General features: G+C 43.0%; 3 protein-coding genes across 8 annotated transcripts in view; 2 read left to right on the top strand and 1 right to left on the bottom strand.

Annotated features, from left to right (window-relative positions):
- Nucleotides 1-13,425: 13,425 nt before the first annotated feature.
- Nucleotides 13,426-13,593, bottom strand: CTXND2 (cortexin domain containing 2). The gene has a single exon (XM_036494723.2). The coding sequence runs from the start codon at nt 13,591-13,593 to the stop codon at nt 13,426-13,428; it is 168 nt and encodes a 55-aa protein (XP_036350616.1).
- A 21,705-nt stretch (nt 13,594-35,298) lies between these two features.
- ARNT (aryl hydrocarbon receptor nuclear translocator) lies at nt 35,299-97,863 on the top strand. 4 transcript variants are annotated; one of them, XM_058660204.1, is made up of 22 exons: nt 35,299-35,480; nt 51,800-51,911; nt 61,906-61,950; nt 64,618-64,662; nt 67,938-67,982; nt 70,752-70,965; nt 73,173-73,386; nt 74,791-74,893; nt 77,687-77,752; nt 78,127-78,212; nt 79,833-79,909; nt 82,083-82,217; nt 84,826-84,900; nt 86,035-86,186; nt 87,877-87,987; nt 88,123-88,195; nt 88,348-88,471; nt 88,644-88,746; nt 89,092-89,239; nt 94,525-94,684; nt 95,749-95,915; nt 97,270-97,863. In XM_058660204.1, the coding sequence occupies exons 1-22, from the start codon at nt 35,456-35,458 to the stop codon at nt 97,357-97,359; spliced, it is 2,370 nt and encodes a 789-aa protein (XP_058516187.1). In that variant the 5' UTR covers nt 35,299-35,455; the 3' UTR covers nt 97,360-97,863. The 4 variants fall into 4 exon arrangements, with proteins under 4 accessions (XP_058516187.1, XP_058516189.1, XP_058516188.1 ...); XM_058660203.1 differs by having other exon boundaries at nt 35,300-35,480; nt 94,522-94,684; XM_058660206.1 differs by lacking the exon at nt 67,938-67,982.
- Nucleotides 97,864-99,359: 1,496 nt separating this feature from the next.
- CTSK (cathepsin K) overlaps nt 99,360-105,182 on the top strand; it is a 10,934-nt gene continuing 5,111 nt past the window's right edge. The window contains exons 1-5 of one of the 3 annotated variants that reach the window (XM_058660211.1): nt 99,360-100,402; nt 102,670-102,790; nt 103,249-103,371; nt 103,453-103,608; nt 104,537-104,755. In XM_058660211.1, coding sequence (XP_058516194.1) covers nt 102,671-102,790; nt 103,249-103,371; nt 103,453-103,608; nt 104,537-104,755 — 618 coding nt within the window. In that variant the 5' untranslated portion in view covers nt 99,360-100,402; nt 102,670. Of the gene's footprint in view, nt 100,717-102,480; nt 102,791-103,248; nt 103,372-103,452; nt 103,609-104,536; nt 104,756-105,182 lie in introns of those variants that run through there. The other 2 variants (XM_058660210.1, XM_004588864.3) reach the window with 2 other exon arrangements.

The raw sequence follows: 105,182 nt of genomic DNA, 5'->3' as shown, positions 1-105,182 counted from the left end.
GGCCGTCCTTGACTGCTTTCCCAGGCCACAAACAGGGAGCCTGATGGGAAGCAGGGGCGCCGGGATTAAAACCGGCACCCATATGGGAACCTGGCACGTGCAAGACAAGGACTTTAGCCTCTATGCTACTACACAGGGCCCCAAAATAAATATATCTTTAAAAAATAATAACATGGGCCCGGCGGCGTGGCCTAGCGGCTAAAGTCCTCGCCTTGAAAGCCCCGGGATCCCATATGGGCGCCCGGTTCTAATCCCCGAGGCTCTACTTCCCATCCAGCTCCCTGTTTGTGGCCTGGGAAAGCAGACAAGGACGGCCCAAGGTTTTGCGACTCTTCATCCGTGTGGGAGACCTGGAAGAAGTTCCTGGTTCTGTTAGAGTCCGGGCCAAAGCCCCCGGACGTCAGGGTGTGAGCTAGTCAATCCCCAGAGAAAGACAAAGAGTCTCACTGGTAATGCAAACAGCAAACAGTTTATTGTGCCTGCATGCTGGGGTCAGACCGCACTTGGGGCACGCAGGCCAGCCAAGCGGGACGATCGGACCCCGATCAAGCCCAAGACAGAAGCTTATACAGGCCCTTTTGGGCTGGGAAATACATCAAAACTAACAACCTTAGCCAAAAGGTCTTCAGGCACAGGGAGCCTGTTCCGTTCCCATGCCCACTATCTTTATGGCTCATCCCATTCTCACACCCTAATCTTCCTCCTGGTTCCTGGGACCGGAGAAGAATTGCGCCCTTGCCTTCACAAAGTTGCAAGGCAGCAAAGAACAGATTTATTACTAAAGTGGAATCCTCCCAAAGTCCGGGGGCCTCCTGGCCTAGCAAAGTAGCAGTTTTTCAGTACAAAGGAATCTCACACTGCCCAACAATAACATTTTACCCACACTCTAACATTTCCCACTTCAGATCAGCGCAGCACTGGCCGTTGTGCTCACTTGGGGAGTGAATCATCTGACAGAAGATCTTCCTCTCTGTATATCTGACTTTGTAGTAAAATAAACCTGTAGGGCCTGGCGGCATAGTCTAGCGGCTAAAGTCCTTGCCTTCAACGCGCCAGGATCCCATATGGGTGCCGTTTCTAATCCCAGCGGCCTCACTTCCCATCAGGCTCCCTGCTTGTGGCCTGGGAAAGCAGACGAGGACGGCCCAATGCGTGGGACCCTGCACCCGCACGGGAGACCTGGAAGAGGTTCCTGGTTCCCGGCTTCGGATCGGCGCACATCAGCCCGTTGCGGCTCACTTGGGGAGTGAATCATCGGACGGAAGATCTTCCTCTCTGTCTCTCCTCCTCTCTGTATATCTGACTTTGTAATAAAATAAATAAATCTTTAAAAAAAATAATAACAAACAAACTCCCAAAGTGACCACAACGTCCAGAGCTGAGCCAGTCTGAAGCCAGGAGCTCTTCCGGATCTCCCATGAATGTGCAGGATCCCAAGGCTTTGGGCCGTCCTCTACTGCTTTCCCAGGCCACAAGCAGGGAGCTGGATGGGAAGTGGAGCTGCCGGGATTAGAACCGGCGCCCATATGGGATCCCGGGGCGTTCAAGGCGAGGACTTTAGCCGCTAGGTCATGCCGCTGGGCCCTGTTATTATTTTTTACAGATTTTTAAAAAAAGATTTATTCATTTTTATTATAATCCTCAAGGATAAGGTATTGTGGAATATGCCAACTGTACTATTAAGGATTACCTCATTAAAACAAAAAAGGGGAGTGTAGCACTCCCCCGACATCATTTGAACCTATATTATTTATCTTAAATTTTCTAACATTGGATGCTGAAGGATGGTCTGCTGCAGATCGTCATTGGAATCCATCTCAGAAACAGAAGGGTTACATGATGTGGAAGGATGCCTTGACTGGTTGGTGGCAAGGCCCAGATTCCGCCCACATATGGGGGTAAGGATCGGTTTGTGTTTTCCCAGAAAATGAAAATGGCCCACGGTGGATTCCTGAGAGGCTTGTCTGGCAAGTTCCTGCTGCTGAGTGTTGTGAAAGCTTGAGTACTGGCCATGGTGATGGCATTTGAGTCGGAAGATCAATGGGACAAAAAACGTCTCAGAAGTGAATTGCACTGAGGTCAGCTGCACCCTAACAGCATGTTGGAATGGCAGTGGTGATACTACTCTTGTCATGTGGCTGCCTGGAATCCTGCCTGTGCCTGTTGGGACTGACGGAGAGGCCTCTGTTGGCCTGACAAGGTGTAAAAGAGACTTTGGCATAACATCGACCATCGTAGCCAGCATTGCCCTGACGTTGGCAGCCACCACCACAGCAGCGGTGACCCTAGGACACCCTACAGCTACCGCTGAGACCATGAACAAGCTTGTGGAACTGACTGCCTGAGCTATGGAACAACAGAACTTTATTGATGAACATGTGCAGGTGGGCATGTTTACATTGTAAGAGCACGTTGATTTGTTGGCAGAGAAGTGGCACATGCTGTGGGATATGGTCAGGGCGTCTTGTTCCCTATCATTATGTCTTTATGTATGTAACACCTGTGCAAGTGCAAAATGTCTCCCAAGCCCAGGAACTGATGTCTGCTCATTGCTACTGAGCTAAAGATACTCCTAGCCATGGAACAGGGTTACTAGCCTCCCCAAGTACGGTTTGTGCAACTGCAGCAGGCAACACGTTAAATGGCAGCCAGTAGCGAGTAAGATGGACCGGGCACTGACCAACCTAAGACAGGGACTCCATCATGCTACGGAGATTCCCAACGACAGGTAAGGCTGATAACCTGAGAGTCCACAACCTAAGACAGGTGCATTCAAGTCTGCTTTAAAACAAAAACAGAGGGACCTGTTGTGGGCTAAGGAGTTGATTAGTGCTCGTTAGGCTGAGCAGGAACAGGAACTGGTCAGGAACAGGAACTGGGCAGGAATAGGAAATGGGCTTGTGGCTAAAAACACCTAGACTAATTGGACTTATCTGTATCCAATATCCTGGCAATTGAGGATGTGGGAGGAAGAGTATATAAGGACAGGTGAAGGCGTAATAAAGTGAGACTTTGCAGAGACTTCAACCATCACTGGTGTCCTCTCAGTGCTTCATCCCCAGACCCTCTCCATGTCCACGTTACTGGCTCTGCTGGCAGGAGCACAGTTATTCACTGCAAACACTTGGCTGGGGTAGTTGATCGATTTGTTCTTACCTTTGTCCTCTGTAGTGGTACCAGGTGTCCTCTGCAGACTCCCATATGCTGCCATATCCTCCATGTGCACCTGATATGCTGTCCACTGCTCCGTATAAGGAACTGAGGAGGATCAGCTCTGTCACATGCATTCCACTTTCAGACCATGGAACCTACAGTTCTCTCCATGGTTGGGGTTCTCAGTCCAGCAGTTCAGTTGGGGGTCTCCCCATAGAATCTTCATTTGAGGTGATCCCAGACCTGATTCTTGTATGTGCTTGCCAATATAGGATCTGGCACAGTCTGTCACCTCAGTTAGCTTATACACATGCTGGTGATTGCAATTGCTGGGTCAGTTCTGTCTCTAGCCTGTTTACACAAATCAATGGGTGTTGGAGCCTGGCCCGGTCTTGCCCACCACACACTCGGGCCTCACGCAATATGCAGTCTGAGCTGCAACCTAGTCAGAGTTATCTGCAATAACCCCCACCAGGCCTGCCCCCGGCCCTGGTTCCTGTGCTTGCCAGTGTGTACAGCAGACTGGTTTAGTCTGTCCTACTTCCCATTCAGCTCTCATACATGTCAGTGGGCATTGAAGCCTAGTTCAGTCCAACCAGCCTCACTATCCAGTGCACACACGTGATGGTGTGCCGTCTCTGGTGCCACTCTATCTAGCCATGCCTGTCCCAGTCCTGGTTCTCATGCTCACCAGTTGGAATCTGGCCCCCATGCCAGCATTTGTCAGCTGATGCTGAGGCAAAACCCAACCAACCCACGCTCACTCTGACTTGTGCATGCACCAGTAGGAACAATCAGCACTCGACACACTCGACCCACTCTCAGACTCAGATTTCATGCATGCCAATTGGTGCTAGTCCCTTGCCTGTCATAGCTTGCTCCCCCATCTTGGCCTTGTATGAGCTTGTGAATGTTGCTGCCCGGCCTGCCCCACACCCTGTTTTAGGATGCACATATGGGTGCTGCAACCTGGACCTGCCCAGACTATTCTCAATCCCTATACCCATGAGTGTTGGCTGGTTCTGTGATCACACCCACCTCAGCTCATCACTATCCCAACTCTTGAGCTAGCCAGCGGGACTTGCATTTCCACAGGGTTGGGCCACATATCCCCCACCGAATCTACCCCCCCAAGACCTGGTTAGTGTCTGACTCTGCCTAATATGACCTGTCCCCTATTCCGACATTCAATCAAGTACTGGGATCTAGCCCTGATACACAGGCCCCCAGCCCTAGCTTTTGTGTGGGATGGCGTGTGGTGGTCAGCAATGTTCCATGCTAACAAGCGTAACTCCGGATTCCCGTGTGGGCTGGTGCATGAGTCTCACCAATACAGATTTTCCAGTCTCTCCCCTCCAAACCACTAGGTCTCAGTCCCCTCACTTACCTGTAAGTGTAGTGGCCCTGTTGTTGAGTGTCCCTCGTGATTCATACATATATTGTGGCCTTATCCATGGATGTCCTTAGGCAGTAATTCCACATCCCTAAAATCCCAGAGCTCTCTGCCAGGTGGCCAGTAGGCAAAGCCTGGCTCCATTGTTGCTCTGGCTACCTACAAGCCCAGGATTTGCCCGCTGTCTGGCAGTGGTGGATAGGGAGCTAGGATCCCCAGCAGGAAGCCTGGCTTTGCATGTGGCTGCCAACTTCAGACACCTGCACCTCTGAGCAGACTTACTTGGACTCTGCCCGAACTAAATCAGCAGTTCAGCTTCAAGGAATTAAACTGTATATCTTTGACCTTGTCTACATTTGAAATAGTATAAATACTAAATTATCTTTTGCAATATTATCTGAAATAGCCACAGATTTGAAAACAATGCAAATTTTTATGGATAGGGTTGATAAAAGTCAAGTACTACCAAATAAAGAAATATTCCATTTATATTGTGAAAAGTCATGGATTATTGATATTAATATGAAAAGATTGTCAAAGACTGCAATATTAAATGAGGAAAGCAGGTCCAGAGTGTAATAGATGGCATGCTATTATTACATAAATGCTGGAGAAAATATCCTTTGATTGCAAGACATCACTGGGAAGACACAAGGGTAATTATTAGCACTGGATGTCTCTGAGGTGGGAGGGTGGAACACTGAGAGTGAGGAGAAAACTATCACTGTGTACCATTTATATCTTTTATAATTTGAAACAGGAGAATGGATAGCCTGCTTAACAATGTTGCATTAAAAAGAAAAGGAAGCCATTTGGGAAGATAAGAGTACAAACAATGAAAAAATGAGTGAACTGAACTTACCTCTGGGAAGCAGGAATGAAAAACAGGACAGTGTTGCAGGTTTTTTTTTTAAGATTTATTTATTTATTTATTTTATTGGAAAGGCAGATGTACAGAGAGGAGAGACAGAGAGAAAGATCTTCGTCCGATGATTCATTCCCCAAATGGCTGCAACTGCCAGTGCTGCGCCGATTAGAAGCCAGGAGCCAAGGACTTCTTTCTGGGTCTCCCACATGGGTGCAGGGTTTCACAGCCTTGGGTCATCCTTGACTGCTTTCCCAGGCCACAAGCAGGGAGCTGGATGGGAAGTGGAGCTGCTGAGATTAGAACCGGTGACCATATGGAATCCCGGGGCGTGTTCAAGGCGAGGACCTTAACCACTATGCTATCGTGCCAGGCCCCCAGTTTTTTTGTTTTGTTTTGTTTGTGTGTTTGTTTTTTTTGGAATTTATTTACTTTTATTGGAAAGGCAGATGTACAGAGAGGAGGAGAGACAGAGAGGAAAATCTTCCATCTGATGTTTCTCTACCCAAGCAGCCACAACAACTGGAGCTGAGCCAATCTGAAGCCAGGAGCCAGGAGCCAGGAACTTTTGGGTCTCCCATGCAGGTGCAAAGTCCCAAAGCTTTGGGCCATCCTCGACTGCTTTCCCAGGCCACAGGCATGGAGCTGGATGGGAAGCATGGCTGCAAGGATTAGAGCCGGTGCCCATAGGGGATCCCAGCACATTCAAGGCGAGGACTTTAGCCATTAGGCCATTGCTCTGGGCCCAATGTTCCAGTTTTGTACTTTTATCCTCAGATAATGTTTGGAAAGAGTTTTTTTTTTTCCATGTACACATATATTGCTTTTATGGTAATGATAATGAAAGGTTGATTCAACAGACCCACATACACTTTGTAAATTAACTTAACACTGGAAGAGTTCCAGCCAATGAAAAGTCCTCTGCAGCCAGACTGGGCCTCTAAGCTGGGGGAAAAGGAATGTTCAAGGACTTTAGATTAACCACAGTAATGTGAGCTGCAAAGGAAGACAAGGCTCAGGGCTTTGGGTCATATCTCTGAGTCTCTGCCCTAGGGCCCCCCGGCCCTGGCTCTGGAGATACTCTGCTGTCTGGTTGCCCTTTGTGCTGGACACCGTTCATAGCCCATATTCACTCTGAGTGGGTTTCCTTTAGGCTGCTCTGCTTTATGCATTTTTTAAGGGTTCCTGGAGAAAGTCATTTAATGATTAAGTCTGTGCTTCTCTAGGGAGTACACATTGATGTTGTCATTGATCTCATTATTTGTCTTGCAGCCCATTTTAAGAAATGGACAAAAGTAAATTTCTGAGTTCCTGGAAAGAATTCCTAGCAGTCCTGAAGTACTGACAGCAGTTATAATCTGCTTCCATTTGACCTCTACTTTTCCTTGTATTTCTTTACATGAAATCAAGATGGAGGGGCTGGTGATGGATGATGCCGCTCCTTGAAATGCCTTCATGTGTGTGGGAGGGCAGTATCAGCAGGCCTAAGCGCTTGGGCCTCTGTGTCCAAGTGTGAAGCTCCTGGCTCCCGGCTTCCATCTGTGATCATCACCCAGAATGCAAGGGATTGCCGTAACAAACGACACATTGGGAAGCCTGAGAGCACAGACATTTATTTCTGTCATGCTTCAGCATGTCAGAGGTCCAAACTCAAGGTGCCTGCCATGCTGTCACCAAAGGCACTAGGTCTGCCTCTTTAGTGTCTCTGATGGTTCCAGGCACAGGGCCTGTGCCGATCAGTCAGTACTTTCGTCTCGACATGGCCTTTTCTATGTCTTCTGTGTCTTCTTTTTTATACTTTTTAAAAGATTTCTTGGGCCCAGCAGCGTAATCTAGTGGCTGAAGTCCTCACCTTGAACATGCCCTGGGATCCCATATGGGCACCGGTTCTAATCCCGGCAGCTCCACTTCCCATCCAGCTCCCTGCTTGTGGCCTGGGAGGGCATCAAGGACGGCCCAGAGATTTGGGACCCTGTGCCTGCGTGGGAGACCTGGAAGAGGTTCCTGGTTCCCTGCTTCGGATCAGCACAGCACCGGCCCGTTGCAGCCACTTGGGGAGTGAATTGTCAGACGGAAGATCTTTCTCTCTATCTCTCCTCCTCTCTGTATATCTGACTTTGTAATAAAAAATAAAATAAATCTTAAAAAAAAGATTTCTTTTCATTTACTTGATACGTTTCTAATTATTTGACAAAGGCATTGAGATAAACTTTCCTCTTACCACTGCCTTGATTGTGTCCCATAAGTTTTGATATGTTATATTGATGCCTTCATTTGTTTCAAGCATTTTTTAAATTTCCCCTTTGATTTCCTATCTAACCCATTGCTCATCTAGTAGCATATTATTTAGTCTCCATGTATTTGCATGCCTTCCTGGGTGTTTTGATTAATTGGTCTCTAATTTCACTACATGATGGTCTGAGAAGATGTATGGCATAATTTTGATTTTTAAAAGAATTTGCTGAGGCTTCAGCCTGGAGCGATAGCGTAGCAGTTAAAGTCCTTACCTTGAATACTCTGGGATCTCATATGGGTGCCGGTTCTAATTCTGGCAGCCCTGCTTCCCATCCAGTTCCATGCTTGTGGCCTGGGAAAGCAGTCGAGGGCAGTCCAAAGCCTTGGGACCCTGCATCCGCGTGGAAAACCTGGAGAAAGCTCCTAGCTCCAGGCTTCGGTTTGGCTCAGTTCCGGCCATTAAACCAACTGGAGAGTGAATGATCGGACGGAAGATCTTGCTCTGTTTCTCCCCCTCTCTGTACATCTAACTTTCCAATAAAAGCAAATAAATCTATTTTTTTTTCCTGAGGCTTGTGTTGTGGCTTATAACATGGTCAATCCTAGAGAAAGTTCCATGTACTGATGAAAAAAGCAAAATATTCTTGTTCTGTAAGATGAAAGAGACATATGAAAAGATGCTCAGGCTTCCTAGCCATTAGGGAGATACAAATGCAAAGCACATGGGGATTCCACCTAACAACAGTGAGTTTGACCAACATCCAGAAAGCTGCTAACAACGCTCACTGGCATGGGTGTGGGGAGAAATGTACCCTCCTTCACTGCTGGTAGGAGTGTAGGCTATTACAACCACTAGGTAAGTCAGAATGGGGAGTGCTTAGAGAATTGCAAATAAACCTGCCATATGACCCAGTTACCTCACCGTTAGGAATATATCCAAAGGAAATGAAATCTGCATATGAGAAAAGGATCTGTAATCCTATATTTACAACAGCACAATCTACAATAACAAAGACATGGAAACAACCCAGATGTCCGTCTAAAGAAGAGTGGATAAAAAAACTGGTACATCTACTCAATGGAATACTACTCAGCCATGAAAAAGAGTGAAATTTTACCGCTCACAACCAAATGGTCCCAACGAGAGACCATTATGCTCAGTGAATTAAGTCAATCCCAAAAAGACAAATATTGTAGTGCTCTTTGACATAAGGCAACCTTCAGGCAAAATAGGAGATCAATACCCATTTCAGTACTATTTTTGCTGCATCTCAGGGTTTTGATAATTTTGGTTTTTAAAAATTTATACAAGAGGGCCCGGCGGCGTGGCCTAGCGGCTAAAGTCCTCGCCTTGAAAGCCCCGGGATCCCATATGGGCACCGGTTCTAATCCCGGCAGCTCCACTTCCCATCCAGCTCCCTGCTTGTGGCCTGGGAAAGCAGTTGAGGACGGCCCAATGCGTGGGACACTGCACCCGCGTGGGAGACCTGGAAGAGGTTCCAGGTTCCCGGCTTCGGATCGGCGCGCATCAGCCCGTTGCGGCTCACTTGGGGAGTGAATCATCGGACGGAAGATCTTCCTCTCTGTCTCTCCTCCTCTGTGTATATCTGGCTGTAATAAAAATGAATAAATCTTTAAAAAAAAATTTATACAAGAAAAATTCTGTTTTTCTTATTAATTTCCTCCTTGACTCCTAGGTCATACATAGCATTGTTTGCCTCAGGATGGTCTTTTTTTTTTTTTTTTTTTCATTTCTTCAGCTGCATATTAGTTATTCAGTAGCATGTTATTTAACTCCATTGTGTTGTAAATTTTTAAAACTTCATTCCTGTTGTTGATTTTATTTTATGGCTTTTTATTTAAGGGAATTTGTAATAACTGAGTAATAGAGGCTATCATATCCAGATGTGAAGATACAATGCATTATGCATCTCTATTTCCAAATCAAAGATGGTCTCCCAATGAAACTAGTGGATATATCTTTTTTTTAAAAGAGATTTATTTATTTTTATTGGAATGTCAGACATACATAGAAGAGGAGAAACAGAGAGGAATGTCTTCCATCCAATGATTCACTCCCCAAGCAGCCACAACAGCCAGAGCTGAGCTGATTCAAAGCAAGGAGCCAGGAGCCTCTTCCAGGTCTCCTACGCAGGTGCAGGGTCCCAAGACTTTGTGTTGTCTTTGACTGCTTTCCCAGACCACAAGCAGGAAGCTGGATGGGAAGTGGGGCTGCCGGGATTAGAACTGGTGCCCATATGGGATCCCAGGGCATGTTAGCTGTCCAGCAGCGATTGCTTGGTGCATGGAGCCGATGATAACACGTGTGGACTCTGACTTATGGCCAATAGCCGAAGTTTATCAGTGGCATCAGACTTTTATAGATCGAGGGTCACATAGGATAAGGGAGGAGGTATTGAGTTTATCTACGGAACCCATGAATTGTTTCTGTACCCTCATTTGGAACTCTTGTATATGCTACCAAGTGTTCTCACTCACATGCTGTCCACTCAGTTGTTCTCATACAAATATTATTCTGTCAATTGTAACCCTTGCTTACTGACCTCCTAAAGTCACAATGTTCTTCAATGATGCATGCAAGATGAGGACTTTAGCTGCTAGGCTACTGCATCGGGCCCTATTAGATATATCTTAACAATAAGATGCTGGGGGCCCAGCGTGATGGCGTAGTGGTGAAGGTCCTCGCCTTGCATGAGCCAGAATCCCATATGGTTGCCGGTTCTAATCCCGGTAGCTCCACTTCCCATCCAGCTCCCTACCTGTGGCCTGGGAAAGCAGTCGAGGACGGCCCAAAGCCTTGGGACCCTGCACCCATGTGGGAGACTCGGAAGAGGCTCCTGGCTTCGAATTGGCTCAGCTTCATCTGTTGCGCTCATTTGGGGAGTGAATCATTGGATGGAAGATCTTCCTCTCTGTCTCTCCTCTCTGTATATCCGCCTTTCCAATAAAAATAAATAAATCTTTATTAAAAAAAAACCAGTAAGATGCTGGAATGTTTGCCATTGTCTGTACCTGCAATGTCAGGATACGCTTAAACAGCCGAACAATGGACTTATGATGGCTTATGCAGGACTGCACTATTGCAATAATATGGGGGAAATCAGTTGGGGGAAGGAATTTGGGGAGGGCGTAGGGGAAATCCCAGAGCCTATGGAACTGTATCATACAATTAAAAATAAAATAAATGAAAAATGAATTACCCCAACTTGGGAAAAAAAGTTTTCTTCATTGGGGTCAGTGCTCTGACTCAAAGGACTGATGATACCCTGTGGCAGCTGCATCACATATGGATGCCACTTTGTGCCTCAGAAGCTCCGCCTCTGATCCAGCTCTCTGCTAATGGCATGCTAAAGCATTAGAGGGTCCAAGTCCTTGGGACCCAGCAACTACATGGGAGACCCAGAAGAGACTCCTGGCTCCTAGCTTCAGATCATCTTGGCTCTGACTGTTGCACTCATTTGGGGCATGAACCAGTAGATGAAAGCCTTCTCTCTGTATTTAACCTTCTCTATGTAAATTTTCCTCTGAAATATAAGTGTATATATATATATTTTTTAAAGATTTATTCATTTTGTTACAGCCAGATATACAGAGAGGAGGAGAGACAGAGAGGAAGATCTTCCATCCGATGATTCACTCCCCAAGTGAGCCACAACGGGCTGGTACGCGCCGATCCGATACCGGGAACCTGGAACCTCTTCCGGGTCTCCCAATGCATTGGGCCGTCCTCAACTGCTTTCCCAGGCCACAGGCAGGGAGCTGGATGGGCAGTGGAGCTGCCGGGATTAGAACCGGTGACCATATGGGATCCCGGGGCTTTCAAGGCGAGGACCTTAGCCGCTAGGCCACGCCACCGGGCCACTACATATATATTTTTAAAAGATTTCTTCATTTATTTATTTGAAGAGAAGAGAAGAGAAGAGAAGAGAAGAGAAGAGAAGAGAAGAGAAGAGAGACACCCAAGCAACCGTACAGCTGGAAGAGGGTGAGGCTAAAGCAAGCGCAGTACTCCATCCTGGTCTTGTATGTGAGTGACAGGGGTCCAAGCATTTGTGCCATCATCCACTGCCTTCTCAGGCACACTGGCAGGAACGCTGGGTGTGAAGTGGAGCATCCAGGCCTTGAACTAGCACTCTGATATGGGATCATAAGTGGCAGTTTAATCCATGAGCCACAACAGCCCCTCTTCTCTTCATTTTCAGTTTCTGCATCTAGATTTAGAGCTCACAGAAAAAACCTAGGGTAACTTCGTGTTTTTTTTTTTTTAAAGATTTGTTTATTTTTAGTGGAAAGGCAGATATACAGAGAGGAGGAGAGACAGAGAGGAAGATCTTCCATTCGATGGTTCACTCCTCAAGCGACTGCAATGGCCAAAGATGAGCCAATTCGAAGCCAGGAGCCAGGAGCTCTTCCGGGTCTCCCACGCGGGTGAAGGTCCCAAGGCTTTGGGCCATCGTTTACTGCTTTCCCAGGCCACAATCAGGGAGCTGGATGGGAAGTGGAGCTGCTGGGACACGACCCAGTGCCCGTATGGGATCCTGGGCATGGAAGGCGTGAACTTCAGCCACTAGGCTACCCAGGCCCAATACACGTTTTTATTTTATTTTGTTTTATTTTATTTTATTTCATTTTATTTATTTTTACATGTTGTTTTGTAGAGAATAAAATTTGCATGGAGAGTGGTTATGAGATTTATCCAGGACTAATTTAATTCTCTAATGCTACAGAGCCATGTCCATCTGAGAACGCTAGAATTTGCATAATTTCATACACTGAAAAGGTTTTAGTAGACCCTTATCATAGGACAATTTTATTCTTGTATCACTAAAAGAGCTGTCCAAATCTTAGCTATATGTAAGCTTCTGGTTTAACCAGGCGTTAGCAGTGATTATCAGGGCAGATGGAAACTATAATTTGAACCATAGCAGCCAGTGGATTCTGGAGAGATCTCATCGGGATTGGAGTGGCAGTGTCGACAACAGTTCAGGACTGTTGAACTGTTAAAACCTCTTGAGAACTTCATGGCATTGTAAATTTCTATTTTTCTTCCTGTTGTTGATTTTATATTGTGGCTTTTCATTTAAGGGGAGGTATGGTAACTGTGTAATGGTGACTATCATATCCAGATGTGAGGATACAATACAGAATGCATTTCTACTAAAGATGGACTAAAGATGGACTCTCAATGAAACTGTTAACTATATCCATAGGATGCTGGAGTCTCTGAAATTGTCCATGCACTCAATGATGGATATAGGACTGTTTATGAAGAACTATACTATACTAATGATATAGGGAGACTCAGTTGAGGGAGAGGGTACTTTGGAAGGGGATAAGAAAAAACCCAGGGCCTTGGAAATGTATCATAAACTGATAATAATAGTAAAAGTTTAAAAAATAACCCTCACTAAACATTGTGTTACATTATGTTACATCATAAAAGTATACCCACTGTCCCATTTTAAGGATTTTATATGCCAGAGAATTGAAAGCCACGGCCTTATTCTAGCCAATAAATTCAACCTGCCTTTGACCGCTTTTGTACAATCATTTCCCTGAAGAAGAACAAAGCAAACTGGTTTGTGTTTCATTTCCTTTTATTCTTCTCAACTCACCCGTCCTGTGCCCATTGTGAAATGCAACCTTGAGAAGGCTGGGAAATGGGAAGAGGGGTGTGAAGTAACAGAGTTTGGGTTATGAAAGTTTGTATAAAAGCTCTCCAGTCTTTTGTGAGGCGGAGTGGACAGGGTGTGCTCCTTCAGCTCAGAGACGGTTCTGCGATTGTGGAGCTGGGCTCATAGGGATTCTTCACCAACTTGGCGCACCGAAAAATCATCACTATTAGGAATACAAACAGAAGGACCACAAAGGCAATGGCAAAACCTTTGTCCACGTCGACACTGCTGGACGGGCTGGAGTCCTCCATGGGGCTGTGAGCCTCGGTACTGTCATCCAGAAGCAGCTACCTCCTCCGACTGGTCATATCGCTGGATAAAAGATAACAAAGCAAGTTTATTAGCTTTTATGTATTTCATTACTAATTCTAATAACCAAAAGGGACCAAGGGTGGAGAAAAAAATCACCCAGATTTATTATTTTTAAAAGTCCTTGTGAGGTGTTGAGGACTTGCAGTGTTTGTTTTAGTTCATTCGAACGCATGTCCCTGCTTCAAGTGACAAGGCCACGCCTTACTCAGAACAGGTATAACTCACATTTTAAAAAATAACTTATTTTACTTTTATTTATTTATTAAAGATTTATTTTTAGTGGAAAGGCAGATATACAGAGAGGAGGAGACAGAGAGGAAGATCTTCCGTTCGATGGTTCACTCCCCAAGTGGCTGCAATGGCTGGAGCTGAGCCAATTCGAAGTAAGGAGCCAGGAGCTCTTCCACGTCTCCCACGAGGGTACAGGGTCCCAAGTCTTTGGGCCGTCCTCAACTGCTTTCCCAGGCCACAAGCAGGGAGCTGGATGGGAAGCGGGGCTGCCGGGATTAGAACCGGTGCCCATATGGGATCCCGGCACGTGCAAGGCGAGGACTTTAACCACTATGCTATCTCGCTGGGCCCTATATATTTATTTTTAAAGGTTAGTTTGTTGAAAGGTTTAGGAAGAGAGATACATACACAGTGTTCTTCAGTCTGCTCATTCACTCTCCTAAAATGGCTGCAATGGCCAGGGATGGGCCAAGTTGACGCCAGAATGCAGGAGTTTCATCTGGGTATCCCATATGAGTGGCAGGAACCCAAGTATTTGACCTATCCTCTGCTGTTTTCCCTAAGCCATTAGCAGGGAACTGGTTTGGAAGTGGAGCAGCTAGCACATGAAACAGTGTCCATAGGGAATACTGGTGTCACAGGTGGCGGCCTTACTCTCTACACCATAATGCTGACCCCAGAAAAGATTTATCTGCAAGAATAATGGTGGTTACTCCCCAAATGGCTACAATGGTTGGACCAGGTCAAAAGCCAGAAGTGAGGAGCTTCCTCCAAAATTTCCACATGGGCAGAAGGTGCCAAAGTAATTGGGCCATCTTCTACTGTTTTCTCAAAAACATTAGCAGGGAGCTGAATCAGAAATGGGAGTAGCCAGGACTTGAACCAGCACCCTTTGGGATGTTGGTGTCACATGCATTAGCTTATAATCTGTTATACCACAATGCCTGCCACATATTTTACAATCTTAAAAAAATTATTGGGGCCCAGTGGTGCAATGCAGTGGGTTAAACTGCTGCTTGTCACACTAGCATCCAATCTGGGTGCTGGTTCAAGTTCTGGCTGCTCCACTTTCAATTTAATGAACTTGAGAAACAGCGAAAGATGGCCCAAGTCCTTGAGCGCTTGTACCCGGGCTAGAGTCTCGAAGATCCAAGCTCCTGGCTTTGGCCTGGCCCTGCCTTGGCTGATTGGCCATTTAGGGAGTGAACCAGCAGATGTCTCTCCCTCTCGCTCTCTTAGTGAATCTTTCAAATCAATACATTGAATGTTTCAAAAAATTTGAGAGTCGAAAAGAGAACAAGATAGATAAATGAAGCAGCTGGGGAATCCCATGCACTGGTTCACTCCCCAAATGCCCCAATGAAGGTAACAGTTGAGAACTCAATCCGGCTCTCCCACATGAGTAGCCTATCACTGCGTATAATGGCAGAAACTGGAATTAGAAGTGAAACCAAGACTGATACCCATAGATTTGATAAAGGATGCTGGCATCCTAACTGGCATCTTAAGCTCTACCAAAGCCAAAACCTTCTAATTCTTACAGTCAGTTCAGAGTTGCATAGCTCTTCTTCCTCTCCTGCCACAGCTTCTCCAGTGCGCAGGAAGCAATGGACTCAGTTGTGGTTGACTGCGAGAAAGTAGCCTGAGTTAGAGGTGTAAGTATATTTTATTCAGCACTGTTTATCTTTTTTAATATATAATTTTTTTTAAGATTTATTTTATTTTTATTACAAAGTCAGATATACTGAGAGGAGGAGAGATAGAGAGGAAGTGGAGCTGCCGGGATTAGAACCAGCAGCCATATGGGATCCCGGCACATTCAAGGCGAGGACCTTAGCCACTAGGCCACGCCGCCAGCCCTTTAATATATAATTTTTAAAAAAGATTTATTTATTTTTATTCTCTCCTTCTTTTTGTAGATCTGCCTTTCCAATAAAAATAAATAAATCTCTCTAAAAAAAAACCCCAGAATTTCTTACTCCTATTGAATATAACATATACCCATTAGTTGACTGTTTCCATCAGTACCTCCCCATGTCTTTCTTATAGCCACCCTGATTCGATCATTAGGAATCCCCCAAACACACACCTAAAGCAATATAATCATGTTCTTTAGGCCCCACATCTAAACACCATGATTGGGTTAGGTTTCCACCCTCCTAATGCCATTAGCTTATAACTTCGGAGTTTAAGGTTCCGTGAAAATCAAATTGCATTCAAACTACAGCACAGCTGAGTCCTTCAACTGAAGTTGCTGGGCTGGGCTGACTCAGGGGAAATGGCTACATATATTGTTTAGACATAATTCAGCAAGTAATCTACAAATCCTGCTAGCACAATTCTGGTCTTTTTCCAACTTCAAAAATGTCTAGGTAACACATTGAGCTGAGTTTTCAGGTTTCACCGGTTAAATATTCATAGCATGCTTCCCTCCAACCTGACTGGAGAGGGACAGCAGGTGCAACAGCTTAAAAACATCTGGTCAGGGAAGTAAATATCAGTTTCTCCTTCTCACTGGTGGCACTGATCGTATCACTAGCTCTCATGAAATGTCCTTATCTTTGGTCTGGGGAGGAAAGGAAAGAGCTTTTCTCTTTTTTATGTTAGCAAAGGAAGTAAATATCCTCCCCTCACAAATACCATATATCTTGTAAGTCCAATAATAATTAGTGCCACTTGTCTCCTCTTTCCATTCTTTATATATACTGTAGTGGGAGGGGAGGGCTGGAGTTGGTGGATGTGTGTTGACTCTATCACCTCCTCGTAAAATCTGGGAGAGTTTCTGGCTCCAAATCTCTTTAGAATTGAAACTGTATATATAGTGTCTCTTGTCCTCACTTTGGGACTCAAAGGACAATTTGAGAATAGAAGAGTAAGCTTTACTCGACCATTTTCTGGGCTTCTTCCTTCATGTAGGTAGATGGAGTAGACAGATGCAGTAAACTCCTGTTAAGTGGAGTGTTTTCAGGCCTGGTGTGGTAGCCTAGTGGCTAAAGTCCTCGCCTTGCATACACCAGGATCCCATATGGTTGCCTGTTCTAGTCCCAGCAGCTCTACTTCCCATCCAGCTCCCTGTTTGTGGCCTGGGAAAGCAGCCAAGGACAGCACAAGTCCTTGGGACTCTGCCCCCGTGTGGGAGACCCAGAAGAAGCTCCGGGCTTCGGACTGGCTCAGTTCCGTCTATTGAGCCAATTGGGGAGTGAATCATTGGATTCTCCTCTCTGTATATCTGACTTTCCAATAAAAATAAAGAAATCTTAAAAAAAAAAGATGCTGGTGTTGTGGGTGGGTGGCATTTCTCCCCATGATGCCATAGGCTGGGCCCTGAAGAGCTGTTTAAATAATAATAACAATAAATAAATAGAGTATTTTCTTTTTTATAAATGATTACCTTTAAAATGGTTACTTTTCTTGTTTATTTTTACATATTGAAAGGCAGCGTGCCAGACAGACTTGTCCTATCCACTGTTTCACTCCTCAAATGCTAACATGGGCAGGATCAAAGGCATGAGTGAGGAACTCAATCCTGGGCTTCCACAACAGCGTCAGGCACCCAACAGCAGGAGCCATCACCTGCTACCTTCCACAGTGTACACTATCAGAAGGTAGCATTAGGAGTGGAGCCAACTTGAACCCTGCCAATCCCATAGAGGAAGCTTAAGGCCCGACTGACATTTTACTGCTGTATCCAGCACCTGCTCTCATAAATGGCCTTTTTTTTTTTTAGTGTTTACTTCCTTATTTTTAGAGAGAGGAGAGAGAGAAGAAAGCATATATCCATCTGCTAATTGACTTCCCAAATTCTTGCAAGGTCCTACACTGTCATACTGAACCAGATCTCATAAGTGAGGTGGTAGGGACCCAATTATTGGGCCATTGCCATGGTTTCTCACATTGTTCATTGGCAGGCAGCTGGTGTCAAGAGCTAGAGCTGGGTATTAAACTCATGTCCTCTGATATGGGTCAAGGGCTTCTTATCCAGCATCTAGAGGTTACTCTAGGCTAAACACCAGCTTTCCACCCTCTGCATTTTTTTTTTTTTTTTTTTTTTTTAGTAAAATAGAAGTCCTATTGTGATAGAATCACTAGATTTTAGGAGCTAGCATTGTGGAGTTGTAGGTTAGGTCTCCGTTTGTGGTACCAGGGATGCCTTCTGGGTGCCAGTTTGAGTTCCAACTGCTCCAGTTCCAATCCAGCTCCCTGTTAATGGCTTTGGAAGGAAGCAGAAAATGACCAAGTCCTTGGGCCCCTGTTACCTTCTGGGAGACCCAGATGAAGCTGCTTTTGAACAGCTCAGCCTGGCCCTTGTGGCCCTCTGGGGAGTGAACTAGTGGATGTCGGTTTCTTGTGTGAGAGTTTCTGGGCTCTAGTCCTTGCTCCACTTCCAAACCAATTTGTTCTGATGCACATTCAGTGCACATCCTAATAGGTCCCTGCTACTTGCATGGGAAACACAGATTGGATTCCAGGTTTTTGCTTCAGTCTACCCAGCCCTGGCTGCTGCAGTCGCCTGGATAGTGAACCAGTGTTCGTCCATTTCTCCCTGTGTATATCACTCTATCTTAAAACAAAAGGATTTATTTTTTTAAAAGATTTATTTATTTTATTACAAAGTCAGATATACAGAGAGGAGGAGAGACAGAGAGGAAGATCTTCCATCCGATGTTTCACTCCCCAAGTGAGCGCAACGGCCGGTGTTGCACCGATCCAAAGCCAGGAACCTGGAACCTCTTCCGGGTCTCCCACGCGGGTGCAGTGTCCCAAAGCCTTGGACCATCCTCGACTGCCCTCCCAGGCCACAAGCAGGGAGCTGGATGGGAAGTGGAGCTGCTGGGATTAGAACCGGCACCCATATGGGATCCTGGGGCGTGCAAGGCGAGGACTTTAGCCGCTAGACCACGCCGCCGGGCCCAGGATTTGTTTTTCTTTATTGGAAAGGCAGATTTATGGAGAGAAGGAGAGCGAGAGAAAACTCTTCCATCTGCTAGTTTACTCCGCAAGTGGCCGCAATGGTAGGAACTGATCTGATCTGAAGCCAGGAGCTTCCTCATCTCCCGAGTAGGTGCAGGGTCCCACGCTTTGGGTCATCCTCTACTGCTTTTTCAGGCCACAAACAGGGAAAGTGGAGCGGCCTAGATGGGGTCCCAGGGTATGCAAGGGGAGGACCTTAGCCAGGAACCAGAAACTTCCTCTGGGTCTCCCATGCAGGTGCAGGAACCCAAGGCTTTGTACCATCCTTGACTGCTTTTCCAGGCCACAAGCAGGGAGCTGGATGGGAAGTGGGGTGGCCGGGACATGAGTTGGCACCCATAGGGCATCCCGGCACGTGGAAGGTTAGGACTTTAGCTGCTAGGCTACCACGCCAGGCGGAATCTTTTCTATAGAGTATGGTCATATACACTTTTGCCATATTGCAGTGGTTTTTCACTTCCTATATCTATCAGTTTCCTTCTGGGCTAGCCCAAAAACTTTATGCTTTACTGAAACACTCTTACTGCATTCTGAACCACAAAATGACCTGTGACAAATGCAAACTGATTAGCCATCTACTTAGAATCCATCCACAGTCATCTCCCATTAACTTCCATCCTCTTTTATGCATTTATGTATTTGAAAGGCAGAATTATATGTATAATATTTTAATTATGTATCATATATTTTAATATATTATATGCCTATAGAGAGAGAGAGAGAGAAAGAAAGAATTGAAATAAACAAAGAAAGAGCATGGGATGTTTCATCCACTGGTTCATCCCTCAAATCCCATAACAGCTGGGCTGTGCCAGACTGAAATCAGGAACCTGGAACTCCATTCAAGTCTCCCACAAGGTCCCAAGTAGCTGGGTCATCTTCTGTTGCTTTCCCTGGTACATTAGTAGGGACCTGGATTGGAAAGGAGCAGTTAGGACTCAAACTGGTGCCCACATGGGATGTTGGTGTCGCAGGCAGCAGTTTAACCCTATGTGCCACAATATCAGCCTCGTCTTTAGTCTTTTTTTTTAAAAGATTTATTTTTATTGGAAAGGCAGATTTACACAGAGACGGAGAGACAGAGAGGAAGCTCTGCTGGTTCACCCTAAAGCTAGGACCCAGCAGCTTTATCTGGGTCTTCCATACAGGTGCAGGATCCCAAGGCCTTGAGCTGTTCTCCACTGATTTCTCAGGCCACAGCAGGGAATTGGTTGGGAAGTGGACCAGCTGCGACACGAACTGGCGAGGCAAAGATTTAGTCACTAGGTTATCACACTAGGCCTTTCTAATGGGACTCCAAAGCTTTATAACAAACTGGCTCCACCTTGTTTGTCACCTCCCTCTCCTTGTACTTTTTGACCCAGCAATGTTTTGCTTCTCAAGTTTCCATAAATTCTGCATGATCCCATTTTGCCTTCAAGCCTCTTCCCTCAACATCATTTTTCCCTTTTTTTGTATTATTATTTTCACTATATATGAAACTTTTAGGCCTTACCTTAAATATCAGTTCCAGAGAGACCTATTTGTAATATTTCCTACTGCCTATTGTAATTACTTTAATGTTTCTATTCTCTGAAAAAAAAAACAAAAAAAAGGTAATGTATTGTGATGGTAAGGATCACGCTTACTGTTTTTTTATTCTAAAAGTCTGAGATCTATTAGATAGTCAATAAATATTTTAAATGAGCAAATATAGCACCACACATTGCCCAATTTATATAAAAATGTTGGGTTACTGAATGACGTTGAGACGTGGTTCTGGCCTTATAGTAAGGCAATAGAAGATGAGTGTTGATCCAGAAGGAAGTGATATCAGCAGAATATGCTGACATCATTTTGATGAACAACATTTTGATGAACAAAGCAGGAAGTAGAATTGTGATAATGAGGACACCAAGATTTTGTATCATTTATGACAACTTCACCTAGGAAAGAAAGATGTGAAAAATAGCAGCTGAATGCCTACCAGAAAATCCATTTTAGAGGCAAAATAGATGCTTTGATTGATGCAGATGCTTTGATTGCATTGGACAGAAAAAGCCCACTCAGGAGGACTTAAGAAACACATGGAATTCATTTTGAGGCCAACTTTAGGTCCAGAGACTCATAGTGCTTGTTTTGCCTTTAGATGCTATGGCTTTTCTTAGTCCTTTCTTCTAAATTGATTTTTAAAAAAGATTTTTTTAATTGGAAAGTCAGATATATAGAAAGGAAGATCTTCCATCCAATGATTCACTCCCCAAGCGGCTACAATGCCTGGAGCTGCACTGATATGAAACCAGGAGCCTGGGACCTCCTCTGAGTCTCCTACACGTTTGCAAGCTTCCAAAGCTTTGGCCCGTCCTTGACTGCTTTCCCAGGACACAAGCAGAGAGCTGGATGGGAAGTGGGGTCACTGGGACACGAACTGGCATTCATATGGGATCCTGCCACATACAAGGCGAGTACTTTCAGCACTAGGCTACTGCACCGGGCTCTCTAAATTGATTTTTAGCCTCAAGTTCATTTCCCTTTTGATATTAAGAATGTCTCTAGCAAATCCAACCTCACATACATTTCATACATACTGTCTCTCTCTTCTCATTTGCAGAGGGGAAAGGAAAGCATTTTTATGTCATCCAGGATACTTGTTTGCAAGCAACAAAAATGGAGTCTCTTTTACTCCAACAGAAGAGCTATATTTGTGAAGAGATCAAACAGTTCTCAGAAGAAGTCATCTTGGAAACAGGGAGATGCCGAAAGAAGTGAGCGTTAGGAATGACAGTCAAGGTCAACATGGGTAGTCTGGTCAGGGTAAGGTTGGCACCAGACCTTGTACCACCAGGTGCTGCTATTGCTCTGTACAGCTGCTGCTGTTGCTGGACACAGATGCCTTTTCCAGACCTGAATTACACATTGTGTCATCTCTGTGTCACTCAGTGTTCTAGATCCTGGCCAGAGCCTGCGACTGCCCAGGGCTGAGTCACGCACTAGCACCTTCGCTGCCAGGGGTTGGAAGAGGCAATATCTGGTTTCCCTAGGCTTCTGTAGCAGGAATGAGGTTCTGGCTCCCACTGATTCCTGTAGAGGAAAAGAAGCAGTCTCTCTAATAGGAAAGATTTGAGGAAGTTTGGAAAGACCAAAAATCATAAATATCCATATTTTGGAGGGATCTTGGTCCCAATCGAGACATGTGCCCACCTAAAACAACAACAACAACAACAACAACAACAAAAACAACACCCAGGATACTTGAAAATAAAACGGATAGAAAAAGATACACCAGACAAATATTTACCAAAAGAAACTTGAGCAACTAAATCAATATCTGAGAAAACAGACCTCAGAAGTCTTCCATCCTCTGGTTTATTCATCAAATACATCTAATGACTGAGCCTGGCTAGGTTGAGGCCAAGATCCAGGAACTCCTATGTGGGTAACAGGGAGTCAGTCCTTTGACTCATCACTGCTGCCTCCCAGGATGTGCACCAGCAGGAAGCTAGAACTGGAAGCAGAGCCAGAACCAAGAATTCAAATCCAACTACTTTGATGTAAGTAGAGGCCATTCCAAACTTGGAATATACCAAGCCTGTGCCCCCTAACTTGGCTCAATTACTGTATTTCAACAGACTCACATCTTTAATTTCACTTATCTTCTTTATCAGATGGAATTTCTAGCTCCTGTTGTGTACATCCAGGACAACCAGAGGATGGAAGATCTCTCCTGCCGTATCACTCTGCTTTTCAAACAAAGAAATACATCTTTAAAAGTGATAAAATGCAGTGTCTAACACAGAATGAGAGACTCGTACAAACTCAAGATGATTCTGCTAGATACTGAACTTCAGTTGTGAGAGAGAGCACTAACCCAGTCTTGAAAGTAACAGCAAGGAATTTGAATTTTACTCTTTCAGCAGAGGGGAATTACTGAAGTTGCTTGAACTAAAACACTTTTTTTTTTTAAAGATTTTTATTGTTATTGGAAAGCCGGATATACAGAGAGGAGGAGAGACAGAGAGGAAGATCCTCCGTCCGATGCTTCACTCCCCAAGTGAGCCGCAACGGGCCGGTACGCGCCAATCCGATGCCAGGAACCTGGAACCTCCTCCGGGTCTCCCACACGGTTGCAGGGTCCCAAAGTTTTGGGCCGTCCTCAACCGCTTTCCCAGGCCACAAGCAGGGAGCTGGATGGGAAGTGGAGCTGCCGGGACCAGAACCGGCGCCCACATGGGACCCCGGGGCTTTCAAGGCGAGGACTTCAGCCGCTAGGCCATGCCGCCGGGCCCGAACTAAAACACTTTGAGCATCAGGATCACGTGTTACTGTGTACCCTGCTGACCACAATTGGAACATAAGCTTCAAGTGTCTGTCATTCATGGCATAACTCCTGTGCCCAGGAGAGGGCTTGCATATGGCAGCTATGTAATACACCTCCGTTGCCTGTGTCAGTGCTTGGCAGAGTGTGTACACACAAATCCTGCCTATCAAATGAAGGAGGGTAAATTATTAAAATGGTGGTTTGACAGGTAACTGGGAAGAGTATGTGAAAGGTATCAGAGAGAGTAAACAACACACAAAAAATGAAACAACAGGAATAGTTTAAGGGACTGTGATAAATTCTGCTTGGGATAGGATGAATTTAAAGGTAATGATTAAACATGCTAAGTATGGAATGGGCCTTCGGGGTAAAAAGAAGAGGAAGATGGAGGCCAGCATTTGGTTCAGAGTTAGGGCCCCTGCCTGGGATGTCCACACTCTATTGGAGTGTGAGGATTAAAGGCCCAGCCACTCCTGCTGCAGCACATCCTGAAAGGCTGCAGGTAATGGCGCAAGCTCTTGAACCCCTATCATCCGTGTGATTGATCCCAGGGGGATTTCCAAATTCTGACTTTGGCCTGGTCCAGCCCAGCTATTACAGGAATTTGGGGGAATGGACCAGCAGATAAAAGATTTTTAAAAAATATTTATTTATTTCTATTGGAAAGTCTGGTTTACAGAAAGAAGAAGCGATAGAAAGATCTTCCATCCTTTGGGTCAGCTGGAGCTGAGCCAATCCAAAGCCAGGAGCCAAGAGCTTCTGGGTCTCCCATGCGGATACAGGGTCCCAAGGCTTTGGGCCATCCTTCACTGCCTTCCCAGGCCGTATGCTAGGAGCTGGATGGGAAGTGGGACTGCCGGCACACCTGCTGGGACACCGGCATCCCTATTGGATCCCAGTGTGTGCAAGGTGACTAGGCTACTGTGTTGGGCCAGAAAGATCTTTTTCTATCTGTCCGTCTCTCTGACTTTCAAATAAAATGAAGATAAATAGATGACATATAAAAAGGAGCAAGGTCTTTGGAGTTGATCATGGGAGAAGTAGAGACAAAAGAGGCTGGGATTAATGGGGAGGAAAGAGGTTGAGCATGAAATAAGCACAAGTAGAACCTGAAGGGTGTAGCATCAAGGGATTGAGGAGGAGGAGGCTTATCAATTGCTTCCAACGTTATGCAAAGATTGAAAACTTTTAGTATTCAGGAATGAAAAATCATTAAGTTGTCTTTGATTCTCCTCCTGATCTCGTTAAATTGGAGGAATAAGATTTCTTACAGCTTTCAAATTCTAATAAACTGATTTTGCTCCTATCAGGCCATTAGCTTTCCTCCCTGCCCCTCAAAAATGAAAATAAAGTTTTTATTTGGGTGAGCTGTAGGGAGGAAGGAAAATAAAAAAGCCAATATCATTTTGGTTTTAAGTATACCATGTATATTCTGGCTCTTCTTTTTCATATGTAGGGATCCGGGTTTGATGAGGTAGAAAATCACTTTTTAAGGAAAAATAATGTAGTATTTTGGATGCAAAATTAAGTCAGAAACTTTCCAAATGGGGAGAAAAAGTCATAACAAATTCTTAGAATCTGCACGTTCCATGTCCTTGCATCAAGACCTTTTAGGCAAAGGTAGCTTGCTTGTCTTAGCAGATACATTATCACCAATGAAAGATCCAAATGTCTGCTTTCTCCAAAGAGAAGACTGGTCCTAGGACTTTTAAAAAAAAGAGGTGCTTTTTCATAGCTTCTGTTTTGTTTGAGGCGAGTAGTGGTACTCACTCAGAAGCAGAAGAGGGAAAATGAAGGCGGGGCATACATTACTAGATTGTGTTAAATTTGATCCTGCTAATAGTGTGAGAAACAGAACAGCACTACCAATCTTCAGCAAAGTCAAGTGTCCTCTTTCATTTTCAGAAGTATCAATCATTTCTTTCATTCCCAGTGTTGCAACTGCTCCATTTCCCATCCAGCTCCCTGCTTATGGCCTGGAAAAGCAATAGAGGACAGCCCAAAGCCCTGGGACCCTGCACTCATATAGGAGACCCAGAAGAGACTCCAGTGTTACAGCCCTACATTACTTCATTCTGCCCACATCCAGTGCCCTTTCATTTTTGCGGAAACCACCAACGTAAACAGACCCAGCTTTTCTCTCCTGGCTATAAGTTTAGTCTAAAGGAAGAGGAAATGGTCAAGACACACAATAATAAAGTTTTGAACTATAATTCTTAAAGATCAAAGATGTTCTCTGGATGATAGTAATGATCAGAAGTGCCTCACTACCTGGTTTACATGACTATGCCCAAGAGGTCCCCTTTTACATGGAAGCGTCTTTCCAAAAAAGCTCATAAAAGTTAATAATTTAATAATAATCATTATAATAGTAACAACAACAGCAACAATAAAGCTCTACTTCTCACTGTTGCTTCTCTAGTGTTCTCCAAACTCAGGCATGTGCTGTTAAACTTGGAAGATGCTCAAATTTTTCTCCCTGAAAACTACGCTGGAAGGCAATAAGGTAGTTATTTACCTTGTGAGAGAGTGATATCCAAAGTTGGATTTAGCTCTGGCCGGGGGAGTCTCCTTCTACTTGTATACATCTCTTGGCAGCCTCCACCCTTTTTATCAACCCCCTCTTACCAAAAGAGGGTGGTTGGTAGCTCTGTTCCTCCCCGCTCCCACGCTGGACTCAGAAGCTTCATGAATAGTTCAACTAAAACAAGATCAAGTTACAGACACTCCCACGGTGAGTGAGAAAATGATCTTGCTAGATTAAATTGGAGCCTAGATCAGGAGAGGAATATTTCCATCACTCTGCCAGGGCTGGGACAGCCAAGGTTAGTAGCTCAGGTAATGCCTCCTAAAAGCAGGTGATATGGGTGACAGAGGATGGCTCAGTAGCCAGCTATTTGGTTTGTTCTGTGGGTCTCTAGATTGGGAACATCCCCATAGGAACTGGTTAAACATTCAAATTCTTGGATGCCTAGATTAGTCTTAATAAACACGTAATTTTGGAGGTATTGACGTCTATGCATTAACCAGGTCTTCTAAGTGATTGTGTGATACCTACTCAATTGTGAGAGCTACTTGTCCATAGGATTAGGGAAACTCTAAAAATCTCATTTTTGCAAAATACTTTACTTAGAATATTTGGATTAGAAAACTCAAAATGATTCTAATTTTTAAGAACATTTTATTTTATTTTTTATTGGAAAGTCAAATTTACAGAACAAAGGAGAGACAGAAAGATTTTGTGTCCACTGATTCACTCACCAATGGCTGTAGCTGAGCTGATCTGAAGCCAGGAGCCAGGAGCCTCTTCTGGGCTCCTTTAAGGGTGCAGGGTCCCATGGCTTTGGGCCATCCTTGTCTGCTTTCCCAGGCCACAAGCAGGGAGCTGGATGGGAGGTGGAGCCACCGGGATTAGAACTGGCGCCCATATGGGATCCTGGTGCGTTGAAGGCGAGGACTTTAGCCACTAGGCCATGCCACCAGGCCCGAACTAAACAAATCTTAAACAAACCACCATCACACTGAGGGTAGCCATTTGGCTTAGCAGGTGGGAGGCCTGGATCCTGTATCGGGGCGTGGAATCCAATGTCCAGCTCCAGCTCATATCTCCTACTTGCTGCTGGAATGCACCCTGAGAAGCAGCAGTGCCAACTCAAATGGTTGTGTTCCGTTGCCCATGTGGACAACGTGGGCTGCATTCCCAGCTTCCAGCTTCAGTGTTTGAGGAATGGATAAGTACATGGGAGTTCTCTTTCATCTCTCTATCTCCCTCCCTCTCTCTGGGACTCAAACCAGCACCCACATGAGATAGTGGTGTTGTAGTACCCACAACACATGGGACACTAGTGTTGTAGGCAGCATCATTACTCACTATTTCTCAGTACCAGCCCCTCCAGTTTCTTTATTTTCAAATCTGCTCTCTTTCAACATCGGTTTCCAGAATTTGCCATAAATTCTCAACCCAATTAACCTCTGACTTTTCTTGTTTCCTGGGTTAGCTCATCTATTCTTTTTTTTTTTTAAAAAAACAGATTTATTTATTTTCATTACAAAGTCAGATATACAGAGAGGAGAGACAGAGAGGAAGATCTTCCGTCCGATGTTTCACTCCCCAAGTGACCTCAATGGTCGGTGCTGCGCTTATCTGAAGCCAGGAACCAGGAACCTCTTCAGGGTCTCCCACGCGGGTGCAGTGTCCCAATGCTCTGGGCTGTCCTTGACTGTTTTCCCAGGCCACAAGCAGGGAGCTGGATGAGAAGTGGAGCCGCCGGGATTAGAATTGGCGCCCATATGGGATCCCGGGGTGTTCAAGGTGAGGACTTTAGCCGCTAGGCCACGCCGCCGGGCCCTAGTTCATCTATTCTTATAGATTTATACTATGCTGAGTCTGTTTCTGTAGAATCTTGCAGCCCCAAGAGACTAATTTGTCTGTTTGTTGGATCAGTTCTCCAATTCCTGCTAAGCTGCTCTGGAACTTTCTCTTCTAAGGGTTTTGAGTATTAACAAAGTCATAACTGCTGTGTGGTTTCTTGAAAATGTATGCCCTAGAACCTTCCACAGTGTTTTCCTTCATATGCAGTTCATTTCTCAATCAAGGGCCTACAACTCCATAACCACATCCAACCTCATTTCCACCTCTTTTCAATAGCATTTTTTGCTTACCAGTTCTCTTTGAGAATCAGAATCATCCCATTGAGTTGTAGGTTTCCTTCCCTCCCCTTTAGTATGACTACACGTCATGCCTAAAAGCATGCCTTGGGTTTTTAGAGTAACGCTTGTACAGGCAAGTCTAGTCTCATTTCCTCACTCCCCCATGACTCAGTCTTGTTTTCACAGGCACATATCTTTTCTTGCCACTTGAATGTTCCCCTTGCTGTAACCTCAGTCCACAGATAGATTTTAGTATTCCACCTCATACCCTAGCCTCTACCACAGCTACCCTTTGATGACTTGTCTTTGTTGCCCTGTTTCTTGCAAAAGGGATGTGTACTAAGGCAGGGCCTCTACATATTTTGTCTACTCACTTCTTACCTACTTGGAATCTAGTTCCCATTCCTCAGAGTTAACTCATCTGTTCTTGTCTTCCTTAATTGCTCTGAACAAACTGTAGGCCAAGACCAAGAGCCAGGACCTCATTCGAGCAGCAAAACTCAATACTTGGGCATTTTCTTGCTGCCTTACAGTACCTGTATCAGTAGGAATCTGCAATTGCGAACTGGAGCTGGATCACAAACCAAGGTATTCTGATGTGGAAAGTGGGTATCCTGTCTGGTACCTTGACTTTTGGGCCAAACATCAGCCCCTCATCTTTAAAAAAAAATCAATCTTTTTTTTTATCTCTTGTAACGTTGGCATTATCATTCTCTGGACCCATGAATCTTTTTTTTTAAAGATATATTTATTTTTATTGCAAAGTCATATATATAGAGAGAGGAAGAGAGACAGAGAGAAAGATCTGTCCAGTGATTCACTACCCGAGTGACTGCAACGGCTGGTGCTGAGCCGATCAGAAAGCCAGGAGCAGGGAGCTCTTCCGGGTCTCCCACGCGAGTGCAGAGTCCCAAGGCTTTGGGCCATCCTCAGTTGCTTTCCAGGGCCACAAGCAGGGAGCTGGATGGGAAGCAGGGCTGCCAGGACACCAACTGATGCTTATATGGGATCCTGGAACATTCAAGGTGAGGACTTAAGCCACTAGGGCACTGCAGCGGGCCCCCAATGAATCTTTTTTTTTTTTTAATAGTTTCTTTTTAAAAATTTAATAATAATTTCTTTTTTTTATTAATTTCATTGCATTATGTGGCACATTTTTATATGCACTGGGATTCCCCCCACCTCTCCCCAAACCCTCCCCCCACGGTGGATTGCTCCACCTTGTTGCATTTCCATAGTTCAAATTCAGTTGACATTCTTTCATTGGAGGTATTTACCAAGCATAAAGTCCAGCATCTTATTGTCCTGGTAAGTTCAATAGTTTCTTGGTGAGACCATCTCTGGTCTGAAGGTAGAGCCAGCAGAGTATCATCCCAGTCAATTAAAAGCCCCAACATAATATTTCCAACCAATTACAACATTATGGCATTAATTGACATGGTATTGATTAACCAATATGTTCATAGGAAAATGCAGGCTCTCAACCACAACCTGTGACTTCTTCATATACATTTCCATTTTGATTTATATTCAAACGTGTTCTATACACCTTAAAATGGCTATAGATTGCCATTCAGCTGTCTCATGTCTATTTTAGTTTTAGTACTTAGCAGTTTATAGCACTGAAGCATGGTTTCTCTGAACCTGGCTGGTTTTTTGGGTAGTCTAACTCTATAACAAGACATATGTCAACAGTTTAGGTGAGCATGTGTAGGAGGGTGTGCAGAGAAATCTTCCATACCTCAGTGAGGAATAGCTAATCTTTGTGTCCCACCCAGTGAGTTATAAGTGCATCCCCGCTGACTGTTTCCTGTCTGTTTCTAAGCTTTCCTTGTTATTCTCTATCTATCTATTCTAGTTTGTTTGTTTTGAGGGGTTTCTGGAGCGATCCTGATGATCATTGCGAGAGAGGGTGGGGACCCAAAGTTGGAAGCAGGCAAGGACCAGAGAAAGCTCCTCTCCCTAGTACCGAAGGAAGTTTCTGCGGACCGCTCAGGGATCCTGGTTGTCATTCCGATGACCTTGGATCCTACAAGGCAGGACTTGGGCTTCTTCCATCCCATGTGGTAGACCCCCCCCCCCCATGAATCTTTTATAGTAGTTTGCCAGTTCAGGTTTAGAACCTGACTCTTTTTTTAAGCAAGTACTCTGTGATCTTGGGGAGGGGAGTAATGATTCCGCCCCAGGTCCCCAATGAGAGGAAGTATATCCTGGGGGATGGGGTCATTTGATTGATAGATGGGATTTACAAAGAATAGGGGTTTCTGTGGGTTCCAGCTTGTGATTCTAAGCTAGCTACCTAACTATGCTGTATCTTTCCCCTTCAGAGTTTTCCAACTCTTACTCTAAAGGTTGCTGAAGAGTGTACATCCATCAGATCTTCTGTAATTATTTCCTGCTGATTAGGGGCATAGGACTTGCTTATCCCACGTTCAGCAATCTTTTTCTATCTAATCTGATGGGTCCTTCTCACAAGGCAGGGAACTTCCCCTCCAATGAAGATCTCCTCATCTTCATCATTACTCTGAGATGTTGTTGGTTTCTTGGCATAGGAATCAACATGGGTTGTTTAGTCACGCAACTTGTGCACTCAGGACAGACCACACACCCACGGGTTCTGGTCCCTGAATCAAAGATCCTGATGTGTCTTAGGCCATCCTGAGATGAAAGGATGTGTTGCTTGCTGACACAACACCCACAGTGGGTGTTGTGGTCTGGCCCAAGGAGCCTTGGCATGCCAGCTGTTTAGGTCCCTGTTTGCTGGCAGGTGCAATGACCAGGCCTGGGGAGGGAGGCCCATTGCTGAATTTTTGCCTACATCAAAAGGATTCAGTGGCCCTGACCAGAGACCATGGGGAGTGGGTCGTGGTGGTAAGCCAATCTTAGGCATAGCCCTCAGCCCTCCATCCATGTGGCTCACTGCATGGGTGTTAGCAGTTCACTCCCCCTTCTCTCCCTGTCCCATCCTTTGCGGATTTAACATTAAAGAATAGGCAACTGACTGGGATGATACTCTGCTGGCTCTGTCATCAGACCAGAGAGGGTATACCTAAGAGGCCGTTGAACTTGACGGGACAATAAGATGCTGGACTCTATGTTTGGTATACGCTTGCAATGGGGAAATCTCAACTGAACTTGAGCTGTGGTTATGCAACAAGGTGGAGGAATCCACCATGGTGGGAGGGTTTAGGGAAGGGTGGGGAGAACCCAAGTATCTATGTAACTGTGTCACATAATACAATGTAATTACTGAAGTTAAATAATAAATAATTAAAAAAAAAAAAAGAATAGGCAACTATGGTGGCACACTGGGATAACTAACACAGAATTGGCCCAGAATGCCAGCCAAGTATTGGCTTTTTTCCCCCTACAGTGTAACACTTGCCTAGGTACAAGGTAACATAATAGGTACTTATAGCTGGGGCAAAAAATATTATTATCTTTAAAGATTTTACTAATAATTTTTATTGAAAAGGCAGGGTAGATTTACAGAAAGGAGGTGAGACAGAGAGAAAGATATTCCACCTGCTGATTCACTCCCCAAATGGATATAATGGCTTGAACTGAGCTGATCCAAAGCCAGGAGCCAGTGGTCTCCTACATGGGTACAGGGTCCCAAGGCAATGGGCCATCCTTGACTGTTTTCCCAGGCCTTAAGGTAGCAGCTGGATGGGAAGTGTAGCATCTGGAACACAAACCAGCACCCATATTGGATGCTGGCACTTGTAAGGTGAGGACTTGGCCATTGAGACATTGCATTGGGCCTTGCACATAAATAAATCTCTAAGTTTTTTAACCTCTAGGAGCGGGATTGCCAGGTAGAATATGAATAATTATTTAGAATAAGTGTACCTAATGAAACATTTAAAATAGTTGGTTGAAAAAATTACTTACTGTTGAAAAAAAATTACTTGTTATTGAACCAAAATGCAAACTGAAATGGCTTACCTGTACTTGCTAAATCTGATAACTCTGCAGACATTTAATAAAATTTTGTCATATTTGTAGACTGCAGTTTTAAGTAGTTAAAAAGCCAGTTTACCAGGCAAAGCAGTTTAAGATGCTACTTGAAAGCCCACTGTAACAGCTTCATTGCTAAATCCCTGCCTTACATGCGCCAGGATCCCATACGGGCATCAGTTCATGTCCTGGCTGCTCCACTTCCCATCCAGCTCCCTGCCTGTGACCTGAGAAAGCAGCAGACGATGGCCCAAGGACCTAGAAGAAGCTTCTGGCTCCTGGCTTCAGATCAACTTAGCTCTGGCTGCCTGGCCATTGTGACCACTTGGGGAATGAACCAGTGGATGGAAAATATTTCTCACTCTATAAATCTGAAATTTCGATAAAAATAAGCAAATAAAAGCTGCTTCTTGGACTACCAGCATTCCTATCAGAGTGTTAGTTCAAGTTCTGGCTGCTCCGTATCCTATTTAGCTTCCTGTTGTGTCTGGGATGCAGCAGAGTATGGCCCAAGAACGTGGGTTTCTGCCAACTGGTTAGAATGACTGGATGGAGTTGTCGGTTCCTGATTTTGGTGTAGCCCAACGCAGGCTGTTGCAGGCATTTGGGGAGAGAACAAAACAAAAATAAACAAATAAACAAAACTATAAATTTCAAAACAAAATGAAAACAATAGTTTGCCATAATTGTCAGGAAAACAACTTAAAATAATTTAAAACAAATAGTAGTAATGTTAATAAACTAAAAGCATATAGGTCAGGTTCCATCATCTCCTTAATTTCCACTCATATTAAAATTAAGTAATTTGGAATGATTTTGTCAGCTATAGTAAGGAGTGTTTGATGGCTGCCAGAGGAACCTGAATCATTGGAGTGAACACAGATTTACACATATTATCATGGGGAGTTTCTTCCTTTCTTTTAAGATTTTTTTTTTTAGTTCATTTGAAAAGTGAAGTGAGAGAGAGAAAGGGAGGGACAAACAGGAAACACATCTTCTATCTGCTAGTTCACTCACTAAATGGCCACAATAGCTGGGGCAGAGATTCAGGCTGGGCTGGACTGAGCTGGACTGAAGTTAGGAGCCAGGACTCCATCTGGGTCTTCCTAATGGGGTTGGGGACAGGAGCATCTTCTGCTTCCTCAGGTACCTTAATAGGGAGCTGGATCGCAAGTGGAGCAGCTAGGATTTGAATGGAAACTCTGATGCGGTGTACTGGTATAATGAGCTCAGCCTAACCCATGCAGCCGCAGTGCTGGCCCCATGGAGGGTTGCTAATGCAAGACAGATTTCAGTAGTTTGTCAGATTCTAAGCTGAGAACACAGCATAACCTCAAAAGATGAAAGTTTCAGCTTTGGGAGAGAGAAGTTGTATTCAGTTCCATTGGCTGCATTCAGCTCCAGGAACTATTTTTCCCATTCTGTTGCAACACTTAGATGTGGTTTAAAATGTGTTCAACAATGTGTTATTCATTTTCTTTCTTCATCAGAAAGAAAATTTCTTTCTTCTGATGAAGAAAGAAAATTACCATATGTTGAGAATTAATAAACCCTTTGTAGCAAAGATATTTTCATCACAGTTTTTTTCTCACACTACTTTGCTATGTAAATATTGAAAATAATGACTTTGTGACTCACTTTTTGCAGTAGAATATATAAAGCTTTTGTAAAAACTTTATGAGCAAGGCCACAATTTCCTTTTTTTTGAAATATTTATTTTTTAATTTTATTGTTATTTTTAAAGACTTGTCTTTATTTTTTTTTATTGGAAAGGCAGATATGCATAGAGAAGGAGATACAGAAAGATTTTCTGTCTGCTTGTTCACTCTCCAAGTGGCCACAACAGCTAGAGCTGAGCAGGGTCTCTAGGTGCAGGGTCAAAAGGCTTTGGGCCGTGTTTGACTGCTTTCCCAAGACACAAGCAGGGAGTTGGATGGGAAGCGGAGCATTTGGGAGATGAACTGGTGCCTATATGGGATCCCGGCTCACGCAAAGTGAGGATTTAGCCAGTAGACCATTGCAACAGGCCCAAAATACTTATTTTTATTGGAAAGGCAGAGAGAAGGAGAGACACAACCGTGCATCCACTGGTTCACTCCTCAAGCGGCTGCAATGCCAGAGCTAAGTTGATCTGAAGCCAGGAGCCAGGAGCTTCTTCTTGGTCTCCCAGATGGGTACAGGGTCCCAAGGCTTTGGGCTGTCCTCTACTGTTTTCTCAGGCCACAAGCAGGGAGCTGGAATGGAAGTGGCAGAAATCCAAACACATGGACCACTTTCTGCTGTTTCTCCCAGGTAATTAGCAGGGAGCTAGAGTGGACATGGAACAACCAGGTCTTGAACCTGTGCTCTCATATGGGGTGCTGGCTTCACCCACTTCACCACAATGCCAGCCTCAGAACACAAACTTATTGCCATCTCTTCCTTAGCAGTTTTTATAAGCACTGAGATCCTTTTCCACCACTGGTTTGATATCAAGCAGTCAAAAATCAGTTATTCTGGGAGAGGGGCAGGTGTTTGGTCCAGTTAAGGGGTTTAGTTAAGAAGCCCACATTCCACATCAAAGGACTTGGGTTCCATAGCAGGCCAGTTTCTAGCTTCCTGTCAGCGTAGGTCCTGGGAATCAGCAGTGATGGTTCAAGTAGTTGGGCTCCTGTCATCCACTCGGAAGCCCCTGATTGAGTTAGTGGCTTCAATTTCCACCAATCTCAGTCATTGCCTGCAGTAAGTGAACTAGGGCTGGCCATGGCATGGCATGCTAATAGCTCTGTGCAGCTGGCATCCTATATGTGCACCAGTTTGCATCCCCGCCACTCCACTTTTCATCCAGCTCCCTGTTAATGACCTATTATTAAAGCAGCAGAGGCTGGCGCAGGGTCTTGAAACCCTATAGTCAAACGTGGGAGACCTGAAGAGGCTCCAGACTGCTGGCTTCTGACCTGTCCAGCTCTGGCCTTTGTGGTCATTTGAGGAATGAACCAGTGGCTGAAAGATCTGTCTTTCCTTCTCTCTCACGGTTAACGGACTTGCAAGTAATACATATTTAAAAAATTAAGATAATCAACGAATGGGATGTCTCGCTAATGAAAAAAAATTGCTCTGTGAACTTTTGCCGGCAAGGACAAACGTCTTTAACGGAGGGGAGGGTAAAGTTTAGAAAGGGTCATAAGCCACAAGAGAAGTTCAAGTACGAGAACGCCTAAGGAGGAGTTACAAAATTCATCCTCAAGGGGATCTCTCTGATGAAACCACCACCAAGCGAAGTTTTCTTGGGAAAACATACTGTAATTGCTTTTCACTGATGTCACTCGGTCACGGACCTCTGACGCAACGAACGCGGGATTACCGAGACAGCTGGACAGCTTCCCCGCCCTCGCCCCGTGGGCCGCCCGGCGCAGTGACCAGCCCTGCCCCTCGTGGCTCTGGCCGCTTCCATTGGCCAGGGTCCCCCAGAAGGGGGCCGGGCCCGCCCCGACTCCGCCCCCACATGGGCGGGGCCCGCCCGCCCCAGGCCCTGGGGAAGGTGGGGGCTGCCGCCGCCGCCATCTTGGATTCCGCGGTGACGGTGGCGGCGGGAGGGCGCCGCTTCTGGGGAGTGGCTCTTCCCTCCCCCGCCCCCCGTGATCGGTGGCGGCGGCGGCTCCTCCCACTGAGGGGGTGGGGGTGGCGCGGCGGCGGCGGTGGCATCCAGGGCCATGGCGGCGACCACTGCTAACCCGGGTGAGGAGACGGGAGGGCTGGGGCGCCTCTCAAGGGGGAGGGGCTGAACGGGCTGACAAGTGAGGAGACCCGGGGCGAGGGGTCGGCGGCCGGGGTGGAAGTCGCTAGGGCGGGCGTGGGGGGCCCGGGAGGGGTTGGGGGAGGGGTCCGACCCTGGGGACTCCCGTGTGGAGACCCTCGATCGGAGGGAAGGAGGGGGCGGCTGGGAGTTGGGGGTTCCCTGCCCGAGCCGGGTCTGAGCTCTGCTGACGCTCCTCCGCTGGCTGCGGCGTTGTGGTCTATGATGTGGTCTTCTGTTAACCCCCTGTCCCCTCAAGCTGCTCAATGTCGAATAACTGTGGGCAAAGTGGTTCGGAGTACTTTCAAAATAGTTCGGATTCATAAAGACTGGGGCCCGTTGTTGTTGGAGCTTGTTTCAACGTTGGGTTTTAACTTAGATCATAAAATTCAGTGACTCTATCCCTGGGTTCTTGAGGGTGTACCCTCTTCTCCTTCGGGGTGGAGGGGGCTGCATCTTGAAACTTTGATGTATTCAGAGGGTCTGCAGTGTCTTGGAGCTACTGAGGGCTGAGTTTGTGTAAAGGTTGTGGTTCCGGACAGATCGTTTTGTTCAAACTGCCAGGGCTAGCTCTTGTGAGGCCTAGATCGAAGCACTTACCGTTCTTTCTGAAAAGTTGAGTTCCATGTCATTTCCGAGTGCACATTGTAAAGATCTAGCTAGCCATCAAGCCCATGAGGGATGGGGGGCGGGGAGGGGGCTGTGCCGGGCTGGAGTAGCAAATCCTGGATTCATTGTATCAGACCTCTCCCACTGTGTTAATTAATCTCCAGGATGCATTTTATTTTAGGGTACCTAATTTTCTTTGCTGATCTTGTCCATTCTCTTGCAAAATAAAAACTCCTCTTCCAGAAATCCAAATCTCTGATAGCCTGAAAAGGGGAAGCTGAAAATGTGTGTGTGTGTGTGAAATTTCTTCAAAATACAACAGAAAAGATTCCTTGCTGCCTTCACAGTTGAAATTAATTTTTTCTCCATGTCTCCAAACGGTAATATTTTTGCAATATTCCAGTTTTGATACAGTTGAATCACTGAAATTTACTGTGTTTCCCTCCATGTTTCTGGGAACTGAGCTATTTTAAGAAATGTCTTGGCACATGTCAATATCATTAAAATTTTTTTTTTGTTTTCAAAGGAAAAGAATACAAAATTAATGACTAAAATTCCATGCAGGAAGTGCTACGTGATGGGGTGAAACTGTAAAGTTGGAAATGTGCTGTTAATGTGCTAGTAGTAAGATAGTGTATCTGTGAACTGGGGAGTAAATAAACAAGATTTTAAACGATCACACATTGCAAAATGCTTATATAACCCTAGTCAAGTTGTAAGGCATTTCTCTTATTAAAAATGGTCTGGCTAAACAAGTTTTAGGGCATATGTCAAAAGCTTTTTTCCAGCTGTGGGTGGGTTACTTTATTTTGTTTTGTTTTAAACGACAGTAGGCTGAATGAAAATATCATAGACATATTTTCATTAACTGATCAATGTCATCTTAAGGCTCTTCAAAGAAAATTTTGTTGATTAATTTTTCTGGTGTAGAATCCTTTGGAAAGTCACTTTTGTTGCTGTGACACCAGAGAAAGAGAAGGAGAAAAGAGGGAGAGAAAGAGAGATCTTTCATCTGCTAGTTCCCTTCCCAAATTGCCCCAAGGGCCAGTGCTGAGAGCTCGGAATTTCTTTGGTGGTCTCCAGTCGGTGCAACATTGGGAACACTTGGGTCAAGTTCTGCTGCTCTCCTGGCCGCATTAGCAGGGAGTCTGATGGGAAGTGGAGCAAACAGACATGAATTGGTGCCCATATGACATGCCAGTGTTGCAGGCGGTGGTTTTTTCACTAGGCCATACCACCAGCCTCAGAATTCTTGTTAAACAGTTGAATTTGTTTTTGTCTTTTTTTCTGGTTGGTTCTGCAATATTTAAAATTTGTATGCCTATAGAAAATCCTTCCTAATTCGTTGCTCTCTTCAGTACAGGTAAATTAAATCAGAAAATCTATTTTAATTTTCTCCTGCCCTCTTATGTCTAAAGGTAGAGATCATATGGCAGGGAGGTGTGTGTCTTCAGAATGGTCATGGCAAAGTTGTATGCTATGAAAACTTGTATATAGCTTTCAAAATTTTTTTGCACCAAGGTATACTTACCTCTTAATGATGTTTTTCCATAAACTTTTGGAAATACTCTTGCAGTTGTGTTGTTGATGTTTGTAGTAGCCTGTTACATTTTGGGAAACGAGGTCCATGTATGGAGAGACATTTGGTGGAAATATACTGTGCCCAGTGAAAAGAAAGTGGATGGTTTTCAGGTCAGAATTCTTTTGCCACATCGTCACACCTTTGGTTAGAATATTTCTGTTTTTTCTAGTTTGTATTTCTGTTAGCTTATTGGATAAGTGTCTCTCCAATTCTTGTTAATTTTATGTCTGCAAAAGATTTTAAAAATAATTCACTCTTCTAAGGTTCACTGTAGTTAACCTTTAGGATTAATAATAGTGCTTTGTCATGTTGATTGTATGTGAAGTATGGTTTAAAGATTGGGGATTGTCTTCCAGTATTTCCAAGGGACCTGGTTCTTCTGTTTTTCAATCTGTCTGGACATGGCCCTGGGTCAGGGCAGGAGAAAGATCTGACTTATTGTTCCTAAGAGTTGAGATGAACTGATAGCTTTAATGTGATGGCTTCTCTTTACCTCCCACCCCCTGAATTGATGATTCTTCCCATTGCTGGTTTTCACTAGTTCTACTTACAGTAGCAGGCAGAAGTGGGTGGATTGGTGACCCAGGAAGTCTGGAGCTGTATTTTTCTTTTCTATGAATTACTAACCCTTGAGAAATACTTCTTCTTTTTTTTTTTTTTAAGATTTATTCATTTTATTACAGCCAGATATACAGAGAGGAGGAGAGACAGAGAGTAAGATCTTCCATCCGATGATTCACTCCCCAAGTGAGCCGCAACGGGCCGATGCGCGCTGATCCGAAGCCGGGAACCTGGAACCTCTTCTGGGTCTCCTACGTGGGTGCAGGGTCCCAAAGCTTTGGGCCGTCCTCGACTGCCCTCCCAGGCCACAAGCAGGGAGCTGGATGGGAAGTGGAGCTGCCGGGATTAGAACCGGCGCCCATATGGGATCCCGGGGCGTTCAAGGCGAGGACTTTAGCCGCTAGGCCACGCCGCCGGGCCCGAGAAATACTTCTTAATAAGATGTGTAGTTTGTAATGCATTGGCTAGGAGACTAGTTGGGAGACTAGGTCTGCTTTGAATTACAATATTCAAACCTAAGATATGAATAAGTTTGTAGTAAGTGTAGATTTTTCCTTAGTTTCTCACTAGCTCAGTTTTTTTCTGTATTATTATGTACCATTTGCTGTGGACAGTATGTGAAGTAAAAGGTAAAGTAGGGAGCACTGGCTTTGTAAGATTGACAGGAAATTGTTGTCCTTATGTAATTTTTTCCCTAATATAAATTAAGACTTTAAAATCATCAATTAATAACTTTCCTGTTATCTTTAGCTACTTTTATCAAATATGGAAAAATAGGAATTTATACACTGTAGAATTGAGATGTCAAGACTATACTTTATTGCAAAAACCTTGTTTCAGAATTATTAAAGTAGGGACCAGTTCTGTGGTACATCGGGCCAAGCCTCTGCTTCTGATCCCGGGAAGGCGATGGGTGATGGCCCAGTGGGTCTCTGCTGCCATCCTCAAGGCCAGGGTGGAGTGTCTGGCTGCTGGCTCTGCTGTGGCCCAGGCCTCACTGTTGAGGCCGTTTGGGTGTGTACCAGCATGTGGAAGATCCTCTTCCCTCGTCCCTCTCCCTCTGATGCTCTGCCTTTTAGATAAACAGATAACTGTTAGAGAACATTATTAAACATATGTTACTGTAATTCAATGGTTGAAACAATTAACATTTTGAAGAGGAACCTTCATCTGCATATTTTTTATGCAGTAGATCTGTTACACCAACCTGAATCTTTTTTTCTGTTGACTTCAAAATTAAGAAGTAGATACTTTGTATTCTTGAGACTGGAAGCTAGGTAAATAGAGCAGCTCCATTAGAACAAATGGCGCAGGCAACCATGTAGGATGCTGGTGCTGCAGGAGCAGATCACCCTGCTGAGCCAGGGTACCAGCCCCTGGGTGACTACTGGTTTTTCTTCCTAAGGAATCAGCAGTGCTAGGTAGGGATTGATTTTCAAAAACAAAATTGCAGTATTCCTAGAAATTAAGCTTTTTTTTTTTTTTTTTTTTTTTTGATTTTTACTTATACCATGACATCTATAAAGTTCGACTCCTTCTCCTTGGCTATGGAAACTGTCTTTGGAAACATCTTTGTTTTTTCCCCCAAAACTAGTTATAGGCTCCATTGTAAGTGGCAATTCCCTAGTGGTGCTGTTAAATAAAGGGATATTTCTGTGTTTAGCCAATTTCATTTACTTATAACAGCAGGAGAACATTAGTGTGTGTGTGTGTATGTGTGTTTTAAAGATCTATTTACTTTTATTGGAAAGGCAGGTTTATAGGGATAAGGAGAGACAGAAAGATCTTCCATTTGCTGCTTCACTCCCCAAATGGCTATAAAGGCTGGAGATGAACTGATCTGAAATCAGGAGCCAGGACTTTTTTCTGAGTCTCCCACATGGGTGTAGGGTCCCAAGGACTTGAACCATTTTCTCCTGCTTTTCTAGGCCACAAGCAGGGAGCTGGAAAGGAAATGGAGCAGCGGGGACACAAAGTGGTACCCATATGGGATAACGGCGCTTGCAGGGGAGATCAGGGATCAGCCAATTGAACCATTACACTGGTCCCAAGAACATTAGTTTTAAGGCCCTTCTGAAATACAGGACCTGAATTCTGTGTGATCTAGGTACACCACTCACATTCAGTGATAGGCCATGCTTGTAGGCGTAACGGTTTTTAATAAATCTGCCCAGTGTACCTGGATGACTTAAATAAGTGAATATCAGTGAATATTCCAGTTGGAAGCAAGGTAACCAGGCTCATTTTACACGTGAGGAAGCAAATTGAGAACCAGGAGTGGACACATGCATTAAACATTTATTAAGCTCCTATTATATGCCAGCCTAAAGCTTCCTTTTTTGTTGGCTATATAAATTTTTACTGGAAAGTCAGAAAGGAAGAGAGAGAAGGGAAGATCTTCCATCTGCTGATTCACTGTCCAAGTGGCTGCAACAGACAGAGCTGAGGTGATCCAAAGCCAGGAGCCAGGAGCTTCTAAGTCTCCCATATGGGTGGGGGGTCCCAAGGGTTTGGGCCATCCTCTACTGCTTTTCCAGGTCACAAGTAGGCAGCTGGATGGGAAGCAGGGCTGCCAGGACACAAGTTAGCAACCTTATGGGATCCCAGTGTTTGCAAGGTGCAGATTGTAGCTACTAGGCTACTGTGCTGGGCCCTGTTGGCTACTCTCTTCAGTTAGAAACTACTTCTCAAGTTTGAGATAAATTCCCTAAATTTGTCTAACATTGTCTCTTCCTTTTGTGTTTTTCTCTGCATTTTCACTACAGTTAAATATAACTTTGGTAGTATAATTTAAGTTCCTTTCGAATGAGGTTTTAGTTTTCTTTTTCACAGTACTCTAACTAGGATTAGAGTGCAATAAATTGTTGAATAATTAAATGAATGTAAAACTTGGAATTGAAGATTCATTCATTTATGCACTATTAACATGAAACTATTAACATGAAACTCCCTGGCCTTGAATGCGCCAGGATCCCATATGGTTGCTGGTTCTAATCCCGGCGGCCCTACTTCCATCCAGGTCCTTGCTTGTGGCCTGGGAAAGCAGTCGAGGATGGCCCAGAGCTTTGGGATCCTGTGCCCACGTGGGAGACCCGGAAGAGCTCCTGGTTCCCGGCTTCGGATTGGCGAAGTATTGGCCATTGCAGTCACTTGGGGAGTGAATCATTGGATGGAAGATCTTTCTCTCTGTCTCTCCTTCTCTGTATATCTGACTTTGCAATAAAAAGAAATAAATCTTTAAAGAAAAAAGAAATAAACAGTTTATTTAGTTTAAATAAATAGTTTAAAACTATTATAATCAATTATTAATTAATCAATTATTTTATTCACTTATTTTGTTAACAATCAAAATTATGCCTGTACTTATCTAGACTGTTCATAAGGTATATTAAGAAAAATATCTTACTCTAATTCCTTCTCTTGTTTTCTTTGTTGTCTATTCTTTTTAAAAAAGATTTATGCATTTTTATTTGAAAGGAGTATTTACAGAGAGAAAGGGAGAGAAAGGGAGAGAAAGAGAGATCTTCCATTGACTGGCTTACTCTCCAAATGGCCTTAAGAGCTGGGTGAGCTGGCCCAAAGTCAGGAGCCTGGAGCTTCGTCCAGGTCTCCCAAGTAGTGTGAAGGCCCAAGCACTTGGACCATTTTCTGCTGCTTTCCTCAGCACATTAGTTGGATTAGAAGTGGAGTACCTAGGACTTAAACCAGTGTCCATATGGAATGCCTGCAACACAGGTGGAAGCTTAGCTTTCTACACCATGTGCCAGCCTCTAGAGTTAATTCTTGTGACAGAACGTCATGTCTTTTTCTAAATAAAATGTCCCAGAAGTGAAAGATGCAAGTTTTCACATCAAAGGGCCAGGCCAGTGGTCAGAACACCACAGTGGGGTTCATTATGTTGAAATTTCAGTACTAACTGTAGGAACCTGTAAGCTTTAGAGAGGACAGTATGGTTCACATTCAAGAGTATTGTGAATCAGATTGGTCTTTATTTTGGAGAAACAGAGGATGATTCTCCATCTGCTGGTTTACTCTCCAAATGACAAAGCCAAGCACCAGGAGTCCCAAGACGTCCACACAGGTGCAGGGGCCAAGCGCGTGGTTCATCGTCTGCTGATTTCCCAGGTGCAATAGGAGGGAGCGGGATTGGAAGCAGAGCTGCTTGCGCTCGAACTGGGCCCTGTATGAGTTGGTTACAGAAGGTGGCTTTATCCTCTATTTCACAACACTGGTCACTGCTTTCCCTGTTTTCAGTGTGCTACCATTACTTTCACCTTTGCCTGCTGCTCCCCTGATCGGGGAGCTTTGGTTATACTCTGCAGAAAATGAATTAGTTGAAAGGATAGGAGATGCCTGGCTAGCGGGAGTGGATGCAAGGACCTGGTGGTAATCTACCTGTCTCCTAGCACATATTGAACTAATTCTTTGCATTTTAGCTTTTATTCACGCTACCCTGCATACCTAGAGGCAGCTGAGCCCACTAGCTCCTGATATTTGGGGGTTCCAGTGCAGACTCGGCTTGCTGTTCTTGCTCTCGTGCCAGTTCAAGGATTCAGTGCCTGTGGATGTACGAAGGCAGTGGTCTGTCTGAGGCGTTACTTCAAACAAACTTGTTGCTTGTTTTATGTTGTGGTTATTTTCCCTGTTTTAAAATAATTTTGAGGGGAGGTGGGAGTAGAAGTAGATTAAATGCACACAGTTAATATTACTCAGAAGTTATATTTTAAAAGTATTCTAAATTTTTATTCTTTTCTTGCCATCTTTTTTTTTTTTTAAAGATCTATTTATTTTTATTGGAAAGGCAGATTTACAGAGAGGAGAGACAGAGAGAAAGATCTTTCATCCGCTAGTTCACTCCCCAAGTAGCCGCAATGGCCAGAGCTGAGCCAATCCGAAGCCAGGAGCCAGGAACTTCTTCTGGGTCTCCAATGTGGGTGCAGGAACCCAAGGCTTTGGGCCATCCTCTCCTGCTTTCCCAGGCCACATGCAGGGAGCTGGAAGGGAAGTGGAGCAGCCGGGATGTGAATCGGCACCCATATGGGATCCCAGCAGTTGCAGGGCAGGGATTTAGCCACTAGGCTACTGTGCCAAGACCTTAATTTAATTTCAGTGATGTTTACATAGTTGAGATGGATGCATGACCATGTAGACCACTGATTAGGTTTGGAGGGTCGAGGAATAGAGTAATGTGGATGAGGCTATTGTTTCCAGTTGTCTTTTTCTTCTTTCTGTATCTGGGGGAGAGGGGGAGAGAAGGGAAGAAGTCACATCCAGCATCCTAACTGCATCAGTGCCCAGGGATGGGGGATAGCCACCTGATATCATCCCAAGGTTCCTGATGTGGAACATATGCTGAAGATACTGCCCAAGTGGCTTTGATAGTTCAGAAATGCTGTTGATTTTGTTGCCCAAAGGATGAGGAAACCCTTCCAAGGTACATTGGCTGACATAGTCCACCTTAGAGTCTCCATATTGGTGTGGAGAGTTGTCCAGTTTGTTCTGCCCTCTGTTGTACTTGATGTCCTCTGTAGTTCTCAGTGAACTGAGAACTATGCATGTCTGGGGAAGCCATCCACTGCTTTATCGTTATCCACTGGGGAGGTCCATTCTGACAGGTGTACTCTACGGTCAGAGTAAAGATCTGTCTCTAGCCCTATCTCTTATGCAAACCAATGGATTCTGTGTCCCCCACCCCTGCCCACAACACACTGAGCCTTTGTGTATACCAGTGGGAACTGCAGCCCAGTTGATGTGGCCCCCCAATAACTCCTACCAGGCCCACCTCCAGCTCTGGTTCCTGCACATGACGGTGTGTGCAGCAGACTGGTTCAGTCTGTCCTACATCCCATTTGGCTTTTGTACACACCTGTGGGTGCTGCAGGCTAGCTCAGTGCAACCGACCCCACTGTCCAGCACACACTTAGTGCTGATGGGTGCTTCCACATGTCCATCTGGTTCCTCCTCCAATAGTTTTTCATTTCAGTGATGTAGAATCACTTTAGGTTTTAAAAATATATTTCAATTTTTTATTATGACAAATACGAAATAATTTTTCATCTAAGCCATTTTTGATTATATGATTCAGTGACACTAAGTACATTTGTATTGTACAACTATTACTATCATCCATTTCTAGGACTCTTTATCTTTTTTTAAATTTATTTTATTGGAAAGTCAGATTTACAGAGAAGAGGAGAGACAGAGAGAAAGATCTTCCATCCATTGGTTCATTTCCCAAATGGCCACAACAACCGGAGCTGAGCCAATCCAAAACTAGGAGCCAGGAACTTCTTCTGGGTCTCCCATGTGGGTGCAGGGTCCCAAGGCTTTGGGCCATCCTCTCCTGCTTTCCCAGGCCACAAGCAGTGAGTTGAGTGGGAAGTGGAGCAGCCAGAATGTGACGGCACCCGTATTGGAAGGTGAGGAATTTAGCCACTAGGCTACTGCTGCGCCGGGCCCAGGATTTTTCTACAAAGCTGAATTTTAGTACTTACCAAACAAAACTCTTTCGTTCATCTTTCTTAGTTTTTTAAATATTTGTTTTATTTTCATTGTAAAGGCAGATTTTATGGAGAGGCATATCCAGCCGCTGTTTCAGTCTTCAAATGGCTGCAACAGTCTTAGCTGAGCTGATCTGAAACTAGGAGCCAGGAGCTTTTTCCGGGTCTGTCACGTGGGTGCAGAGGCCCTAAGGCTTTGAGCCCTCCTTTACTTATTTTCTATGACATAGGCAGGAATGAGCAGGAGTTGGATGGGAAGTGAAATAAATAGGATAGGGACTGGCGACCGTATGGGATTCCAGTGCCTGCAAGGGGAGGATTAGCCACTTGAGCCATTATGCCAGAACCTCCTTCCTCTTTCTACTCCTTGGCAACCACCATTCTATTTTATCTTCTATAGTAGGTACCTCATAGTGTCTGTTCGTTTGTGACTGGCATATTCCACTTACATAGTATTTTGAAAGTTTATATATGTTGTCTAATGTATCACAATTTCCTTCCTTTAAAAAGGTTGATTAATAATTACATTGTATTATATATCACATTTTGTTTATTCATTCACATTCATCTGTTGATGGACACTTGAATTGTTATGTATATCATCTCCCTTTTATAAGAATTATTTGTTTATTTGAAAAATAGAGTTACAGATAGGGGAGGGAGAGGGAGAGAGGGAGAGAAGGAGGAGAGGACAAAGAGAAAGAGAGGGGAGAAATCTTCCATACACTGGTTCACTCCCCGATGGCTGCGACTGCTGGAGCTGGGCTGGTCTGAAGCCAGGAGCCAGAAGCTTCTTCCAGGTCTCCCACATGAGTGGAGGGGCCTGAGTGCTTGAGTCATTTGTGACATTGCCAGGCACATTAGCAGTCAGTTGGATTGGAAGTGGAGCAGCTGGAACTTTAACTGGTTCCTCTGTGGGATTCTGGTGCCACAAGCAGTGGATTTACTTGCTATGCCTCGGCACTGGTCTCTTCACTACTCTTCACTGTTCCAGGTAACGCTGCCGGATCCGGTGCGATGGCTCAGCTGGCTGATCCTCTCCTTACTGCTCTACTTTTCTTCTAGCTCCCTGCTTGTAGCCTGGGAAACTAGCGGAGGATGGCCCAAAACCTTGGGAGCCTGCACCCACATGGGAGATCCAGAAGAAGCTCCTGGCTCCTAGATTCAGATCAACTTACCTTAGGCTGTTGCAGCCATTTGGGGAACGAACCAGTGGATAGACTATCGTTCTTTCCTTCTCTTCATAAATCTGCCTTTCCAATAAAATACAAAAAACAGTCTTAAGTGATGCTGCTGTGGATGAGTGCGGATTATACAAATATCTCTTTAAAATTTATTTTTATTTATTTTATATTTATTTTTATTTGAAAGGCAGACTTAAGGAGAAAGGAGACAGAGGAGAGTGATCTTCCATCCACTGGTTTACTTCTTAAATAGCTGCACAGCTGGAGATGGGCCAGTCTGAAGCCAGGAGCCAGGAGCTTCATCTAGCTCTTACGTGAATGCAGGGGCCCAAGCACTTAGGCCACCTTTGCTGTTTTCCTAAGCACATTAACAGGGAGCTGGATTAGCAATGGAACAGCTGAGAGTCATCTGGGAAACTGTCAACAGGCGGCAGTATCTTCCTGTGCCCCGACTCCATTTGCCTATTTTTTAATCATTTGTTTTTGTTGTTGAATCGTAGAAATTCTGTTTGTGATTTACAAATATTTTCCTCATTTTTATTTCCTTTTCACTCTATTGATGCTATTCTTGAGTCATAAAAGCTTTAAATTGTGATGACATTCGATTTATGTTTGTTTGTGCTTTTTTTTTTTAAAGAAAGATTTACCTTACTTATTAGAAAGGCAGAATTATGGAGAGAGAGCAAGATAGAGAAGTCTTCCGTCTTTTGGTTCACTCCTCCAATGCAGCGGCTGGGCCAGGCTGAAGCCATGAGCCAAGAACTTCTGGGTCTCTCATGTGAGTGTAGGGGCCAAGCACTTGGTTCATCTTCTGCTGCTTTTCCCAGGCACGTTAGCAGGGAGCTGGATTGGAGGTAGAGCAGCTGGGACTCAAACCAGCACCCACATGAGGTGCTGGCACTGTAGGTGCTGACTTAACCACTACACTATAGTGCTGGCCTCTTTCCTGTAGTTTCAATATTATTTCTAAAATTTTTACATAACTTTTTGCAAAATTCCATGTGGTGAAGCTTATCCTGTCTTTTCTACTAGGAATATTACTTTAGCTTTTATATTGGTCTGAGCTCTTTCTGTTGTTGTTGTCCATTATTTATTTATTTTATTTTCTTAAAGATCTTATTTATTGGATCCTGGCACAGGCTAAAGTTTTCACCATGCATGCTCCAGGATGCCACATGGGTGCCAGTTCTAATCCCGGCAGCTCCATTTCCCATCCAGCTCCCTGCTTGTGGCCTGGGAAGACAGTCAAGGACGGCCCAAAGCCTTGGGACCCTGCACTTGTGTGGGAGACCTGGAAAAAGCTCCTGGCTTCAGATCGACTCAGCTCTGGCTGTTGTAGCCACTTGAGGAGTGAGTCAGCAGACAGAAGATTTTTTTCTCTGTTTCTCCTTCTCGCTGTATGTCTGGCTTTCCAATAAGGAAATAAATAAATAAATCTTTTTTTTGAAGATTTTATTTATTGAACTTGAAAATAGGAGTTACAGAAAGAGAGAGAGAGAAAGAAAGAGAGAGAGAGCGCTTTCATCCACTTATTCACTTCCCAAATGGCTGCAATGGCCAGAGTTGGGCTGGTCTGAAACTAAAAATCAGGAGCTTTTTCCAGATCTCCCATGTGGGTGCATTTTAAAGCATAATAAAATGTCCAAAAAAATGTTTATAATAATGATTCTTGTAAGTGAATGTCAAAAAGTTAATGGAAAACAATGGGTGTTTGGCACCATGGTTAAGATGCTGCTTGGGATACTCTTATCTCGCATCGGAAAGCCTGTATTAAGGTCCTAGCTCCATACTCAGTTCCAGTCTCCTGCTAATACATACACTGCGAAGCAGTTCAGTGAGGACTCAAGTATTTGCTTCAGTCTCTGCCACTAATACGAGAGACCTGGATGAGTTCCACACTTCTGGGGAATGAATCAGCCAATGGGAGATCTGTTTCTCTCTTTCCTTCTATATTTTCCTTTCAAAACAATAAAATAAAAAAATTCAGTTCACGGGAAAGTGGAATAACAGTTATATTTAGGGGCAGATGTAGCACGGAAGAGTTGCATGTCTGCATCACTTTCTGGAGTGCCTAAGGTCAAGTCCCATCACGATTTTCAGTCATCCAGTCATGCTTCCTGCTAAGGTGCTTCAAAGGCAGTGGATTATGGCCAAAGGTCTTGGGTTTCTGCTTTCCATGTGGGAGTTGCAGATGAGTTCCTGGCTTTTGGCTTTGGCCTATCCCAGACCTGACTATTGCAGCCATTTAAGGAACAAATCAACAGGTGAAAGCATTCTCTCTTGGACACTTAGCTTTTTAAATAAGTGAATACTTAAGAAGAAAAAAGGAAGGAAGGAAAGAAAGGAGGGAGGGAAGAAGAGAGAAGAGGAAAGGGGAGGGGAGGGAGAAAAGGTGTCATACACCATGTTGGAGTACCTGGAGTATCTTGGTTTACTATGGGAGTGCAGGGGTCCAAACACTTGAGCTCTCTTCTGCTGCATTTTCAGGGAGCTGGATCAGAAGTGGAGTAGCTGGGACTGTAGCTGGTTGCCCATAGGGGATACCTGTGTCACAGCTGGAGGATTAACTTGTTTGGCCATGATCCCTGGCCCCTCAGATTTTTTTAAAAAGATTTTTATTTTTTATTTGAAAGATTTTAAGAGTCAAGTAGAGACAGAATGTGCATATTTTCATCCATTGCTTCAGTACCCAAGTGGCCACAATGGCCAGAGTTGAGCCGATCCAAAGTCAGGAGCCATGGGCTTCTTCTGGGTCTTCTGCTGTTTCAGGGTCCTAAGGCTTTGGGCCATCCTCTACTGTTTCCCAGGTCATAAGCAGGAAGCTGGATGGGAAGTGAACTGGTACCTGTATGGGATCCTGGCACATTCAAGATGAGGGTTTGGCCACTGAGCCACTGGGCCTGGCTCCCTCAGATAGTTTTTTAAAGATTTGTTATAAACAAATTTGGAAGGCAGAGTGCAGAATGACAGACAGGGGAAAGGAGAGGGATAAAGAGAGAGAGAAAGTGATAGAGATCAAGAGAGATCGAGATCTGTTGTCTGCTGATTCACTTCCCAAATTGATACAACAGCTGGAACTGGACCAGGTTGAAGCCAGGAGCAAGGAACTTCATCCCTGTCTCTGGCATGGATGACTAGGGGCTCTAGTGTTGGAGCCATCTTCTGCTGCTTTTCCCAGTTGCGTCGTGGGAAGCTGGATCAGACATGAACCAGGACTGAAATTAGTACTCTGATGTGGGATGCCATTGTCATAGGTGGGGTGGTTTTACCTGCCACACCACAGTACCATCCTTGTCCGGTGATATTTAGGTACTCGATGATATGCTGTTTTTTTCTTTCTCTCTCATACTAAAGCAGTATATTATATTCATTACCAAATATTGAACTCGTCTGCATCCCTAGAATAAACATCAACTTCATTGCATTGTATACTTCTTTTGTATATTGTTAAATTCTTTTTTTAATGAAGATTTATTTTATTTTTATTGGAAAGGCAGATATACAGAGAGGAGAGACAGAGAGAAAGATCTGTCTGATGGTTCACTCCCCAAGTGGCCTCAACAGCCGGTGCTGCGCCGATCCAAAACCAGGAGTCAGGAGCCTCTTCCAGGTCTCCCACGTAGGTGCAGGGTCCCAAAGCTTTGGGCTATCCTCCACTGCCTTTCCTAGCCACAAGCAGGGAGCTGGATGGGAAGCAGAACTGCCGGGATTAGAACTGGCAGCCATATGGGATTCTGGTGCATGTAAGGCAAGGACTTTAGCCACCAGGCTACTGCGCCAGGCCCTGTTAAATTCTTTTTTCAAAATACTGTTTTTCAGTAAGCTGTCATGTCTTTCATGAGGGAGAGTGGGCTCTTATTTTGCTTTTTTTCTGACTGTTTTTGCCTGGTTTTGTCATGAAGGCAGTACTGAATATGTAAGATTTGGAGGTGTCTGCTTCGTCAGTTGTTATGTGTACAATTGGTATTGGTCCCCCCACCCCCTTTTTAAGATTAATTTTTCCATTTATTTATTTTTATTGAAAAGGCAAATATATAGAGAGGAGGGGAGACAGAGAGGAAGATCTTCTGTCTGTTGATTTCACTCCACAAGCAGCTGCAACGACGGAAGCTGAGCCAATCCAAAGCCAGGAACCTGGAGGCTCTTCCGGGTCTCCCACGTGGGTGCAGTGTCCCAAGCCCTGGGCCGTCCTTGACTGTTTTGGAAGTGGAGTCTCTGGAATTAGAACCAGCAGCCATATAGGATCCCGGCACATGCAGGACAGACTTTAGCATGCAAGGTGAGGACTTTAGCCACTAGGCTACTGCTCTGAGCCCAAATTTATTTATTTTTATTGGAAAATCAGATATACAGCAAGAGAGGAGGAGAGATCGAGAGAAAGACCTTCCGTCCACTACTTCACTTCCCAAGTGGCCAGAGCTAAGCCAATCTGAAGCCAGGAGCCAAGAGCCTCTTTAGGGTCTCCCATGCAGGTGCAGGGTCAAGGCTTTGGGCCATCTTCGACTGCTTTCCCAGACCATAATCAGGGAGCTGGATGGGAAGTGGGGCCACTGAGATTAGAACCAGCGCCCATATGGGGTCCTGGGGAGCACTTGCAAGGGGAGGACTGTAGCCACTAGGCTACTGCGCCATGCCCATTCTCTTTAATGACTTGATAGAATTCTCCAGTAAAATCATCTGGTTCTGGCAATTTCATTTATGGAGTTTTAAAGTTCCAAATAGAATTTTCTTAAGTTTAAGGACCATTCAAATTATGCATTTCATATTGGATCAGTGTTACAGATTGTACTTTTGTTTTTAATGAAAATACTTAGCGAAACTTTTAAGGAAAGTAGTTTGCCTGAATTGTTAAATTTATTTGTGTAAGTTAATATTCACTAACCCTTTGGATGTATTCAGGGACATTAGTAGTGATGTTTCAATTTCAAATATTGGTAGTTTGTTTTTTATTTTTTTTGTCACTTATCAGACTGCTTAAAGAATCAGCCCTGCATCATTTGATTTTCTTTATTGGTATTCTGTTTTCAAATTCATTTATTTCTGTCTCTTTTTGTTTCCTTCCTTCTGTTTGCTTTGGCTTTGTCTTGTTCTTTTTCTATACTCTTTGGGGTGAATGTTTAGATGGGTTTAACTTTTTGTTTGCTAATAAAAATATTTTGCTACTAAAAATTTTCGAGTACAGCGTTAGTTGTGTCTCACAAATTTTGCTGTGTTGTATTTTCACACAACATAATTAGAAGAAGACTTTTTTTTTCCTAACCCAAAGTGTGTCTATTTTTGATTACAGTAACAGGTGTATATAAACTGAGGTAAATAAGAGGTAAAGTGGACTCAGCTCTGAGAGATAGTTATAGAGTGTGACTGAATTGGAAGGTGTCAGGAAGATAGAGAAAAAATAAAGGACTTCAGTTTTCTTCTACATGAGATGACGTAGTGGCATCTAGGTGACTTTTTTATCCCTGAGTTTTCTGTATTTCCCAATTAAAATAAATTAAAAAAATTAAAAATTATAAATACTGTATGGAGGAAATCTATAAACTAATTTGCATGTACTTCAAGTTAGTATTGCATCACTGTTACAAGCTTTTGGAAGTGAAGATTGTAGAATGTACTGTTTTGCCTTCTAAAGTGTTAAATAGAAGCTGAAGTGTGGGAAAATTTTTTTTTATGAGTTTCAGAAAGAACAATTTGGAAATGCTCTTTCGGGCTTCCAAGTACCTACCAAGATTTTATGTATAGTTTGAGCTTTTCTTTTGAGCCAGCTTGATACCTTTTTTAAAGGGCCATCTTTTTTTGTGTATTTCCTTTTTTTTTTTTCCTGACAGAAATGACATCAGATGTACCATCACTAGGTGCAGCCATTGCCTCTGGAAACCCTGGGCCCGGGATTCAAGGTGGAGCAGCCATTGTCCAGAGGGCTATTAAGCGGCGACCAGGGTAAGTTGCATGAAGTATTGTGAGTGTCTCTTCTGTAAATAATATGATTTCATTAACTGCAGAACCTCTTGGCTATTTCTGATCCACTCACTTTATCTGGTTACTTATTCTGCTATCATATAACTCTATGGGTTTTACTTTTTTTTAAAAAAAAAAATCATTTGTTTCTTTAAAAGAAGATCCAATTATTTATTTGGGAGGCAGAATGATAGAGGCAGAGATAGACAATGACAATGAGAGAGGTCTTCATTCCTTGGTTCACTCTCCAAACAGCTGCAATGACCAGAACTGAGCCGAAGCCAGGAGCCGGAAGCCAGGTTCATGTGGGAGCCAGGTCTGCCATGTGGGTGCAGGGGACCAAAGTCTTGAGCCATTCTTGGCTGCTTTCCCAGGCTATAAGCAGGGAGCGTGATAGAAATGTTACAGCTGGGGCCCAGACCCCAGATATATGAGATGCCAACATTATAGGCTGAGGCTTAGCCTGACTACACCACAGCACCAACCTGTACATTTTAAATTTAATTTTATTTATTTGAAAGACAGAGAAACAGATACAGAGTTCTCTATCTGTTGGTTTCTAACAGTTGGGGCTGGGCCAGGCTGAAACTGGGAGCCCAGAACTAAATCCAGGTCTCCTACCTGAGGGTCAGGGATCTGGATTTTAGGGTGTACATTATCATTAAGCTGGATTTGGGAAAGGAATCAGGACATAAACCTAGGCATTCTAGTAGGGGGAGAGGTTATCCTAGGCAGTGTCTTACCTGCTGTGCCAAATGCTCATCCCTCAATGCTGTTTATTAAATGCATGATTCATATGTAATGTTATCTGATTGTTAGTGGGATGCAAAGGTAGAGATGTAGTCCTGACTCCAAGTTTTGCATGTTTGTTAAAGATAATCATCACATACTTGAGTATAATACAAGATCGAATATACCAAGTTTTGTAAGAAGGGAACAAGTACAGTATTTTTCAGTTCATGGGTATATCAAGTGATTGGTAGAAAGTGGGAAAAACCTTCAAAAAAGAGGTTGCTTTAGAGGGTAGTATCTTATCCGTATTTTGGTATTAAGTTTCCGTTTTGCTTTTAATAATTTTGTAGCCAAGACTGTAACTATTTTTTTGTGTTTTATCCTACCAGTAGTAATGTAGGAGTGATCCCTGGATTAAGTAGTAACATAAGTAAATATTAAGCCATGTTATGTGTTCAGGAACTACTCATTTAAAATCAGATACTGAGTCACAGGGTGAATAAGTAACCCAACTTTCTAACCTAAAGTTAGTGTCAGGTCTGGGATATGAGGTTTAGGAATTTGGCCTCAGAGTTTACTCTTTTTTTTTTTTTTTTTTTAGCATTTATTTTGAAAGTCAGCTACAGAGAGAGAGGGAGAGACAGAGCCATCTTCCATCTACTAGTTCTCTTCCCAGATAGTTGTTCACAGCCAGCAGTGGTCCAGACTGAAGCTAGAAGCCAGGAGCTTCATCCAGGTCTCCCGTCTGAGTGGCAAGAGCCCGAACACTTGGACCACTTTCCACTTCTTTTATCAGGCCATTAGCAGGGAGATGGATTGGAAATGGAGCAGTCAAGACTCTAACCAGCACCTGTACGGGATGACAGCATTTCAAATGGCTATTTTATCCACCGTGTCACAATGCTAACCTCTCAATGGACATCTTAACTGCTAGGCTAAATGCCTGTCTCTACCATTAATTTTTTTTTAAAGATTTATCTATTTTTATTACAAAGCCAGATATACAGAGAGGAGGAGAAACAGGAAGATCTTCTGTCCGAGGAGTCACTCCCCAAGTGAGCCGCAACGGCCGGTGCTGTGCCGATCCAAAGCCAGGAACCAGGAACTTCCTCCAGGTCTCCCACACGGGTGCAGGGTCCCAAAGCATTGGGCTGTCCTCGACTGCTTTCCCAGGCCACAAGCAGGGAGCTGGATGGGAAATGGAGCTGCCGGGATTAGAACCGGTGCCCATATGGGATCCCGATGCATTCAAGGCGAGGACTTTAGCTGCTTGGCCATGCCGCCGGGCTCTCTACCATTAATTTTTAATGCATTTTCTCATCTTTCTTCTTTGTATGGTTGGCCTTTTTATCTCACCATATATGTAAATGTACATATATATAAATATACATATATAAAACCCTTTTAAATGCATAGCCTTTTTTATATTGTTGCATTCTACAAAGATGTCATTTAAACTTTTTTCTTTTATTTTTAATATTGTTTACATAGTTTAGGAGGGATGCATGCCCAGGTGGGTCTCCGATTGGAGGGGTGGTCAAGGTATGGAGGAAGGTTTCAATTTTTTTCCTCTTATGTTCAAAGAGGGGAAGGAGTGGGGACCACTCCTTGCTGTCAAACTACATCAGCACCTGAGGATAGGGGAAAGTCCTTTGATGATGCCTTAGAGACCCTGACATGGGGAAGAGTGTTCTGTAGGTGTTACTGAGTAGTTTTGATAGTTCTGAAACATTGTCAGCTTTGTTGCACCAGCCCTGAGAAAATCTTTCCAAGATCTGTTGGCTGACCAATTCCACCATGGTTCATCCATAGGCCTAGGAACACGTTGCAAAGCTTTTCCAGTTGTGTGGTCTAAGCTGTCTGCTTCCCATCCTCTGGCTAGGCACTCAACGTTCTCTGCTGGCCTAGATGTCCTGGCTGTCATGTCCCCCATGTGCATCTGGGCATGCTGTCACTTTACGGGCATAAGCAACTGAGGAGGCTCAGTCCTGACACATACAATCCAAGATCGAACCACGTGTATTGTGATTTTCTCTGTGTCCAGGGTTGGAGTCCATCCATTTAGTTGGGGAGTCCCCCAAGAAACCTTGCCTGGGGTGACCTCAGGCAGTGTTTGAGTCGGTGCAGTGTCAGTTCATTCTGTCACCTGTACCAGCCAACACACGTACTGGTTGATGTAGTTGCCTGGTCAGTTCTGCCCCTAGCCTCGTCTCATGTGAACTAATGGCCTAGCCTAGCCCAGACTGCCACAGGCCTAGTCTTCACGTACAACAGCTGGTGCCGTAGCCTAGTTGGGGTGACCTCCCAATAAACCCCACCAGGCCTGCCCTCAGCCCTGGTTTTTCTACATGCCAGCATGGGCTGCAGCTTAGGCCAGTTGGCCCGCACTTGCTGATGGGTGTTGCATCCTAGCCCGGCTTGGCCCAGACCCAGACCCATCTCATGTGAACCAGTTGATGTTGTGGCCTAACCTGGCCTGTTCCACGTCCATTCTGGCTTTCACAGGTGGCAGTGGCAGCTGCAGTCTTGCCCAGCCTGGTCCGCCCATAGCCCAGGTTCTTGTACTCACCAGTGGGAGCTTCAGCCTAGCAGAGGAATTCCCAAAGTTCTTCTTCCAAACTGAATTTTGTGCTTGTTTTGACCTAGTCTGGCATGGCTCACCCTGGTGGGTGTTGCAGCCTAGCCCAGCTGGGTGCAGCCTGTACCTAGTCCTGGCTTTTGTGCATGCCAGTGGGTACTGTGGTACTGTGGCCTGGCCCAGCCCAGCCTGCCCCAGACCCAGCCCACACAAATGGTACAGCCTTTCCTTGCCTAACCTGTCCAAGCTCTGGCCACTGTGCTCCCCAGCAGAAGGTGCAGCTTAGCAGGGAATTCCCCAAGCTATCCTACCAGGCCTGCCCAGGCCTGGATCTCATGCATGCTAGTGGGTGCTGCAGCCCTGCTTGGCATGATCTGTCCAAAGTCTTGACCTTGCATGTGCCTGGTGGGTGCTGTAGCCAGGCCCAGTCTGGCTCCCTCCCACCCCCAGCTTCTGTGAGTGTCAGGTGAGATCTGCAGTTCAGTCTGGCTCAGTCAGTCACTACACACAGCTCTTGTGCAAACTGGCAGGTGCTGTGGTCCTCGGGTGCAAGCCCACAAGTCCCCTACAGAATCTGCCCCCTAGACCTGGTTCTCTTGTGTTCTAGTGGGTGCTGTGGCTTAGCCTCATGTGGACCACCCCTTACCACAACACTTGAGGGCAGATACTGTGGCCTAGCCCAGCCAGACATGCCCCCTAGCCCCAGCTTTTGTGTGTGCCTGGGGGCAGTGAATAATGCTATTTAGCACAGCCCAGTCTCCTGTGTGGGCAGGTGCCTTGGCCTGACCCAGACATACCTTCCAGTTTCCCCACTCTAAACCACTGTTATCTCAGCTCCTTCGCCTGCTTGTGAATGCAGTGGGTTGGTCTGTGGAAGACCCCAGAAGTCATTCCACTCCTGTCAAATATGCTCTCCCTCTAATATGTCTCCAGATCTCCCCTGAGCAATCTGTAGCTCCCCAACCTGGGGGCCAGGGTGGCATGTCGCAGCCCAGCATTCCCCACCTTCCCCACATATCTTAAAAAAAAAAAAAAATAGAATAGGCAGCTATGCTGGCATGCCGGTATAGTTAACACAAATTTGGCATTAACAAGGCCCATAATGCCCACTAGGTATTGGCTGCTTTTTTCCTTCAGTGTAACACTTGCCTAGTTACAAGGCAGCCTAGACAGTTGCCTAAGGCTGGAGATACTGAAATATTTTTGTTTAAACTTTATTTTTTGGTAATGTTTACATAGTTGATTAGGGTGGGAAGGGTTGAAGGTTAGGGGAAAGTGGGTGAGACCATTATTTCCAAATTTTCTTTTTCTTCTTCCTGTATCTGGGGGAAGGGGGACGAGAAGAAGAGAAGTTGCACCCAGCATCCCAACCACATCAATACTTAGGGATGGGGAATGGTCACCTGATGTCATCTCAGGGTCCTCGATGTGGAGCATACTCTGAAGGTTCTGCTCAGGTGGTTTTGACAGTTCTAAAATTGCTGTTGATCTCGTCGCTGCAACGATGATGAAACTCTTCCAAGGTCCATTGGCTGACATAGTCCACCTTAGAGTTGGCATTCACCCAGATATTTGCTGTCAACATTTGACTGGGGTAGTTTACCAATTTGTTCTGCTCTCCATCCTCTGCTATGGTACCAGATGTATAGGCATACTTTATAGTGGTTGTTTAAATGATGTAATTATTTTTTAAAAAGATGTTTTTATTTATTTGAAAAGCAGAGTTACACAGAGAGGGAGGGAAGGAGGAGGGAGGGAGGGAGATCAAATGGCTACAGAATCCAGGGCTGGGACAGGATAAAGCCAAGGGTTTCTTCCAGGTCTTCATGTGAATGGCAGTAGTCCAAGGCTATCCTCTGCTTCTTCCTAAGGGAGCTGGATTAGAAGTGGAGCAGCTGGCTAGGCCACTGCTCCTGCTGGTGAGCGTGAGAGCTGAGACTGGGGACAGATCAGGCTGGGCAGGGCTACAACACCTGTTGGCTTCTACATGAAATGTGGGAGAGCTAGGTTGGGCTAACTGACTATATCTACTGGTACAGACATGAGCCAGAATGAGGGCAGGCTGATTGGGCTTTGCTGCAGAATCAGCTGTGGCAAGTGCTTGGACAGAGGGCAGGTCCTGTTGAGCTAGACTGCAGAACTACCTGGAGAGTGCAAGATCCAGGTATGGGAGTGGGCCCAGTAGGGATACTGTGGACACTTCTCTGATGGGCTGCAGCTCCCACTGGTGAGCATGAGAACCAGGACTGGAGGCGGGCCTGGCTAGATAGACAGTGGCACCTGCTGGCATGAATGTGGGCTGGAGGGTAGAGTTGGCTAGGATGAGAGCTGAATGGGAGGTGGGGCTGACCAGACCAGTCCGCTGCATATGCTGGCAGGCAGAGAAATCAGGGCTGGTGGCCAGCTCCATGTTGTTACTGGGGATGTGTTAGAGCTGCAGCTCCTGATGGTGTACATGAGAGCCGAGTGTGTGGTGGGCAGAGTTGGACTGGGCCACAGCACCCACTGGTTTGTATAAGAAATGGGGCTAGAGATAAATCTGACCTAGCAATTGTAATTACCAATGTTCACATAGGCTGATGTGGGTGACAAAACAAATTGGACCCCATATAGGTAGGTGCACACACAAGAGAGGTCTGAGATCACCTTGGACGAGATTGCATTGAGGATCTCCTCAACTAAACTGGACTCATCACTCCAACCACAGGGAGAATGGCAGGACCTGTGGTCTAACAATGGAGTGCATCTGTGGCTTTGACGGAGCAGTGGACAGCATACCCAGAAGCCTATGGAGGATATGTCAGAGCATTGCAGCAAAAGACACCTGGTACCATAGCAGAGGAAAGAGGGCAGAAGAAATTGATCAACTACCCCAGTGAAGCAGGACAGCAAACATCTGAGCAAATGGAGACTCACAGATGGACTGTGTCAACCAATGGACCTTGGAAGGATGTCCTCATCCTTGCCCAGATCGACAGCATTTCAGAACTACTGAAACCACCTGAATAGAATCCTGGGGACATGCTGCACATCAGGGACTTCGGGATGACATCGAGTGGTTGTTCCCCATCCCTGGGTGCTGAAGCAGTTGGGAGGCTGAGTGTGGCTTCTCCCCTTGTTTCTCCCTTTCCCCCAGATACAGGAAGAAGGAAAGGAAAATGTGGAAACAGTGGTCTCACCCATTTTCCCCTTATCCTTGGATCCTTTCCACCCTAATCAACTGTAAACTCATCAAAAATAAAATAATTTTTAAAAAATGGAGCAAATGAAACACAAAGTGGTGTCCATATAGGATGCCAGCATCACAGGCAATGGCTTAACCTAATATGCCACAAGAATGGCCCTTACTTAAAATTTTATTTATTTATTTATTAAAGATGTATTTGTTTTTGTTGGGAAGGCAGTTCATATTTACAGAGAGAAGGCAAGACAGAAAAGTCTTCCATCCTCTGGCTCATTCCCCAAATGGCTGCAATAGCAGGAACTGAGCTGATCCAAAGCCAGAAGCTTCTTTCAGGTCTCCACATGAGTGTAGGGTCCCAACAACTTGGACCATCTTCCACTGCTTTCCCAGGGCATAAACAGAGAGCTGGGTGGGAAGTGGAACAGCCAAGACATGAACCAGTGCCCTTGGAGGGATCCTGGTGCTTGCAAGATGACGATTTAGCCATTGAGCCATCATGCTGGGCCCCTTAATTTTTTTTTTTTTTAAGATTTATTGTTATTTTTTTAAGATTTATTTTTATTTACTTGAAAGAGTTACAGAGAGAGAAATGGAGAGACTGAAGTCTTCCGTCTTGTGGCCCACTCCCATAATGGTTCAATGGCTACAACTGGGCAAGACTGGAGCCAGGGGCTTCTTCTGGGTTTTCCACAGGGGTACAATTGCCCAAGCACTTGAGCTGTCCTCTGCTGCTTTCCCAGGTGCATTAACAGGGAGCTGGATTGGAAGTGAAGAAGTGGAAACTCAAACCAGCACCCCCATGGGCTGCTAAAACTTGTAGAAAAAACAGCTATGCCACAACACTGACCCCTAATCATTTTTTTAAGATTTATTTTAAAATTTATTTTAAGGGCCTGGCAGCGTGGCCTAGCGGCTAAAGTCCTCGCCTTGAAAGCCCCGGGATCCCATATGGTTGCTGGTTCTAATCCCGGCAGCTCCACTTCCCATTCAGCTCTCTGCTTGTGGCCTGGGAAAGCAGTCGAGGACGGCCCAAAGCTTTGGGACCCTGCATCCGCGTGGGAGACCCGGAAGAGGTTCCTGGTTCCCGGCTTTGGATCAGCGCGCATCGGCCCGTTGTGGCTCACTTGGGGAGTGAAACATTGGATGGAAGATCTTCCTCTCTGTCTCTCCTCCTCTCTGTATATCCGGCTTTCCAATAATAATAAAATCTTTTAAAAAAATTTATTTTAAAGGCAAAGTTATATATATTCCATCCACTCATTTACTCCCCATGTGACTACCACAACCACGACTGGCGCAGCTGAAGTTTGGAACCTGGTGCTAATCCAGGTCTTCCCTATCATATTGAGGACCTTCGTACTTGGGCTTTTCCAGTGCCTTCCCAGGTACATTAACAGGGTGCCAGATGGGGAGTGTCACAGTGGAGGCTTGAACCACTGAAATTGGGTGTCCATATAAGATGCCAACATCCCAGGTTGTAACTTGATGTACTGGCCACAGTGCTGGCCCTGTGTGGTTATTAGTTTTTGAATATTTTATTTTGCAGGTTTTGCTTTTATGTCTAATAAGGCAATACACTTTGTATTGTTCTTGTATTTCACATTATTTCTTCAGGGCAATTCTTAGGAATGGAGTAAGAACCTAAGATTTTGACAGGTGATAGGAGGTTTCAGAAAGGAGGAGCCGGAATAAAGGGCTTAGGCCATGTGCTTCACTCACAACTCAACTAGAGGTTCTTTCTTCTAGGTTCTTTCTCCTTTCCCACTTACAGAGATGCCAGGAGTTATTACTGGGTTAAGGTGTACCATGAACAACATTGTGGCTTAATAAAGTACAGAGATTAATAGGAGATTGGCCTACTTTATTACTTAATACTTTTCCTAATTCCCTGAAAGTCACCTTTCCTTTCACTAAATGGCTATAGCATGTTTATTGTGCCATTCACATGGCAGTTTCCATTTCTCATTTTAAAAATTAATGATGTTTTTTTAAAAGATTTATTTAATTTCTATTGGAAAATCAGATATACAGAGAGGAGGAGAGACAGAGAGGAAGATCTTCTGTCCGATAAGTCACTCCCCAAGTGGCCGCAACAGTCGATGCTGTGCCGATCTGAAGCCAGGAGCCAGGAACCTCCTCCAGGTCTCCCATTCAGTTGCGGGTCCCAAGGCTTTGGGCTGTCCTTGACTGCTTTCCCAGGCCACAAGCAGGGAGCTGGATGGGAAGTGGAGCTACCGGGATTAGAACCAGTGCCCAAATGGGATCCTAGCGTGTGCAAGGTGAGGACTTTAACCCCTAAGCTATCACGCTGGGCCCCTAAAAATTAATTATGTTTTATTTTTGAAAGGCAGATTTACAGAGAGAGATTTTCTATCCATGGTTCACTCCACAAATGGCCACAATGGCCATAGCTGGGCTGGTCCAAAGCCAGAAGTCAGGAGCTTCAACCAGGTCTCCCACATGGGTACAGGAGCTGGATCAGAAATGAGGGCAGTCAGGACTAGCACCCATATGGGATGCTAGCACAGCAGGCAGAGGCTTAGGCTAATATGCCATTGCACCAGCCCCTCTTCATTTGTTTTGTAATTTGTATTCAGCTAATAATGTTTTTTAAAAGCAAAGTTATTTTTTTTTATCACCTAACACAGTGTCTCGAAGGTAGTATATATTGCATGTGTATTCAGTGAATGAAAGAAATGGGTGACAGGGGCCCAAGCACTTTTGGCCAGCTTCTCTGCTTTCCCAGGACTTCATCAGGGAGCTGGATCTGAAGTGGAGCAGCTCGGACTCTCAAACTGGTGCTCACATGGAATGTTGGCCACTACAGGCAGCAGTTTTACCTGTTGTTCCTTGGCCCCAGCCCTTCTGATCCATTTCTGATCCAGATTACTGGCAGTGTGACTAGAAAGACAGCACATGGTGGTCGCAGTGCTTGGGTCCGTGCAACCCAGGTGGGAGGATTGGATGAAGTTCCTGGCTCTTGGCTTGTCCTGGCACAGCCCCAGCTTTTACAGGCAGTTAGAATGAACCAGCAGATGGAAGATCTTTCGTTTTGCTCTGTTACTGCCTCTGCCTTTCAAAAAAAAAAAGAATAGAGGATGTTTCAGAAAGTTGTACCACTTGACTTAGAGTAGACCATTGAAAGGAAAAATGGACCGAAATTATTAATAGTAATATTTAGTTCATTTTGAGTGGATTTGTGCTGCTTTCATTGAGGTTGTACTTTCAGGCAAAAGCTTTGGCACATGGGCACTGCTCCCCAGCATAGTATTGTGGTATCGGTAGGAACTCTGTTTTTTCCTTTTGCTCAGTTTGGCACTGAGGCAAAGCAGTAAAAGAGCTCTTTTGACTTCTGCTTGGTTTCTCCTGTCCCTCTTGTATTTGAATGAGTGCACGGATGGCTTGTGTTGACAAATTAAAAAAACTTTTTTTTGTAATTGTATTAGTAGTATGTTTACAGTGTTTTTCATTGACTTTCCTAGGTTGGATTTTGATGATGATGGAGAAGGGAACAGTAAGTTTTTGAGGTAAGATTTTAAGGAGCTGTTTCATCTTAAAACTGTAAATTTTTGTGTTTTACGCCCAGCATTTTTAAAACATTCTATTATAATAATTGCTTTCAGTGAGGAGAGTCACGTGGCTTACAAGGCTGCTGTGTCAATTACCCATTGGTGCAGGTGCTTGCTGTTTCTCAGAGATTTGTAAATTAGCTGTGTGGTTAGTCTGTTGATCTTTCTCACACCCACTCATAAGATTGCATTCAGCTAGCTAGTCCACTAGAGGTTTGACCCAGCTGGGATGGCTGGTGTTTCCCTCTCTGTGGTCTTTTACCCCCAGAGAGGCCAGACTGTTTCTTCCCTTGGCCCTGGCTATATTGTAAGGGCACCTGTCAGTGTGTGGTGCTTATCAAGCTTCTGCATGCATGATATTTGCTAACATCTCATTGGCCAAAGCAGGTCGTATGTTCAACTCCTGAGTCTGTGTGGGAGGAGGCTACAGGAGTGGACTATGGGAGGTATGATTTATTAATGTACTCCTTTATCATACTGTTTGTTACTTGTTCACTCCTCCTACTGGTATCAGGAATTGGATTTTGTATCGTTGAGTTATGAATCTTGTGGAACATTAAATACAGGTTTTTTTAAAATAAATTCAAGAAGGGATCTTTCAAAAAAGGGGGATATTCTTGATGAATATCAATTGCTTAACTTTTTGCAAGTTATAAGAACTGTTAAGACTCAAAGAAAGGAAGATAACTGAACTGCACCCTGCCTTTCTCTTTCTGATGTTAAAAATATTACTCAAATAGTTTGTATTTGATAAATAAAAGAACTGTATTGTTTTAAAAAGTCGCTTGTTGATGTGGGTGCCCAGATGTCATTTATTTGTTGTTATTTATTGATTGATTTTATTAACCAAGTTGTGATTGAGTGATTTGAAAGGCAGAAAGACAGAGACTGAGCTCTTCTATCCAGTGATTCCCACCCCAAATGCCTGCAACAGTTGGGACTTGGCCAGGCCAAGGCCAAGAGCCAGGAATTCAGTCTGTGTCTCCCACATCACAAGGACCCAACTACCTGAGCTGGCATCCATTGCCTCCAGGGTGTGTATTACAGGAAGCAGAGCTGACACAAGATGCAGGCATCCTAAGTAGTATCTTAGTTATTGTGCCAATATTAGTTTTTATGTTTTTACCAAAGGATGTCTGTATAATAAAGTATGTGGCACTGTATAGTTTTAAAATGCTTAGTATAATCAGTAACGTTTGTCTTTTTATAGTCACAAAGTTAAAGCTAATATTTCTTTTATTGACCAGTTGATGATTTTGCCCTGATACGCTCTGAAGCAACAATGACTTGGCCACCATAAAGCCATAGTTGCAGATGAAAGTAATTCTCGAGGAAGTCTCTTGAGACTTGATGATTCTTAGTGTATGTGAAGGGGGAAAGGAATTTCAGTTTGTGGCAAAGAACAGCCTTTTTAATATAACCTGTTCTTTTTTTATATTGGGAATTCGTACAAATAAGAATCCCTAATTATAATGAAAATGATACTGGTGGAACTACATTGCTATGTACATATAAAGCTATCCTCGAATTTGTCTCATTTATGCCTGTCAATTAGCTATAACTCTGAGTCACCATTTCTGAGAAATCCGGTAGTTACTAAAGTCCCATGCTGCATAAACAACGTTTTTGTCAGTGATGAGGGACACATGCAACAGCAATTTTGTAAGATTAAAGTGGAGGGGCTGGCAGTGTTATGCAGCAGATTAAGTGCTGCCGAGATGCTGGCATCCCATGTGATTTATGTCCTGGCTGCCCCACTTCTAATCCAGCTTCCTGGTAATGTTCATGGGAAAGTAGGGAAAGTTGTCCCAAGTACTTGTGCCCCTGCCACCCATGTGGAAGACCTGGACAGAGTTCCTGACTCCCGGCTTTAAATCTGGACCAGTCCTAAATGTATCTCTGGAGTGAACCAGCAGATGGGAAGTCTCTCTGCTTCTTGTCTCCTTGTCTCCCTGTCTTCCTGTCTCCCTGTCTCTCCTGCTCTCTCTGTAGCTCCTTCAAATAAAGAAATAAATAAATAATAAATAAATCTTTTTTTTTAATAAAAGAAACTAGGCCAATAATAGCTGTAGTTTTTTTTTTTTTAATTGGAAAGTCAGATTTACAGGAAGAAGGAGAGACAGAAAGAAAGATGTTCCATCCGCTGTTTCACTCCCCAAGTGGCCACAGTGGCTGGAGTTGAGCCGATCCAAAGCCAGGAGCCAGGAGATGCTTCTGGGTCTCTCATGTGGGTTCAGGGTCCCAAGGCTTTGGGCCATCCTCTACTGCTTTTCCAGGCTGCAAGCAGGGGGTTAGAAGGGAAGTGGAGCAGCTGGGATTCAAACTGATTCCCATATGGGACCCTGGCACATTCAAGGTGAGCACATTAAGCACTAGGCTACCATGCTGAGCCCAGTTGTAGATTTTTTAAAGATCATCCTAAGTGATGGCTTAACAACAATGCCACAACACCCTCCCCTGGCATCTATGGGATGCTGTTCCTACCTATTGATTTGTGATTCTTTTCTATTGGCTTTATCATTTTCTTTCTGTTGAGTTTTTTTATTTTCCGTTCTGGTTTTCATTTCAACATGAAATAGACTAATAAGTACAAAATTTTGACCTCATACTGGTTTTCTTCTTCAGGTGTGATGACGATCAGATGTCTAATGATAAGGAGCGGTTTGCCAGGTAATGGAGTAGAACATTTTGGTTGATGATGTGGGGATAAGGCAGATCAATCATACTGAATTTTATCTGTAGCAGAGTAAATGTCTCTGTTCATTCTAAACTATTTTGGAAAGTGCTAAAATAGTGTAAATAATTGTTATTTATGTTTAGGTACATGGCTTCAAACTAGTGGTGTGCGTATATATAAAGATTTAGTTATGTAAAAAGCAGAACAACACAAAGAAAATTTCATGTGGCAGTTTAATGTGCTATGCCATTACATTGACCACTAGTGTGTACATTATATGGTGTTTTTCTGTGTATGTGATAGCAAAAGGAGTGTACTTGTTAGTTATTTATAGAAATACAAACTGTGGAATTGTTGGTTCCAGTTAATTATTAAATTGTTATGCCAAATCTATACAGATAATAGTTTTTACTCTTTTAAAGCATGACAATAGAGAAACAGTTTTTGCGGAAGCTAGAGTTTTGATTTAAAAGTTAATCTTAAATGTGACTTGTCAACTCATCACGCTTGGAGTGGTGAGATTGGCAGCAATTCGTAACTGGTGAACTATCAAAACCACTTGAGCAAGAATCTTGGAGCATACCCCACGTCCGGGACCTGGAATGGGTGGGAAACTGGGTGGGGCTTCTCCCTCAGTATCCCCCTTTACTTCAGATACATGATGGAAACAATATGGTAATAATAGTCTTACCCACTTTTCTATTAAAAAAAATGTGACTTGTCAAATGATGGAATTTTTTTTACTTCTTATTAAGGAATAAATTGTTTCAATTGCTACTAGTTTTTCTTTTAGAAGTCAAAATACATTACTAAGCAATAAATTACTTCTTTTTAAAAAAATTAAGCTTGTGGCCACCTCAGAAAAGTGAATAGACTATTATTTCAAAATATATTACTTATTATTTTTTTCTTTTTAATGCTGCCAGTCTGTTGACCATTCTTTGAGAATCTGTTGTAGAGGGCTAAGAAATCTGAGTAATTTGAAACACTGAGAAAATAAAATGCTTTCAATTAGAGGATGCAGCATAAATTATATTGTAGAGATATTTCTCTGATAGCAATTTGTAGGAATAATAAAAGAGAACAACTATAGTCATGGAGGCAAATAGGAAATGATCAGATAGCCATAAAACTGTAAATGCCTGCGCCAGAGTAGTATCAGTGAATTTCAGAATGTCTCATTTTCTCTCCTCTCCTCTCCTCCCTCCCCCTCTCCCCTCCTTTTTCTCCCCTCCCTTTGAGTGCTATAAATCCAATCTCCTGACTGAAATTCCAGAACCCAAGAAAACATGATTTACTAATTTAATCTTCTGTTTTTTCCTGTTTAGTGTGAATATTTATACATTCATTCTTTTTTTTTTTTAAAGATTTATTCATTTTATTACAGCCAGATATACAGAGAGGAGGAGAGACAGAGAGGAAGATCTTCCATCCGATGAGTCACTCCCCAAGTGAGCCGCAACGGGCTGATGTGCGCCGATCCAAAGCCAGGAACCTGGAACCTCTTCCGGGTCTCCCACGCAGATGCAGGGTCCCAAAGCTTTGGGCCGTCCTCAACTGCTTTCCCAGGCCACAAGCAGAGAGCTGGATGGGAAGTGGAGCAGCTGGGATTAGAACCGGCGCCCATATGGGATCCCGGGGCTTTCAAGGCGAGGACTTTAGCCGCTAGGCCACGCCGCCGGGCCCTATACATTCATTCTTTAAAAATATTAAAGTGGATAAGAGACTATGGATCTGTTGTAATAACAGCAATAGCAATGAAAGTTTTAGATGTTTAAGCAATAGGCCTCATGGCTTTGAGATATCATTTGTTAAGGCAGTTGACTTCATGTCCTCCTTGGAAATTCAATCCAGGGTTTTCAAATGCTGAAAAATCTATGAATTCTCTCAACTGAATAAAATGCTTCATAGTTTTTCAAGAAACATGAAATTCTAAGCTGCTTAAAGCATTCAGTTCTATCTCTTAAGAACACATGCGTAAAACTTTACATGCTTTTGATTATTACCGTGTTACTGTGTGTGTATTTAAAGATTTCTTTATTTGAAAGGCAGAGTGACAGAGAGGCAGAAACAGAAAAAAAGATCTTCATTTGCTGGTTCTTGCTCCAAGTGTCTGCAGTACTGGGGTTAGGCCAGGCTAAAAGCCAAGAGTCAGCAACTGCATCCCATTCTCCTTTATGGCTGACAGGCGTCCAAGTACTTGGTCATCTTCTGTTGCTTTCCCAGGTTTATTAACAAGGAGCCTGATTGGAAGCGGAGCAGCCTGAACTTGAACTGGCACCGCAGACAGTGACATATCGCTGTATTTTGCCATTTTACTGACCATTTTATTGATATTTTCCTATATGCTGATTAGGTCAGTGTCAATTTTGTTAAGGGTGGAATCTTTTAGCTTGTTAATGCCATGCTTTATTTTGGTGGGTTTTTGATATGTGTATATATATGTATAATACTGATTATATATATACATACTGATTAATATATATTATGTTGTATACTAATTAATTAATCAGTAATTGGATACTGATACATTGAGCTGCCAATGCTATGCTGTTTCCTTACTTGCCACCTACTCTTAAAATATCTTAGTTTTCTACAAAAATTTAGTGATAACTGAGTACTATACCAGGGGGAGTTGATAATGGAGATTTAGTCATGTTGTGACTTTACTCCAGAGAAATGCAAAAATAATTTTAAGATAATTATGAGTTGCTTCAGGAACAAATCAGTGATAGAGGACAAATGGCAAAACAGTTCTTAGTTGTATCTGATTACTCCAGTGAACCCTGTTTGTTGTTCTGATCTGAGCATGCATTGTGATAATTTTTTTGACACTTACGTTTACTTTTAGTGTTTTCAATATAGAATAGCACACATAAGTGGATATAATTTCCACTCCAGATTGGGAGTATTATATGAGAGTGGTATTCCTAATTCCATTGGTTCCTTTTCAGACCCTGTATATTCTGTTCTCTAGAGAGCTCGTATTAATTTATAGTGTATATTGGCCTTGTGTTGATGTTGATTTTTGTATTTTTTTTCTTTTTCCTAACTGATGGTTTTCTAGAGTTTTAGACACAATTCTTGTCCTTATTTCCAGTTTTTCCACCTTTACTTTGCAACTATATTATTCTGTTTCTGTTTCGCTTTCCTCCTTCTTTCCTTGCCTAATTTCCTCCTTCCTCCCTTCCTCCCTTCTTCCTTTCTTTAATCCGTCCCTCCCTCCCTTTTATTTTAATTTAGCTTAGTTCATTAATTCTGTTTTTAGGTCGGATGATGAGCAGAGCTCTGCGGATAAAGAGAGACTTGCCAGGTAGGAGAACAGTGTCTTTCAGCATGATGAAGCAGAAGATGCTGCTTTTTCTATCTTTTTTCTTACTCTGCGTTTTCTTCCCCCTTTCTCTTTGTGTCTTTCCTTATCTGTGGCAAAAGAGGACAAGATTTTTTAGAAGTTTGGGTGTAACAGGAACTTTGGCTTCCCTCATCAGAAAGTTGGTGAGTTGAGGGAACTTTACTTAGGGATTTAAGAAACCGCTATTTTTTTTTTTTCTTATTTTCACTATGTCAGCATCGAGTTCCAAAGAACCCAAAGGTTTCAGAAATAATGCAGCAATGCCAGTTGGTCTTTTAACATGAAATGCCCTTATTATCGGAAGACCAGTAAATATTTCTGTATTTGGAATTGAATCTGAGTATTTGGGCCTCAGCCTATGCACATTTATAGGAAACTCACTGATCTTTGCCTGTGTAGACTCACAGCCAGATCATTACTATGTCACAACAAAAGTCTGTAACTTTAGAGGCTAAATTTTTTGTTTTAGTTTCCCAGAAATGTCTTACCTGCCTTGATATGGCTATTTAAAAGATCTGTTTTCTGAATCTCATTGTCAGAAATCTGCCTGATAAAAGAAATACAGATGCTTTATACTAGAGTAGAATTATGTGTCTTAGACCGACTATATCTGGTACCATGTGTGATTTCTTTCTGAATTTGGAAAGGAGACATAAAATTCTTTCTGGAGACTTTTGTCCATAACACAGAAATACTATACAAGAAATGTGCTCAAGTTTCTATGTTTTCTGGTCTCCTTTGATTTGGCATATTTTTTAGGAAGTATGCCAAACCTGATTTTATGTGTCCCCCCCCCCCCCCTTTACCATTTACTTCTTTAAACTGGGTCACAAGCTCATTTTGCTGACATTTCAACTCATGCTATCTACTACTTTTTTTTTTTTTTTTTTTTTTTAAGATTTGTGTGTTTTCATCTGAGAGGCAGAGTTACAAAGAGAAGGAGAGAGAGGGAGAGAGGGAGAGAGGGAGGAAGAGAGAGAGAGAGAAAGAGAGATCTTCCATCTGCTGGTTCACTCTCCAAATGGCCACAATGGTTGGATTTGAGCCAATCTGAAGCCAGGAGCCAGAAGCTTCTTGCAGATTTCCCACATGGATGCAGGCCTACGCATGTTGGCAGTCTGCTGTTTTCTCAGGCCATTAGCAGGGAGCTGGATGGGAAGTGGAGCAGCTGGGATGGATGCCGACGTGGAATGCTGGTGCTGCAGGTAGAGGCTTAGTGTGCTAGGCCACTGCACTGGGCGCTAATACTTTGCTCGTTCAAAACTGGTTTGGAATGCTGTGGTGAGGAGTCACTGTACCAGGAATGAGAGCAGCCCTAGAAAGCAGTCACTTAACAGCTGACCTCAGTTGGCTTTTCTCATGAAAAAGAAATACATGTTAGTCATTCCACTCCCCTTTTGACAAAGAACTTTGTTTAACAAGGACCCTTAACTGGTAGTTGAAGTAAGTAAAAGTGATAAAGCTTCTCCAGAAGCAGAAGTACAGCATGCTGTTGGTTCTTCCCTTGGGCCCAGGGAAAACAACCAAGGAGGTCCTGGGGTTTGCAAAATGCACCTTGAAAAACCAGCTGATTATTTCTTTCTTTCTTTTTTTAAGATTTATTTTATTTTTTATTACAAAGCCAGATATACAGATAGGAGGAGAGATAGAGAGGAAGATCTTCCATCCGATGATTCACTCCCCAAGTGAGCCGCTACGGCTGGTGCTGCGCCAATCCGAAGCCAGGAGCCAGGAACCTCTTCCGGGTCTCCCACGCGGGTGCAGGGTCCCAATGCATTGGGCCATCCTCAACTGCTTTCCCAGGCCACAAGCAGGGAGCTGGATGGGAAGTGGAGCTGCCGGGATTAAAACCGGCGCCCATACGGGATCCCAGGGCGTTCAAGGTGAGGACTTTAGCCACTAGGCCACGCTGCTGGGCCCAACTGATTATTTCTTTGTCCAGTTATATCTTTTTTCAGTTTTGAGGAAATATTGTTGAAGAGGTACTGTTCACCTTGGTGGTATCCAAATTGTCTATTTCTAGGCCTTATACAGCATTGATTGCTATACTCCATTCCTGTTCCCCAGTTAACTTTGTTCCAGACTGGGAACCCATATGAGACATGTAGTACATAGTGCTTTATGGTCCTTTAATGCATTATGTCCTGATAAAGATGATAGGACTTTAGGCATAGTGAGACAAATGAATTTTAGAAACTTTCCAATTTTTTCTTCTAGTGTTGTAAGAGAGACAGAACAAAGCAACACTTTATGAACCAACAAAAATCTTCACTATCAGCTCTTACGTCAGCTATTGAGCAACTTACTTGATTAGGCAAAAATCAGTTGTTTTATTTTCTAGCTTAAACAAGTGAATTAGTAAACATGTAGTCAATCAAGTTGAGATTAGTTGTCCCTTAGGAATTTAAATAAATTAAACAAAACATGTTAAAGTATTGTTTCTTAAAACATCTTTTGTTCCAAGGAAATAGTAGTGTACATAGTAAGTGAAGTTTCTAGGGCATCAGAGGAATTGTGTTACCTGCTTGTTTGTCTGCCCTGTTAGTTTCTTTTCTGTGCTTGCTCTGCATGAGGTTGGCAAACCCTTACTTTAGCTTCTGAGACGTTAACCATCATGAAATCTAAATACCGCCTTACCCAGCAGCCTGCTTGGTATCCTTGTCATTCTTCGTCCTACCAAATGACCAGATGTGACCACCTGGGTGGGGATTCTCTCTCTTTTTTATACAGGGAAAATCATAGTGAAATTGAAAGGCGACGGCGGAACAAGATGACAGCTTACATCACAGAATTGTCAGATATGGTACCAACCTGTAGTGCCTTGGCTCGGAAACCAGACAAACTAACTATCTTACGCATGGCAGTTTCTCATATGAAGTCCTTACGGGGAACTGGCAACACGTCCACGGATGGCTCCTACAAGCCGTCCTTCCTCACCGATCAGGTCTCTGGGTTTTAAAACTTAGTTCTAGGATGTGGGTAAAAGTTGTGTAGTTATTTTTTTGGGGGGTGGGGGGGCAGGGGAAAGAATTCTACTTTTCAGGAAAAATTCAAGTCTGTGAAGAAGTAAGTTTTCCCTTGACCTGTAACATTCATTGACTTAAGTACAGTGAGAAGTAGCAAAGTGTTATGAAAACCATTTAGCAAGATTGGAATTATTTTGTAGCTTTACTTATAAATATATTAAGGTTGAAGAACAACAGTGAAATCAGAGCAATTGTTATAACAATGGAAAAAGTCCTCTTCCTTGCTTTTATTGTTATAGAAAATGCAAAAACATTGATTTTTTGTTTGTTTCTAAAAACAGTTGCTGGATTGAGTGATAGGAGCTTCCGAGGCCATCGTTGTTTGAGGATGTACACCATCACATTTAATGCACTTTGAGAGGAATAGAGACGGCAGAAACACTTTTTGCTTTTCAAACTCATTCTGTGTGTAAATATGTGAGTGGCAGGATACACACCAAAGTGAAAACTGGTAGTGAAATACAGAGAATGAATACCTTTTAAAATTAATAATGTATGTCAGAGTAGATCTGTACTGAAGGGATGGTTAGTGAATGGAGTGGATATACTTGAGTCAGTGGTTAGGAAAAGCTTCTCAGGGTGCTGCTACCTCTTAATGATTAAAAATAAAAAAATTGTAGGAAAAGTTTGGAAATAGAGAAAGTGTAAGGAAGAACACGATCTACCTTTCATACCTTTTTTTTTGTTTGTTTTTAGGGTGTGTTTTTTTAAGATTTATTTATTTGAAAGATGGAGTAGGGGGACAGGTGGGAGGGGCTATTGCCTTTCTCCTGACTTACTTCCCAAATAGCTGCAACAGTCAAGACTGGGCCAGGGTGCAACCAGAACCCTTGATATTCATCCCTGTCTCCTATGTAAGTGTTCTCCCAGCCTTATTAGCAGGCAGCTGGCTCAGAGGTAGAGCAAACAGGAATTGTGACCTGCTGTACCATAGTGCAGGTCCCCAATGCTGTTTTAATCAAGTCATTGAAAAGTATATTGAATAAGTGTTCTGCAAACAGGATAGTATATTTTAAGGCATGTATAATATAAATTTTACAGCTATGTATGTTGAAATTTTAATTTGCTTTTTTAAAATTTATTTTTATTGGAAAGGCAAAATTATAGAGAGAAGGAAAGACAAAGAAAAAGATCCTCTGTCCACTGGTTCACTTCCTCAAATGGCTGCAATGGCTGAGCAAAGTCAATCAGAAGCCAGGAGCCAGGAGCTTCTTCTGGGTTTCTTACATGGGTGCAGAGTCCAAAGACTTTGGACCATCTTATACTGCTTTCCCAGATCACAAGCAGGGAGCTAGATGAGAAATAGGGCAGCTACGACATGAACCAGTGCCCAAATGGGAACCCAGCACATGCAAGACAAGGATTTTAGCCACTGAGCTATCATTCCAAGCCCTAATTTGCTCATAGTTACTGATTCAACAAATTCCAGGTAGAAAAACCAGGAACTTTGTGCCTTCAATCATATAGGATGATGCATTAGTCATTGGTGGAGACAGACATGTAAATAAATAAACAATAAATAGGTTTCTATAATAGAGACATGGAAATTTGAAGAATTTAGACTTAGTTTAGATTTGGGGAATAAGTTTGGGAGAAACTTAGAAGTGTGAATATATTTGAATTATCCAAGGAGAGTCGAGTAGGGTTTAGCATGCATTAGGAAATTATAAGGTAGACAGGACTTGAGGGTGGAATGTTCAGGTGTTATTTAAATTTTAATTTTTTAGGCAATGGGAGGCCATCAAAAATAGATTGTGTCTGGTATCAAAGGATGAATTGGAGGGAGTGAAAACAGCAAAGCTAATATGTGAATATTTGTCAAACAAGATCCTAAAGAGACTAGAAAGGCTGGGATGAAGGAGTCAGTGATTGTTAGTAGTAAGCCTGCTTATTGCCTCTTCTGAATCCTTAGAGAAAGAACAAAACATGATAGCAACAAAGAAATTGAGAAAATATCCGCTGGCAATAACTTTCTTGTCAAAGAAGGCTTTGCATTTAGGGTGGAAATTTCTTCCAGTGATTCAGGTATGACGCAGCAGCTGTTTATGGAGATACACGGAGCCTGAGTAGGAATATTTGTTCTTTGCGATTTCAGTGTTAACTTGTCTTTGTTTTCCTTGGACAGGAGCTGAAACATTTGATCCTGGAGGCAGCAGATGGGTTTCTGTTCATTGTCTCGTGTGAGACAGGGCGTGTGGTCTATGTCTCGGACTCCGTTACGCCAGTTTTGAACCAGCCACAGTCTGAATGGTTTGGCAGCACACTTTATGATCAGGTGCACCCAGATGATGTGGATAAACTTCGTGAACAGCTTTCCACGTCAGAAAATGCCCTGACAGGTGAGAGTTCTGTTTATTGGAAAATGAGTGGGAAGTCATTTTTCTGAGGCATAAGAGATATTTTAGCTACTTAACTGGCTTGTTGACTCTGGCAAGACTTCTAGAACTTTCCCCTAAATTAATATCAGTTTCTTTTATTCACATGTAGATTATCTAGTTTGTAGCTAATCCTTAGGAGGTGTTTTATTAGTGATAAGGCTCATATGAAAGTTTATTTTGTTAACATTATTGTAAAGAAAATTGTAAAATCCGAATCATTCACATCGATAATAGTATTGTGTTCTGCCCTCCTGTGTTTTCGTACTGATTCTATGAATTTACTTCATGTTTGGATACTTATTTGCCAACATATGAGGTATTTACTGTTGTGGTGTTCCTTACCTCTTTCTACTGCTTCCCACCCTCTTTTTAAAAAAAAAAAAATTATTTGTTTTTTATTGGAAAGTCAGACATACAGAGAGGAGGAGAGACACAGATTTTCCGTGCATTGACTCACTCCTCAAGCAGTCTCAATGGCCAGAGCTAAGCTGAGCCAAAGTCAGGAGCCAGGAGCTTCTTCCAGGTCTCTCATGTAGGTGCAGGGTCCCAAATCTTTGGGCCGTCCTTGACTGCTTTCCCAGGACACAAGCAGGGAGCTAGATGGGAAGCGGGGCTGCCGGGATTAGAACCAGTGTCCATATGGGATCCTAGCGCATGCAAGGTGAGGACTTTAGCTGCTAGACTACTACACTGGGCCCCTTCTGCCCCTTTTTATAGCTATTTTAAAGGTTTTACTTTTTTTGCCAGCACTTTTCTAGGGGTAAAAAGTCAAATCTGGTTCTGAGCAACTCTAGGATAAAGTTTTTAAGTGGGAAGGAAGAAAAACTGATGCAAGAAATTCTAATGTGGTTATTAATATTGGTCTTTAGTTTTCCCCTCTTCTTTGTTTTTTTTTGTTCATCTGTGTTTGTTTTGCTTTAGTGTTTTCTCTTCCCAAAAGCCTGACCTTTGTTTCTGTTTCATCATCAATTTTAGTTTGAGACAAATATTTTTGTGTAGCATTTAAAATTAGTTGTTTTTAAATCAGTGAAATGAGTATATCTGTGTGTATGTGTGAGGTAATTATATTCATGTGTATAATCAAACACAAGAATATAACTTTGCCTGTTTCTTTCCACTACACTTTGCACTCCTACCTTTCCTTGTACAGGTTATTTCCAGTGCTGCCTTTGGACTTTGGTGAGATGTACTGAGGAGAATTGAAGTGTGGCATGGTTGGGAAGAATTCCATCTCCTGTTTGGCCTTGTTATACAAAAGGAAGCCAGGCGTCTCTACTATGAGCCCTACTTATTTTTGCCTCTGGTTTCATCTTCGTAGCTACTCACAAGAATGCATTCCAAACTTGTCCTCCCCTCCCCCTTCAGGGCGTATCCTGGATCTAAAGACTGGAACAGTGAAGAAGGAAGGTCAGCAGTCTTCCATGAGGATGTGTATGGGTTCAAGAAGATCCTTTATTTGCCGTATGAGGTGAGTGTGAGGCCAAGGATTATCATTTGGCATAGAAATCATCAAGAGCTGAGGGTTTTGTTTTTTTCAGTGGAGTTAAATTTTTAAATCCAAGTTTCAATTAGATTTAAGTTTTTGAAAAAAGATGAACTTCATTATTTGAAAGGCAGAATTAGAGAGAAGGACACACACACACAGAGGAAGGGAGGGAAGGAGAGTCTTTAGTTTGCTGGTTCATACCCCCCAGTGGCTGTAGTGACTGGGACTGCGTCATTGAAGCCAGGATACAGGAGCTCTATCCTGGTCTCCCATGTAGGTGGTGGGGGCTCAAAGGCTTGGGTCATCTCCCACTACTTTCCCAGGCATGTTTTACCAGGGAGTTAGATCAGTTGTGGAATAGCTGGGACTCAAACTGTGGGGTGCCAGCATTGCAGGAAGCAGCCTAACCTACTGCTACACTGTCCTCCAGATTACAAAAAAAAATTTCTTGTTTAGATTTATTTATTTTTATTGGAAAGTCAGATTTGTAGAGAGGAGAGACATTAAGATCTTCCGTCCTCTGGTTCACTTCGCAAGTGGCCGCAATGACCAGAGCTGAGCTGATTTAAAGCCAGGAGCCAGGAGCTTCTTCTGAGTCTCACACTGGGGTGCAGGGTCCCAAGGCCTTGATCATTAACTGCTTTCCCAGGTCACAAGCAGGGAGTTAGAAGGGAAGTGGAGCAGCCAGGATATGAACTGGTGACCATATGGGATCCTGGCGCTTGCAAGGTGAGGATTTTAGCCACTAGGCTATTGCACCGGGCCCCTCAGATTTAAATCCATCCATGATTTAAATCTGTCTAAATGTGTTGTAAGAAGAATAAATCTTTGTTAAGGGAACTGGAATTTATTGTTATTGAACAGTTAACTATGCCACCACCATGTTAGATGCTTTATGTTTGTCTTATTTCATCTCCCAACAGCTCTTACTATCTTACTGATGAAAAATAGAGCTACAGGGCTTGGTGCAGTGGCACTGCACATTAATCCCCTGCTTGCAGCACAGGCATCCCATATGGATGCTGGTTCTAGTCCTGGATGCTGTACTTCCAATGCAGCTCTCTGTCAATGGCCTGGGGAAACAGCAGAGGAAGGCCAAGGGTTTGGGCCCCTGTACCTCCATGACAGATCTAAAAGAAGCTCTTTCCTGCCTGCTTTGGACTGGCTCAGCTGTGACCATTGCAGTCGTTTGTGGAGTAAAGCAGCAGATGGGAGATCTCTTTCTCTATCTTTCCCTCTCTTTCTGTAAATCTGACTTTCAAGGAAAAAAAAAAAGAGCTACAAAGGAATTAACTTCTCTAGATTGCAGTAGATAGCATATTATAACAGGGTTTTATTTTAATCTGTAGTAGTCTGACTGTAGTGCTTATGTTTTGTTCTCATTACATCACTAGACACACCATCATACTGAGAACATTTCTGCAGTATTTGTTTTTGAGATTTTCTTGTGTCTTCAGATAGTATTTAGAATTTATTAACTATATGCTATACTCTTTAGGATTCTGTAGAAAAAATGATACTTGTTTCTATACAGGTAGCCAATGCATCCCTTCAACGAAGTTATAAAATCCGTTTAGGTTGTATGATAGATGTTGTCATTAAACACTATATGTACATTAAGTTGGGAGAATGCCTGTTAGAAATGATGGCTAAGATATTAAGGACTGGCACCTGGTGCAGTGACTGTAGGCTAATCCTCCAACTTCAAGTGGCAGTATTCCATATGGGCAGAGGTTGCTGTCCGCAGCTGTTCCATTTCCCAGCGAGCTCTCTGCTTATGGCCTGGGAAAGCAGAGGAGGACCCTTTCCCCATGTGAAACACCCAGAAGAAGCTCCTAGTTTCTTTCTAGCTCAGCTTTGGCCATTACAGCCATTTGGGAAGTGAATCAGAGAATGGAAAGTCTTTTTCTCTGTCTCTTTCTCTCTGTAAACGTACCTTTCAAATAAAAATAAATCTTAATAAAACAAAAAAGTTATTAGAGACCATTTTCCAGGAAAGGATAATATTGAGTATTATGTAGCTTAAATGCTTCCAGTAGCCTGTGGTCTCAATCTGCTGAATTTTATTTAGTTTATAGTATTCTGTAGATTTAAGTTGTAACTTAAATCTATCTTGATCAGATTACATGACTATTTTTGTGCTTTTATTTTGTCATCTAATTTTGGAGATAATATTAATACTGAACTCAAAATTATGAATATTAGCTGAGTTATTATATGTGAACATATTTAAAACAGAGCAAGGCATATATTAAACAGTGTAAGTTTTATCCACTATCTAGAAATCAAAGAGGCCATGTGGGACTTGGAGGGAGTGACCCAATGTCTGGCCAATGCCAATACAAAAACATAGGCAAGAGTAAGATAAATAGCACAGATCAGTAAGCTACAGCCCTTTACTTGTGAATAAAGTTTTATTGGCAATAGCGTTGCCCATTTATTTGCATACTGTCTGTGGTGATTTCATGCTGTAATTGCTAGAGTTGCCTAGTTACAACAGGCTATGCTCAATGATCCACACAGCTGAAAATATTTACTCTCTGGTCCTTTACAGAGAAAATTTGCCAACTCCTATTGTAGAGAATATTTGCATTTGAAGAGCATATGGAATTTTTTTCACTTTAAATTTTAGAACAGTTATTCTTTGGAAACACCCAACCTGATCACTATTATTCCTCCTCCTTAGGAGCATTGCTGCTAGTGTCAAGTTGTGTCCCAAGCCTGTTGTTGTGCCTGACTGCTGACTCTTTTTAATTTCTCTGCTCATTGAAACAGGTGTGGCAATAGCGCCGTGGACCCAGTCTCCATGAATAGGCTGAGCTTTGTGAGGAACAGATGCAGGTGAAGTCTTAAGTGAAGAAAACCACAGGGGTAGCCGAGCATCTGTATAGAGCACGGCCTTTTCACCTAACTTACTGTGGTGCTTCTTTAGCAGCCCTCATCCTTCTCCCACAGCCTTCCCCTCTCAGTCGCTTTCTCTCCTGAACTCTAGAGCTTCCCTTGCCTTATTTTTTAAGGAAGTTTACTTACTATTTTACCTGCTTCCCTTGTGATGCATTGCCTTTCGTTGGTTAAGAGTATGGTGGTCATTTTGGGTGCGAAGGGTCTAAGCACTGGTTGTCCTGTTTTCTAAAAGCCAAGAACCTAAAGTTAATGTGAGTGAGCTTGCATTCTCCTGGGTATGGTTTTTCTTCTGACTCGCGTAACTCTTGCAGGAATGGCCTTGGCTCTGTGAAGGATGGGGAGCCGCACTTTGTGGTGGTCCACTGCACAGGCTATATCAAGGCCTGGCCTCCAGCAGGTAGGAAAGTGGGGTGGTGATTTCTGCCTTGCTGCGTTTGGTTCCTCACAGTGTCTAAGAAAGTTAGCCAATGTTTATATGTGCCTAGTATATGAAATGTAGTTTGGTTTAAGCTGAAAAACAAAAACAAAAAACAAAGTCCTTCCCATCCGTTGTTGAGCTTATACTCTGCTTGGGGAGATGAATTAATCAGATTTTAAAATGTCTCAGTTATTGGCTGTGTCACAAAGTTCAGTTTTTAAATGTGCAAATTCATCATTATGTATATTGAATGCCTATGTTCTAAGGAGTGGTTGCAAAGAGTTAATATGTAAATGTAGTTAATTTGAGGAATCTTTCTATACCAGATACAAAGCTTTGAGGGAAGTGGGAGAAATGATTTGACTTTGACAATTTACAAGGACATAGTCTCTGCAAGGGCTTTAAATCAAGTTTTAAATCAGAGTTTCTACATTTTTGCAACTTTTTTACTTCCCTAATGGTTGGGTATTATTGAGAAGGGTTTAGGGGAATACAAGAACTAAGAAAAAAAAGTCAAGGTTGTATATTTAGGAAGGAGGTCGATGTTTGGGTTTTAAAAAACCTGGTTTTGATTCCTGGTATTGTTAATTCATGTGTATTAGTGATATAACCTAGTGTAAATTTGTTGACTAGAAAAAAAAGATTTGTTTATTTTTATTGGAAAGTCAGATTTACAGAGAGAAGGAGAGAGAAAGATAATCTTCTGCTGGTTCACTCCCCAAGTGGTCGCAGTGGCCAGTGCTGAGCCAATCTGAAGCCAGGAGCCAGGAGCTTCTTTCAGGTCTCCCTCATGGATGCAGAGACCCAAGCTTTGGGCCATCCTTGGCTTTCCCTGGCCACAGGCAGGCAGGGAGCTGGAAGGGAAGTAGAGCAGCCAGGATATGGGATCCCATATCGGTGCATGCAACGCAAGGACTTAAGCCCTGAGCTACTGCACCCAGCCCCAAGTTTGTTGACTTTTATAAACTTTTCTCATGTGTAATTGATAGATAATATATCCCATGTAGAGTTATTATGAAGATTAGATTTAATGTAAGGAAAGCATCCAGCCTAGTGACATTTGTACTTTTTGATATATGAGCTGTATAAAACAGAGATTGAGTATATGAGTGCTTTTACATGTCTATGTAGCTTATCATGAAATACTGCTTTTCTGGATAAAAATAACTGTGCAAAGAATACAAAAGATTTGCATTTTTTTTTACATTCCAACATAAAACATTGTTTCTCTTTTTCAAGGGATATAAATAGCTATTGGTGTTCTGTATAAACACGTTTTTGGTTGTTTACTTTAATAGTCACCAGTTGGACAGGATATCAGTTCCCTGGTCACCGGGACCAGGGGGGCACAGGGGAAGCGGGGCTTGCCTTCCTGTGCATTTGGTTTCATCGTCATAGTGTTTGGAACATGTTGATTAAGATTTGTATTCTCTAATTTATTACAGTTAATATTAGTAAAATATGTGAGTGTATGTATATATTGAAAACCATGGCTAACACAATAAATTCTGTGCAATTGCAGCTTTGTTTTTAGTGTTCTCATTTATCATCCTTAGAGGCTGACATTTCTATTAAAATGTTGACCTTTTCTTGCTGAAGGTGTTTCCCTCCCAGATGATGACCCAGAGGCTGGCCAGGGAAGCAAGTTTTGCCTAGTGGCCATAGGCAGATTGCAGGCAAGTGTGAATTTTCTGTATTTACATATCTTTTCAATTAGAAAAAAAGCTGCAGGACTTGTTCATGTTCGTTTTCTTTTACTCTCTGAATACAAGTGAAGAATTCTGTAAAATTCCCAAAATCTTATTAATATTACATTCATAGTGAACATTGGTACTCTTGAGTTACCATAAGTTGGAGCATGAGAGAAAGGGGGAGATCTTTTTCCCTTACCTTTCTTGTGTTTAACCTTATAATGTTGAATTTTCTATTTCCAGTTAATTTCCTTTGCCTCTATGCAAAGAAAATCTTTTTTTGTTAAATTATTACATCACTGACAATAGATGAGTAGAATTACTTTGATTCTTCTCATAAATATAGGTGTGTATTGGTTAGTTGGGCTTTAATTTTCCACTCTGGATAATGAGCAGACTACCCAGATGAAAGCACACTTTTTTTTTCAAGGTTTACATATGTATTTCTTCCAAAGTAAAGAGTGACCAAGGGAGAAAGAGAGTTTTGTTGTTTTTTTTTTTTTTTTAGATTTATTTATTTTTATTACAAAGTCAGATATGCAGAGAGGAGGAGAGACGGGGAGAAAGATCTTCCATCCGATTGTTCACTACCTAAGTGGCCGCAACAGCAGGAACTGAGCCAATTGAAGCCAGGAGTCAGGAGCTTCTTCCAGGTCTCCCACGCAGGTGCAGGATCCCAAGGCTTTGGGGCGTGCTCAACTGCCTTAGCAGGCCACAGGCAGGGAGCTGGATGGGAAGCTGGGCTGCCAGGATTAGAACCGGCGCCCATATGGGATCTTGGTGTGTTCAAGCCGAGGACTTTAACCGCTACGCTATTGTGCTGGGCCCGAGAGTTGTTTTCTTGTAAAACATAGTGACAGAGGGAAAAAGATCAATTCCTTGTCCACTAGTGTACTCCTGAAATGCCTGCGGTAGCTGAGGCTGGGCAAGTCCAGTGCCAGGAGCCTGGAGCTCCATCTCGGTTTTCCGTGTGAGTTCTGGGGAACCAAGCACCTGAGCCATCATCTGCTGTATCTTAGGCATTCCAGTGAGTGATACAGGCATCCCAATAAAAGCTTTTTGTTGTTTTAATGTTACTTATTTAAGAGACAGATCTCCTACTTGCTGGTTTACTCCCCAAATTCCCATAATCACCCATATCTGGCCCTGAAGCTGGAAGCTGAGAGCTCAATCCAAGTGTCTTACATGAGTAGCAGGATTCCAGTCTCTTGAGCTGTTACCTCCTCAGAGTCTCCTTAGAGTCTGAATTAACAAGGAGCCAGATTCAGGAGGGGAGACTGCATATGGAACCCAGCACTCTGATACAGAACATGGGCATCATAACTGCTGGTCCCAGTGCTTGCTATGCTAGTCGGTAGGTGTTCAGTTGAATCAATTTTTTTCCTTACTTTATTAATTTGGGTAAGCGTCCAATATGGGAGTCATGTTAACTCTCATGACCTCTCTGAGCATGATGTCATTTTTTTCCTTTGTGGGTAACAGTGTGGGAGTTGGGAAATTCCTAAAACTGAGGCTCTCTGTGCTGTGACCCTGAATAGTTGGGAAGAACATGTACAAGGAATGGTATTGTTTTTGTGGGATCAACCTAGATGTCAATCAAATGATGGTTGGAGGAAGAAATTGTGGGATATATACATGATGCAACACTACTAAACCATAAAAAAAGAATGAAATCCTGTCTTTTGCAACGAAATGGATGCAGGTGGAAACCGTTACGCTTATTGAAATAAACCAGTCCCTTAAAGACAAATATCATGTTTTCCCTGATTTGTGGCAACTAATATACAGAGAATGAAAAAAAAAGTATGTGAGTGAGATTGAAGTTTGAAATCTTATCAGTGTTTTTAGTCCTAGTCTAAACTCTTCAGGAACAGTGATTTTTTTTTCTACTTCACTTCTTGTTCAATTACATTTTTTAGTGGAGGGTCGAACTTGTGATTATAAAGAAAACACAGTATGCTGTTATAAAAATTTAAAAAATAAATGGGAAAAGGTGAAGGAAGGTGGGTAAGGTGGAATATTTATGCTCTTAAAACTGCATATGTGAGATATATGAAATTTGTTCCCTTTATAGACTATTAAAACATTTTTGAAGAATAAGATAACAAAGAATGCTGTAATTTTACCGCATGATGTAATTTCATGTCTTCACTTTCAGGTAACTAGTTCTCCCAACTGTACAGATATGAGTAATGTTTGTCAACCGACAGAATTCATTTCCCGACATAACATCGAGGGGATATTCACTTTCGTAGATCACCGCTGTGTGGCTACTGTTGGCTATCAGCCGCAGGTGAGGTGCTGGGGCCATCACCTCTCTAATACTTAGGCTTCTGTTTTCTCTTGCCGATGTGGAGATTATATAATCATGTATTGCTAGTCAGCACGAGCATAGCAGTCCCAGTGCAGAGAAGGAGATGATACTATCTTATCAATACCTCAATTTATTCTTAGCTTCATACCAAGGAAGCTGTTCCATCTATAAAAAAAAAAAAGGCTTTTGAAACCAAATGAGGGAAGCAGGTACAAGTATGCATTTTTAAACTGATATTAGTAGAGATAATGATATATTTTAATTCATTATACTGATATGGTCACTTTTTTATTTTTTAAATTTTTAAAGATTTGTTTTTATTTTTATTGCAAAGTTAAATTTACAGAAAGAGGTGAGACACAGAAAAAGACCTTCCATCCACTGATTCACTCCCCAACTGGCCACAATGACTGGAGCTGAGCTGATCTGAAGCGAGGAGCCAGGAGCTTCCTCTGGTTCTCCCATGTGGATTCAGGGTCCCAAGACTTTGGGCCATCCTCTACTGTTTTCTCAGTCCATAAACAGGGAGTTAGAAGAGAAGTGGAACAGCCAGAACATGAACTGGCACCCATATGGGATCCATAGGCTGTTGTGCCAGGTCCTGGTATGGCTACATTTAGATAATTCATGTATATACGCAAGTAAATAGTAACATCAAATATGCAAGACTAGCATATCTTATAATTTGTCATAATATGTCATAATTTACTCATTCAGCTGACAAGTTAATTATCCCTGAATTGATTTTAAACTTTTGAAATTGTCAAGGCCAAAGAGACTTCTGGCAATGACTTTGTGTCAATTAGAAAGAAATTTTAAACACAAAAGCAGTTGAATTTGCACTATCTAATTCAACACAACCTATATAGCAGTTGTTACCAGTATGATGTTGTAGTAGCATAAAGGCAGATATCTAAATCAGTAGACCAATATTTATGGCCAGCTGATTTTCAGCAAAGATGCCAAGAGAAGGAGAGGGTGCAAGAGTCGGAGAAGGGCTGTTGTTGGGTCAGGCACAAGCCAGGAGGCATGAGTTTCTTCTGGTTCTCCCATTTGGGTGCAGGGGACCCAAGAACTTGGACCATCCTCTGTTGCTTTCCCAGACACATTATCAGGAAACTAGTTCAGAAGTGGAATAGTTTGGACTCCATCCATGTGGGATGCCAGCATTGCAGCCTTGCAGTACCAGCTAAAAAGAGTTTTAACAGATAATTTTAAAACAATTTGATATCTATCTACAAAAAAGTTTAAAAATAAGCAAAAAAAACCACAAGCTTAGACCTTATCTTGCACCATACACCAAAATCAGTTCAAAAGCCTAAAGTTGTAGGAATTAAAATTATAAATAAATTTCTAGAAGAGTATCTGTGATTTGATTAGATAAAGATTTCTTTTATGGTACTAATATGATTCACAAAAGAAAAGATGATAAATTGGATTTTATAAATTAAAATTCATCTTCTTGAAAGTGAAAAAAACAGACATAAACTGGAAGAAAACATTTGCAAATCCTATCTATAAGAAAGGGTTTTTGTCTAAAATATGTTACTCTTATAGCACATAGGCATTAAAAAGTCACAGAATTTGACATTTCATTAAAGCAGAAATATGAATGACATATCAAGAAAAGTTCAACATCATTAGGCATCAAGAAAGTGCAGACTAAAATCACAATAAGAACCACCTTGTACTCAATAGAATGGCTGTAATCAGTAGTTTTTGCAAGACTGGAACCCTCAACAGTCATTGACAGGCATAGACAGTGATAATAGCTGCTATGCAAAATCATTTTGGCAGTTTCATAAAAGTTAAAACATGTACTTACAGCCTAGCAATTTCAAAGAGAAGTGAAAGCCTGCTTACAAAAAGTTGGTCAGAAATATTCAAGGCTATATTATGCCTGATAACCAAAAAGTAGATACTGTCTATGTATCTAATTTTGTGAATGAACACACAAAATGTGTGATATTTAGGATGCTGTTGAGAGAAAAACCAGAATAAATTGTAGATGTGTGAGCTTCCAAAACATGCTAAATTAAAGAAGCCATTCCCAAAGACTGCAGAATATATATATATATATATATATATATATATATATATATATATATATATATATATATATATAAATATAAACTTCCTAGGAAAGGAAAAAAACTTGAGACAAAAATACATCATTGATGAGTTGAGGAATTAATTTCATATGGAATCAAGGGAACTTTCTCAGACAGTGAACATGTTTTAAAACTAAATTTTGGTAATGATCACACTGTAAATTTACTAGAAGTTATCAAATTGTAGAATTGTGATGGGTGAATTGTGAATGTGAATCGTACCTAAAGTTGGTCATAAGTGCCATAAAATGAATAATATTCTGAAAAGGAAAATATTCTAGAAGCTACTTAGTTAGAAGACTCCATCTTTATTTCATAGAGTCCCTCTTTTCCTCTTTTTTTTTTTTCCTTCTTCACACTTCCCTTATAATCCTAGTTTAAGGACAGAAGTAGTACAGTCCATGACTTCAGCTAATAAAGCAAGAAGGTTAGATGCCCATACAAGTATAAATCTTATTTGTATTTCTACCTTCTAGGAACTCCTAGGAAAGAATATCGTTGAATTCTGTCACCCTGAAGACCAGCAGCTTCTAAGAGACAGTTTCCAACAGGTAAGTATTTTTTCATAGTTTGGGATTAAATAAATATTTGTATTTATGACATTCATGCTGCAGCTGTTTATTGACCACATAATTCAGCACCATGGCAGGCACTACCGTTTTATGCTTTAGTACTTAACCGGTAAAAAAGATTGATACTTTGAGACTTTGGATGATGTCCAAGGTGTTTCTGTTTAGCTTTGGCTACCTACTGTCTTGTGCTCAACTAACCATATACTAGGAGCTATTTTTAAAATATTTAAAATATTGTTTGCTTTGCTGAGCTGTAAATCACTGTAGGAAAATTCATTTCACAGAGTTTGTTGGTACATAATTTAGAGTTTAATTTCCAGGCACTAGCTCCTGAAAATACCTGGTGACTTTAATAAATTTAACTTTAGATAACAGTTCTTACTTTATATAGACAAGTTAATTAGCTTTTTGTTTTTTTAAGTCTTAGTATTATCCCAGCAGATACAGTAGGTATAATAATAGTACTTTTATTCAGAAGATTGTTGGAAAGATTAAGATAATGAATATAAAGCGCATAGCCCAGTGCCTGGCACATGATAATTAGAATTAATATTAGCTGTTAATTTTTTTTATTGTTAGGGAACTCAAAAGATTATTTTCAGTTTTTGAGACGGGAAACTCAGGTTAATCTAAAATTGCTTACTTTTATAAAAACAAAAGAAAATAAGACAGATTTATTCATGAAAACCTCTGAGAATACTGTAAAAGCAGAAATCCTCCCATTGGGGAAGAAGTCATCTAGTTTCATTGAAGTTAAATTTTGGGTTTGTCTAATCTTTAACCACTACGCTATTGCGCTGGGCAGGTTTGTCTAATCTTTAATGGACTTTCTTTGACAAGCAGAGGAATAATCTTTCCCTTTCCCCCAATAATTATTGTTCTTGTTTGATTTTGACTGGAATAGTCAAGTAGTTTTGGATTCTTGGAGGAAACATGCTAAATATACTTCTTTCATATTTAGCAAATTATTTTTTTACTCCTTTGTATTTTAACCTTGTAAAAGGATTGGTGCATCAAGGGCAATTACACAAGTCTTATAAGTGTGGAAATGTTCATTTAATTTTATAAAAAAAGTTTTCTGTGAGTTCCATTGATGGTATGAAACCTTTTCAGGTGGTGAAGTTAAAAGGCCAGGTGCTATCTGTCATGTTCCGGTTCCGGTCTAAGAACCGAGAGTGGCTCTGGACAAGAACCAGTTCCTTTACTTTCCAGAACCCTTACTCAGATGAAATTGAGTACATCATCTGTACCAACACCAATGTGAAGTATGTACCATGCAACTCTTTTTCAGTGTTGGGATTTCTCATGGGCCAAGTCTGCCTAACCTTGCCAAGCTGTTTCTTTTTCTGCTTTGGTAAATGCATAGCGTTTGAAGTTCCTAAGGACTCAGATTCTCATGGGATTTGGGGTAGTTGAGCAAGGTAGAATGAGATTTTTAGCACACAATGCCCTGCCAGCCATGTGGAGGCACTGATTGATTTCGGGGCTCTTGGCTTGGTCCTGTCCAGCTTCTGCAGGCATTTGGGGAATGAACCAGCAGAGAGTAGATCTTTTTCTGTTTGCCTCTGAAAAAAAAAATCCAAAAAGTGCTGCTGTGGGCATTCCTGTGCTAGGTTTTGCACAGATGGACATTTTATTGTCTTCTGTTCTTTTACCCGGTAGTGAAATTTCTGGGTCAAATAGTAACTGTGTCTTACTCTTGGAGGAACTGCCGGATGGTTTTCTAAAGCTGTTCCATCAGCACTGTGTAAGGTTTTGTTTTTCCTGTACTCTTGTGACTCCTGGCTATTGTCTTCTTTTTATCAGAGCCATCTTAGTGGGTGTCACTTATTAGATTACTTCCTTGCTGTTTCATCTGCTGTAGAACTGGTCTTGAATGTAGCTCTCAAATATCAGAGCATGAGTAAGTTAGCATGAGTGATTAGTGCTTGATGATAGTGGTTGATCAGTGTTGGCCAGTTCAGTCTTGATAGCTTACAGAGTTTAATGAACAGTAAAATACATGGGTTGAGTTGGATGTTTTTATTAATTTAGGACTCAAATGTATGGTCACAGTCATGATAGATTTTGTGCTTGTCCCTTTTTGCATTTCTGTGAAGATTTATTATGTGAAAGGCAGAGTTGCAGAGAAAGGGAGAGACAGAGAGAGATCCTCCATCTGCTGATTCATTCTCCAAATGGCCATAACGACCAGAGCTGGGCCGGTCTGCAGCAGGAGCCAGGAGCTTCTTCCTGGTCTCCCACATGGGTGCATCCTGCACTGCTTTCCCATGCAAGGGAAAGTGCGCAAGGAGCTGGTTTGGAAGTGAAACAGCCAGGACACGAACCAGTGCCCATATGGGATGCTGGCACTGCAGGCAGCAGCTTTACCCACTGCACCATAGTGCTGGCTTCTCTTTTTGTGTTTTTAGACTACATAACAACCATTATTTTATGTTTCCATTACTTTGAAATTTTCAAATTTTTCTAAGGATTCAAGTTTCTCAAAATAATGGCTTTTCCTGCTTTTATCCATAATTTTCCCAACCGTAATTTATTTTAATTAGCTTTTAGTATTTTTAAACAAATATTCCTTATAGAAAATTCAGATGGTATTGAAAAATATTGAAAGAAAGAGAAGTTTTTCATACTGTAATTAGTTTTTGTTAATGTGTCAGTTTTTTTACCACGCTGTTTAAAAACCCTAAGTGAATATATATACACTCTACTACCACCAGGTATTGATTATCTAGGAGTTAAAACCCAAGATAATGAACCCTGTGCCTTTGGACAGAGTGTCTCATTCTACCATGTTTTCCACAGAGTGAACTATTTGCTAAAACTGAGCTCGTGGGTTACCTGTAATATTAAACTTTAAAGGAAAATTATTAGTGACTGCCCTACCCACAGATTAATCAGCGTAGCTTTTTGTGCAGATTTCTTTCTTTTTATGTTTGTTCTGTCTGATTTCTCCAGGAACTCAAGCCAGGAACCACGGCCTACACTATCTAACCCGATCCAGAGGCCCCAGCTAGGCCCTACAGCTGGTTTACCCTTGGAAGTTGGCTCAGGGCAGCTGGCCCCCAGGTAAGACAAGGTGGAGGAATCATCTCTAGCTTAGAGAATAGCCATCTACAACCTCATTTTTGTTGTTGTTAGATTTATTTTTGAAGGCCTTTTCTCCAGATTGTCTCCTCACTCACACTGGTCTTTAACAAATAGGCAGCAGCAACAGCAAGCAGAACTGGATATGGTCCCAGGCAGAGATGGACTGACTAGCTACAATCATTCCCAGGCAAGTTTGTATTTTCTTCCTTAAAGCTATAATGAATTGTTCCGTAATAATTTCCCCTAGTAGCAGAGAATGTGTATATGTTATATCAATTTGGGGGTTATTGGCTTGTATGTTAAACCTTTAATGGTCCTTTTTGTTGTTGTATTCCACAGATTTCTGTTCAGCCTGTTACAACCACAGGGCCAGAACACAGCAAGCCCCTTGAGAAGTCAGATAGTCTGTTTGCCCAAGATAGAGACCCTCGATATTCAGAAATCTATTCCAACATCACCGCAGGTACATTTCTTCCTTTTAAGCTCTCATTCAGATCACTTGCTGATGCGCCTGCTGCTGCCCAGTCAGTAATCTTTCCACTCAATCATGACACCTCATGAGTGAGTAGGAACTTGCTGAACTGATGCACTACAGCGCCTTGACTGGTCCTCCCCCAACTCCTTTTGGTCCACAGATCAGAGTAAAGCCATCTCTTCCAGCACTGTCCCTGCCAGCCAACAGCTGTTCTCCCAGGGCAACACATTCCCTCCTAACCCCCGGCCGGCAGAGAATTTCAGGTGAGCCCATGTTTGTGTGCTACTTGGCAGAGCCTGGGCGTATTCACTGACTGAATCCAAATCTGCTTCTTCCCTTGCTCTCTCTGGTTATTTCAGACAAAGCAGTGGAGCTTGTAGGACCTCCTGTTTCTTTGCACCTCTTGTATTTCCAAGGTTTTGTTCCACCTGTGTGTGTCCTGGTCAGTGTGTTTGTCGGTTTTTCTTGTCTTTTCTGAATTCTGTTATCGAGTCTTTCTTAACCCCCAGGCAGTGGAGAGGATCTGGGGATGACATGAAGTCCTTTGCTTCCTAGCCTCTTTGATGAATCCATTTTAATACTCTACTTCACTGTTTGTTCACTCCTAGGAATAGTGGCCTTGCTCCTCCTGTAACCATCGTCCAGCCATCGGCCTCAGCGGGGCAGATGTTGGCCCAGATTTCCCGTCACTCCAACCCTACCCAGGGAACAGCCCCGAACTGGCCTCCCAGCACTCGCCCAGGCTTCTCTGCCCAGGTATAGCTCCCTTTTAAGGTTTATTTTTTTAATTGGAAAGGCAGATTTTACAGAGAGAGAGAGGGAGAGACAGAAAGATCTTCCCTTTGCTGGTTCATTCCCCAAGTGGCCACAATGACCAGAGCTGAGCTGATCTGAAGCCAGGAGCCAGGAGCCAGGAGCCAGGAGCCAGGAGCTCTTCCGGGTCTCCCATGCGGGTACAGGGTCCCAAGGCTTTGGGCCGTCCTCAGCTGCTCTCCCAGGCCACAAGCAGGGAGCTGGATGGGAGGTAGAGCTGCTGGGACTCAAACAGGTGCCCACATGGGATCCTTGCACACTCAAGGCGAGGATTTAGCCACTAGGCTACCTTGCCAGGCCTTCCTTGGACTTTTTCAATTGTAAAATTATTATTGTCTATCTTAGATAATTTCTTTCCAACCCTTATTCCCTACCATTTAATTTTCATCTTTGCTGAGAGCAGCTAGGTAATTAAAGCACCCACAGATAGTCCAAAAATCTCATTGTGGTTCCAAGACCTTGGTTTTCACACATTCATCTTAAATCAGAATTGCTATTGTACAATGTATAAATGTATAAACCAATTTGTTCTTTAGGTTTTTTTTTCTTTTTTTGAATATAGCCTTAAGTTTCTTCTTTGCTTAGGACTATATAATATATATTACTGTGTTTATGTTATAAAAGATATATATATATATATTTAAGGTTTATTTATTTTTATTGGAAAATCAGATTACAGAGAGAAGGCAAGACAGAGAGAAAGAACTTCCATCCTCTGGCTCACTCCCCAGTTGCCGCAGTGGCCAGAGCTGTGCCGATTCGAAGCCAGGAGCTTCTTCCGGATCTCCCATGTGGCTGTAGGGTCCCAACACTTTGGGCTGTCCTTGACTGCTTTCTCAGGCCGCCAGCAGTGAGGTGGATGGGAAGTGGAGCTGCTGGAATACAAACCAGTGCTCATATGGGATCCTGGTGCATGCAAGGCGAGGGCTTTAGCCACTAGGCTATTGTGCCAAGCCCACAGTGTATTTTTTAATTATTTGTTTATTGGAGCCAGTGTTGTTGTGCAGCAAGTTAAGATGCTTCCTAACATCTTATGTGAGTGTTGGTTTCCTTCCTGCTGCTCCACTTATAATCCAGCTCTCCACTAATGTGCTTTGGAGGGCAACGAAAGATGGCCCAAGTACTTGGGCCCCTGCTACCCATGCAGGAGACCTTGAGGAAGCTCCTGGTTTCAGCATGGCTCAGCTCCAGCTGTTATGGCCGTTTAGAGAGTGGATCAGCAGATACACTGTAACTCTGTATTCACTCTGTTCTCTGTAACTCTGCCTTTCAAAAAGATACTACTAAAGATATCTTAAATAAAAAGCCAAAACTAAATATAGACTGCAGAGTTGTTACACAATAAGGTTTATTTTATTTTATTTGAAAGGCAAAGTTACAGAAAAGCAAAGAAAAGCATCTTCCATCTGCTGATTCACTTCCCAAATGTCTGCAATGGCTGGCACTGAGCCGGTTATAAACAAGGAATCAGAAGCTTTTTGTGGGTCCCCCATCATTGGTACAAGGGCCCTAAGACTTTAGCCATCCACGGCTTTTCCAGGCCATAAGCAGGGAGCTGGATCACAAGTGTAGTAGCCTGGACATGAACTAGTACCCATATGAGATGCCAGCATAGCAGGCGGAGGCTTAGCCTATTATACCATGACTCTGGCTCATGCAGTATGATCTTTATTATGTAAAACAATACATAGGGTGACTATGCATTTCTCCATTAGCTATGATGAACTTTGGTGTTGAGACCAATAAATACCACTATATTGCTTTGACAAATCTCAAATACATGAAGTCTCTTAGCCAGTGTCTTTGATTTCATATTGTGACAGCATTTGTTGTTTCTTTGGCAGTTGTAGCTCTTTCTAGAAGTTTATTGTGGCAAAATTAAGAAGGCAGAAACAGATTCCTACAGAAATTTCAGTGAAAGATTTTGAGGAGGTAAAAGAAGGCTGCTATCTCTCACAGTGTAAAGTGGTTTTGGAGTAAAGAATCTCTTTGATTTTGGTTTCATAGATGCTTCTCATTAATCTATGTCTTTGAACCAGAAAATGTGGATATGTGGGCTAAGGAATAATTTTTTTAAAAAAAAATATTTATTTATTTAAAAGCTACATAGACAGATCTTTGGTCTGCTGGTTCATTCCCCAAATCACTGCAGAAGCCAGGTGTGGGCCAGGCTGAAATCAGGAGTTGGGAACTCCCTCCTGGTCTCCATATGGATGACAGGGGTCCAAGCACTTGGGCCATCTTTTGCTGCCTTCCCAGGTACATTAGCAGGGAGCTGCATTGGAAGCAGAGTATATAGGACTCAAACCAGCGTTTAAATATGGGATGCTGCCCTTGTAAGCAATGTAGAATTATCACAATGTCAGCCCCCCAAAATCCATCAGAAAATGAGAGCTGGAAGAGATCGTGGAAGTATGCTAACTAACCAGGCATCTTTGGTGATGGGACGATGAAGAACTCTTGTTTAAGTATGCTAGCTAACCAGGCATCTTTGGTGATGGGACGATGAAGAACTCTTGTTTAAGTATGCTAGCTAACCAGGCTTCTTTGGTGATGGGACGATGAAGAACTCTTGTTTAAGTATGCTAGCTAACCAGGCATCTTTGGTGATGGGACGATGAAGAACTCTTGTTTAAATATGCTAACTAACCAGGCATCTTTGGTGATGGGACGATGAAGAACTCTTGTTTAAGTATGCTAACTAACCAGGCATCTTTGGTGATGGGACGATGAAGAACTCTCGTTTTCTTTTGAATTTGCCTTTTCCTAAACATTCCACAATGTCCATGCATTGCAATTATGGTGAGAAAAATTTCCGTTTATTTATTTTTTGTAAAAATGCTAGAAATAAATGAATACAGAACAAAGTGAATCATAAAAAGATCCATAATATGTTTCTTTACGTACAATACAAGGATAGTTCAAAAAGTTGGTGGAGAATGTAATTAAAAATAAGTGTTTTTGGGCCTGGCACGCTTGCCTTGTGGCTGAAGTCCTCGCCTTGCGTGCTCTGAGATCCCAAATGAACACCACTTCATATCCTGGTTGCTCCACTTCCCATCCAGCTCCCTGTTTGTAGCCTGACAAAGCAGTAGAGAATGGCCCGAAGCCTTGGGACCCTGTGGCTGTTTGGGAGACCCAGAAGAAGCTGCTGGCTCCTCACTTTGGACCAGCTCAGCTCTGGCTGTTGCAGCCACTTGGGGAGTGAACCAGCTGATGGAAGATATCTCTGTCTTTCTCTCCTTCTGTCTGTATAGCTGCCTTTCCAATAAAAATAAATAAATCTTTTAAAAATTAGTATTTTGATGTAAAGAATTGAAAATTCATGTATATGGCAGTTTTCAAAAACTTCACGAAAATGCATATTACCAGAAAACTATGGATGAATTAGTCCAGTATTGTAGTACAGCACACTACTCTGCTGCTTACAATTCATACACCTTACAAGTAGTGGTTTGAGTTCCAGCTATTTTACTTCAGGTCTAGCTCCCCTCTAATGGCCTGGGAAAGCAGCAGAAGATGACCCTGGTGCTTGGGTCCCTGCACTACTGTGGCAGACCTGAATGAGGCTCCTGGCTTCTGGCTTCAGCTTGACCTAGTTCTGGCGATTGTGAACACATACGGAACTAGTTGATGGAAGCGTTCGCTGTCTTTTTTTCCTTTCTCTTTCTCTCTCTGTAGCTTTGCCTTTCAAATAAACAAAGAAAGAAAGAAAGAAAGAAAGAAAGAAAGAAAGAAAGAAAGAAAGAAAGAAAGAAAGAAAGAAAGAAGGAAACTAAGAAAGCTTTTTCCATATATACTTCAAATGAGTTTATTCTTTCTCTCTCTTCTAGTTCCTTCTCTTTGCCTCCCTCCCTCTCTTTCCTTCTTCCTTCCTATTTCTCTTCCTCTCATCATTCTTTATTAAAGATTAGTTTTATTTATTTGAAAGAGCAGCTGAGAGAGTGCTTCCATCTGCTCGTCCACTCCCTAGATGGCTACAGTGGTCAGGGCTAGGCCAGGCGGACACCACGAACCAGGAGCTTCCTTTGGGTCTCCCACGTCAGTGGTATGTACTCAAACACTTGAACTATCTTCTGGAGATTTTCCCAGGCCATCACGCAGGGAGCTGGATTGGAAGTAGAGAAGCTGGAACACAAAATGGAGTCCATGTGGGATGCTGGCCAATGGTTTTATTCACTACACCACAGTGCCACTCGTGTAAATCTTTACAAAAAGCCTAACTATGATGAAGTGTTTGTACTAAAATAAAACCATCTTTGAATTTCATTTCCAGTGAGCCTTCTGAAGTATCTTGCTATTATTAATGTTTCTTTAGTTCTACATAATTTTACAATTTACTAAAAATGTTTTCACGTAGTTCTTACAACTGTTTATGTATTTGTTTATTGGAGAGCTGAGATGGAAAGCACTTGCATCTACTGATTGACTCTCCAGTTGCTTAAAACTGTAAGGGCTGGGCTGGGCTGACACAAGGGGCTGGGGATGTATTCCAGTTCTCCCAAGTAGTTGGCAGTGACTCAGTTACCTGAACCATCTCTGTTGCCTTTGTTGCCTCTGTTACATTAGCAGGAAGGTACAATCAGGAGCTGGAGCCTGGGATTGAACCCATGTATTCCAGTATGCAACAGGGTCATGCCAACTGGTGGCATAACCGCAATGCCTTTTGCCTGCCGCTCTCACAATTTCCTTTTATTAGTCTCATAGTTCTTTGCTTTTTGTATTTTTATCTCTACTACCTAAAATAATACTGGTAAGTGAGACTTGGAGTTAGTCAGAAGAAATATGTTCAGTGGAATGCAGGTTTTTTTTTTTAACATTTATTTATTTTTTTGTTGTTGGAAAGTCAGATTTTGCAGAGAAAAGGATGTATATAGAGAAAGATCTCCCCACTGCTGGTTCACTCCCCAAATGGCTGCAATAGCTGGAGCTGAGCTGATCTGAAACCAGGAGCCAGGAGCTTCTTCTGGGTCTCCCACATGGGTGCAGGGACCCAAGGTCTTGGGCTATCCTCTGCTGTTTTCTCAGGCCACAAGCAGGGAGCTGGATAGGAAGTGGGATATGAACTGGCACCCATTTGGAATCCCAGGAGTTGCAAGGTGAGGATTTAGCCACTAGGCTCTTGTGCCAGGACCTGGAATACAGTTTTGACAGTGTTCATTCTATGAATGCTATATGCAATAATGTTAACAATCCATTTGTTGTCTTTCCCTTTCTGTCTTCAGCAGGTGGCTTCCCAGGCTGCAACCAAGACTCGTTCTACCCAGTTTGGTGTGGGTAACTTTCAGTCTCCATCCTCCTTCAACTCCATGTCCCTATCCAGCGCTTCCACTGCATCATCTGGTGCTGCTGGCTACCCCAGTCTGACTAGTCGTGGATCCAACTTTGGTTAGTTGACACCAGAATAAGGATAATACGAATACTGTACCAATAAAGAGAAAAGATTTGGTAGTTAGAATTTGTCATTTCTATCCTTGGTTCTCTAATGTAATGGTAGGAAGTTGCAAGGTAAACAATCCATGTGTAATTTAAAACCTACCCACAGACCAGTGTTGTGGTGCCTTGGGTTAAGCCACTGATCACAATGCCAGCATCCCGTATTAGGGTGCTGGTTTGAGTTTCTGCTGCTTTGCTTCCAACCTGGCTTCCTGATGCCCACATGGAAGACCCAGCTGGAGTTCCAGACTTCTAGCTTCTGCCTGGCCCAGCCCTGACCATTTGCAGCCATTTTGGAAGTAAACCAGAAGGTTGAACATCTCCTTTTCTCCCTGTCTTTCTCCCTGTTTCTCTCACTCTCCCTTTCAAATAGACAAGTCTTTAATAAATAAATGAATAAAATAAAACCCACATAAAAACTACCTTAGCATATATAACAAAGAGCACATAAAATATGAAATTTGGACCCAGCATGTTAGCCTAGTGCCTAAATCCTTACCTTGCATGTTCTGGGATTCCATATGGACGTTGGTTTGTGTCCTAGCTGCTCTACTTCTCATCCAGTTCCCTGCTTGTGGCCTGGGAAAGCAGTAGAGGATGGCCCAAAGCCTTGAGACCCTATGCCCACATGGGAGACCCAGAAGAAGCTCCTGGCTCCTGGCTTTGGATGGGCTCAGGTCCAGCTGTTGTGGCCATGTGATGAGTGAACCAGTGGATGAAGATCTATCTGTCTCTCCTCCTCTCTCTCTGACTTTTCAATTAAAAAAAAAATCTTTAAAAAAATGCAGTTAGTAGTATGCCAATTTAATCAAAAGAAGGAGATGAGTCTTTGGAAAGGCTTTTACCTAAGAAAGAAAAAATCATTTGGGGCTAGGTTTTAAAACAGAAGAGGCATGAAGTGTCTGTTGGGAAGGACAGAGGTATCCTAGATAAAATAAATGGCTTTCATTTAGGTACAAGTCAGTTTCTCCTCTCCAGTGGAACTAATAAATTGATAATACATACTGTGTTTCTAGCTCCAGAGACTGGACAGCCTGCAGGCCAGTTCCCGACTCGGACAGCAGAGGGTGTAGGTGTCTGGCCCCAGTGGCAGGGCCAGCAGCCTCATCATCGGTCAAGTTCTGGCGAGCAGCATGTTCAGCAGCCATCAGCACAGCAGGCTAGCCAGCCTGAGGTCTTCCAGGTGAGAGAGCTAGAAGACTTGAGGAAATCAAGAGCTAGGAGAGGAAGGGTCAAGGAGAGGAGAATGAAGGAAACTTACCTAGACTGAGGTGATTGGTTGGGATTAGGTGGGATGTGTAGGGAGAAATGTCAGGAATTGGAAAGATTGTGAACTTAGTATAAGTCAAGCCTTTAACCAACCAGCCAGAGTGAGATGTGAAGTGGCATTTGAAGTTGCCAGAGAAGGTTATTTTGGTTCACTTTTTCAAATTATTTGTTAATAATCTTACTTAGTTGATTAGGGTACAAAGGGTCAAGGGCTACAGGGTGAAAGTGGGTAATACCATTGTTTCCACACTAATTATTTTGGTTCATTTTTATTGATCCACATCTTGACTTGGTTTTGGGATTAGAATATATTGAGGGTATTTCAGAAGGTTTATGGAAAAAAAGAAACTTGAAGTTTATTTTGGTGTTAATTTTTTTTTTTTTGAAATCCATGCATCTAAGAGGTCTTCAAAACATTTGTGAAGGGGCCGGAGCTAGGTGTTGCATGTTAAGTCACCACTTGCAATGCTGGTATTCTCATATGGTGCCAGTTCAAAGCCAGCTGCTCTACTTCCCATGTGACTCCCTACTAATGTGTCTGAGAAAGCAGCAGAAGATATCCCAAGGCTTGGGGACCCTGCATCCATGTGGAAGACATCCTGACACACATGTGGAAGAAGCTGCTGTAAGCAGCCATTTGGGGAATGGAACAGCAGATGTAACATCTCTGCTTCTGTCTCTGTAACTCTGCCTTTTAAATTTTTGCAGAAAAGTTTGTGAAAAATGTGCTTTAAGGAAAAAAAAGTAGCATGTGGATTTCAAAAATGTTTGCACTAAAATTAATTTAACTTTAAATTCAATTTTTTTCCCACAATTTTTTTGAAGGCTTCCTGTTCCCCCTCCCACCCCCATATCCATCCATCCATCCTGAGGGGACTGCAAAAGTAAATGGTGTAGTCTATGACAAGACAGGGGAAGAACTAGCCTACAGCACAAGTTTGAAGAAGGAAGTAGCCATTGGTGGAAACATAGGTTAAGGAATATCCTACACAAAGGATCTTCAAAAAAAATCAGGGAAAATGTATTATGAAAAATCTATATTAAAAAAAAAGAGCAAAACTGTGGAGCTGTAGGATGACAACAGCAAGGGGAATGGGGAGAAAGGTTGTGACCTAAAGGAGTGACATGCTGGGAGGAAAGAGGAACAGAGAGCCTCGCACCGTGGAGGCTGTAGGGTTGGTGTGGTTGCAGGGGATGTTGGGTAGGAGCTTGGTAAGCGTAGGTAAATTGAGGTGGCTGACCCATGTTTAATCTTTTTCTCTTACTAGGAGATGCTTTCTATGCTTGGAGACCAGAGCAACAGCTACAACAATGAAGAATTTCCTGACCTAACTATGTTTCCCTCGTTTTCAGAATAGAACTGTTGGGGTGAGGATAAGGGGTGGGGGAGAAAAAAATTACTTTGTTTTGAAAAAAAAATTTTTCTGTAAACAGAATAAAAAGTCCTCTCCCTTCCCTTCCCTCACCCCTGACATGTAGCCCCTTTTCCTTTGGGACTCTCCCCTGCCCTCCTGCCTCTGCAACCTAACAGTTTTTGAAGGAATGGAATGAGTTTCCAAGGATGTTAGATCCCTTTGAACTTTTGAGGCTAGATGAGAATAGAATGCCTTTCTGTATTTCTCTTGGCTAGAGTTGTACACTTTCAATCTGAGATAGTGTCAAGGGGCTGGCCAGAAGAACCAGAGCTCCGCTATTTGCCTTGGATACTGTGGTTTGGCTTTGGAAAGAAATTCTAAATGGAATGGAGGAAAGGAGAGAGAAAAATAGTCCTCATATTTGAGGATCACAAAACATGGTAGGTATATATGAGGCTTTAGGAAGTGAGCATAGGCTCTTTATGTTGCCTGTGAGCAATTCCCTTGAGGGAAAAAAAAAACATGTGAGTGACAGAGAGAGAGAGAGAGAGTGAGTGTGTGTGTGTGTGTGTGTGTGTGTTTCTGTGCTTGTTTCTCTCTATTAGGGAGTTATGCAAAAACTTATCCAAAATTTTATCTTTGTCTTTCTATGTGCTTTTCAAAGAGTCCTAAAAAGTTAAATCTTCCAGGTATTTTCCACTTAGTATTGCAGCCAGAGTATTTAAATAAATGTCCTTGCTGCACTGTGTCTATGCCCAGCTGATATGCAATTCCAGGCAAATACATCAAGTCTTCTGTTAATATGGTTGGTCTCTTATCATACATATCCAGTGATAAAGCTAGATTACTCCCATATTTGGTGCTCTCAGCTTTTTTGGAAGATCTACAATCATAATCAAAGTAGGCTGGCAAGGTAAACACTTTCAGAACCCCCAAACTTGGCCATAAGGATAATAATGCTGCATTTTTTTCAGAATCACACCTGATGTATGTATGTGTGTGTGTTATATAGAGGTTATTTCTGCATGGAAACTCAACTTCTTGGATTTAGCAGATCTAGTGAAAATCTTCACTGTTGGAGTATAAGCCAAATACAGATTCTCTTGCAATGTAGCCTCTTTGATCATCGTACCTTCAAGATACCCAGGCTATCAAGAAGCATTTGGGTCTCTCCTGGGCTGGTAGTTCTTTTCTCTTTGCTCCCTCTCCAGTCTGGAGATTGGATTTTGCTTTAGATTGCAAGTATAATTTCCTATGATAGATGGGGCCTGGACTCCCATCCCAACAGGGTTACTTGGTAATGAACTATAGCCAAATAAACGCAGATACAAGTTTCTGCTCTCACTTTTTACCTTCCTCAGGTTAGTTCTATATGTCAGCCATTTTGTTTTAATTGGCTCTGGCCAATATCTAAGTGCAAGGCTGAATTAATAAGCAGAAGGCATATTAAACGTGGTCATCAGGGACTGCAGATCACCAATGGCCTTGGAGAGACGGAGGGAATGTCATTTGCTGGGTTTCCCTCCCTTTTGTCTCCGTCCAGTGCCAGGTAGTGAAGTGGAAAGGAGACAGTTTATTTTTGTATTCTTTGTGCACACATACAGTATACATATATATTTATATCACAGTTTATGAAACCAAAAAGTTGAGTTTCCAATGGAATCCTTGTTTTTTAAATAATCAACTGTTTTTAAATGTGATCAGGACTATAATATTGTACAGTTATTATAAGGTTTGGGGAGTGGGGAGGGTGGGAGAAGATGCTCTGGGGGGTTTGTTTCTGCCTTTCCTTCAGGGTTTTATTTTTGATTTTTTTCTTGTTGGCCATTTCTGTTTTGCTGGCATCTGTGCTGAGCTTTACAGTGGCAAAAATAATGACATGTAGCAAAGATTTTGAAACAAAATATTTTTTCTTTTGTAAAATTTGTGTTGTGTGAACTTGATTGCGACTCTTCCTTTCCAGTTCTTACAAAGCACTCAAAAGTAGAGGAAACCATAGGCATAAACCACATTTGTGATTTTTAGTTGCAGGAATCAGAAATGAGAGTTCTAATCACTCCTCCTCACTTGTCCTCCTGATCCTGACGCATTCTGAGTAAAAACATCCTGATCACAAGGTTGGGGGTGGGGGTTACCCAGTTCATGCAGAAGGGGGAGGGTAGAGTTGGAACTTGAAGGCCCTAGGATACATGATGGATGCCTTTCCTTGCTTAGATCCTGTTCTGGAGTTAAAGATGGGAAAGTTTGTCCAGTCCTAGAGCTGGTTTTCCTTGAAGGACCAAGTGGTTAATTAGCGACTGAAGGTCCAGAGATCTAATCCTGTCTTCTTTAAGGCTCTGCGTGTCGAATCCAGTTAGAAACTGAAATCCAAACCCCATATATAATTACCTTTCTATCCCAGTGACCTTCTTTCCCTCTTTCTGCATATCTGTTTATGGAAGAAAAGGGAGTTTACGGATGTGATTTGATGACTGAACAGATGCTTATGATCTGTCACATGCTGTGTGTTAGGAAATTATTTGGAGACACTCATGTGACTGGACATAGACGGGGGATTTTAACAGTTGAGGCATAATGCTCATCAGGCATCCCGACATCTGAGAGTGTTAGCAGCAGAGTCACATGTGGATCCATCAGAACCCAGGGCTCTGACTGCAGTGCTGTCACAAGCCAGGAATGTTGGTTTTGATTACTTTTAGGACCAGTTTCATCTGGACTTTCTGGGCATGCACGCCCTCAGCAATACCAGGCTAGGCAACTAGTTCCCTTTCTGGAAGTGATGACAAATTTACAGCTTCACAAACTATAATTTTGGAAGCTGTGGTTTCCTTTTTATTACTCTTTCCTAGCCTTTTGTGTTTAATTCCTTTATCCCAGAGGTGAGAGAATCAAATGTCATGGAGGTGGATCATAACAGGAAATGAGTAGGAAAAGATTGTAACCCCTCAATATTATAATGAAGGATATTAAAGAGGAAGGATGGGAGAGAACAAGATTGCGTCCTTCAGTGTTCTTAAGTCCTTCCATTTCTCTGTCACAGAAGAAGGTAAGTTCCAACTCAGTAATGTGTGTTGTGGTCTTTTTTGTTCCTCTAAAGACAGTCATGTGAAACCAGATACTCTCCAACCTGACACATAAAGCTGCACACACACACAGGCACTGCACAAACCCACTGCCTCCTTCCTTCCCGACACCCCTTCTCAGCGCTCCTATCCCCGCCTCCCGACCTTATCCAAATTTTCCAGCCAACTGCTGGAACTGACTTCCGCAATCTTGATGGAATAAATCTAGCACCCCAGTCGTCCGCCCACATTCGGCACACTCCTAGCTGAAAGGAGCCACGTAGATTTCCTTCAGAAGGTAAGAATTTTTCAACTTCCTCAATTATTTAGCTCCTTTGTCTTGCTAATTCTTGATTTTGGGAGTATTAAAAATTTAATGTTGGGGAATTGGAATAAGTTGCAGGCTGTGCAGGTGAAAACAGATGCCTTTATCTTCCTCTGTCTCTCCTCCTCTCTGTATATCTGACTTTGCAATAACAATAAATAAATCTGAAAAAAAAAAGATTTAGGAAACAGATGCCTTTCTTCAATTATTTCCTAGCCAGATGTGCCTAGAATCTTAAGATTCTTTGTGTGAGTTTATGAATACGGGCATGATTGAGAGTATAGAGACTCCTTTGCCTGCTCTCAGTAGTAGCACCTCCGGCAGTTTTCTGCTTTTGCCTCACGGATTCAGAGTTAGTTCAGGAGGTGGGGGGAGAGGAGGAGTGTCTGGGGTGCTAACTTGGTGCTCGCCACTCAGAAATCTCCCAAGTTCTGCCATTGTCCTGCAAAGTCTGCAAAGATTACATAAAAAGAACTATAAATTCAGAATTGGGTAAGTCCTGGGACTTGCTGCAGACTGCACCTTGTTAAAATGGAAAACGTACAATGAAGCAGTCCAGGGCAAGAAATGAGTCAGCTTCTGAGAAGCTGTGAATTTATTCATAGAACATTGCTTTTCACTCGACAGACTCAACAAACCTTGATTGAAACGTCTTGTAGGAGGCAGCCACAGAGGGCTTCTTTTTTTCATTTCTTCTTCTTCTTCTTTTTTTTTTTTTTTGTCATTGCTGGAAAAAGAAACAAAACTTCTCTACCCGCAGCATCTGGTTGAAATTAGCACAGTTTCCTGCCTAAGGCAGGCAGAGACGAGAAAGGAGGAAGAAGGGAAGTTAGAGTGAGGAGACAGTGAACACAGATAATGGGAAATACAAGGGACTTTAAATAGTTCAAGGAGACATGGAATTAAAATGTCTATTTTAATGTAACTGAAAGACCACATATGATTTATTTCACCATTCACGTTTTCGGGAACTTGGTGAAAATTTCTTGTATAGTTCATTTTACCTCTCCTGGCAAGGGCTAGAAAAATATCAGAATCAAGCAAAAAGGAAAAGAATGCCTTGAGGACTTAATCAGGAAGCAAAACAGCTGGGAGCGTCTCCTTTGCGTGTTCTCTAACCCACCCCCACCTTGTCCATGTCCACGCCTGCCAAGGACCCTAGAGGACCCAGGTGATTATTGCAGATGGTGCGAATGCTGAGTGCTGGTTGCCTTTCCCCACCGTCGAAATACTTGGAACCCAACGTGCCAGTATTCCAAACAGGGCTAGTGTTTCCCTGTTGCTGTTTGTTTTCACATGTGAAATCCACCCTCCGTTTGCTGCTTTTCTCCCAAAGCCAAGTTTCCCTCTGCTTCATGGTGCAGAGGAAAGGGTTCTTTGGGTTCACATATCTTCTTCTTTTTTTTTAAAGATTTATTCATTTTATTACAGCCAGATATACACAGAGGAGGAGAGACAGAGAGGAAGATCTTCCGTCCGATGATTCACTCCCCAAGTGAGCCACAACGGGCCGATGCGCGCCTATCCGAAGCCGGGAACCAGGAACCTCTTCCGGGTCTCCCACGAGGGTGCAGGGTCCCAAAGCCTTGGGCTGTCCTCAACTGCTTTCCCAGGCCACAAGCAGGGAGCTGGATGGGAAGTGGAGCTGCCAGGATTAGAACCGGTGCCCATATGGGATCCCGGGGCTTTCAAGGCGAGGACTTTAGCCGCTAGGCCATGCCGCCGGGCCCATGGGTTCACATATCTTCTAAAACTACTGTGTGGTGCCTGGATTTTTCTTTTAAGGGAGATGAATATTAGTTTCTCAAAGAAGGCAGTGACTCCTAAAAGGCGAAGAGTCACTTTTCTGGAAATGCTGCTTCAGATGTTTCCTGATCCTTAGCAAGGTCGTGCAATCCAAGACTCTCATAATTCTCCCCTTTTCAGGATGTGGGGTCTCAGGATTCTGCTGCTACCGCTTGTGAGTTTTGCTCTACATCCTGAGGAGCTACTGGATACGCAATGGGAGCTATGGAAGAAGACCTACAGCAAACAGTATAACAGCAAGGTGCCTGGGGACCCAAAGGGAAGCATGACAGCAGGGCTGTGGCCTGAGATCTCAAGTCTTAGCTTCCAAACTCCCTTCTTTAAGACGAAGAAAGTACTTCAGCTAAGCAAACTCACCCCATTGCCTAACAGCCTAACGTAGGATTTTCATTGCTGTGCCTCAGCTAACCACTAGCCAAGACCTGTTTTTCCTTGGCTTGTTAGCTGTCTTGTATTTCTCTTTGAGGAAGGCTTCTCAAGAGTGCTTTTAATATATAGGCGATTTTTCTATGTCTTCCCAGATCTTTATGTTGAATTATTTGTGTCTGTTTGCATGATTTTTAATAATCCATAGTTAGCTTTCCAACTTGATTGTAAAATCTTTATAATTCTGAGTTTTATGTCTAAAAGCCTCCATAGTAATATTATATGCATCACTTTGCATACAGTCTGTGCAAGTACTGACTATACTCCGTTTAGGTGGATGAAATCTCTCGACGCTTAATTTGGGAAAAAAACCTGAAGCATATTTCTATCCATAACCTTGAAGCCTCTCTGGGTGTGCATACATACGAACTGGCCATGAACCACTTGGGGGACATGGTGAGTGGATCTTTGACTCCTTACGGGGGTGTTGTTTTGGACCATAGTTCCCCAAGGATAACTTGGCTGATTCTTTCTCAGACCAGTGAAGAAGTGGTTCAGAAGATGACTGGGTTCAAAGCACCCCCCTCTCGTTCACGCAGTAATGACACCCTTTACATCCCTGACTGGGAAGGTAGAGCCCCAGACTCCGTGGACTATCGGAAGAAGGGATACGTCACTCCTGTAAAAAACCAGGTACCCTCATCAAATGTAGTGTGGCTTCTTCCTTTTTCTGCCTTTTTGTTCTTAAGCCGGGAAGTTACCCGGCATTGTGGTGCAAGGGATGGCAGTGTGTCTCCTAATGCTGAGAGAATATAACAAATTTCATTATCCATCTCTTGTTTTTATGCATTTGACTTGTTTCTCATTTTTCCTTATTATAAATATTGCAATAAACACTTTGGTGTACACATTTTTGTGCACTGTGCAAATATTTAAGCAAAACAAATCCTGCAGTTAGAATTGATATGTCACATATCCTTTCCAAAAATGTTTTTACAATCTTACATTCTTAACCCATGTGAAAATGCCACAGCCCTCCCCGCCACCCTGCTCTGACTCTGCCCCTCCCTCTGCACCCTGCCGTTACAGTGCTGATAGATTCAAGATGACTTCAACATAAGCCCTGTTGTGGTGATCTTACACAATAGAAAGCATAGGAAAGATAAACAAAATCTATAATCTAGCCACCTAAGCATAATAATAGTACTGTTTGGAGAGGATATTATATGTTAGGAATTTATAAGTTCTTTAGTTTAGAAGTTATTTACTTTTCATAGCAACCCCACTAAAATGTATCCTATTACGGAAAAGGAAGCAGAAGGAAATTTTAGTAGTTTGTTCAAGGTCACATAGCTAATGGGTTAGATAACCCAGCTGAATTGCTGCCCAAGTGACTTTTGGCTCAACTCTGCTTTACTAAGGCTGCTGGTACCAATGGCGGTAACCATTAGCAGTCGCAGGGATAGCAACAGAACCATGCAAACCCCACGTGTTCAATGAAAGCAAGCTGGGAGGCGTCACAACACAGGTAACGCTTGTGCTAGAATTTATCAGCTGTGTTGGATTTCCTGTAGAGAGTGTGACCAGTAATGACCCACAGTGCTCTCTGTGTGCCTCTCAGGGTCAGTGCGGTTCCTGTTGGGCTTTTAGCTCTGTGGGTGCCCTGGAGGGCCAGCTCAAGAAGAAAACTGGCAAACTCTTAAATCTGAGTCCCCAGAACCTGGTGGACTGTGTGTCTGAGAATGACGGCTGTGGAGGAGGCTACATGACCAACGCCTTCCAGTATGTGCAGAGGAACCGGGGCATTGACTCAGAAGACGCCTACCCGTACGTGGGACAGGTGAGACCACCCCCACGCAGGCCTGTGGCTCAGGAGCACACCTTCTTCCCTACCTTCATGTTTGGTGCGGAAACAGTTCTAGAATCCTTGTTTTCTATTACCCTAGCCTGCCCTCTGGATTGGCTGAGCTACATCATCTGAGGGAATTGGGAGAGTTAGGCTACCATGATTCTTGTTCCCCTCTCGGCCTTAGAATGAAGCGTTTGCAAGTCTGTATATTCTTCCACCAAACACTCCACTCCTTTAGCAAACCTTCAGACCCATCACACTATTTTTTTGAATCATGAGGCTCAAATTTAAGTGGTCTCAGTGTGGGTTTGTGCAACATTTAAGCAATAGGGAAGATAACATCCTAACATGTATGAAACAACAAAAAAAATGCTACCTCATATTGCAATTTTAGAGATAAAAGATTAACCCACTTCCT

The sequence above is a fragment of the Ochotona princeps genome, chromosome 2 (genome assembly GCF_030435755.1).
Source record: "Ochotona princeps isolate mOchPri1 chromosome 2, mOchPri1.hap1, whole genome shotgun sequence".
NCBI classification, from domain to species: domain Eukaryota; kingdom Metazoa; phylum Chordata; class Mammalia; order Lagomorpha; family Ochotonidae; genus Ochotona; species Ochotona princeps.
This window is presented reverse-complemented; position numbering and strand designations above follow the sequence as displayed.

Coding starts and splice junctions, on each gene's coding strand:
- CTXND2 (XM_036494723.2), bottom strand. CDS start 13,593: ATGGAGGACTCCAGCCCGTCCAGCAGTGTCGACGTGGACAAAGGTTTT.
- ARNT (XM_058660203.1), top strand. CDS start 35,456: ATGGCGGCGACCACTGCTAACCCGG. Junction 84,901..86,034: donor TAAGAGACAGTTTCCAACAG/GTAAGTATTTTT, acceptor AAACCTTTTCAG/GTGGTGAAGTTAAAAGGCCA. Junction 86,187..87,876: donor TGTACCAACACCAATGTGAA/GTATGTACCATG, acceptor TGATTTCTCCAG/GAACTCAAGCCAGGAACCAC.